At 39.8% G+C, this 139063-nt stretch overlaps 9 protein-coding genes and 1 long non-coding RNA gene across 19 annotated transcripts; 6 read left to right on the top strand and 4 right to left on the bottom strand.

The window, feature by feature from the left end:
- The first annotated feature begins 7437 nt into the window (after positions 1-7437).
- On the top strand, positions 7438-13873 carry LOC103702887 (bifunctional riboflavin kinase/FMN phosphatase-like). Of its 2 annotated transcripts, none has more exons than XM_088723589.2 (11): positions 7438-7623; positions 8505-8637; positions 8811-8997; positions 10963-11093; positions 11235-11304; positions 11415-11480; positions 11787-11941; positions 12028-12123; positions 13029-13180; positions 13260-13343; positions 13431-13873. In XM_088723589.2, exons 2-11 carry the CDS (start codon positions 8562-8564, stop codon positions 13557-13559), a joined length of 1146 nt encoding a protein of 381 aa, XP_088579715.2. In that variant the 5' UTR covers positions 7438-7623; positions 8505-8561; the 3' UTR covers positions 13560-13873. The 2 variants fall into 2 exon arrangements, with proteins under 2 accessions (XP_088579715.2, XP_088579714.2); XM_088723588.2 differs by having other exon boundaries at positions 7547-7680.
- Positions 13874-25019: 11146 nt separating this feature from the next.
- On the top strand, positions 25020-26266 carry LOC120107315 (transcription factor MYB62-like). Its single transcript, XM_039120545.3, has 3 exons — positions 25020-25253; positions 25397-25526; positions 25629-26266. Exons 1-3 carry the CDS (start codon positions 25112-25114, stop codon positions 26050-26052), a joined length of 696 nt encoding a protein of 231 aa, XP_038976473.1. The 5' UTR covers positions 25020-25111; the 3' UTR covers positions 26053-26266.
- Positions 26267-30571: 4305 nt separating this feature from the next.
- Positions 30572-38395, top strand: LOC103702888 (Transducin/WD40 repeat-like superfamily protein). 8 transcript variants are annotated; one of them, XM_008785523.6, is made up of 9 exons: positions 30572-31280; positions 34379-34591; positions 34699-34899; positions 35217-35324; positions 35476-35613; positions 35756-36007; positions 36321-36641; positions 36754-36966; positions 38180-38395. In XM_008785523.6, the coding sequence occupies exons 1-8, from the start codon at positions 30843-30845 to the stop codon at positions 36919-36921; spliced, it is 1839 nt and encodes a 612-aa protein (XP_008783745.4). In that variant the 5' UTR covers positions 30572-30842; the 3' UTR covers positions 36922-36966; positions 38180-38395. The 8 variants fall into 8 exon arrangements, with proteins under 8 accessions (XP_008783745.4, XP_008783746.4, XP_026658719.4 ...); XM_008785524.6 differs by having other exon boundaries at positions 30598-31280; positions 38193-38395; XM_026802918.4 differs by having other exon boundaries at positions 30709-31280; positions 36754-36925; positions 38213-38395.
- A 2848-nt stretch (positions 38396-41243) lies between these two features.
- LOC103702923 (putative folate-biopterin transporter 8, chloroplastic) lies at positions 41244-45420 on the bottom strand. 2 transcript variants are annotated; one of them, XM_089923996.1, is made up of 3 exons: positions 44354-45325; positions 42427-42591; positions 41244-42093 (listed from the first exon to the last, which is right to left on the bottom strand). In XM_089923996.1, the coding sequence occupies exons 1-3, from the start codon at positions 44859-44861 to the stop codon at positions 41555-41557; spliced, it is 1212 nt and encodes a 403-aa protein (XP_089780122.1). In that variant the 5' UTR covers positions 44862-45325; the 3' UTR covers positions 41244-41554. The 2 variants fall into 2 exon arrangements, with proteins under 2 accessions (XP_089780122.1, XP_008783783.5); XM_008785561.6 differs by having other exon boundaries at positions 41244-42591; positions 44354-45420.
- A 4025-nt stretch (positions 45421-49445) lies between these two features.
- On the bottom strand, positions 49446-62582 carry LOC120107908 (S-adenosyl-L-methionine-dependent methyltransferases superfamily protein). The gene is made up of 12 exons (XM_088723586.2): positions 62366-62582; positions 62158-62219; positions 62005-62055; positions 61860-61892; positions 57856-57960; positions 56971-57078; positions 56742-56813; positions 56554-56604; positions 53527-53589; positions 53319-53443; positions 52314-52500; positions 49446-50292 (listed from the first exon to the last, which is right to left on the bottom strand). Exons 1-12 carry the CDS (start codon positions 62469-62471, stop codon positions 49585-49587), a joined length of 1671 nt encoding a protein of 556 aa, XP_088579712.2. The 5' UTR covers positions 62472-62582; the 3' UTR covers positions 49446-49584.
- An 8418-nt stretch (positions 62583-71000) lies between these two features.
- Positions 71001-73586, top strand: SDD1 (Subtilase family protein). Its single transcript, XM_008811836.5, has one exon. It carries the CDS (start codon positions 71170-71172, stop codon positions 73483-73485), a length of 2316 nt encoding a protein of 771 aa, XP_008810058.3. The 5' UTR covers positions 71001-71169; the 3' UTR covers positions 73486-73586.
- Positions 73587-75317: 1731 nt separating this feature from the next.
- PSB28 (photosystem II reaction center PSB28 protein) lies at positions 75318-81228 on the bottom strand. The gene is made up of 2 exons (XM_039118869.3): positions 81059-81228; positions 75318-75988 (listed from the first exon to the last, which is right to left on the bottom strand). Exons 1-2 carry the CDS (start codon positions 81129-81131, stop codon positions 75513-75515), a joined length of 549 nt encoding a protein of 182 aa, XP_038974797.3. The 5' UTR covers positions 81132-81228; the 3' UTR covers positions 75318-75512.
- A 2882-nt stretch (positions 81229-84110) lies between these two features.
- On the top strand, positions 84111-84704 carry LOC120107910 (uncharacterized). Its single transcript, XR_015987990.1, has 2 exons — positions 84111-84276; positions 84362-84704. It is a non-coding gene; the product is annotated as an uncharacterized LOC120107910 (long non-coding RNA).
- An 11747-nt stretch (positions 84705-96451) lies between these two features.
- On the bottom strand, positions 96452-98734 carry LOC103721577 (GDSL esterase/lipase At5g33370-like). Its single transcript, XM_008811844.4, has 5 exons — positions 98462-98734; positions 98203-98330; positions 97877-98119; positions 96920-97172; positions 96452-96833 (listed from the first exon to the last, which is right to left on the bottom strand). Exons 1-5 carry the CDS (start codon positions 98697-98699, stop codon positions 96601-96603), a joined length of 1095 nt encoding a protein of 364 aa, XP_008810066.2. The 5' UTR covers positions 98700-98734; the 3' UTR covers positions 96452-96600.
- A 13122-nt stretch (positions 98735-111856) lies between these two features.
- Positions 111857-116083, top strand: LOC103721576 (uncharacterized). Its single transcript, XM_008811843.6, has 2 exons — positions 111857-115161; positions 115519-116083. Exons 1-2 carry the CDS (start codon positions 111909-111911, stop codon positions 115872-115874), a joined length of 3609 nt encoding a protein of 1202 aa, XP_008810065.4. The 5' UTR covers positions 111857-111908; the 3' UTR covers positions 115875-116083.
- Positions 116084-139063: the final 22980 nt, after the last annotated feature.

Below are 139063 nucleotides of genomic sequence, written 5' to 3'. Positions count from 1 at the left end.
GTAATATAATATTATATTTACAGTATAATACAATAATAAAGGTACAAAATATTATAATTATTAGCGTACATTAATTTTTCATAATATAACATAATATTAAATTACTTAATATAACATTTTAATGTATTATGATATAATGTAATATAATATTATATTTATAGTATAATACAATAATAAAGGTATAAAATATTATAATTATTAGCGTGAATTAATTTTTCATAATATAACATAATATTAAATAGATGGATACAAAAATAGAAAACAAAAATACATTTTTTTGCACGGAAGGGAGTCTGATCCATGGCTAGGATTCTTTGTTAGGGCTCCAACAGATTTTTAGGGTTATAAAGAATAAAGTATGTAATTGTTATATTTTATTATGGGTATTTTGGTCAAAAAAACAGCTTTACGATAAAGCTCAAAACAGCTTTTTCTGAAAGCTCCAAAATAGAGCTTCTTTCAAAAATCTGTTTTTAGTTTTCTGGAAAAACTAAAATAGCTTTTTGAAATTTTTACCAAACATTCTTTTTCATCCAAAAGTATTTTTGAAAAGCTAGAAAGCCCTCCAAAAGCTTCCCTAAATGGGGCCTAAGTTTAAAATAGTGTTCCAAGATGACCATGGACAACAAAAGTCTTAAAATGTATATGAATACTGACTAGGTTGTCAGTCCACCGTTACTGAAATTTTTTCTGGATATCCTAGGCACAGACTCAGAATCTCTCTTCTTAACTTCCTAGGAAAGCATAAGTTTCCCATGGCATTCTGAAGTTGATAGAAATGGAGGCCAATGTGCAGTGTTTTAGCTGGAGTTTTAAGTTTCCCAGGCAAGTGCTTCAATATGAGAATGCTTCTTCTGTGTTCGAATAGGCCATATTGCTGATGTCTGTACCTTAATGCCGGCCGTCCACAGTGGGAATGTCTTGCACTACTACACAACCTCTGGAGCAGAGTCCTTCTGATCCTTCTCAGCTTGCAGTTTCTCCTTAGATATAAATTATGGTGGTCTGTTAATCATTGGAGTTTGCATACACCCTTCATGCTCTCCCTAAATTTAATCATGTTAATCCTACAGATGTTCCTTGGTCATTGGTGGAAAGTCTTTGTCATCCCTGCTTTAGGGTTGTCCAGTGGTATCCAGTAATTGTCACCAAGAATTCGGAATAATCTCACCACATCAGGGTCCTTCTTGCATGTTAGGGGTTGTGTATGCTATCTCCAATGAGCAAGAAGTTGTGAAATTATGGTGAGAGGTAGATAGAGTTCATGAGTTCAATCTGTCTATGGTTCTCATCGGAGATTTCAGTATTATCCGTAAAGGATAAGATGGGTGGCAACTACTGGCAATGCCCAACGCCTTAAGTTGATTTCGAAGGAGTATCATTTGCAGTCTTGCAGAATGTGAACTTATCCAAGTCTCATGTGCATTTTAGTCCATCCACTCATGTGGAGGTTTAGCACTCTGCTGCCACAATATTAGGGATGGATGTTAAAAAATGGAATATGGAATTACTTGGGTATTCCTTTGACCGGCTTGAGGGTGGAAATGAAAGGCTCTTTGGTGGCTTACCTAATGTCTAATTGTGCTATACCTCTTAGAACAGTTGACAAGCTCGATCAACTCTTTTAAGCATTTTCATGGGACACTCCTCTAACCAAAGAAGCCCACCCTTATTGCATGCGAAACTATTTGCGCACCTTATAAGCTCGGTAGCCTAGATCTGCAAAATCCTAGGAGTCGGTCGGTTAGCATCAAGTATCACTTTCAAAGTTTTTGGTCAGATTAAAGACATGCGAGGAGATGCTCGGCTATTCTGAAGTCTTAGCAAATGAATTATATTAACATATTATTAACTTGATCCATCTTTCACTTAGTAATATTTTTTAATTTTATAGTTATAAAATTTAATTATCCATTCCTCGCTTCCTGCATCGATTAGGGTTGGGCTTTTCTCCATCTATTGGGCCATTTGCTTGATGGACGCCGCCTTGTGCTTTTGTTGTTCGAGTCTACTCTAGGGGTGGTTCTATATACACCCCCCCTATTGCTCAGGACACCCCCCAAAAATTAAAAAAAAATTAAATACTCTCTACACCCCCCCATTTGCTAAGGACACCCCTAAAAAATTGAAAATTCCTAAATTACCCCCCACCCTTCCCACCCCCTCACCTAAATTGCTCTCTACACCCCCAAACCCCCCCCCCCCACCCCGCTCTTCCCCTCCCCTCCCGCCGTCTCCCCCTTCTCCCTCTCGTCGTCGGTCGGTGCATTGCACCTCGCCAACGCCCAAAACCCCCCCGTTCCCCCTTCTCCCTCTCGTCGCCGGCATTCTCCCGATCTCCGACCACTTCGCCGGCTTCTCCCGGAACCACCTCCCCGGCCATCTCCCGAGCAACGAGCACCTCGCCGGCGCCTCCACGACCACCTCGAGGTAGCTCCCCCCCCCGCCTCCAGTGCTCCGTTCGGCACTGGATCGCCGAACAGAACCCTTCTGTTCGGTTGAACAGTGCCGAACAGAAGCCTTCTGTTCGGCAACCCTCAACCGAACAGAAGCCTTCTGTTCGGCTGCACAGTGCCGAACAGAAGCCTTCTGTTCGGCTGCACAGTGCCGAACAGAAGGGTTCTGTCCGGCTCTGTGCAGCCGAACAGAATCCTTCTGTTCGGCTCTGTGCAGCCGAACAGAATCCTTCTGTTCGGCACTGTGCAGTCGAACAGAAGGCTTCTGGTGCCAAATCGCGTGCCGTGCTGAATTTTGTGCCGAACATTTATGTATGCAATTGAATTATTTTCTTTGATATAGCCTAACATTGAATTTCTATATTTTCAGACATGGATCCCCGTCCCGCCAGAGTTAGACCTACGGCGTCAGCTAGGAGACGTCGTGCTAGGATTGCTTCTCCCGAGCCTGCTCATATGCCATCGGACTCTCCTGAGTCAGAGCATGATGATATGCCCGCTAGGGGCGAAGACGATGAGTCCGTTGGACCATGTCTAGGAGGTCCAGAGGATGAGTCCGTCCTGATCAGTTTCAGGACGCATATAGCAGCTTCCATCTGGAGGCAACAGGTATTGTTTATTTGTTATAGCATTATATTTTGTTTATTGATGTTTTATAAAGTAGTAGTAATTATACATTTATATTACAGGAACGGGCTCCACTAAAGTGCATGAACCATACTGCCAAGGTTGGTGAATGGAAGTGGTGGTCTTCAAACCAACCAAATACCAGGTTCAAAGCACTATTGAGGCAGTCGGGCCTCATAGAGTTAGTACAGTGCTCTTATCGATTCACCGATAAGATTCTGATTTCGGGCTTCGTAGAGAGATGGCAGCCCGAGACGAACACCTTCCATATACCATTTGGCGAGATCACTATCACGTTGGATGATGTATCCGCCATTTTAGGGATTCCTGTCGCAGGTGCCTCAGTAGCAGTTTCTCCTGAGAGGATGAGTGATCGGGATGCTGAGGAGCTACTTGTGGAGTTGTTGGGGGTGTCAGCTGGAGACGCGCGTCAGGAGGTACTGTCATCGCGCGGTCAGTCTGTGAGGATGGAGTGGCTGAGGACTCAGTTTCACTCTGTATCTGATAGAGACAGCCAGCAGAGGATAGAGTGTGCAGCACGAGCCTATTTGTTATTTTTGTTAGGCTGCACACTCTTTGCTGATAAGAGTGGGACCAGGGTGCCTATAGCGTATCTGTGTTTACTGCGGGATCTGGATAGGGTGAGCACATATGCCTGGGGTACAGCTGCCTTAGCATATTTGTATCGGTAGTTGGGGATTGCGTCGAGGTCATCAGTGAGACAGATCAGTGGTTATATGACGCTTCTGCAGGCATGGATTTATGAGCATTTTCCAGCACTCAGTCCTCACCCGTCGCTCGAGTATACTGATGCCAGTCCCCGCGTGCACCGCTGGATGCCCGGTACTCCATCCCGTACCACGATGGACCATTTAGTGGTTCTACGTGAGTCATTGGACCTTTTGAGCATCGATGAGGTACGTATCATATTACCATTTGCTTGTGTTTGTCAGTACTTTTAATATGCGATATAGTATAAAACTGAAATGGACCTTTTGTTTTGCAGGTTATTTGGGATCCCCATCATCGGCTTCGGGGAGATCGCCCATATATTGATATCGCATTTTTTAGTGGCTCCATCAAGTGCCTTGATATCGTAGAACCCTATCATTCAGAAAGGGTTCTTAGACAGTTTGGTCGTATTCAGACCATCCCTCGAGCGCCACTAGCCCCTACGCGAGCCAACAGAGGTTCCACAGCAGGCTCGTACCGGATACATTACTCCTATATGGATCAGCTTTGGGAGCGGTGGGAGGACCACGTGCTGAGCCAGGCGAGCAGGAGCCACCCAGTTACCCGGCCATCAGACAGCGTACCGGGATACATGGAGTGGTATCTCCGTATCACGCACGTTGCAGTTCAGCCTCCTCATCTGCGCTCGAGTACTCATTCTGGAGCTAGGGGAGGTCATGATGATGCTGACATGCACCGGCGGCGTAATGCAGCTGCACTCGGTATCAGTACCGACATTGTACGGATGGGTCCCTCAGAGGCTACGTCACTAGGTGCCGGGCACCTATTTGATGCTACGTCCCGTAGACGTTGTGATACCTATTGTAAGGAAATAAATATTTGGTACTTACCTTTTGCTTGGGCCGCCTCTTTTGAATCTGAGTAGATGGATTGCGGATGGTAACTTTCTCAACACCAGGTGAATAACTATCCTGTCCAGATAGAACCAACTCAAACGCAGATGGGTCACGTCGAGTAGACGTATCAACCTTCATTGAAGCGCGCCCACGTGAACCAGTCTTCCGTTTTGCAGGCTCTAAAAGAGGTGTACTATCTGGACTTGCAATCTCTCGTAACTTCTTGATCATCTGCAATTGAGAAGCCCCATATAACTTCTTGAATCGTAGCGCAATCAAATCTAACTCTGCATCACAACTCAACTGAATTGGCTGCACGGGGGGGTAGGCAGAATATCAAGTTTCCTCCAATGAGGATCTATGCAGTCGAGAGGAATGGGCCGACCTTCCACCCTGTACCGCGCAATCTGGTGAGCACATGGTATACCATGTGTGCGTCGAATAGCGCACCCACAATTTGAATCATCAAACCCAACTGAATTGGCTCGTTTCGATTGGGCGAGGACATGATTTAACGCACTTATAGATATGAAACCTCGCAACTCTTTGAATTCAGCTGGCTTGAAGTTGTGCTGCACTACCAATAAACTCTTCTCCAATGAGGCTTTAACGGAGCTGTGCTGCAACTCAATCAATCCATTTATTCTAGTCCAAGATGACTCGAAACTTCCTTGGCTTGATCCAAGCTGCTTTTTGAGCTTTGCATGTGCACTCTCGACCCTAGTAAACAAATGAAAGTTAGATATAAGAATTGAGGCAAATTAAAATTAAATGAGTCTTTATTTGTGATACCTATTTGTCGTCACATTTCCGTAGTGCCTGCATGTATCCGTCCACGCCGCAACAAATCTTTCCTTGTATTTGCTCAGCCAAGTATCTGACACATACTGTAGTGCATCTGGATAGGTACCGAACTCTCTCTGCAGTGCACTCCAGCGATCATTATACTCGTCTTCCGTGGAGGACAGCACTAGTACATTCCAACTCATAATAAATTTATCCCATTTCTCCTTCAATTCGAAAAATTTTTTGCACTTGGCCAAAACATTCCTACTAATATGCCATCTACATAATAAATGTCTAGCAGTAGGAAATACTTTATGAATTGCATTCATCAAAGCCAAGTCTCTATCTGTAACAATCAACTCAGGCAAAACATCATCAGCTATAACACTGCGCAATCTCTCTAATGCCCAAGTATAGCTTTCTTCCCCCTCAATAATTTAAGTATACAAAAGCAACTGAAAATGTCATGTCAGTAGATGTCACCCCCACAATCTCTAAGAGCGGAAGACGATACCTATTCGTCTTGTACGTGCAATCCATTATCAACACACGGGGAAATGCACGGAACAAATCAATGCTGCCAGGGTGTGCCCAAAATAAGTCATGCACAACATCCGTATTAGTACAATTCCTATGCCACTCAATATATTTAGCCTCTGATAATTTACCTAATAGATGTTGCATTTCAGACCTCCCGGCTTTCTCTGCAACCTTAAACCGTTGACGTACATTGTAGATAGTCTTGATAGTCGTAACATTGAGGGCATCTCTTTCCTTCAATGTGGATAATATGTCCTTTGGACGAACCAAACTCTTCGACATATCCACTAACAATTCCGTCTCCTGCTCAGATAATCTCCCTGCATATGAGTGCCCCTCCAGATTCTCTGCAGCGGGTTGATTGTGCACTCCACATACGACCAGTAATATCCAATCATCCGCAGTATCCAATTTCTTTCCTCTTAATGCAAAAGGGCATCCACACTTCTTTGTCCCACAGGCAGTCTTTATTCGCTTTTCTTTTTTGGTTCGGTACGTCCCACCCCTCTCACAACCTAACGTAATTCTGGGTTTCTTAGAAATGGTACCTGCATCGGATGATTTGATTACAACAACAAAACCATTTCGCCTCCCAGCTTCACGACACCAATTACACAAGTCCTCTCTACTCTTGAAGATCTATACATTAAACAATTTATGTAAGTACACAGTTGTAAAAATAGCTCGCTAAACTATTACAAAATTGCACAATACATTATAATACCTCGTAAGTTGTAAATTCGCTTGTGTAATCCAGTACAATTTCTGATCCAATTATACTCGATTCGGTTGTAGCATAGCCCTACATATAAAATAATTTATCACCAAGAATTAATGAATCAGAGGATCTGTTCGGCACAAAATTCAGCACGGCACGCGATTTGGCACCAGAAGGCTTCTGTTCGGCTGCACAGTGCCGAACAGAAGCCTTCTGTTCGGCAACCCTCAACCGAGCAGAAGCCTTCTGTTCGGCACTGTGCAGCCGAACAGAAGGCTTCTGTTCGGCACTGTGCAGCCGAACAGAAGCCTTTTGTTCGGCGATCCAGTGCCGAACGGAGCACGAACCGTGAAAAAAAAAAATTTCGAAACAAGGTGGAACACGTACCTTTGCGGCCGATTCTTCGTCCCAAATCACTAGTTGCTTGTCCATGCTTCGAATGGGGCTTAAATCTCCTTCAAAGATCGCCTAAACGATGTAAATGGATCGAGGGGTTTAAGAGGGGTTTGAGGGGGTTTTTTTTTTTCTTTTCAAAACGAAACGGAGGAGGAGGAAGGGGGGTGTATGAGAAAATTTCAAGGGCAATATGGTAATTACACTAAAGGTTAGTTTGGGTATTTTATTTTTTGGTTTTTGGGGGGTGTCCTAAGCAATGGGGGGGGGGGGGGGGGGGGGGGGGGGGGTGTATAGAACTACCCCTACTCTAGTCCTGAAACCATCTGACGGTTCAAATTTATTCCATTTCTCTCCTCCATAGTACTGGCATCCGACTTATGGTATTTATTTCATTCCGTCCTCACTCGTCTTTTTATCCATCCCCTCCCAAACGGACAAAGCGAGGCCTCTCTCTAGCTTGCAACGGAGTCTAATCTTTGACAAACCCCTGTGAACACCCGATTCGAAAGAGGTAGACTCCTGCTGCATGTTGTGCTTGCAAGCATTGCTGATGATTTCTATCCTTCCGGTAATTGTTTGTTAAAATGTCTCAAAGAAAGAACTCTTCCTTTCATATTCTTTCTTTAATCTGGCCGTCATCTCATCTGAATTGTTTTTTAGGGTTTTTTTTGTTTAGTTTTTCACGTCTTTTGATTAATTTTGTAGATTTTTTTTTTTGTTTTTTGGTGGTATTGATTTCAAAAATTGAATTTCACTAGTGAAAGCCTTGTATATATTGATATTTGTGGCTGATGACATTGGCTTTAGCGTCCAGAGACCATAACCAATTTATCTATGCCCTTATATCGCGTACAGAAATGTTATCCATAAAATTTAGAAATACTCTAGCCATCATGTGCAAATTTCCTAGTATATACGAATAAGAATTTGGAAGAAATTCTACCCAACATTCGTATGTAATTTGATAATCTATTCAAAGGATTTGCGATTTTTCTTGTAATTTTTACTGCTTGCTCTCAACTCTTGTTTTATATATCACAATTCTTTGGGGAAAACTAAGAGTACTGCTGTTTATCTTACACCATTTTCCAATGTCACCATAAGCTTATAAGAAACAGTAACAAAATAGGTCGACTAACTTCTGCATATCTATCTACTTTCACCAATAGTCCAATTTCTTGCGAGATTTAATTATTTTATTGTAGTATAATTTATATGCTAAAATTTACATAAAAATCTACCGAATCCACCATAAAAATCATTCAAGATGGTTTCTTGAGGATTAGATATTTACTTTGCTTCCAAGAGTTGAAGCTGCTCGTCATATGCAATATTGTTATTTAGTTGCACACATCACTGTTTGGTATCTTAGGTAAATTATCTGTCTCACAGGTGAGTCTTGTTGATAGAGCTACTTACGTTGCATTAGAGTTCCTTTAAGCTTGGAAGATGACTGCATCCAAGCCTATGACTAGGATGATCTCACATGTCATTCTAGATTTGGATGGTACACTTCTAAATACAGGTGCGCTCGTATTCTTTCTTCTTCATGATCGTTTCTGGCAACTTGTATCTCTGACCTAAGAATATATATCACATGTTTTCAAGTGCTATTATCTTATACACTCAAATATTCTTTTTCCTTTTTTCCCATTTATTCCTTTGGAGTTTATATTTCATTTTTGTATTTCAAAACAGATGGCGTTGTCAGTGAAGTATTAAAAGAATTTCTAGTCAAATATGGAAAGACATGGAGGAGCACAGGAATTCACAGAATAGTTGGAAGGACACCTTTAGAAGTTGCAACTGCTGTTGTGGAAGACTATGGACTCCCATGCACACCAGAAGAGTTCATGTCCACAATTACTCCAATGTTTTCTGACAAGTAATCTTCAATGACATGTTATTCATGTTCAACTTCACTCTATTTCAGAATGTAAAGGCTATTTTTTGCTAAGTTAATGTGGATGAACATATTGATGTTATTATCTTCTTTGTTCGTCAAATAACTAGTATATATATGGAAAAAAGGTGCCTTTTGGTTTAGTGTAGATGGATATGATTTGAGTCATCCCAACTTAGCTTGACTAGATCAGACCTGATTCATGTCAAACCGAGCTCATTTCCATGTTGATGAAGCAAACAAAAAATCATGGGAACTAAGTTCAATTTCTACTTTTTTTGAAAGAATGCTGTGGGCGATTTTGCAGTTCAGTGACAAAGTTTTTGAATTAGATTTTTTTAAAAAATAAATCTCTATCACATCCATGACTACTATCAGTAATCCTAGAGTTGACTTGAAGATTGATCTGATACCAAGATTGATGTCATGTTATTTTTTCATATTCATCTTCACACATAATTGAATCATAATGACCATACGTTATTGCATTCTAATATTCCTTTTTCTTATTGAAGTATTAACTACTATAGATGGTTTGCAAAGAATTGATTAGTATTGATTATGAGCCCTAGGGAGGTTTGGTTGATGTGTTCTTTTCTTTTCTTTAGATGCCTTTGGAATGAATTTTGCATTACCACTCATTATTATTAGGAAAAAGAAATGAGAGGAAAAGCAGAGCTAGCTATTTCTTAGTATTTTAAAAACTGGAAAGGTTATCATTTTTTATCAATAACATCCTCAGAGTATGAAGTTTATATGAATTATGAACTAACCTTAGGAGCTTGTCCGATCATTCTGTGGTCATCTATAAAGCACAATTATAAATGAGGTTCCATTAAAGCGTGGAAAGAAAATTACATACATTTGTCTACCCACAAAACCTTTCCTGAAAGGTGCTGATGATTTACACTAACTTGGCAGATAGTAGGTGATGTGGTAGAACTATATAAGTTAGTGATCTGGTTAACTCTATATATGTCTGTGTATAGAAGAAGAAACAATTAGAATGTTAATTAAGTTGAAGATAAACATCAAGTATAAAAATAATAAATAACAACAATGATAACAAAGATTACCCTACTTTACTCCTATACTGCTATCCTTTATCAGTCTAATCCATCAGTCATACTATATTTCCAACACAATGACAAATGTAATATTCCGGAACTCATAGTTACTCCAGGAGTGTTTAGTCTAGCATTTAAATAAAGCTTCTTCAAGTCCTTCGGCCACATCCATTCAAGCATTTATTGCCTCTAATATCTGTATCTCTGTCCCTTTTCTTGCAGGGGACATGTTTGATGGACTCTTTGTATGACCAGATCATGTCAATCCACATTTAAAACCTTTGTTCTTTATTAGTATGTGTTTTAGTCTTTATTCAAATTTAAGTATGTTTTGAACAGGTAAGTTTCTTATAATCAAACGGCATTTACAAAATAATAGCCATAAAAATAGCTAAGCACTTGTATCAATTCTTTTTATCTTGAGGCATTTTAACCACGAGGACTGGCATTTTTAGTGCTATATCTATCATTTAATTGATCTGTATATTCATGGATGCTACAATGAAAAGGTAATTTGATCAAAGAGTGCTTAGTGAATATAACAATATTTCTGTCTTGGGCTTGTTTAGCTTGCTTTTATTTATGAATCTAGTATTCAGTTGTTCAAACAGTTCAAAACAATGTGTAAATTGGCCTACCATATCCGTACAACTTGATTAGTTGACTCAGATACTGCAAGTCAAAACCCTAGGTGACAATTAAAGTTGGAAGTGCAATTTATCTCTCCTTATTTAAGGTTGCCTGCTTCTTAACTTTGTCTTTTTCAGTATTTTAGCGAAACATATAAGTACAGTTAAATTCAAAATTTATTGGTGGTTGTACAATAATTTTCAGTCCCTTGTCATGAGGTATAATAGATAAATGCATCTGATTGCTGCAGATGGTGCAATATTAAAGCTCTTCCAGGTGCTAATCGGCTAATTAAACATCTAAGGAGCAAGGGGGTGCCAATGTGTTTGGCTTCAAACTCTCCAAAATCAAATATAGAAGCCAAGATTTCCTACCATCATGGTATATTTCTTGGTAGAATCTGGAAACACGTTGAATTATTGATCCTCCATAGATAGAAAAGCAAATTTGTTGTTGTTTTGGACATTTTGGTTATCTTTTGCAATCTTTGAGGGTACCAGTTTGTTATATTCTGATGTATAGGCTGGAAAGGATCCTTTACTGCGGTTGTTGGTGGTGATGAAGTGGTAATGGGGAAGCCATCTCCTGAAATGTGAGGCACTGCAAAATACAGTTTGTTTGGTTAACTTTCACCTATTTGCCATAATTCAGAAAATTAATATTTGTTAGTCTGAATTATTGATTTTTGCTTGGTCTTGGAAGTTTCCTTGAGGCTGCTAGAAGAATGAATGCTGATCCATCAAACTGCCTAGTGATTGAGGATTCGTTGTAAGTTTTGCTAATGTTTATTATCGTTTTCTTTTTGCTGATATGGATCCTATTTCTGGATATAATTTTGTCATATATCACATGGATGCTGCATTGCCAAAATGTATTGGCCGGATATGCCTTTTGTTTTTGTTTACAAATAGCTTGATGAGTAGTAAAAGCAATCATATAAGTGACCAATGGTTTTGTTAACACAGGCAACCTATTGCTGACTTATGTTCCTTTTTTAATAAACTGTTAATTAGTTAATGCCATGCATTCAATTAATTGGTTTAGTCATGATAACTAATTTTTGGTACCGTCTAGGCCTGGTGTCATGGCTGGCAAGGCTGCAGGAATGAAGGTGGTTGCTGTACCATCTTTACCAAAACAAGCTAGTTCTTTCAGTTCAGCCGATGAGGTGATCAATTCTCTGCTCGATCTGCATCCTGAAAAGTGGGGTTTGTCACCATTCGAAGATTGTATGCTACTCAACCTTGCTGCTCATATATAGCTGTAATTTTTCATAGCATTTCCCCAAAATGAAGCTGCCATTAGTGGATGACAGGGATAGAAGGCACTTTGCCAATTGAACCATGGTATATTGGAGGACCTGTTATCAAAGGTTTTGGCCGTGGCTCAAAGGTACTTGGAATACCAACAGGTGAGTCACAATCTAATACATTTATCATGCTGGTGGTGATGGTGTTCATAACATCATATTGCCAATTAATACATTTCTCAAAGATGCCTTGGATTACATCTTCCTGTAATATAAATATTTTGAAGTCGCTGGGGTCTGGGGTGGAATAGAATAACCCGGTTGAAGCGTAATGACCATACATCTGTAATACATTGTATGTCCCATAATAGGTCCTATTCTTCTACCTTTTTCCGGGAGTCGATGACTATTCATAACTATTACCTTGACACCAAAGAAGACTTTGACCCAATGCTTTATTTCTGTCCTAGTTGATCCTGATTCGACATTAGAAGTATATTAATACCTTTTTCATATTCTTCTCTATTATTTTCTCTTCTCTCTTATCATATTTTTCTCTCTCTTATTCTACCTTTTTTTACTTCTTAAATCTTTCCATCTTTTCCCTCATTCAGTTCTCTCTATTGCTACAAATGCAGCATCTTACTGCTATATGTCATATCTGAATACTACCGGTGCAGATCTCCTTTCTGTAGATCTGAACATCTGATCCAAGTGATACCCTGCCGATCTCTTCTCTGTTTCAGTTTGGAGCTTCAAGTTGACTTTGTTTTACACTATTTGCTAAGTTAAGGGGCCAAGTTCTGTCATAAATTTCAGATTGATCCAGATCTGAATTGATTAGCAGTCATTTCTTTATCATGTAGGTGAGGCTCCATTAAATATTCTAGGAACATCATGTGCTAAAATTTGTTTTCTGCCCTGTAATATACTAGTCATGCAACTATCAAACTTTTAGTGAGTTTAGTGGATCAGTGTTTGGTAATTATATTTATTATATGGGTTTCAATTTCCATGTATGCAGAACTTGTTGCCACCATTGAAAACTTGTTTTTCCTTTCTTGCAGCTAACTTACCTGCAGAAAACTTCTCTGCATTACTTTCGGAACATACTTCTGGGGTGTATTTTGGCTGGGCAGGGCTAGCAACACGGGGTATCTATAAGATGGTCATGAGTATTGGTTGGAACCCATATTTCGACAACACTGAAAAGACTATAGTGAGTGTGCTTTACTCGAAAGTCCTCTGCAGTTATTTCTTCTTTTTTTTTCGTTTCCTCTAAATATCATTGCTCACAGGAACCATGGCTGCTTCACAAATTCAATGAGGACTTTTACGGAGAGGAGCTACATCTAGCCATAGTGGGCTATATAAGACCAGAGGTATTTGGGTTAAACACAACAAAATTTAGAGATGGTTTCTTAATTGCTTTTCTCAGATGTGGTATCCTTATTGCTTGAAATACACAGGCCAATTTTCCATCACTAGAGAGCTTGATAGCGAGGATTCAGGAGGACGGGAGAATTGCAGAGAAAGCTCTAGATCTTCCTATGTATGCCTGCTCCAAGGATTCACCATACTTAATAAGTTCCTTGTGATAGAATGTCATTCATGAAGCAGGGTAGTATTTAAGTTTAAAAAAGAGAAGGCCCTTGTTGAAGGGCTCTGGAGAGAAATCTTGCATGAGAGATCTCAATGAAACATTCCATATGGGAGGTTGGAACATCCTAATACTCTATAGAACTGCTTGATGAGGCTTAGCTCTTTCTTGTGGAAAGCTTTTTGGTAGCTTTGTGCCAGCCATGTAACATGCACCATGCATCTTAACTTTTGGCCAGCATCTCTCTAGCTTTCCCTTGAAAAGAGTGAGAATTGAACCAAAAGAGTTTAATTTAGTTAAAATAAGATTACACATGGTGGTGCAATGATGGATGGATAATTTTATGCTCTTGTAATTAAAGATAATATATATATATATATATATATATATATATATATATATATATATATATATATATATATATATATATAAACTTGTCAGAACTGAATGAAGGAATGCCTTGAGCATATAGACTTTTTTTTTTTGCGTAATGAATATAGATGTGTTTATAGTTGTGCGAAGATCACGTGTGGAGCCCGTCACACGGACCATGGAAATCAGAGATGGATCTCTTTCCCTTTCTCCTCTGCATGGATTTCTCAGAAAAGTATTAACATCAATTATAATAATAGTAGCTATAAAGACATGATGAATAACGGTGTGAAGATTGCTTCATCACAGTCTGGATGTTGTGGATTCGAAACACAGAAATAATCTTTTTATGTCTAGAGTGAGGTAACACTACATACATCTGATCTTTTCTAAATCTGGTAGGAGTTTGGTGCACCGGGATGTCTCTTTATAGAGACATGATGAATATATATATATATATATATATATATATATATATATATGGAAATCAGCTTGCATTTAGAATGAAACACTAATTTTAGTTGTCACTGAGATTTAGATCTTGCTGCTGCTACGATCCACCATTTTTTGTACCAATAATTAAGCACGGAGCCACCTTTCTGATGAACATGAAAACATTCTTCTCACGCTTCTCCAGCGAGAAAAATAGAAAATTTTATTCTTTGCCTTGGAAGAGAAGAGTGGAGGAGGAGGAGCTAAGGAGAAAGGTAAGAAAGAAGGACAACCCTAAGGCTCATATTTGTTTGTAAAATATTTTCTTCAACGCCTTTCTACCCATTTGATTTTGGCGGTCTTAGTTAAATTATATCAAAAAAAATGTTGGGAAGTGGTTATGGAAAATAATCTAACTAATTTGGAATAGATTCAGAAATCTGTCAAATTGAACAATCAAATCCGGCTCTAAACAACAACAACGACAACAAAAATATCCAATCCTGCCGCATCTAGATGGAACAAAAATTTTTTAGAAAGGCATAACTTTTTGATCATATATCAGATTTCTGTAATTTCCAATTTATTAAAAATATTTTTTTTGAGATCTATAATCGATACTTCTCCCACAGCTAAAATCTAATTCTTTGGATCAAAAAGTGACAAAATGTTCATCTATAATCTAACAATAATCTTTTTCTGATTTTTAAAATCTGTCATATTTTGAGTCATCTTTTACTTAGATATAGGCGTGATTTAAAAGTTGTCTAATGTTGATATTGTGGAGAATATTAAGCTTGCATAGGTTTACAAAGATGGTTTATGATGTTTAAGAATTATGAGTTCTTTTTATTTTATTTTTGATTCTACATTTTTGTCTTTTCTTCTATATGTCTATACATATATGCATACACACACACATCAACGAAGCTTGAGAAATGGTCCAAAATGTGACCAGACAGCATAACACTGATCTCGATAAAAAAATTTAGCAAAGCTGCATCTTTTTTTTGGATAGAAGATCGTGTCTACCAAGTTTCAAATATAATTTTGAAAATTTCTCGATAGAAGTTTTTAAGAAAAGTAAATGAATCAAAAATATTCAAGAAAATTACTTGAACTTGTATCTAGCTGGTTTGCATAATTTCTAGCTTGCACCATTAAATGCTTTGGATCAGAACGGCAAACCTATGGGTATGGTTTCAAGAACGACGACCATCCCGTCCCTACGTGCACGATCCCAGTAAACAGCAAAAATCCCGTTAGAAAAACCCAAAACGCAGGAGGCTACGTCCCAGTCCTCATCACAGAGGGAAGGCGAAGCATATTTTTTGGCAGCTGATGAGTCGTCCCCGCCGGGAGATAATCCTTGCTGCCACCCTGCATGCCGTCCATCTCGGTCCTCATGACGTCCATCGTCGCCGCGACGTCGGGCTCGCAGTTGCCGAACAGCAGGCTATGCTCGTCTTGGTTCGCGACGTCCAGCGACCGGGTGCAACTCGAGTCGGCGTCGAGGTTTTCGAATGCGAGGATTGGAATGATGAAGTGTCTCATGAGGGGGATCGAATGCGGAGTTGACGTCGAATTTCTGCTGTTGAGGTGGGGGCTTCAATGAGAATGGGGACGGCAGCATGGCGGCCTCTCAAGTAGATGAATAAGATCAGGTTCCTGGCGACGAATTTGGATGTTTCTGATCTCGGAGAGGGTGAGGGGGAGGGTGGATAGAAGGAAGGGACGAATTTGGATGCCTTTGATCTCTGCGAGGGTGAGGGGGAGGGTGGATAAGAGGAGGGGAAGATGAGGAGGTGGTGCAATAATGGTGGGTTGGGGTGGTAAGGTGGCTTTAAGGAATGAAGTGGCCCCATGAGATGTCCAATGTGGAAGATGAAAGAGGGGTGGAACTTGGAAGACAGCTGCAAAGGTTGAGAGGAGGCGGCGGCCGTCATATTTCACTATAAAAAAAATAATTATCTACAGCATTTTTAAAGCACCACAGCCGCCCGTTCCGATAGCAAGTTCTACAACCGAGGTGATAACACGGTTGGAACAAGGCTAAGATTTCATTGGAGTGGTCCAGGTTCGAAACGCACGGGCGTCGATTAAATATGGAGACCGGATGCCCTCCGCCTGGTTTGCCTAATGGAGTCGCCATCTAGTCTGCCGGTACTTAGGTGGTGCTGGTGTGACGTACTCACACGTGGAAGGGGCTGCTACATTGGTAGGACTTCCCCGCGAGTGGGAAGGGTATGAGTAAAAGTTGTCTACCCGTATCAAATATTCTCCAGTGGAGAGGGGACCTAGTGGGGGTTGCTATGCGGGTGAGGTTCTCCTCACCCCCCTCTTCCCTTTTCTTAAGCAAAAAAAAAAGCAGCAAGTTCTTAGCCACCAGCCTACAATATCTATTATCATTATACAATAAATTAATTAAATTTATTTATATATATTTAGATCATTGAGTATTCATTTGATGTGCATTATGGTATTTCATATTTTAATCATTATTTTTTTATAAAAAATAATTTTCTCTTTCATAAACATGAAAAATAAAATTTTACTTTATTTTATTCTTTATTATATTTTCAAAGCTTTGTTGTTAAGAATATTTAAAAATTAAGCTCTTTGTATTTGCGTATATATATATAATTTTTCTTACAATTCTATGAGAATAGATAATTCATGATTCTTTTTATTTATCCAACATAAAGTTAATAATAATAATTAATTAAAAAAATTATTAATATCATTATATTATATTTTATCTTAAATTATTTTTATTTTAATATTTTAGTATATGTCTGATCAAACCATTGGCCTATATATATTAGTGCTAAGAAGATACCGATCATGATATATTTGACGACCATAATAAATGTGTACAATAGCATATTTAATGACTCTAGGGTGACTAGACCTAAGCTTTGTATAAAAAATGAACAATTTAAGGTTTAGCAACAATCTTCCAAAATCTCACAAATTATGATATTATTTATTGATATATTAGTTAAATACGATAATTGCAATTCTAGTTTCCGGCACTTTAAATTATATGCCTAGAAAACAAAATTATAGTGGCTTTCATAATAAAGTAACACTAATAATTATATACCACAAGCAATTTATCGCAACAAGTTATTTTTGTTGGAGTATTTTTTTGGATACTAAAGAGTGATAAGAAGAAAGGAGTTTAGTTGGGGTTAGCTTTCTTTTATTTTCTGTAATGTCCGGGCCCAGAACCTACTAGGCCCAATAAGAAATGGGCCCAGTTAAGGGTTGGGCCCAAATTTCACTGTGGGCAGTGCTGTTATCATATTTAAAAAAAAAAAGAAATAAAAACGAAGGGATAAGACCGACAGGGAGGGGTGACCCTCACCCCTGCTGGCAGCCGATGCCGGCGCACCGGAGACAGGGGGGACGGCGGCCATTCCCGGAGAGGGGAGGCATGGAACGGATGGGACCTCTCAGAGGGGGGGTCTCATCTTCTAAACCACTATTTAAGTCCCTGCCGGCAACCCTAAGTCGGAGGCCCCCAAGAACACTGAAAGAGAGAGAGTCGAAGCCCTGGAGCCTAAGGCGGAAGAGCCCTGAAGCTCCAAGAGGAAGGAGGGACTACGAGGGGGAGGAACGGCCCAACGGTAACCAGCAAAAATCCAGGTAAGTGGCCCTTAGGTTAAATAATAAAATTTTAGGAGTGGAGATACCCCTCTGTAGGGTATTCTCCCCTCTGTTTCACTGATGAAACAGAGGGGAGGAGACTGGCACAGAGAGAGAGAAGGAGACCGGCACGGGAGAGAAGAACAGGAGGAGGGCCGTGGGCCGGACCCACAGGCTGCGGGCCGGACCAACAGGCCGCGGGCCGGCCTGAGAACGGCCCAAGCCGAGCCCACGCCACCCGGGCCGAGCCCAGCCGGACTCGGCCTGCGGGTGACAGGCCCCGGCCGTGGCTGCCCTAGGGCTGAGGGGCAGCCAAGGGCCGCCGGGTCTGCCGTGCCGGCGACCAACGCGGCCTCAAGGCCGCCAGCCTCAGCCGAGCCCCAGCCGAGCCCCACCTCTCCGCCGGCCGAGAGGTGGTGGCGAGACTCCCACAAAAAAAAAAAAAAAAAAAAAAGAAGAAAACGGAAGAGGAAGAAGAACAAAGTAAAGAAAAAAAAAAAAGAGAGGGGGCACTTACCGCGGACCACGGCCTTACCTCGCCGTGGTCGGAGCCGGAGAAGTTCTCCCGGAGGAGATCGGCCTCGATCCCACCTCCCGGCTCTTCTCCTCTCCTCCGGCATCACTTCGAAGGAGAGGGAAAGGGCCGGCCTCCCACCGTCGCCGCCCCGAAGGGGAAGCACCACTCCGGGCTGGTAGATCTGGCCGGGGAGGGTTCGGTGAAGGTCGGAAGGAGGAGGAGGCGGCAGATCCGGCCGGAGGAGAAGAAGAAGGCCACAGATCTGGCCGGAGGAGAAGAAGGGGAGCCGGAGAAGAGGGCCGGAAGCATGGGCTTCGGTAGAGACAAAGAAGAGAAGAGGGAAAGAGAGGGAGTGACCGAGAGGGGGAAGGCCACAGATCTGGCCGGAGGAGAAGAAGGGGAGCCGGAGGGCCGGCCGGAGGTATGGTTTCGGTGGAGACGACGGAGAGAAAAGAGAGAGAGAGAGAGAGAGAGAGAGAGAGAGAGCGGCCGGATGAGGGAGAGGGGGTCGGGAAGGTGAAGAGGCGGAAGCCTCTGGAAGGGGGGAGAAAGAACCCAATAACGGGTTCGCGGGTCGGATCCGAATCCGAACCCGCAACCCGTTAAGCCCAAAGAAAAAAAAAAAAAAGAAAAAAAAAAAGAAAAAGAAAAAGAAAAAAAAAAAAAGAGGGAAAGGGTTTAGCCAAATTTGACTAAACCCGAGCCCAAGCAAATTGGGCTAAGTCTGGACAAGCCAGACTATAAATTAAACCAAAATTAAACCCAATTAAGCTGGGAATTAAGCTTAGTGGCCAATCGGAAGGCCAATTAAGACTTATGAGCCCAGCCAAGACCCCAATACAGAGGAATTAGTCTTGGGCTAAATTTCAGGTAGAAAAGAAAATAATATATTGTTATTATGACAAAAATCCAGGTGACTTAGGACTCGTCACCAGGACGCAGGAGACCTAGGAGAAAGGCGAATCACTGTAAGTAACCTGTCCTAATCCTGTTATGGATCATATTATGTTATTAATGTTTCCTAAGCATTTATTTTAAGTATATATGTTTCATGCCTGATATGTTACAATGCATAAGTAACTTGCATGATCCCAGAAGCTATGGCTATGTATGCGACATGATGATACTGATATTTTAATCATGCATGTAAGTTTATAAAGTCTTAGTTAGCCAAGAGGCACTGTAACGGGCTCAAAGATGCTACTGATCGAATGCAACTGAGCTGGCCTTGCTAGTGGCCGAGAATAACTTCGCTGGCCTTGCTAGTGGCCGAGAATGACTAGCTGGCCCCGCCAGTGGCCGAATGGACTTCGTAGTAGCATCCGAGAGAAAAAGGACCACGGCATGCCGGGGGGCACGGTTTCATATGCATATATTATGAAAATTGTTGTGATTTGCACTACTGCTTTGTTTAAATCGCATACTTATTATGCCATGATGATTATTAGATAAACATGCATGTCAGCTTCTCAAAACCCTGATTTACATGTTTAGTCTACTGGTTGATCCGGTAGGATTATGCAGGATTACTTACTGAGCCGTGTAGCTCATATCCGTTTATTTACTTTTTTCTTTCAGATCCTCACCACTGATAGCTGCCAGAGACACGTTAATTTGGTATTAGCGCTTCTTTCTTTTGGGGTAAAGCAAGTATATACTTTTGTGTATATAAACTACATAGAAGCTCTGTATTTGGGTACTGACCAGCATGTTGTACTAGATGAATACACATGAAAAGATTTGGTTGGTTTGACTACCCTATTTCCCAGGTATGAGGCTGCGTGCTATTGTGGGCGGTAGTCGGCAATAGCACGGCCGTGTCACGGATCCGGATCCGGAGCGTGACATTTTCATTAAGGGAATTTCCCAGGAGAAGAGAGGTGGATGGTGAAGAAACAGACTACGCTTTACATGCCATGGTTTTGGGATGGTTTGGTCTGAATGGCTTTGACTGTTTGACATGTCTATGCCAATGATCAAGCTCCACTTGGTCGCAATATCAATTCTACGAGACCACCATGCAAAGACTAACATGTAAATTATGATAGGCAATGTAAGAGCATCTAGTTGATTAGTAAATTGCTATGTCTGATTAATAATTTTTTGCGGTCATTGATGTCATTTTCATAACAATCTCAAATTTTGTAAGCAATGCATCAGCATGATAGGTCTTCCATAAAATAGGCAAAGCTTCCCCATCTGAGCCTCAACTAAGGCAGTTCAATATGCATTGGAAAGCTAACTAAATGTTGGATGTATTGAAAGTAATTTGATGTTGAAATCCATCTTGATTATGGTGATACCATATATTAGGCTAATATTTATTGGACTGAAACTCGATCTTTTATCGACTTGGCTTGTAAAACTTAAGCTCATTAGATACTTGTGAATGAAGTTCAATTTTTGTTCTTTTAAAATCAGTCTTGGAAGGGTTAGGAGATCGTTCAGGGCTCTTGTGATAATAGAAGATTCGGATTGGACTTTTGATTTAATTTCAACACAACTTTCGGTGCATCCATAATTGCTTCTTCATCCTTGATGGTTTTAACCCCTTCTTTCAGTCTTTGAGAACCTTGATCATAGAACGTGATTTGGAGGGTTCGAAGTTCAAGAAAAAAACAGGGTTAAACATCTTCAGCCTTTTTCTTTATCTTGTAAATGAAGATTAAAAGCTATTTCTAGAAGCATGGTGTTCTATTGAGTAATCATTTATTTTTTAGTAGAATATTAAATTATTCTTCAATTATCAAGTTCATAGTACATACATATATACATAGATACATATATATCTGTGTGTACGTACATACGTACGTATGTATATTTTCAAATATTTCTAGAAATAAATATTCTGCTCTACCATATCTAAGATAGATTCATAAATGATGAAACTAGACTATAGGTGAACAAGAAACAATTAAATAAAACAAGAAAGTTTCATTTACACTTTTTGTTGCGATAGTGATCTTTGTTGTCCCTCTTCACACCATGTAAAACATCACCAATGTGGATGACATTAAATTATAATTGCATATCAATATTTTATTACATAACTCTTGTGGCAGTACAAGATTCTAATAGGGCTTTTGATTTTATTCCAACACAACTTTCGGTGCATCCATGACTTCTTCTTCATCCTGGATTGTTTTAACCTCTTATTTCAGTCTTTTAGAGCCTTGATCATAGAATTTCATTTGGAGGGTCTAAGATCAAGAAATAACAGGATTAAACATCTTCAGCCTTTTTCGCTATCTTGTAAATGAAGATCAATTAAGTAATCATTTAATTTTTTTTAGTAGCATAAAAATTATTCTTCAATTACCAAGTTCATAATACACATATACATATGTACATATACATACATGCATATATATACATACATATATACACAGATATATACATACATACATACCTGTGCATAAGTGTATATATATATATATATATATATATGTATGTATGTATGTATGTATATTTGTCAAATATTTCTAGAAATAAATATGTATGTATGGATTCATAAATGATGAAACTAGACTATAGGTGAACACAAAATAACTAAATAAAACAAAAAAGTTTCATATATTATTGCAGTGAGTGATCTTTGTTGTCCCACTTGGCCCCATATCAATGTGGATGGCATTAAATTATAATTGCATATCAATATTTTATTAGATATTTCCACTACGCTTTGGTCCCATGCCAGAGTAACTAGATATCAAGAAATATTGGCATGCGAAAAGCAATGACGCGTGAACAACACACCAGATAAAAATCTATATTTATCCGGGGGTCATCTCAATTATGTGCTTTGCAATCAGTTGGCAAATGACTCAGACTGACAGTTCCTTAAGTAAAATGGATGGATTCTTTGTAAGAGTCTAGTCTAGAACCCTAGTAATTACTAGTTGTTTTCTTCTAGAACCACTTACGCATTTGCAACTCACAAAAAAAAAAAAAAAACCCTCAAAAGCTTATTTCCTCTTTGATATTTTTTTTAGTATGTCGTATCCTACTGAACTATGATTGATATTGCTCTTAATTATTCTAAAGTTAAATTGTTCTTTAAGCAAACCAACATAAACAACATATGCATTTCAGCTTAATCGGGTTTAACAGCTTAGAATCAAACTTGAATCCCTCGATAATAGATTTAATATTACTTAAAAAATGACAAGTGAAACGGTGTTTCTTTCAAATTAAGGGATCAAATGCTGCACTCTTAATTTAGACTTGTTAACCATTGGAGATTAGGCTTGAGCAAGTCACCGAGTCAAGAGGCTCATGACAATGGAACATTGCATTCACTTAGTCGTTTCAGTAATAATCTTAAACTTTTTGGTAGCGAACATTTAGTATAATTATATGCTCTAATTCTTACATCATGGCGACCAGGTGTCGCCACGGTGATGGGTCAAGGTCGTCGCCCCACGCTTAAAGCATATAATATATAGATATCTCATTTCATGCTTACCCACATTCAAGCCAATAAAGAAAGATTACTAAAGCCGAAAGCAAGTTGAAAGAATTCTTAGTAGTAGCATGTGGAGAGAGGCCATGGGTCCTGTGGGCGCTATCAAGGGAACAACAACCACCCACTATTTCTCACCGTATCAGGCACATACATCTTCCACTTCGTTCTTGATTAGGTGGTTGTCCCTTAAAGGCACGCCTCTACAAGAGGCATCAAAGGTACGTGGATGTAGGGTAAGTGGTCCGCACTTATATTTAAAATAAACTAAGGATCTAACACTATGTCATTTTGATTTGATTCTCGGAATGGGCCATGCTTATGTTTTTTTTAAAGGATACCCTCCTACATTCTTGACGAGGGACGAATAAACTAGGGTTTATATGCTTTACAGCGTGAATCATGTACCACATATGATCATCGATTTTTTTTCAATTAGTGACGCATTGCAAGTAGCATTAGGAGACAACTATGATGTATTGAGATGCTTTGTCAAATTTTTTGACTAAGAATGCATTGTATGCGGCATTAGACGTGCATATTATGATGTGTCTAGATGCTTCAATATGCCACGAGTAGGGTAATCAACATTTTAACCAAAGTAAGAAATGTTGATATTCGAAGTTAATAAGGGAAAGTGATTGGGCTAGGTGACCCATGACAACTAGTTGTAAGGTACTTGAGAGGATGCATCAAAATACTTTAATTCCATTGGACTCATACTTGAACAAAAGCTAACATAATAAGAGGCACCTTAAAGGATATGTAATGTATGCAGACCCACAACTTGCTGCTTTCATTAAACCTAGGTTTAGATTCATATAGGATACTATTCAAATTCCAACTATTTATTTAGTGACCAATGTTTCTATTATGCTTCTAGTTTTTGATTGATTAATTTTTAGTGGTCATATATTTACCTTTATCGCATTTCATAAGGCAAATTATACCATTTTTCACCAATATACTTTGCATCTCTGTCGTAGTAGTTATATTGTTCTTTTGTGACGTCTATATCGAAACCTACTTTGATTAGGTCTGTTTATGGTCCTTAATTTGATGAAGGCCTACCCTAGGCCTTGCTTTTAGGTCTAAGCGTAAAGGATCCAGATATTTTACATCCTTCTAAGATTCTAGCTAAACACTGTCTTTTGATTTTCGGAACAAAAGTTCAGTTAACCCTAGAGAAAAAAAAAGACTTCTTAATTTTGCAATGATGCTACGTTAGAAGCATCACCGGCTTTCCACTAACAAGATGAATTCAAAACCTCTAATTTAGCATGCAATTTTTCTTGATCAGCTTATGATACAACAATCTGAAGAACTATAAACTTGATACCTAAATTTTCAGAAAAAAGGCTCGACCGTAATATGTCATCTTGGTGCGCCAAAAGTGAGGCTCCATGTGGGCCATAATGCTCTGATAAGAGATGGTTTGAACTGATAGTGTCTTGGTTTGACTCTTGGTCAACTTAGTCAACACGTTGTCTCGGTTGACTGTTGACCTGAAGTGCCAACCCAAGGGCAATAAGTTGGCTAATGCCCACTAGTGCATGCGGATAGCTATGAAGAATGACTCGCGTGTTGAGCACAATGTACCTAACAACCGTCCTAGGCCTCGGATAAAAAGTTAAATTAGCACTAAACCAATAAATATTTAAGTATATCTCCTTTGAAATGATGAGGTTAAAACATCGAACTTTGTACTCAATACCAGCAATTACAGCCCTTTCATCTAGATTCTAAAGCAGACTCTTAACAATTTTAACATTAAAATCAAGTTTTTGTTTGTTGTTGTTTTGGTTTGGGACCAATAGATCACTTACAGGAATCAATAATAAATCTTGGTAGTGGTGTCAGTAATCTGAAGTACATAGCACACGCAACAAGGTTAAAAGAAAGAAAGAGAGAGAGTTTGAGCACCATAACAATATAGTGAAAGGATGGTGGCCCTTTAAGTAAATTCTCTCCTAATTACAAATTAGTGTGGTGGGGATGCTGATTCGAACTAGGATATAAATAAGAAAGCACACTCCCAAACCATTGTCACACTGACCGGGAGACAGCCTATGAATAGAGAGTAGTTCTTTAGGCAGTGATTTGGTTGGAAGCATATATGGAGGGGCAGCTCATGAGTTGGGGGACTCTAGAAAATGGTTGGAGGAAAGGTCCATGGACTGCCCAAGAAGATGAGATCCTCATTGAGCATGTGAACCAACATGGTGAAGGAAGATGGAACTGTGTCTCCAAGCTAACAGGTAATCGAAAGCCCTCTACACCCACTTGGCGAGCCAGTTATGAGCTCATTCTGTGACTAAATTCATAGCTTGTTGCATTGCTGTACTTTCATGATCATTAGCTTTGATCCAACTCTATGCTTTTTCTTGGTTTTGTATTTTAGGGCTCAGACGGAATGGCAAGAGCTGTAGGCTAAGGTGGGTGAACTACCTGAGGCCTGATCTCAAAAGAGGGAAGATTACTCCCCATGAGGAGAATATCATCCTTGAGCTCCATGCTTTGTGGGGAAACAGGTGACACTCTATTTCTTCATTAGAAATTAGTCCTTCTTTTGTTGTTTTCTTCACAAAGTTTTCATCGAGCGGGTACTAACATCCATGGTATCATATGTGTAGGTGGTCCACCATTGCTCGAAGCCTCCCCGGGAGGACCGACAACGAGATCAAGAACTACTGGAGGACCCATTTCAAGAAGAGCAAGCCCTCGAAGAATATCGAGAAGGCAAGAGCTCGATTTCTCAGGCAGCAACAAGAGCAACAGGAGAGAGAAGAGGAGCAGCAGCAAGCTGATATGAGAGGGATCATGACCCAAGTAGAGGAAGCAGCACTCGCACAGGACATGCAGGAGATGGCCTACATGTACCCCCTAAACTATATGCTTCAAGGGGGCGAGGGCGGCGGCGGCGGCTCCATAAGCGATGGCTCGAGCGAAGAAGAGGCCTGGGGGAGCCTGTGGAACCTTGATGACGTACATGATGATGGAGAGGGCGTGTGTCGTGGTGGTTTAACAATGCAAGATCAAGTGCTTACTTTCTACTGAGGAGAATAGAAAGCGAGAGAGAAGGGGTTAAATGTGTAATGTTGGTGGATAAGGATGCAAGCAATCCACTTTGAGCACTACCATATTATCATCACTTGAAACTTAGTTGTGATGGTATGCTTTCCCAATCCTCCTTTTTGTCACTTTTATATGATGAGAACATAAATAATATTATATGTGAAAGAACCCATTTTCGCTTAATCCTAGTGGAAGTTAATTAAATGATTTGCATCTCTCTCTCTCTCTCTCTCTCTCTCTCTCTCTCTCTCTCTTTCTCATGTTACTCCCACTAATAAGAATCTAATCATCTATATTACAGCTGAGTTTTAAAAAAGGCACACAAAGATTTTATCTTCTTGCCCATGGTAGTAGTGGATATCCAGTTATGATGCAAAAGGGGAGCCCTATGCTGAGGATCTGAGAACAATAAGTATCTAACTAGATAATAAGCAGTACGAGCACAAGCTACTTATATAATTCCATAAAAGGAGGCAGGACAATAGAAAACAAAGTAATTGAAGGTAAAAATGGGAGCTGGTGATAAAATATCCTGCCAACTTTGGATTACTGAGATATCAACTTTTTTATATCAAATAAAAGTTATATGCAACTAAATTATCAGCCATTATTCTTCTCACAAAGATTTTTTTTGGTGGTTATGAGTTTTTTGTGGGTAGCAGAGAGGTTCGGCCCGGCCATCTTAACTATATTGTGCTTTATTTGCTAATTTCTTTTCCTAAACTATTCTAGCTAGAAAGGCACTCTTATGAACAAGGTGAGGTTAAAAGAAGCCATGGGAGAAATGTTAGATTTATTGGTTGTTTTGAAGGCGATTCATCATAATATATTCACGTTATCAGGGTGATAGTTGTTAGGCCATATTCATAAAAAGAGAATCTAGAATCATTTTTTGTACCATCTTTTTTTTTGGGACTCAATAGAAATATTTCAAAAGCCATTTCATATATACTAGGGGGTGAACATGTATATTTTCATCCCTGAGGTTGTGCATGGAACTGCAAATTAACCGAGATGTTCATGAGTAGGCCCATAAAGCTCAATTAAGCTCAATCACTTCAAAAACTAGCCAAGCTCGAAATTCATATGAAAAAAAATAAAATTGACCTAATGAGAGCAAAAGCCTAGACACTTCGGGATTAACATAGAAAGAAAAAGCCTATACTCAGCTTGATAACAAAGCTCAAGCTAGTTTAATTTCATGTAACCAGCGGAGCTTGAGCCGTTTAGTGCCCGGCGTGGCTCATCTCATTTGCATTCAATGGTCTCCTTATCCTTGGAAACCAAAAGTAAAACCAGATAATATTTTGCCACCTACCTTGAATTTTCTAGCTAAAATGTCTCTGTCATCTCGAACAATGGACATGTTCGATGTACAAACTATTTAATTGATCTCATGATCTTTAGTTGGAACTTTGATGTATTCAGTCTTGAATAATAAATTCTATGTGACTGTTCTCAAAAATATCTGGGAATAGATAAGGAGGAGAACATAGATCTTGATGGATCAAGCAAAACACTATAAATAAAATATTTCAATTAGGCAATTCACCTATGATAGAGGTCGAAACAAACTTCTTTTTTTTTTTATCCTGATAGTCACATGCATGATCTAAACTATAGTGCATCGTATCGGCCCAAATCGAAAGGTACCTATATTCGGTATGCCAAAAAAATTCTGTACCACATCGTACCAACATGTGCTAGTGTAGCACCGGTACAGAGTTTGGTACCGAGACGGTGAATCTTGATCTAAACCCCTGAAGCATGTATCAATGGTGTAGAATTCAGATCAACCTGTTTTCTTGTATCAGGCAGCTAGGAGATTCACCCCTCTTTGCTTTATGCTGGTGAAAATTCACCTATTTTCTGATCAAATTCTATGGGTTTATTGTGCCTTTACTCTATAAGGCCCTTCAGAAGTTGGCAGCAAGGGAGAAGACAAGATTTTATGTAGCTTGCTCCCAAAAGAACAGCCTACGTATCAAGGATGGACGGTCACAGAAAGCTTCGCAAACCGATGAAAGATATGCTCTTTGCGAAGCCGTATCTAAATCAATTAGCCATATCTTGCTTCACTGCATGCCTTTTCATGCAACGCTATCCGGACCAAAATTAGAAAGTGTTTGGGTGTCAACGGTAGATCGACGAATCCACTCTCCTGGTAGACTGCATGGAGGATGAAAAGAGCCAAGAATCAAGTTTTGGAAAAGAACGTATAAGCTCCAAAATTTTCCTAAGAAACAAAGACTTTGCTGCACATGAAACTAATTGGAACCAAGTTTTGAACTCATAATAAATTAAAAGTTGCTCCTACTTATTTTCTGGACTAGAGCATCCACAAGCACCTCATGTCGAATGCTTCAGAATGATGTTGGATGGATTAGTCTAACCCTTACACGGGCCAAATCATCCATTAACTCTATCCCCCAAATAGGCTAGCTTTTATGAGTGACAAAAAGTTGGTTGAAGACAAATATTGTGATGAACTATAAGATCCATTTTTTTTTTTTTTTTTTTGTGTAAGGGATACATATATCATTAAAACAACAACCTTTTGGGAGAAGACACTGAGAAGTTAAGCACCTACGGATGTGGAAGGAAATGGATGAATCTCTTGTCACAGAAATTTAGGAGGTTTTAGACCGATGGCAAATTATTCAGGATATACACATCTACTGAGAGAAATTTCTTAAGGTTGCTTGTAATTCTTTATTAAAAGCCCAAATGAGATATGATTCAGCCATTGTATGATAATATGAATGCATTTTATGCTATTTTTCAGCACATACACATCTGTTGGAAATGAATTCCGAGGAAGAGGAAGAGTCCAATTTCATCAAAAAACAAAATGCAATTGATTATTCTCTTCAGGTTTGAATTATTTCCAACACATCCCCTTAATTCAAACCTGTGGCTGTACTCCCATCATGTAACGGAATTTCTTGAACTTTTCTTCTGGCAGTGCTTTTGTGAGAATGTCTGCCAATTGATCTTCTGTATTGCAATGCTTTAACTCCACTTCTTCTTTAGCCACAGCCTCTCTAATGAAGTGCTGACGAAGTTCAATGTGCTTGGTCCTCCCTTGATGAACTGGATTTTTTATTATTGCAATGGTAGATTTGTTGTCACAGAACATCCATGTTGTCTCAACTTGCTTTTCTTTCAAATCACACAGTATTCTTCTGAGCCAAATTACTTGACATGCAGTGGTTGTGGCTGCTATATACTCTGCTTCTGTGTTTGAAAGTGCCGTGGCCTGTTGCTTCTTTGATGCCCATGATATCACTCCAGAGCCAAGATTGAAGACATAACCTGTTGTACTTTTTCTATTATCTATACAACCTGCCCAATCACTATCAGAAAAAGAAATTAGCTTAAAGTTAGTAATCTTGGAGTATTGAATCCCAAAGTTGAGAGTGCCAGCTATATATCTCATAATCCTCTTTGCTGCCCCAAGATGATGATTGCTAGGATTATGCACAAACCTGGATATAATGCTCACAGAAAACATAATGTCGGGTCTTGTATGAGTGAGATAAATCAATCCTCCCACAATACTTCTGAAGTGCTTTTCATTAGTCTTTCCACTGCCATCACACAGACTAAGCTTCTCATTCACATTCATTGATGTCTTTGCTGGAGTACAACTTGACATACCAAATTTTCTTAACAAATCATAGGCATATTTTTTGAGTAAGTCAGAACGTGTCTAGTTCGTTGCTAGGATGTTGCGCCTGTTTGCTAGTATGTAGGACAGTTTTAACTAATGCTATGATGTAGGACTATTTGTGTTTGTTAGAGAAAAAACAGGGCAAGTGTAGAACGTGTTTACTTCCTTGTCAAGTCATCGAGTATATTTAAGAGTACTCTGTTATGTGTTCTAGATATGCATAAAAAAAAAAAGGATTTATCAATACAACTGAGTCTTTGTTTTTTAGATTTTCTGTATCCTCCACAGCTGGTTCTTAGTTTTCTGTTCTCTATATTCTCTACAACATCAACATGGCAAATAATAGCTGCCACAATAGTGATTATTTAGTTTCCAACAATGATTTGAGTTCAAAAATTTTATTTTATAATAACATTCAAAGAGAATACTAGAACTCTCATTCCAACTTGAATTGCAAACTCGGTGGTTAACTTAATCTCAAGCAATCGATGAATGAATTAGGCATGGATGGATTTAGAATTTTTAGTAGCCGTGATCCTGATTAATTATTCAATTTATTTGTTGTATATATAATATTAGCTTTATTTTTACATTTCAATTTCCAAACTGCAATTTTGCTATAATTTAATTGATAGAGTAAAAAGTATCGCATGATAGCATATATTTAGATACTTATATTTGGTTTTAAATTAAATGTATTTTTTTTAATTTTTAATCAATCATTGCTTTATAGTTAACTATCAAGCTGATCCGAAGATTTGATGATTTTTGTGATATTTTTATTAATCAAACCTGGATATGACCAGTTCTTTTTTTTTTAATTTTTTTAACAAACGGCGGTACGCCTGATCGCAAGGGGTTCCCCCTTCTTCGAGTCGGTGCCTCGTTCGGGGTCTTATTCGAATCTTGCTCGGATCTTATCCGGAATAGAAGCGCCCACCGTATGCTTGAGTCGGCTGGTTGTCACGGACAGTTTTCCAAGCATAAATTTGTTTGAATTGGCAGCGATAGATGGAGGAATAGGAGAGGAATAAAGAGAGAATAAGAGTATCCCCCTAGAAAAAGCAGAGAGAGAATACGAGCGCGCGCGGGGAGAAAGATGGACGCCGGCGACATGGACGAGGCGATTAGGGCGCAATTCCCACTCTCCTTTGGCAAGCCGTCCAAGGCCCAGCCCCAGCCTTCCGCCGTCCACTCATTCACCCGGCGGACCTCCGCCGCCTCCGTAAACCCTAGCCCTAGCTCCCGTCCGGAGCTGGGGAAGCGCGGCACAGGAGATGCTGCTGGTGGACCGCACGGCGGGGGAGAGGAGGAGGAAGACGACGTGATGATTGGGCCTCCCCCGCCGCCTCCGGCGGCCGCTCAGGCGGAGCCTGACGCGGATGATGGGATGATGATTGGGCCTCCGCGGCCGCCGCGGGCTTCGGAACAGGTGGATTCGGATGATGATGGTTCGGACTCTGGAATGGATGACTCGCCGGAGGATTTGCCTCGGATTCCTCTAAGTAATGAGATCGTGCTCAAAGGGCATTCGAAGGTACTCGCATTCTCTGTTTCTATGGAGTAACTCATTTGCTCTTTCCAAAATCTCTTTCTTGATAAGAACTATTAAGTGGAATCATTCTTTGAATCTATTAAGGAATAATTTTGTTTCCTGCTTTGTCTAGATCTTCTTACGTAGGAAAGTTAACTTCTTGTTAATCAGGTGCTTGTTTGGTACTTCTTGATACTACAATTCTTCATGCTTGTCTTAATCACCATGCTTCATGTATTCACAAGGATTAGCATTGATGCACCAGTGCACCAACATCTTGGACTTGACGCAGCCTAATTTTGTTCCTGTAATCTATAAGCATAACCAAGCATTCGTAGTAGTCTCGCAATAGTTGTTTGAAGCTATCCAATTGCTTTTCACAAGATTAAGAATTCCATCCTTTTCATAGGACAACCTCATGCCAAGACTTGTTTTTGCAGCATAAAATCAACACATGCTTCTACCACTAGTTTGAGAAACATTCGTGATGATTAATTTCCATGATATTTTTTTTCTGTATGGCAAAGGATGGAAAATTAAGAGGATTGGTACAGGGGGAAGGGGAAGACTAGATTGAGAAGAAGAAATTGGATTTCATTTGCTTTGGATTTGGATACATGGTAAAAGAGATGGAAGAAATTGGAATAGAAGGATAAGAAGTTATAGATAAAGTAATCAGATTGTTCGAGATCTGAATGTTGGACTTCAGAAAAGAGGAAAGATGGATGAAGAAGAATAGAGAGAGAAGAGAAAAAGATAGACGGTTCATTCCAAAAAGCTAAACACATTGTCATTCATTAGAATTATCAAATTACAACCAAAATTTGTATGCATTCCTTCAACCCTTTATAAAACGACTCAAACCCATCAGTGCCTAAGCATAGGGGCAATTCATGTAAATTATTATTTGAGAATAATGACTTAAAAACTATATGTATTTTCACCTTGTAAAAAACTCCTAGAAATCACCTAGTTGAAACAAATAAAAATGATAAAAACCCAACCTGCACCTAATCTAAATCCTAGCTACATAAGACATGATCTAAGGATGATAAAAAAATTTAGTCTCTTCAAAAGCATGGTACAATGTATTGTTTTCTGTCTGTTTGATCTAGTGCAATGATATGCTTCTGTTTCTTATCACATATTCATATATTACATCTGTTGCCAAAAAATATGGAACTTCTCAAAGCATAGTATTCTTGTTTTGTGCTAATGTTGTTAAAACTGATTCAAAATAAAATTCCTATACCTTTATCAAAATGCCTTTTCCGAACTATATAAGATTGGCTTTACGGATCTTGGTATCACCTATCAAAATATCTTAATATTATAAGTGTCTCTCACATTAACACTAACTCTTGAAGGGCTAATGCTGAATGCCTTTTTCAGGCAACTAAGTGCGAGTTGTAACCTCCGTGGCACTAAGAATGTTACTTGGTAGTAATGAGGCTTATTCAACCTAGACCTAGAAAGAGACTCAAGACAAAGGAGGAAAAGAGACAATTTAATATGACATATCATACTAGCATTCTTCTTTGAGCACATGCTAGACAAAGTTTCCCTAATTGTTTGTGTGCTTGAAATCTGTGTTGATAACATCATAAAATTTCTAAAACAACTTTGTTGCCCAACAAGCAGCCCAAGAGGGGGGGTGAATTGGGTCTTAATTAAAATGTGAAATTTTTAACTTGTGATTAATCTAAAGTGTCAGTATGGAATGTTAGAGGAATGAAGACAATGAAAGAATGGAAAGTTTCACTCCTACGTCCACTTCTCAAGTTTCACTTGAGATTTTCACTATAATCCTAGAATTACAGCACGGTTGTTTTACAAGCTTACAACCAAACTTGTTATTTTAATGGCTTACAACGAACCACCTCGTTTGTTTTACTCGGGCTCACAAACAACCCGGTTGGTTTTCACAAAGGATCACCAACTACAACCTTAGACCTGCTGATTTAATCCCTTGATTGAATCAAGCACCCAAATATAAAAATGAATATGTAAGTACAAGCTTCTAAAAAGCAGATAAAACAATATTAACAAGGACAGGGAAAAGAAGCTTCTCAGAGAATTTTTTACCGATTGAGATGCTGCTTCTTTTCTTTTGGATCCTCTCCTGAATCAGTCAGCAATGGAGGATCTTTCTATTTTGGCTCTGGTGCGGAGAAAGGATGGGTTCTCGATGAAGAGTTGCTTTCTTTCGATTTTTCTTTGAATGTTCTTTGAGCTCTTGTTTCAAACGATTTGCTTGATCTTCTCCTTTTGGATTTTTCGTGTGTGTGTTTGTTTCACTGAGTATGGGTCTTCTTATAACTCCGTTTTGAAAAATTAGCTGTTAGACTCAGAAGAATAGCCGTTTTGTCGCGCCTGGTACTTCTGACAAAACGTCCGTTGAAACTGGAGTCGTCTCGCCCGTCCAGGAGTCGGCTCGACTGAAGTGGGAGACGTCTTGCATGATTCTGGAGTCGGCTTTGGCTCGGGAGCCCTCTGACAGATTATCGGTCGATTCTCGTTGGAGTCGGCTCGCGCGATTCGGGAGTCGTCTCGCGTCCTGGTCCGCGGAAAAACGAGTTCTCTGCTTTGTTTGAGAGAGTCGACTCGTAACGGTTGGGAGTCGACTCGTGCTTTGTCCGAAAGATGGGAGACGGCTCGCACTTGACTCGAGTCATCTCGCGCTTTGCGAACCGAAATACCTCTTTCTGTCTGTCTAAGAGAGTCGTCTCCCGCTTTGTGGAGACGGCTCGAGGGTGTGCGAGTATGCCATGCTTGTGTCGGAGTCGACTCGTACTTTCTGGGAGTCGACTCGAGTTCTGAAAAATGCTTGAATAGTTCCAAAACTTGAGTTTAAGATCCATGAACCATTTCCTAAGATATTCTTTTGAAGTTATAGCATTGTTACCCTGAAAATACTTGTTTAAAGCTGTTAGTCCAACAAGGAATGCACTCAAAATGTTTTGGCACATCAAAACCAAGTAGGGGATCAATCAATTACTCAACAAACTTGTATTTTAATATCTACAAATCTTGCCATTTTTTTTTTCTAATTTACAATTTTAATTTATGGCCTTTTTGTGTTCCACTTTTCTCAACTGCAGGTTGTTTCAGCTCTTGCTGTCGACCATTCCGGATCGAGAGTCCTTTCTGGTAGCTATGATTATACTGTCCGTATGTATGACTTTCAAGGGATGAATTCCAAATTGCAATCTTTCAGACAGCTGGAACCATTCGAGGGACACCAAGTCCGAAGTTTAAGTTGGAGTCCAACATCAGACAGATTTTTGTGCATCACAGGTTCAGCACAGGCTAAGGTGATTTTCCTTTTCACAAATTTCACAGAAGCATTGTAATATGATTCCTATCATGGTACCTTTTTATGTTTAGACAGCACTAACAAGCAACTATATGTACATTTCAGATTTATGACCGAGATGGGCTTACTTTGGGCGAGTTCATAAAGGGGGACATGTATATACGTGACCTGAAAAATACAAAGGGGCATATTTCTGGATTGACTGGTGGAGAGTGGAACCCTAAATCAAAGGAGACTATCTTAACTTCCTCAGAAGATGGTTCATTGCGGATATGGGATGTAGCTGACTTCAAAAGTCAAAAACAGGTTTATCTCATTACTCAGTCAACAAGCTTGAACCGAAAATCTTAAAGTTTTAAATAATTTTAATAGCAATTTTAAAGAAAAAAATATTCACTAAAATTTTCCATACATTCAGATGTAAATAGCTATAAAGATTTTTTTCAGAACAATGCAAGTCAGTTTCTGGTGCAGCTCCCACCAGCATTAGAAGACATCTTAAAGTTACACTTGCTATTGAAAGATGAAATTTTGTACGAGACAAATTGACACATAATATCATCTATTTTTACTATGTGAAAGATGTTGCGATCAAGGAATTCTAAGAAGCTGTTTCATTGTAGGTTATCAAGCCTAAACTAGCAAGGCCAGCAAGAATTCCAGTTACAGCATGTGTTTGGGATCGCGAAGGCAAGCGCATTGTTGGTGGCATTGGGGATGGTACCATACAGGTACCAGCATGATGCTTCAGTTCTCCTTAAGTGATTTTAAATATTTAATATCAAGCCTGTTCTTTGGGTTTTGACCTACATTTTTTGAATGGCATGGTCTTTATGTGGATTCACAATTTGTCCACTAAAAGAATTGCTTCATATTTTACAGTTATGGAGCATCAAACCTGGATGGGGAAGCCGACCAGATATACATGTGGAGAAAGCACATGTTGATGATATTACTGGACTAAAATTTTCTACTGATGGGCAGATTCTTCTGTCAAGAAGTGCTGATAGTACACTTAAGGTAATATTTTACCAGTCGTTCATATTGTACCACTGTTCTTGTGTTTTGGAGTGTTCATTCTTCATTTTGCAACTTTTTGTCTCTCCCAAATATTTAAATTTGCAATTATTGTAAAATATTGTGTTTTTAAATTTTTGCATAGGTTTGGGACTTGCGGCAAATGAAAAGTCCTGTTAAAGTCTTTGAAGACCTTCCAAATCATTATGCTCAGACAAATCCCGCATTTAGTCCTAATGAGCAACTAATACTTACCGGAACCTCTGTTGAAAAAGAAGGCAGCAGCGGAGGTCTACTCTGCTTCTTTGACCGAAGGAAACTTGAGCTTGTATCAAGGGTGGGGATTTCTCCTAAATATAGTGTTATATGCTGCGCTTGGCACCCAAAGATTAATCAGGTTAGCTCCTAACTTTGTGATTATGGCATCTATGACTTCACATAATGCACGTACGGATACCCATAAATTTTGAACACTTCTACTTCTTTTTGTTAGATTTTTTAAAAAATTATTTAAGGTTAATGGATTATTTTTTATAATATCCTTTTTATGCTTCAGCAAGGAGACTGTACTATATTCATATGCATGTATCAAGGATTTTGCTATCCATGCCTTTTCCTCCCCCTCCTGCTTGCAATAGTATGAGATATTTATTTCCTGGATGGAATAATTGAGACAGCATGTCATGCTAAAATATCTGTTGCTTTTGAAGGTCTTTGCAACAGTAGGTGACAAGAAAGAAGGAGGAACACACATACTTTATGATCCATCTATCAGTAAGAGAGGAGCTCTTGTATGTGTTGGACGAGCTTCAAGGAAAAAATCTGTAGATGATTTTGAGGCACAACCAGTCATTCACAACCCGCATGCATTGCCCTTATTTAGAGACCAGCCTAGCCGTAAACGTCAACGTGAAAAAGCATTGAAAGATCCCATGAAATCACACAAGCCAGAACTTCCTGTCACAGGTCCAGGCTTTGGTGGAAGAGTTGGTACCACTAAAGGCAGCTTGTTAACGCAGTATCTTATGAAGGTACATAAAGTTTGCCAAAAAGAATTTATTGTGAAATTTTGCTTTTGAATTTCTTTTTTCATAGATATGAAGATAATGTTCTTGTTTGAGTATTAACAACGTTTTGTTACAGCAAGGTGGTTTAATCAAGGAGACTTGGATGGAAGAAGATCCAAGGGAGGCAATACTTAAATATGCTGATGTTGCAGCAAAAGACCCTAAGTACATTGCACCTGCATATGCAGACTCTCAGCCAGAACCTGTTTTTGCAAAGTCTGATTCTGAAGAAGAAGAGAAATAACCAAGTAATGGTTTACCTTGTTATATCATCATCAAAGCCTATCATGTGAGCCATTTTCCATTACTGATCTCTCTCTCTCTCTCTCTCTCTCTCTCTCTCTCTCTCTCTCTCTATATATATATATATATATATATATATATATATTCTCTCTCTATATATATATATTATATAATCCAGGATTGTATCATTTCCCATGGAGTAAATTGTTAAATCTACTCAGCAATCTCTCTCCTCAAATGAACTTTAATCAGTTGGGTGCTGAAGGTGCTATTGCATTTTATAGCAGTACACTGAGTTGCTAATGCTAGAATTTGTAACTGTTAAGAATGTGTGCTATGGGTTCAGTAAATGTGCACAGTTGCTAAGCTGTCAAAGATCTCATGCCAAGATGCTATTGTAATCCAGATAACAATTTGCAATGTCTATTGATGATGCTTTGTTTAGGTGAGGAAACCTCTTAGTTCCAAATGCATCATTAGGTGAAAGTCAGATGAAGTTGGTATTTTCGAAGATGCTTGGTTCATTTTAGATTTGTCCCCTAGGTGGTACTATTTGCTAATGTGGCTCTTGAAGATGCTTTAAAAGTTATCAAATGTTTTGTGGTGTTTAGAAAAGGATTGAAAAACATTGCTGTTAAATATTGTTGATTCCCATGCACTTTGCTGGTGTGGTCTAAGCATTGTTAAAGTACACCTTGCTTTAGATTTCAAATATGGGACTCTTCAGAGTTTTTCAAAATTTATGAGGCAAGTGATCTCAAGAAGCACTTCTAGGCTGCAGAAATTTGATTCTTGTGGCCTCGAAAGAATTCTCAAATTTGATTCGTTGATCATCATCATGATCATGGCTCTAATGAGTAGATAAGTGTGACATTGGACGGTGGTTTGTGATCTGGAAGCTCAATAATCACTGTGCCGGTGTCAGTCCTAAAAACCGTGCATAGAGATTGCCTGCAAGCTATTGCTTTCCACTCTCGATAGCCCTCTTCCTCCTTTTTGTAATTTAAAACTAGTCATTTGCGAATTTTTCTGTTCCTCAAATTCTAGTTTTCGTCAAGTCAATGGCCATGTGCATGCTATTCATTAATGAAAAATTTACCTTCTAGATTGTCATGTGAGTCCTGGATAGAACTGTAAATCATGTCATGGTAGGCCTTGCAAAACTTTTGAGAACCAAATAGATAATATGCATTTTTTTTTTGTTAAATTAAAAACACATCTTGTATTTTCTTCTTTTCTTTTATTGTTGTTGACTGCAGCCTCTGGAAACAGCTAATGCCCCTCCCTCACAGTCCTTCAAGAATGCGAACATGCGCTGCCTGAGAAACATCAAGAAAGTCAAGCGACAGATGAGTTTTGTAAAAAGTACATGGAAATCTTGTTTCTCTTAACTTCTATCCCAGAGTGATCTGCTCTGATAGGAGAAAACATGCACGAATCACATCTTTTAAATGGAAATGTGTGCATTGATCTTATTTCTGGACTTATGGATGATTGTTACACATGCACAAGTTAGCAGTTGGATGCCTTCTGCAGTAAATGTTCTCAGTGAACAATAAGTTTTGATGCACAGAGGCTATTTGACTGTTGGATGTCAATAATTATCAATTATTAATGGTATCTGATTGCAGCACATTGTAGAGAGGGTTCGGTGCCTGGGATTTGGCTATTGAGCTTTCCAAGTTGACTTTGAATCCAGGGTTCACGTTTATTTATTTATTTTTTGGGTGGAACTGCTTAGATAAAATTCGTAAGAGAAGAATATTGTCTTGATCATCCATATCTGTAGGTTGTTCCTTTGTATTGGTGGGGTTTTATCTCTGTTTCAGCCTTCTGATTGGTTTGGTGGCTTGGATGCAAAGTATTCTAGATCACTAGATGCTGGACATTAATTTTCATATGCTTCTTAAGCTTCTTCAATTTCTGTTTGCTTTTGAATCTTGTTACAACTAGGCATGGTATATCAGGCTATATTTGAAGGCTACATATTGAGATGGACTTGAGGATAGCTATTTAGCACTTGTCATACCTGGCTTTGGGCACTGTCTTGTGGTGTGGCAGCTGGTCAAGGCGAGCAGGCAGGGGATGGCTGTTTTGAATAACAAGCCAAGTGCTGCTGCTCAGCAATATGTACTGGTTTTGATCCTTCTTAGGTGAAGCAACATCAAGTTATCATTTTAAAGAATTAGAGTTTATTCTATGCATGCATAATTGAATGGACTGAATTAACCTTGGTCTTTTCATATGATTTATATGTTTGCTTGCTTTCACAGTGGCAGTAAAATGGTTGGCCAACATGGCTCCTGATTTCTCAACCTGACAACTGAACTCCACCCTGGAACCTCTTAGTCCAGCCGTCTACAAGTGACCACTTCCATACAGCGGAGTGCCCTGGCCACTTGAACCCGAATTGAGTTCCCTATCCAAGACTAAGAGATAAGGGTGATAGTGAATCGGATAATATCTGTCCGGATCTGTTTTCATTTTCGAATTTATCTGGATATAAATAGAAATTTGAGTATCCGACTAATATTTATATCTATATCAGTCAAAAAAAAATGAATATGAATATGAATTGACAACTATCCGATCCATATCCGAATATCCGATTTCATTTATAATCCTATTTTATTTTATATAGCATTCATAAAATTTTAAGAAAAATAAATGACCACATTAATATGCTATTAACATAATTTATTATCTACTTAGTAATATTTTTAATTTTGTAGTTATAAAGTTTAATTACCTAATTTATATTTATATTTGTATTCATATTTATAGCTATATTTATATCTATATTTTCGGTATTCGATTTGTATTTGTATTTATTTAAAATAAATAAATATATATATATATATATATATATATATATATATATATCCGTATTTGTATCTGTATTTATCAAATAAAATAAATATGGACATGAATATGCTAGTATTCGATCCGTATGCTATCTGATTTGAGCCCTACTCGAAAAAAGGGTGTCCGGTTGCTGCCCATTGCTGCCTATTCACTCACGGGTGACCAAAAGCATACTCCTTTCAAACAAATCTTGAATCAAACATAATGAGCAGCAATGTTATCAAAGCTGTTGGGTTCAAAATTTATTTCAACTAAGCCAGTGAGAGTAGACCTTGGTTTGATCAAGCAAGCTCAGGCAGAGCTAGATCCCTACGTTCGGCTTACTCTGCAACTGAGTGGGGCTCGAGCTAGCTAATTTAACATCGAGCTGAACCCAAGTTATTCGCAAACAGCATGCCTCGAGGATCTAATAAGAACTCGAGATATCACTTAAAGCTTTTATTTATTTATTTAAAATAATTAATCTAGCTATATTTACTTTGCTAGTTAAAATATAATTCATGCAAATTATAATAAGTAAACATAAAATTTTGATATATAAAACAGCAATCAAGATTATATGCATGTATATATGATATATAAATTATCTAGATATTTATTTTTTGACTAAACTGAGCTTAGATTTAGCTAGGCTCGCTTGCAAATCGAGCTCTGGAAGCTATTGCTGACGACGTGTTTGAAGAAACGCAATCATGGATTGTTAAGCTAACATGGCAAATGACTTGCACATCTACGTTATTAAAAATGAACGCCTGACTTGACGTCCAACCGTTGATCATCGCCCTACATCTTTATATCCAACTTTCTCTCACATCCGATGTGCCAAGTATCAGTTTAAAGTATCTTCCTTGTTATCATTATTTTTCCCATCGTTGACTTATCTCATCTACCCACCTGCCAAGTATCTATATATATCAGCCAGCTAGTTAGGTTAGAGGTAAATGAATCCGGTTGTGGATTCAACTCAAAGAGTTTATAGTGTCTGAGAACACACTAATCCAGAAATCACTAACAATAAAATTATAAAAACACACACACAACCACCCAAGTAAAGAGACTTTTGACCCAATCCTGGATGACTTAACGCATGAGACTCCTCCCTTTGCAAGATCAGAAAGGTCATATGCATACAATCCTACCTCCATGTATGTGCAGAGAGAGCATTTCCATGTTTCGAATCCATCACCTTACCATTGCGCAAAGCTCACCTTCTTCTTCTAAGCCAATACTAGTAAATTAGAATTAAATGAGGCAGTTCAAGTTTTGATTCCCATGGAAGCTAATCATGCAGGGTTGGAGAGCATGGAAGAACTCCAAAGGATCCAATAGACTGCTTTTCAATTCAAGATTAGATCATCTAGCATGCTATGCCTGTGTAAGAGCCCAATCTTAGTTCAAGTTAGGTCACTTATGATGTTGATAAGAGTGCAAAATTCATATAATAAGAACTTCCGAAACTATGGCAAAATCGTTTTACTGATATTCATCATAAAAGTGCGCACTTCATTGCCTACATTTTTATGTGCCCATGGAAAAAGAATTTACATTCAATATGACAAAAAGATCATACCGTTGCCACACATTGCTTGGGACATGCAACCCAATGGACTCAGGCTGAAGGGTCCCAGTTATCAGTGCAGCAATGAAAAAGAGGAGCTAAAAAGCCCCTCAAAATAATTTTTTGGGTCGCAAAAACTTATGTTTTACTTCTTACAATTGTGCAAGGCAACGACCATATCACCATGCCCTTGATCTTCTCTTACCTTTCTTCATCTCCTCCGTGCGACAGGTACATAAGATATCCACCCCAAAGGAACCAATGCAGCTATAAACTGTAGTATGATTCCTGAAGACAAGCTTGAGTAGTCCCCAGAAGACACCCCAATCAATGAAACCAGTCCAACACCAAACATACCACTTAGTATAGATGATAAGCACAGAGATGAAGCAAAGAAGGCAAAGAGTGAACCTTCACACCCATATGGGCATAAACTCGAAAAGAGAGCAGTGAAAGGAAGGATCTTAAACTGAGCAATAGCCTCCGCCAATGCCGACAAACACAGCACGTAAACTTCATTTGAAATCCCCAACTTAAGATTGATTTGTTTCACTAGAAATAAGTCGGACAAAAGGGAGAGAGCATAAAGTATCTGCACTCCAAATATCAGTCTCCTCATCGGGATTCTTTTCAAGAAACGGTTATAGAACATAGTTGCAGAAAGAACCATCAGCTGCCCGATAACTTTTGACAAACCAATAACTGAAGGGTCGAGCTTCAGACATTGTGTCTGGAAACAAAACATAGATCCTGAAAGAACAGGAACAACTGCGATAGAAGCTACAATCCACAAAAGAGGATAAAAGATCCTTTCCTCATTAATTGCTGTAGTCAGGTCACAGAACTGTTTGATGAAATTTTCAGCTAATGAATTCTGAACAAGATGATGATTTGAGTATGGAAGGAAACAAAGGGATGTCTCCTTTGTGCTTAGGGAAAGGGAAAGGTGGATGGCCAGTAGGAGAGCAAAAGTGAAAAACATGACCTTTGGCTCTTGAGATTTTAGGATGACAAACGCACCAGACAAGTTGCCTAAGAGTGCTCCTGCTGCTAAAGCCATGAATGCATAGGACTGGAGCTCACCTGCTTTCTGTGTTCTGCTGAACTCAGCAACGAGAGCATCACTCACAACTTCTGCGAAGGATGCTCCAAGGTTGCTAACTAAAATGCATGCCATTAATGTGGGAAATCTTTCACCGGTAACTGGGATTACTGCAAGTGTCCCCCAAGACAGTAGCTGTAAAAAGGCTGCAACCAATTATCGGTTAGCTGAAAGCCTCAAACAGTTAAAAAATATCAATCACAAATTTGCAATTCATCAGCCAAGTTAGACATCATTAAGCTATTATTGCACAAACAAAGATTAAATTATTCTCACGCCACAGAAAAAATAGAAGAAAGTTTTCGATTCAAGGTGATTAGCACATATTCTAGAATATGCAACAACTGCAGAGGTATGAGATATAACCAAGGGTCATAACGAATTGGAGTTATAAGAATACAATTTAAAGTATATAACTGATTTTAGTAGCATTACCAGTTCGGCACAAAATAAATGCAATAATGAACCACAAGGGGGGGGGGGGGGGGGGGGGGGGGGGAGGAGGGGGTTGGAGTTAGATTATAATAAAGGAAAGTACAAAGGTTGCAAGAAACAAATACGAATTCATCATCATCATTCATTACCAACAACCATGTTTGTTGAGTCAGATTCCTAGAGCTTTTTAAATGATAGGGTTTTGAATGTCTTCCATCACCTCAACAATTAGTCTTGCATAAAAGTGTCATTAGCATTATTTATGGAATATGAAGAGATGATGAGAAATTTAGGTACAACAAAAATTTAAACTTTGACATTGCATCTGAAGGAGGATGCTGACTTGAACTTTTTATTTCTGCTAGCTGGAGCTTAACATATGCACTCTACCGACACACTGCAAGAATTGAACCTAGCCCTCTACAGAGGGATATTTCTACAACTGAATCCAGCCTCTAATAACATCAATTATCAAATCAAACTGCTGAAATCAGCTATCAACACTGAAAACAGATATTCAATATACAGAATCTTGTCTTCTCACTGTCGATAGGCGGTACATTAGAGCTTATACATGGCAGCCATTTGAATTAGCAGAATACCTTAATCTCATAATACTTCGCTAGGCAATGAAAACAACAAATGACAAAGTAGGGGTCCTATATCTTTTTGAAGTTGTCTTAACATCACTTTTCTCTACTTTGCCAAGCAATGAGCAGCAAATTTGGGATCACAAGGCCCTATAAATCCCAAATATGACAGGATAATAGCTAGATTTTTTTTGATGTAATAGCTAGATTTGAAAGAAAAGTTCCTACCCCTATATGCACTCTATTCAAAAGCCAAATCTGTGGCATTATTTTGTGAGTAGTTAAAAAATTAACAAAAGATGGAAGCCAGAACAAATTAAAAACAGAATATAATCAAATATAATCGATGAAAAAGAATGGAAAGTTTCACCACCTCTTCGACACTGTCAAACACCCTTTATATGTTTCCGGTCCAAGAAAGAAGACCTTAGTTATCCACAAGTTCATAACGTATTCATCCACAGCTAACAAAAAACCAAGAACTCCATAACTAAACCAGCATTCTAGTGAGGAAAATAGAAAGGTGCAAAAGACGGCTCTATGCCGATTTAGTTATAGTTGTGGATTGCCTTCTTCTAAAATCTAAAGTAGCCATGTATGATATAAAGGCAAAAAAGAAAGAAAGAAAGAAGAGGGGGGAGGGGAGAGAGAGAGGCCAAGAATCCATAGAGAACCTCAAAACTCTCATATGCATCTCATATTCCATCCATTAAGCCAATGTAATAGCCAAAGCACACCCATTAACGAATACCAATACAGCAGCCCAAAGATACAAAACCCCAGAGCCAAAACAAGGAATAAAGAAGCAAAGAGAGACCAAGCAAAAGAAAAGAACTGAAGAAAACATGCAAAACGAAACCAAAAAGAGAGAAAGAGCACCAACCTCCAATGGAGATGTAAGGGAGCCTGTGAGCACCCCCAATGCAGACAGCATCAGAGAGGACTCCAAGCAGGGGCTTGGCCACCATGGGGAGGTTGCCGGTGTTCTGGACCAACTGAAGCGTGGAAGGGCTGAAACCAAGTCCATGGGCCAGGTGGAAGTTGAGGGCCAGCCAGGGGAAGCACCTGAACCCCTGCACCCAGTAGCCGAACCCACACAGCGCCCACATCTGCCTCCCCGCATGGCCGCTACCGATGCCGCCGAGGCCAAACCCATCCCCTGCGGCCTTCCTTGGGAGCGAGGGAAGCTTGGGGGCAGGCCCCTGGGCGGGGTTTCGAAGGGGTTTTAGGATGTAAGCCTTCTTGGCATGGAGGGCCCTCCTCCTGCTTTGGTCGTTCTGTGAGGAGCTGGAGATGAATAAGGGTGGCGGTGAGGAATTGAGTTTTTGGGTGGTGGCAGGGAGGGTGGAGAAGGGTTGGGGATTTGGGGTGGGTTTTGTGAGGCAAATCATGGGTTTATAGGTCAGTCCTCTAAGATTGGTCGGTGATGAGGAAAGGAAATCAGAGAGGAGAGGTTTCTTTCTTTCTTTCTTCGTTTCCTGAGGCTTGGTTTGGAGGAATGTCAGAAGAGAGAGAGACAGAGAGACATGGAACAGGGGGTGGCAGATTCAAAGAACATGGCAGAGGGCTCCAGAAGAGCTGGCGGATTTGCTGTTTTAAGAAATTGCAGGCGGCGTTGGATTTGAAAGCGAAGTGAAACGGTCAAACAGCTGTGGTATGGGTGCTGATTTGTATGACAGAAAAAGAACAGGTATCTAGCCAAAAAAAAAAAAAAAAAAGAGAACAGGTGAATTTTTCTTAGATTGGGACTTGAGAGATGGGGAAGGAGAGTTCTAGAAGGCGAAGGGGTCCCGAAATCTTGGACATCCAGTGGAGGACAAAGGAGGTCATTTGCTAATTGGCTCCATATGTTGACATTGTCCCGGTACATGACGCAGTCCCATTCATATACACGGGAAGGGCATGAGGAGGGGGTTTAACCCCCTTGTTTTTCTTACTCTTTGTAGTGGTAATAAGATGTGATTGGGGTGTAGACTTCTGGCCCAGTATAGGTTGGGCTTGAATGAAAAAAACCCTAAAGAGGTCTTGATTTTGGCTGGGTTAGGATTGAGCTTAAATCCAACTCAAAATCAAATCAAGTCTCACTTGATAAATAAATTAATTTATATTTATATTTATATTTTATGTAAATGTATATATTTTTATTTAACTATATTTTAAATTACTTGTAGAATTTCACATTCTAATGTGCCATATTGAAACCATAAGCTTAGAAAGATATTATTTTAGAACTTTGTACCATGATTTTTTTTATAGGATTTATGTCAGAAGTTTGGTATGTTCTTGGCTTTGAGAAAAACTTGAAGCACCCACTTTTTGCAGCATTTAAGCCTAATTTTCTTATGAACACATGGAACCATGTGAGGTAGGTTGGGCTGCAAATGAACCAAGATAATCATGCTTAACTTGAGATCAGCTTGTTACGGCTTGCCTAGAAAGCAAGCCAAGATCAAACAATTTTCAAAGGTTGTCTCATAATTGAAGCAAGCTTGAACCCAACTTGGCTTGTGAATGAAATAAGGGATAGATAGCTTAGCTTGGCTCGATAAATGCTCGGCAATAAGCTTACAAGTCTGAGCTGGAACAGCTTATATTTTTATGCTAAGCCCAATGAAGCTAAGTTTGAATCACATAATGAATCATATTTAGAGGGAGTAAATTATGAAAATTTGCTATACCTAAGAATTAACTGAATTTTAAATTTAGAGGTTCAGAAATTCAATTAATTCCTAAGTCTACTAAATTTCTATATTTTACTTTCTCTAACTTTGATGCTGCATCATTTGTATCATATCTTTAACCATATGATAAAGTCAAAAAGCCATCAACATCGTTATCGAGTATACGAGTACAGCCAGGCTTAGAATCATCCATCGAGAGCACAAAGGTTGTCTCTTTCACGAGAAAGAAGGATTCCTTTCACTTTCCATTGAATCGCACAATAATTGCTTTAAAATCTATGCAGAAAAATTTGAAATACTTGGTGAGCTGTGCGGGGCACGATCCAATGGTTAATATCATGAAAAAAAGATGGATCGTTCTTTTGTACGAAAAGATACAACCCAAACCCGCATCAAAAAACCAAAGTTATTAATATCATCTTAGTTAGGAATTGTATCAAATAAATATGCTATCTTGTTTGAGATAGTGATGTTTTTCCAGTTTGATGCATGCAACAAGCCACCCTCCTACAGCCCATTAACCATCGCCTTTTCACAGTTAATTTTATCTTTGCTAGCAAACTTAGAGCGGCACATTATTTCTAGCTCTTGCTGCTCTACATTACGACGGTTCAATTCAGTTAAGCCCTCGTCCAAGAGAAATTATATACTTGATGATGATGCACATTACCAATCATGGCCACTCGTTCTTGTAGCGGTGCGCTGAGATGAGCCATATATTTTTTTGCCCTTTTCACAATTCTCAACCCAAACCACCTGCTTCTTAGCTCATAGAGAAGAAGCACACATTTCAGAACCCTCCAGTAAGAGTGGCAATGCTTAACCATTTAATTTATTTAACTTGTTTCAACCTAAATCAAGCTAGATTACTTGTTTAATAAAATGATCAGATTCAAATCTAAATTTTTGACCTTTTTAATAAATAGGTCGAATTTAGGTTAGTAGATTTTGATCTATCATGTTTTCAATCTGACTCGACCCGATTACCACCTCTAGCCTCCAGGCGGCTTTGGATTTTTTTGGTAATAACTTGCTTGGACAGTCTAGAGGGAAAGGAAACTTCCTCAACAAAGATGCTACACATCAACAAGAATTGCTGGAAACCTTGCTTGCCTTCGAGGCTTAGAAAGTGTTGGTTCCCAAAAGATATGAACATTCTTTCCTCCTCAAAGTTTGATAACTGATGCAACCTACTTGACGTCGAGGACTTTTCATATTCTCAATGAAGTGAGGAGTTTTGCTCCTCCTAGTTTCTTTAAAAAAATTCTCTTATTTGGATACCACTAGCATTTCCTTGATAACTATTTGAAAACTCAGATGAAGACATCAGCTGCCTTAAGTGTTTAACAAGCGAGGTCCCAGAACCAGATATCACTTCAAAAGCTACATATTTTCAGAGTAGGGTTGCACTGCATTGGATATCTTCCCACTTAACTGGAGACTGCTGTCATCACTGATGGACACTTGTGGATGCAAATAATTTTTTTTATATAAAAAAAAATGAATGCCAATCTTTTGTTGATAGATGAGATTTTTAGATCATTTTTGCGAGACGGGAGGAGATAGATCTGATATTTTGATTATTCTGATTCAAATATATGATGATGATGATTTAGCTACCCAATGAAGTACCCCTCCCCAAAAATTTACCAAACCCCCTCCTATCATAACAGAGAACCCAGGCATCAAATACCACCAACAGACTTTATCAAAAGCTAGTCAGTACCTCAATATAAACTGATTTGTTACATGAACTGGGTTCGTGCATTATTCGAGTATTGATAAAAGTTAAGGTTTCATCTCCATAATTGCATTTTATCCTTGGACTTTAATCTATAATTTTTCATTGCAGAGAAAAAAAATGTGTTTGAGCAGATAGCTAAATTCTTTTCACACTAGCACTTGATACCCTAAATGCTCCATTAAACCTATCTCTCTTTCATTTCTAAGTGCTCCTATTCCTCTCATTGCCCTCGTAAACGAACATTGAATAAAGAAGCATTAGGAAATTGTGATTGAATAAAAGACCGAAGAAAATTTAATTTCCAAAGTTCGAGCAGTCGAGCCTTGCCCCAGCTAGTTAGGTAGATGTTATTTTCTAAATTTGATCTTTCTTTCAAGCACCATTTTCTTTGTCAAGGGACGGCATGGAAATTTTGAGGTACATGCTTGACATTTAACTATTGCAACTGAATAGAGGTTGTGGTCTCCATTGCCCCCTTTGTTTGAGTGCAATTTCTCTACAGCATGGTTACAGAATATTTTAAAAGTCAAGGTATACACTAGATTTCAATTAGTTATGCGACTCCATTCCACATCAAATGCATCAAGATTGTTGATTTGTAGTTGATAAAAAGACCCCAATAAAGATGTCCCTAAGCCACGCCAAGGTTGTAAAAATTTCCAACAATTTAGAGCCTATTTGAGTATTCCTGCAGGAATTGGATCTGTTGGCCTATCCAGCTTGTAATATTCGAAGGATCCATCAAGTCCCAACATAAACCCTAGCATGATCCCAGCACACGGGCGAGATCTTTTGTACTCCTATAGAATTCGCGCCGCAGGTGTTGGACCTCCCAATCCATGAATTATAAGAGAATTTTAACTCGTGCCATGTAACTTTGCTTTGACATGTGATTAAGCTATTTAATCCCTATTTAATTCGTCTCATAAAGGGAGGGAGCAATCCTCTCAAACTTTAGAGCTCTGAAATATCTTATCCTTTCTTTTCATCCTCCAAAGTCCATTTCTCCTTTAGAAATCTTAGAACTTCCACGATACTTTGTACCAAAATTTTCATATTAAATCAGTTTAAACTTTTTTCATTAGTTAAATTAGAAAGCAAAACTTCTGGACTATTAAGTTACCAAAAAATCTAAATTTTATCTTGATCCAACCCATTTTTCAAAATTTGGAACATTGAACCAACACTTCCAAAGTTTATTCTTTCTTATTCCTTTGGTTTCCTTGTGCTAATCGGCATACTGCATATACATAGATGTTTAACTCTTTCTTATTCCTAAAACTTATTCATGCTAAGTTCTACAAGTATTTAAACAACAATCAACATATTATTTGTATGTAGACAGAAGTGATGAGAGTATATTATTTTAGAAAGCCACTACTTGTAAATGATAAATAGTCTTAGAAGAAAGCAATAAAGAAAAAATGTGGGAAAAAATGGAGTTGACTGTGTTAAACTTTTTAATGAATGAAACTTTAAGAGTGTACATAGTAAGGAAAGGAAAAAGAATGAATTATCTAGTTGTACATGTTACCATCAATAACACATAATTATTCAATACCAATCAACACATAGCATACCATATATTAAAATACAATATAGTTTGTGGTACACTTTGAAAAGCAGTTTTATACTAAATGTTACCACCAATAACTTATAATTACACAATACCAGCCAACAAATAGTTAATCAGATATTAAAATACAAAATAGTTAGCGGCGCATTCTGAAAAGTGGTTTTATATTTAATATCTTCACCAAACCAAGAACCGATCATGCCATTACCTGGATACACTGCATTAACCCACTTATCCACAATCCAAAATCCAAATTGCGATGCAGTTGCGATTATCGAGCCTTCATCTACCCTCCTTTGAATATGGCAGAGAATAAGAGCTGGCTTTGAATCCCCACTGTCTTTGTCACAAATCAGCTCCCTTGCAGTCTCAAACAGAGAAGCAATAGCATCATGGTTGTAAGTTACATCTGTGCCTATGATGACTTCAAAACCTCCTTCGGGGCTACAAAGATCTTTAACGGCCTTCACATCCTCCTTATTTCCCCATGTCAACTTTGTAACAATCACTCTGTTCATCAAATCTGGCTTCACATTTGAGATGATATTCTGTCTCAAAAGATTAAGTGTTTCTGTATCTCCATCTGTTGAGACCATGAGTTTAGCAAACTGGATAGCTATCATTGAGCAAATACCAGCAGAGCCACAACCTAACTCCAACACCCTTTTCCCAGATACAATTGAAGGGTTTTCTGCTAGTACATCACACATGAGACGAGCAGATTCCCATAACATAAGGCCTGTTGATTTGCAAGTGTGCTGATATTCTTTGGCAAGTGCTTTTATTCTGAAGTTGTAATCATTAACTTTGATCTTGATTTCCTATACATATAAGGGTCTTGGTGTTACAACATCAAAACAAAAAGGGCTATGTCACATCATTTGAATGAAGTTATGAGAGATTTTACTAGATGACAAGAGAAAACAAGTAACCAGTTGACGGGTATGTAGGAAGGAAAAGCTTTAATAGACAATTTAGTTTCCTTTAAAAAACATAAAAGTCGAGTCAATGCAAAGGCACCAAAAACAAGCTTACAATGGGTTGAAGGAAGAAAATTATATGATTTGACAAAAAAATAAAAACCAATAAAAGAAAAAAAAAAGAAGAATGAAAAAACTATATAAATCCCTAATTTTATTTTCCCCATCAGTATTTGCTATGCTCTCTCCCCATCAAGAAACTAATTTGTGAAGGTTTAGATTTTTTTAGGCCATAATACAGCATCGTTACTAAACATAACTAACATAATAATTTTTCTTTTTGCTCCAATCATCACCAGCTTAAACATTCATCAAAAGAAAACAAATACATGTATCCAAAGATAATTCTGATTAGAATAAATACTTCGCACAGAAAATTGCTAAAAAATGAAAAATTCAAGATTGGACGCATTACATGTTCCCAGCATTTATATGAGACACAGAGAGAACATTTCAAGGAGTAAATTTATCAGAGGCATGCACAAACAACCAAACAGGCTGAGGCGTTATATAAAGGTAAATACCCTCCTACATTTGGTTGATGTACTTCCCTCGCAAGCCTTTAAACATGAAGAAAGAAAGAAGAGGGTGATATAAAAAGGGAGGTCACTTGGGTCGTGTTATAAATGCTCTGGCTAAACTTATTGATGGGAGAGGTGAAATTTCAGCTTCTGAATCTCGGTTAATTGAATCTGCTGCCCCAGGTACAAGTGACCTTATGGCCACAGCATGAAATCCCATCCACATTTTGGGTGTTTGATCATACATAGTACAATCATATTCTCACATATTCTTGGTTAATGTATTCCTCTCTCTCACAAGCGCGCACAAAAGAGAGTGCAGTTGTCTTACTGAAAAAGACTGTAGTTTAGAGGCCAGGTAACAACCTCATGCTCCAATACCTAGTCCATATGCCAGCTAAGATACTTGCAATATATGTAGTAGATGTCATGTTAGATTCAATCATTCATGTTAATTTTAACTTTCAACCATAGAGGTACATCATGCTGCACCATCCATGGATGATGGGAATATGTATACCCATCAGTTGCATTAATGTAAGTACCATATCACAATTTGGCACATATTCTAGCTCACTATTGCATATCTAAATCATATAATCCCAGCTACATAAGAACCTGATTAACAATTGGAGAACCATTATATATGCTATGTCATAATAGAATGTGAAAGATTCCATGGTGAATTACTAAGGCTACATGGCATCATTATTTTTTAGTCAGGTGCTAACGAATGACCATGTATAATGTGAATCATAAAAAGATGTTGCCTCAACATGCCAACTTCTAGTGCAATGAACAATCTAACAATGTCACAGTACACTTCAATATATAGTTAATATTTTTCACAAAATTTTACTTCACTTGTTTATAAGTATGTCTACATGTTAGGAACCAAAGTTCGGACCCTGTACCGATGCCACACTAGTACTGTGTCGGTATGGTATGGTACAGAGTTTTTTTTGGCATATCAAGTATCGGTATGCCATCCATACCAGATACCGGTACCAAACTGGTATTGTACGCCCCGTACAGCCGGTTCGAGCCGGTACTGCGAACCATGTTAAGAACTCATAAATTATGGAACAAGATTATTACAACATATAAAATGATAGATGAACCTATGCAGACAACATGAACATTGTGGAAGACATTATGAAATCAACACATGATATCAGAACAACCATCATCATTAATTAATCTATGCACTATGCTACATATAATTAAAAAAATAAACTTTTTGTTGAAAAATAGCAAACTAGCTCAATAAACACAATTACGTGGTTGCTAAAGATGAATATATTTTTGGGGAAAAAATTTCCATCAAATGGAATGAGTTACCTCATCAATAGTTGGTGATATACCAAACATGGTTGTGATACTCTCAGACAGGTCAATTTCAATATCATCTTGATCCTTCAGATAATTACCAGTATGCCTATTCCTTTCATGATCTACAACATCAAGACTTCTAGCTGATCTCTGAGAACTAAAAGCGGTGGGGGGGAAAACAGCTTGAATCCAACACCTGGAATTTAAAAAAAACAGTATAAAAATCATTTTGTAACTAGATGATTATTCCTTCTAACTGGAAAAGGTGAATTTTGCATGGAGAGATGTTGATAGAACAAATAGTTAAATATATAAATCAACAGCACAGATATGTTTTGGTTAACATACAATAACATTTTGATGTAGATTTGATATTTCATTATCCAGATATTAATAGTAAAATATATAATCAACAATAACCTATGGACAACACATTCCATAAAGATGGAACATGTCCTGCATGATAACCATGGTCAATGGCAAACCAAAATAGAAATAATTAAACACAGGGCTACATACAGAAACAAAAAATTGTTTTCAACAATTCAGTTTCTGTGACTGTCCGTGGATCATGCTGTGCAGCTCTATTGCATTTAACTATGCCAGCATATATTCAAAGGTGCTAAATTTCCTAGAAATTGATGAAACGAAGCTTTGAGATATGAAGCATTATAATTCGTGCTATGTTATGGAAACTTGGTAGCAAGGTTAATAATGCACAGTTGGTTATACTTGTCACATGAATTGACCTGCTAATCATATATGGAAGATAACCATTGATTCTCTCCCAAGCTCCAATACAAACAACACTATGAGCTACAGCTGGGATGATGGTTGATTATGTCTAAACTTATGTATATAACGGCAACTGTTAACATATTTTTAAGTCATCTTCAAGATTTATTCTACCCGTAAGAAAACATAGAGCTAAATTTCTTTTATATCATCCATACACACACAGCATAAACTATAATTTATCACATGGAACTAACTACAAAGATGGGGAAAAATTACCTATTCATCACCAGTTCTAGTGACCGATTCTCCACTTTTTTGTTGCAGATGCCAACTTCCTCAACATCAAAACCATTTTGTGTAAACATATTTGTCAAAAACTCCTTTGAAAAGTAATATGCACGCTGCACCAGAAAAATCAGTAAGAAACATGAACCAATTACCAAATTACATATAAAAACTATGACCAAGGTCATCAATGACTTACAGTACCATCACCTCTGACATAAAAATTCTCACTGATCTGTTGCTCCTTGCAAATCAATCTTTCCTGTAAATGGTTATCATGATTAAATAGTTATTCATAAGAGAAACAAAATCTCTAGATTATATAAGAAAATGAAATAATAAAATATATGAAAATTGAAATCTTGCAGCTTTTACAGACATTTGGTATTAAAGAGTATGAGAGGACATGTAATATAGTTCGGATACAAATGCTTCACTTATATAAAATCCTTGATAGTTCCTTCAGCTTTATAACTATAGCTTTATGATGAGAACAAAATTACAGTTAAATTAAGAGAAGACTCTTTGCACACGTAATGTCCAAGAAAGGTCATCTAAGCTGTAAGTCCAGCTACTTGTAAATCAAAATTGTAAAGAGCAAAAACTATCTGTTGTCCCATTTTCAGCTTGATAAACATGACCAAAATTGATTCTGCCATCTTGTTAGATGGGAATAATCACATCAAATTAAGATGCAACTCTCCAAGATTACCTTTTCATCAAGAAACCTCATCAATGTGCTTTACACCAAGGTTCAGAACATGGTTGACATAGTATGTATCAAACCACAACCAGCCAACTCGAACTGACCCCATATTGAACAGTTCAGGGCAAATCAAGTTCAGATTCACCCTGAACCAAGCATAAAATCGCCCCAAACAGAGCGGTGCCTCCTAACACTCCTTGGTATGACTAAAATAATTCCTTTCACAAAGATTCTTCACAATTTGAAGGCGGGAACAGAGTGAAGGATAAGGTAAGACTGCCAAGCAAGATTTGCTTGCGAGACCAAAGCTTGGCTTATGATTTTAGGGGCTAGAAAATCAACCTTTGTAGGTGAATCTTCTCCTACTCCTCCCTTTTTCTTGTTTCTTCAAAAATATGAGTGGTATTATTTGTTCAATTAAAAAAAGCAAGGGGAGCTTTTGTCAAATGAGGATAAAATCTTGTTTGATTCTCAGATTCATGCATTAAAGGATGGATCTGAGACCAAAATCAATGATTTTTGAGGTTTTGGATTGAACCTCAAAACCTTCACAGAAAAATGTCAAAAAAAAAAAAGCAAAATGCCATAGCACTTAGCAAGTGTGTAACAGCCGTATTTATGCATAACCATCGACATCCTTTGTCAATATGATCCTCAATACTGTACACCATGTACCAACTCCTAGTTGGTATGCCCCCGTACATCAATATTTGGACCATGATCTGCACTATCAGCTCATTTTGCAAGTCAAGTGCTCTCTATAAGGGTATGGGCCTCATATTCTACACTAACAAGGTTCATTCAAAGTTCAATGTCAGCATTATATACAAGAATCACGCTTTCCAGTTTCAATCAATCTAATATCAACTTCACCTTGTTTCCAAATGCACCAAGTCTATAATAAAAATTACTGGCTAGCAAGTTAATCACAATATTTTGCAGGCAGAAACCTCAAACTGGAAGTTGCACAGATACTTCAATCTTGTTCAGACAAGTGATGTAGAATTTTCTTTATTTTTAAGAGAAAGAAATGCATGATATTTGATATCTTTCAATGATTGCTCCAATCAGCCTGCCTTGTCAATACACAATGATCTATCTTATTCATCCCAGATGCTGCATAATATAGACAACCAAATCCACTAATGTTTCTGATACTGTTTAACTTGATGCCTTCACCAAACATCATATGGAAAACCCACTGCAAACAAACTACATATTAAAATAAAACCATTAGTTCCTCACCATATAACAATTGATGACAAGATGATTGGTCCCTTTGGTATGGTTAATACTTATGCGAGTTATGGTATTAAGGATTTTATGTGGATATCGTAGCGGAGGTCAGCTCTAATTAAAGGATACCTCATAGAAGATTTAACCTGAAGAGTTTTAGACCCCACAATGACGCATGTTCATCATAGTAGATATGATAATTCTCCACTAGAACAGCAAGAAATGTTAGTTTTATCACCTGGATTCTCCATACACTTCAATTCTCTTACTCCTCTCAAAGAGAATTAAAGGACACATAATAAAAAAATTAACCTGGAGAGTTTAGACCCCATAATCAAACATGTTCTTCATAGTAAATAGCATAATTCTCTAAGCGAAGAACAAGAAGAGTAAAATATTTATGCATCTTTTCCTTTACTAAGTGGTCTGTGCCCAGATTGGGATTTTGCTTTACTGCTTGTTAGTATGGGATAACTGTTCTCATCTCCATCCAATAATGAGAAACAATATTTTCCTTTTTTTCCTTTTTGTCAATTGTTTAAAGTCCTGCCCACCAATTGAGAAAAACTAAGAGACATCACGTAGGACTACATAAAGGGAAAGTACAGACAACTAAGAGTGCACTGTTGGAACTAATAAAGAGTCCAAACCTAGTTAATCATGGGCCTAGATTTGATTTGAGTTGCACTTAAGATTTAATAAAAGCTATTATGGTTTGAGAGCTGGTTGACATTTTATACAAAAATTTCCGGAAGCCCAACTATGGGAAGTGAATTTCTGTTATAGGATATAGAAAAGAAAGAGAAAACATTGTGAAGAAGAATTTGAAAAAAGCTCATGTTAACACCTAAGGTGCCATTAGTAGCAATTACTGATAAACAAGGACCGATAAAACCAACCAAAATAGTTGGGACAAGGCTTGATAGCTTTGGATATGGTTATGGGCATTATGGTTCACTATTACTTCACTGGATTTCCAGACTATTTACAATAACCTAATTTATATCACAATTTACAGTATAAAATAGATGGGCAACATAACGAAATAAAAGGAATATTGCTAAAAACAGCATTACCACTTTCATTGCTCTCCACATTGGGACAATATTTCCAACATATCAACAATAAACTTAGATCCAAATTTAAGGATTAACCAGTTCATAGATGATTGACTGAGTAGATTTTATACCAGAATATTATTGCAGAGACACTAGTTACCAGTCATCAACTCATCATGAAAGAAATCTTAGTAATCAGTAATAAGAAATAAAATTACAAACAAACCTGGGCAAGGTCGCCAATGGCATAATCTCGGAAAAGCACACGACCATTTGGCTGAAAGAAGTACTCAGCAGGAAAAATCACAGTACCCATAGATATATAAAACAATACTTAAGAAATATGAATCTAAAACATTTGAAGCAAGCAACTTAATATAAGATTCTACGCAACTAAAAATAAAAATAACTTACTTTAAGAACATTTCTGATATTCTGCAAAAATAAAGGCATCTTTTCTGGAGCTACTGCAGACAACACAAAAACCTACTTATTATGTCAGTTGTTGGCTATGTAATAATATCTCTAAGAACAAGTAAATTGTGTCCTAACACATTGGCACAAAGATGCCAGATAGAGGACACAGAAGAATAAAACTATTTATAGTGACTTCAACAGAAGAATAGAGCATATATCCTGTTACCATGGTTACAATGTCAACAGATGAAGGCTGTATTATTTCACTGAGGTTGTTTACAGTGAGATCACAAACAAAAGCATTGATCTTGTCAGCCGTGAAGTCTTTGTGTCCCTGCCATGTAATTTCTAAATTAAGAGAAAGATAATTGCATGAAAACAAACAATAATATCTTCATATAAATTTACAATAGTAGAAACTAAGTAAAATCCCTGAACAATTTGCAGAGGTTGTTAGTTATATGTGTGCCAAGCTGCAAGTTTAAATAAGATCCCTTAAAAAAGTTACACAAGTTCCTAGTATTATGAGTGCTAGGGTGTGAGGTGACTTCATTTTGAATTAAGAAGCTTTTCAACAAGGTCATTCTGTTTATAGACATCATTGTTGGACATCTTTGATGGGCAAATATTATAGACTAGTTGATGGCAAATAAAAATCAGTCACCTTAAATTTTATTGTATTTTCAAAACTTTTATTTAGATAATTTTTAGAATGGGTTCTAGAGACCTATTTAAAGTTGGATTCAAGGTAGGCTGAACTGGACCGAACCGCCCAGTTCGGCCCGTACCGAGCCAACCTGGTAGGGAACCGGTCGGTTTGTCCATTAAAAGCGGTTCTAGCCCCAAACCGGCAGGAGAAGGCCAGAACCAGCCAAAACCGTTCCGAACCAGCTGGTTCCGTTCGACGGTTCGCACCGAGTCGACCCGGTTCGGAACCGAGCTCCCTTCCCCTTTCCTTCTTTTGTTAAAAGATGGTGTTGGGAAGGTCGAAGGCATAACCTAACCATGACATCACTGAATCAATCTTTTCTTTGATACTTCCATTAAACATAACAAATATAGAGGTATGATATTCTGTAAACAAGAAAGGTATGCCAAGAAGAAACCAAACCTTTATCAAGTCAATGGCACGTGGTGAAAAATCACATGCATAAACAAAAATATCATGGTATGTGGAAAGTAAAGGAAAAACTGTGTTTCCAGCTCCACAGCCAACCTGCAAGCCAACAAAAAGTACTGAACAGATTAAAGAAAAGCGTTAATATAATAATCTGCCTACACCAGAGAATATTGTATGTGAGAAGGGAATTTTATTAAAAATACAAAATCAAGCAACAATGCTCACATTAGGGTTGTAATCAAGACCTAAAAAATTGATTTTGAATGTAAAATGCAAATACAAGTAATCCAGTGTCTCCTCCACATTCTTACAATTTATGCACCAGTCTAAGAAAATACAATATGATCAAGAGTAACAAATTTCTTAAGACAATTCTGTACAAGGTGTTGAGATAATATTATTGCTAAGCATCGAAGCCTCATGTGTGGGTAATATTACTTCAGTTGCAGTTGACCAACAGCATGTAAACATTAGTGATATTTTGAAGTTTCACAACAGTACGTTTGCTGCTCGAAAGGCCATGAAAATGATGTAACTATCACTATCCACCAAGAAATCTTTCACTTTTCCCCAAATTTTGCAGCTAATCCAAGCAATTTAAAAGTTCACCATCAACAGATATCTCATTATGCTCCAACAATTCAAATGTGTAGGAATTCTAGGACTAAATCATGTCCCTTTTCTGAAAAAGTTCCAACTGGATTATTACTTAAGTTGGGACAGCCAACAGTTGCCTCATATGAGCAGCCACAAGGTTATAAACAAGGTTTTGAATACTGTGGGATGGGGCCATCTCGGTCTTTTTGTGGAATAGGATGTCCCATGTCCCATCATTTGGGATGGTGGATGTCTTGTCCCATCCCGATTCATTTTCCGACTCGTCCCATCATGATTGATTTCCTTACTCGTCGTGTCTTGATCCATTTCTCAACTCATCCCGTCTTGACACTCGGGATGGTAGGACGCCCTGCTGTCTCACTAGTATCTAAAACCTAGGCTGTAAATAGTCCTAGCGAGTCACCACTTAAATCTAAAGGAACCTCACAGACCCTTACTTGGGACATGTTTAGTACTATTAGTAACGCTTATGCTTTTCCAAGAAGGGCCTTTTGTGAATCACTTCAGTTAAAGTACTTTAAAGAGAAGCATTTTTTCACTTGTTTGGTATTTGGAAACACAACTTAAAACCTTTTTTTCTTAAAAAAATATATTTAGTTTTAATCATTTTAAATGTGACTTGCGTAAAAGTAAATCAAGTTTATTGAGATTTCAGTTTCAATTAAGAACTTCAAGATGACCTTAAAACTATATGTTTGATTTGGATTGAATCAGTCATGGATCAATAAAATTCAAGTTTACCTAATACATGTGCTCCTCCAATATTCTACTCTTAATTAGAGCATACTCATTGTGTCTATGGAAACAAACCAGATGCTTCATTTAAGTGTAACCAAAGAAGCTAGTTTTCTCTAGCTTCTCCTAAAAGCAGCTTTCCAATTTTTACTTTCTGAGAAGCACCTTTTATTGAGCATGACCAAACATATATTTATTTAATTCTTTTCTCGAGAAGAGAACTTTTTACTTCAAAAGTCACAGAAGTGCTTTTGTTAAGCGATGCCAAGCACAACCTTAAGCTCTAAGATTCAGCTTTTAGTTGGTAGCAAAACCAGATTTAGAATCTGGATTTGAGTAGGAACTAGGAAGTATAATAACCTGGCTGATCAAATAAGTAACAGTATTCCCTATTTATTTTACAGATCCGAGCAAAGTTGGAACTGTAGTTATACTCTTAATTCCATATGTAAGATGCCTAGTGGGACTCAATTGGTAGGTATTAGTGGCCAGCTACTCCACTAGCAAAGGCAGAAGACTGGCTGTAGTGGGGTTTATTTTTGGTAATCTTGGAACAAAATGTAAATTATAAGGGACCCTGCTATTCTGCTTCTCGAAGTCTCTTTCTTTTCTTCCTCTTCGCCCCTCTCTTCCTATTTTATTTCTTCTTTCTTTTATTTTGCCAATAATTTCAACAGATCAGGTTTGAGAAAGATAATCAGCCATTAATCTCAACTAGTAGCCACCACCTGTCTGAGATTCTAAACCTGAGGCTTCAGTTCAATGAAAAATCAAAGGAAAAATGTCTGATTCAGAGATGGTTAGTGACTTCAACGACATGAGAATAATTTAGAGCATGTTAATGAGTTTGTTGGAGGAATGCAGCAACAATTGGAACCAAATGAGACAGTGGAACAAGTTTTTCAGGGACCTAGATGATTTATTCACCATGATGAACAACCTATGATGAGGTAAATTCCATCAGCCAGCCTTCTACTTCTCCCAATTTAGGAAATACTGACGCAACTTCTGTAGCTTCCAACAGTTTGCACCGCAACATAGGTTCCAATAAAAAGTACCATACCTGTTTTGTAGAAACATGGGATAGTCAAGTTTATGCAGACCTTAGTTTGCACAGGATTGGACTAATTTCAGGACATGACCTACACACCTGGCTTATAGCTAGTTAGGTTTGCATATTTGATATAAAAACCCAATATGCACTTAATATAATGCTAATTGTTGAAGCGACCTCATAATGATGTGGGAGAGACCAACATTTGTGAACGCTAAGAGCTTTTTTTTTTGAGGTAATGCATGAACTTACAACTTGTATGTCATAGCAGTACATGACAGGATATGCATCCACGTTTCCAGGTAATTAATTTTTTTGGCACAAAGCAAGACTCTCTTAGATGACCCACATGGTAATCACCAGACAAGAATGGGAGACACGAAAGACAGTTCAATGCCCTCTAAATGAGGATATTTGAAATTTCTTTACTTCTGTTTTTTCCAAATTACCTACTTTCTCTTTAAAATCAATCCACTTCAGGAAACATTACATATTCTTCTTCCACAAAAAAAAGATACACATAAGAATCATCAATCATGTTTCCTCTTCTCAAAAAAATTGTAGATAGTCATAGGTCCTCTTGGGCCAGCTATGGAGGTCCCAATTCCAAACCATTCCACAACAAGCCAAGGAATTAATTCATAATGTAGAAACCAAAAAATAATTTATGGTGACGGCCAACAAGTTAACCTTTAGTGTTTTAACCTTTGCAGTATCACATCTGTAGCATTCATCGAGCTCCCTGAACTTTATTGCTGAGAAACCAAACTGTTGCCAAGAGCTACGATTCATAGTAGTCATGTACCTAACCCTCAGCCAGATCTGACGTAGCAAAGATCCTTATCAAAGAAAGCACACTAAGATCCCTGACCAAGAAAGCACACTAATCCAAGAAGGAATACTGCATGTAATTCAACAAGGGACGGGAAGCAAGTGATGATCTTAAAATTTGACACAATTTAAGGCAACAATACTCTGTAATTCCGGTTGCCATATCTTTTATCTAGGCACAAAATTTTTCACGAATTCAACTACTAAATTCAAAATTATGAGGTGAAATTAATATGGAAAAATAAGCCTAATGTTAGGAATAAGCATTTAAAAGTTGGTTAGGAATTCAAGTGAGTTCCATAGAAGTTTGACCCTTTATTCAGGTTCAACGGAATCTTATAGGATTTTTGAGTAACTAAGCTTCAACTAACCTACTAAGAGAAGAAAACAAAATAAAGTTCATCATGTGAGCATGTGCCATATTTTTCCATGCCTCAGACACTAGTTCAACAACCGAGATCTATGTCTCAATAAAAAAAGAAAAATCACGAAACTTATAGATTGATGAGTGTAAAGATGTTTAACTGATAAATAATTGCTCCCCAAGCACAATAATTGCCCAACTCAGGATCAGATCTCCCAGAAAATTTGTAAATAGAAAGCAAGACACATATTTGCACTCATAAGTGGATCCACAAAACTGTCCTAAAATAACATAAAATAGAAAAACCAGTGTAATGTGGAATATATGAATATGTTATCTGGTGCAAAATTCATAAAATCTTTAACAGCAGTTAAGAATAGGTGTGTTGGTTACCTCCAAAACAACAAGCTTTTCCCCCGCCGGAGCCTAGAAAAATAGCGATCAAGAGAAAAACACCAAAAGGATATCTCAGATTCCAAATCGAAAACACAAAATAACTACAAAATATTTTAGAAAGGAAAAAGAGAAATATTTTAACCTGGAAGTACTGTCCCCATTCCTTATCCAAGTAGTGCCGGTCCTTAAAGAACTATCCCACCAAAACATATCAAAGATAACAACTTTAATGGATTAAACAAGAAATAAACATATAAAACAATGAAAATTCAAAGAAAATAAGAAAAAAGAATACCCTATCTTGGTGACGCTTATAGAAGATATCCCAGTATTTCTTAGCATCCCTCTCATACTTCTCTGCACGGAAAAAATTCAAGAAAAAGAAGAAAACAAAGGCCTCCGTTAAGAAGCATTCAAAAAGAACAATTTTTCAAAGACGAAGGACTCAAAGAGAAGATACGGCGAAAGAAAACGTGAGACTTTTACGTGTATTTGCTCCCTACCTTTCCAGAAGGAAGTTACTTGTCTCGCCGAGGAGGAGGAAGACGACGAGTATATCTGAATCTTCTTCGCCGTCTCCGCCGCATCCCCGGTCGCCGCCTCGGCCATCGACGCAACCACCGCTCCTCTCTGGCTGTTCCTTCCTTGCCTCGTTACCTCGGAACGGCTTCCAAACCATGTTTCTAGGTTTCCTGCTAGAGATGGGCATCGGGCACCCGGGCCACAGACCAAACGGGCTGTGCCTGGCCCGGTCTGTTACCAAACGGGCCGTGCCTGGCACGGCCCGCTTAACCTAAAGGCTAAGCCCGGTGCGGCTCGTCTGTCCAAAAAAAAAGCCGTTATGGGCCCATAACGGCTATTTTTTGGCCTATAACGGCTATTTGTGACTTTTTACCCATTTTGCCCCTCCCAACAGCCATAAAACGGCTAATTCGAGGGGTATTTTGGGGGGGGGAATTGAAGTCCTATAAATACCCCTTTCCTCCCTCATTCTTACCACACCAAACCAACTCTTCTCTCCTTCTCTACTACTACTATTTCTCTCTTTTAGCAATATTTAGCAAGTGCTCTAGGCTTCTAGCAATTTAATTTTTAGTTTGCATTTAGCAAGTGTTCAAGTGCTACACAAGAGGAGGTTATTGTTGAGAAGTTAGAAGTACAAGAGAAAGAGAAGGTCACTCCTTATTGAGAGCACAAGAGGAAGCTCACAAATCTTGGCTCTACCTCTGATCATCTACTCAATTCCTCCTTGTGGTTAGTTTTTATTTTTTGCATTCATCAATTTAGATATGTCATCTTATGATGAAAGTCATTTTGGCATTCCTCCTGTTTCTGAGGGAGAAGAAACTAATCCCCAACCCCATGTTCCTAGTTCCTCTAGAACCAGTGAACCGAGTGAAGATCAAACCTCTTCTCGTAAGAGGACTAGTGCTGTATGCAATGAATTTGATAGAATTATGGTTGATGGAGTCTGGAAAGCAAAATGTAAAAAATGTGCCAAACTTTATAGTTGTAGTAGTAGTGGGGGAACAGACCATTTAAAAAGACATCTAGAGAGTCATAGGATGCATGATTCTCGTCTTCAAAGTACCCTTAATATACAAAGGGGATCACTTGTAGGTAATTTTACATATAATCATGAAAATCAAAGAAAATCACTTGTAAAATGGATAGTTAAGGATGAATTACCTTTTAGTTTATGTGAATCTTTTAATTTTGAAGAATATATTCAATTAAATCTACAACCTGCTTACAAAAGAACTAGTAGGCGTACATTTAGAAGAGTAGCTATGACTAACTTTTTAGCAATGAGACAAAGTTTAATTGAAACACTCTCTAATTTAAATGTAAAAGTTTCATTAACTTCTGATATTTGGTCAGCATCTATAGGTAGTAATTGTTTTATTGCTATTACTGCTCATTATATTGATAATGATTGGCAATTAAATAAACGTATTCTTGCTTTTCGTGCTTTTGATTTTCCACATTCTGGGCAACAAATTTCAAATGTCATTTATCAAACTGCATGTTCATATAATATTAATGATAAAATTATGTCTATCACTTTTGATAATGCATCTAATAATAATTCTGCTGTTACATTATTAAAGAACTCATTGCATCCCATGTTAAATGGAAATTTATTGCATATTAGATGTGCATGTCATATCTTAAATCTTTCTGTTCAAGCTGGCATGGGCATGATTCAAGATGTCATTTCAAAAATTAGAAATGCAGTTTCTTTTATTCATGCTTCAAGATCAAGACTTCAAGAATTTAAGGAACTATGTATAAATCATGGTAAACATTTTAAAAAATTTAAACTTGATGTAATTACTCGTTGGAACTCAACATATAGCATGATACATGATGCATACCCATATAAAAACTTATTAAGTGCATATATTAATGATCGTGGATTAGGCTTTACATTGACTGAAATTGATTGGAATAAAGGAAAAATTTTGGAAGATTTTTTGGTTAGTTTTTATAATGCTACTAATGTTCTTTCTGGTATTTATTATCCAACTTCATGTTCATTTTTACAACAAGCATATATGATTAGTCAAAAATTTGCAGAACATAGATATGATGATGTTTTAATGCCTATTATTGAACAAATGGAATCTAAATGGAATGAGTATTGGGACAAGATATGTCCTATGCACAACTTAGCTGCTGTATTTGATCCAAGAGTTAAATTGAATGGCGTACTAATTTTACTTGATGCATATTGTGAAAATATGATTCAAGATCCTGAACCTGCTAAAATTGAGGTAACACAACTTCTTTATGATATTTATGCTATATATGATGAAAATATTCGTGGATCTAGATTCTCCGTACAAAGCTCTATTTCTTCTTCTAGTAGTTCTCGTTCGTCATCTATTTTTTCATTCATTGCACAGAGAAAACACACACATGCTTCAAGTTCATCTTCTTCTTCATCTTTAAGTAGTGAACTAGAATTTTATTTACGAAATGATCTTCAGTCTGCATATGATGAAAATCAAATAGAGAGTCTAGATGTATTATCTTGGTGGAAGAGTGTTAAAAATCAATATCCTGTTATGTCTGCAATTGCACGCGATATTTTAGCTGTGCCGATGTCCACAGTAGCATCGGAATCCGCTTTTAGTACAGGTCGGCGTGTTCTTGACGAAAAGAGAAGTAGGATGACTGGCGAAACGGTTGAGATGCTTCTCTGCTTCAAAGATTGGTTGGATGCTGAGGCGAGACTTCAAGATAAAGGTGGATATGATACAACATCCTCTGATGATGATGATACAAACACTACTGAATAGTGAATACTGATGATTAGTAAGATTTTGATCATTTATTTTTATTTCTTAATTTTTTATAATTGTACATTTTTATTTTTTTAATTGTGAAAGTGAGTCATCTCTATTTTTTCTCCTTTCTTATTGTATTCTGGAGGTCAGACCAAACCTCCCTTCATGTACCATTTTGATTTAAATTAATAAACTGGTAGGGGTCCATGCCAAACCTCCCACCATTAAGGTGGCTTTATATTAATAAATCCTTAGTTCCCAACATTTATTAATTTATTAAAAAAAATTTATAAATAAAAAATTTTATTTCCATTTATTTTAAGGGGGACGAGCCGTGCCGGGCCGGTTCAGGCCCTTATGGGCCGTTTCGGACCGGCCCGCGGGCCGTGCCGTGCTTGGCCCACGAATCGTGCCAGCCTAGGCCCTTATGGGCCGTGCCGGGCTCGGCTCGTGGGCCAGAAATTCTTAATCCAGCCCGGCCCCCTTTTATATGCCGTGCCTAGCATGGCCCGTTACTGTACCCGCTTCGTGCCGGGCCATGGGCGGCCCGGCCCAATGCCCACCTCTATTTTCTGCTCAGGTTCGGAGCGGAGTAGACCGGACCGCTCTCCGGTCGGATCAGACCGTGGTCGGGTCAACCGGCATGTATAGTTGGTACAACGGCAGCTCACACACACAGCGGATGGAGGCGCATAACAAAATAAAAAAAAAGAGAGAGAGAGAGAGAGCATAAAAAATAAGGAGCAACATGATTCTTTCATATGAAGCCTCCAGAGTGGTGAGCCGTGAAAGAGGCAACCCAGTCGGCAGTATTATTTGCTTCTCTATAAATATGTGTGACTCAATAGAAGCCATTTTTCTAAGAGTCTATGGATATCGCGGAGCAGCGGCCTTCCGCCAACAACACAACTTCAACCCCAAATCCACTTTATCACTATAGTCGAATCTCCTTCGAAAAAAATATAGATCTCACCTAACACACACACACACACTAAAAATTTCTGAAAGACTCGTCAAGCACTAAAAATGCCCACATCCGTTAGCCATCCGAGCTAACTTGCCGTGAAATATTTATACGTTTTGGAGGGTTACGCAGCTGAGACCTTGTACAGCAACGCAGGTTGCATTGTAATAAGTTGCATTGCAAATTATATTACAGTATTTGGCTTCCAAGAAAGCTCAGCTTTTGTATTTGGAGAGGCTGAGAAAGGAGGTGGGAAGCTCAGGCCAAAATAGGAGAGGAATATAATGATATTACTTATTTGTTGTATTCTTAATTTATAAATTATTTATTGAAATATTTTTAACTTGAATAAGATAATAACTAATATATATAATATAAAAAATATAATAAAGTTATATAATGTTATTATAATATAATAATATTATTAATTTAACATAATATTATAATAATAATATCAAATACATATTCAATTGAATACATCAAATGGAGAAACTCTACAAGAAAACCAGTTCAACATTACACCATCAGACATAGAAAGGTCGATCAATTTGCAGACTAGCTCGCCGCTCATGGATGCATGCAAGGGGAATGCTCACCTTGCAACACAGAGATCGCGTCGTCCAAGGGACCTGCCCCAGCCTGGTCTGAATAAGGATCAAATGATTCATCAGTAATAATTCTGATCCAATTCGGAGGAGGAGGAGGAGGATCCAAAGTTATCCACTTACCGCAAGAAAACTTGTCTGAAATAGTAGGATTAGTGCAGCTATCAGTTCACAAAGTTTTGATCTCAGCAACAAGATTTGTATCCATATGGTGCTGGAAAAATCATGGAGTTTTGATATTTCCAAATACCCCACAGGATATTAGGAAACAGCATCTTACCTGCAAGCTGATTGTTATCCTATGCAGTAAGCCATTCACCTTGAGTCCCTGCCATTGATAAGGGATAAGTTTGAGTCCTTTTTGTCATTTAACGCTTCCCAAATCATTCTTGCATCTGCACTCAAAGAGTAGATGATGAATATTCTCAATATCTAGCCTAAATAGAGTCAAGAACAAAGCCTATATGATGCAGTGCTGCGTAGGCAACCTAACCCAAAGTAGTTTCCAAATGAAATACCGAACGGAGGAGCAAAGAACTTGTACGATCCCTGGGGGACGCTTCCGTTTTGCTCCGTTCCGTTTGTTGAACTTGCAGGGGCCTGGGAGGGTCTCGGGGATAGCAGTCTTCAAATTTAAAGCATATCAGGTGTGGCTCGATGGATTCAAAAGCTGTAGGCCTCTAAACACTTGAATCCTCTGTGGCCTGATATATTACAGCTGAAACGGGCCTGCTGGGTTTTCAAAGTCTCGCATATATGCAGGAAAAGGAATAGAATGGCTGATTGGTCAGGCTAGGAGTGCAATCAAACCGAGTCGAGTTGAGTCGCTAAAGGCTTAAGATCAGCGCGATGTAAAATATTCAGGCTCGACTCGAGATTGATCGAACCTTAATATCCAAGCTCGAACTCAACTCGATCAAAAAAATGCAATACCTGAGATCTACTTGACTCAACTCAAATCTCAGCCGTGCCAAAGTTGAGCCCATGTTCGAGCTCGACTTCGAGCCTTAGTCATAATTAAAAAATATAATTAAAATAAAATATAACATAATATTATATTTTAAAATATTAAATTAATAATATATATTATAAATAAAATATAATATTATTAGAATATATGTTCGATTAGGCTCACGAGCCTTCGAGCCGAGTATTTTGCTACTTGAGTTCAATTCAAAAAATAATAGTTGAGTCAAGTTGAGCTTGGAGTCGAGTCGAGCTTTAAGCAGCTTGCGAGCTACTCGACTTATTTGCCCCTACCTTAGGTTGATGTGCAGTGAGAAATAGATCATCTTCTTCCTTTTGAACTTGCAGGATACTTGGTTGTAAATGCTTTTGGGCTTTTCTCCTTCAGACTATAATCTTCTGATGTAGTTGTTTGGATAGTTTTCTTTTAACTTTACTTATTTGTACCATAAAAAAAATACGAAAAATGGAGGAGCAATAGGCACCTCTCATACCTCTCTCCAACTAGTTCATGTTTCATATTCTTTTGTCAAGGGTTGAAGTTTAAGAACTAGTATGGAGCAACCTGGAATGACTTTTACTTTGTTTTAGAACAATGGTTGTAAACAAAAAAAGGAATTTAGAGTGAACAAAGCATAATTGAAACCATGGGAATCTTTTGGATTATAAATCAAAAAGGGGGAATTCTATTGGTTTTAGCAGAGAAATTGTGAAGGCCCATGATAGAGCGTGTTTAGTCTTATATTAATTATGTATTAAGAAAATCTTGGATACTTATACAAGGTTGAAGAACCTAAATAATATTTCCCAGCTGGTATATTCAGATGAAGAGCTATGTCATTATAAAAATATTAAAGTAGATACATTCCATAGCCCAAGTGGACTAAGAAATATTACAACATGAGCCTTTTTAGGGATTATCATGGGCTAATCTTGGCATTTATGATTGGGTTTGATGTGATTTGGGCTCTTAACCTGACAAAGATACCAGGGCTTAAAGGAGGGAGTATGTAAGAGCTCGTGCTAGCATGTGTTTAGTCCTAAATTAATCATGTGCTAAAGAAGTTTTAGGTACATATAAGGGCCAAGAAATCCAAATAATATTTTCTAACTAGTCATTTGTAAAAGTCCTACATTGCTACAAAAATATAAAGGTCCAATTGGATCGGCTCAAACTTGCTGCATGATATGTAATTAAGTTTATGAGTTCAAGGCTAAACCAAACTCAAAGTAGTTATGGACTAACCTAACTTTAGAAAAACCTTAATCCAACCTATAGGTTGGGAAGACCAAATTTGAACTCCTCTTTCCAAAAAATCATGTTAATGAGTCATGCCATGCTGTGCAATAGGTTCTCAACAATGTTCATTGTAGTACATCCAGAATTCCATAGATGCCACAATGGTTGTCAATTGATCCAAATAGCTTGAGTTTGGCTCAAGAACATTTAATTAAAAGCCTAGTCAAGCTTTGGTTTTAGGTACATTCACCCAAGCTTGCACTTGGTTCTTAAGCTTGAATTTAATTTCATTTCGTGCTTGAGGGAAAACCAACTCTATTAGACTCGATAAAGCTCGAAAGTATCATACAAATACCTATGCACTCGGTCATTGAAATGAATCGAGGACTGGTGTTTGAGACATTTGAGGTGAGGCCAGCATTTTGACTACGTGCTTGCTTAAACTTTTTAGAATTAAATTAAGCTTTAATTCAAGTTTCAATTCAAATTTAAATAACTTTAGTTTTCTTGAGACGAGAATCTCCATCTTTTTACCCCATACCAACCTAGCCTTTGAAGGCTGACTCCAACTGGAATTGAACACCCAACCTTTACTAAAGTGACAAGGGAGATACCATCCTAGCAAGCACTCGGTTAGTTTATAAAACTTTGATTGATTTTGACTTGGTTTCAACATTATTAAGCCAATTGAAATAGGCTAATATTGGGCTCCATTTGAAATTAGATTTAGTTAACTTGATCAAATAATAAACGAACCGAGCTTCATGTCGAAACTTAAGCTCAAAATTAATTTCAGAATGAGCTGATCAGTCCCAAGCTTGATCAAGCTTAATCTTTGTTACTTTATGACCAACAAATTTGATTTTGTTGTGGAAGAAGATCTTTTACTTTACCAAATAGCAGAGCAGACTTACATACTTCATGTCAGAATGAGATGATTGCCATCATCATCCTTTGTATTAACCATAAAGATCATCAGTCCATCATTCACCGGGAACTCATACTCATCAAAAATTACAACATCATTAGAGTTCTGCAACCAGGTGCCAAACCAAAATCCCTTGATAGAGTCTATGAAAAGGAAGCATGAAGCGAGAGATCGAATCTTGACTGGTGTCATCCTTCAAGAATTTTGATACTCCCAGAATTTCTTATAAAATAAAATTTTAGTCCCATAAGCAATAGATTTACATTGCCCAGGTACCCAGCAACCTGAGGTTGTGGAGTGGTCTGATGAGGTAGACGAACATTCCTAGCTAATCCCATATGTGCATTACAACCAAGTATAACATGCATTCCTCTTGCTGAGAAAATCCTGTCAATATTTGAAATAGGCCTCTACTCATATGTCATGCCTCATTATTTTTTTTAAGCCTCACCAAGTATTACAACCAGCAACAATATCCACAAAAAGTGGATCCGATTAAGAGAATTTTAATCTATTATCTCTCTCTCTCTCTCTCTCTCTCTCTCTCTCTCTCTCTTTATATATATATATATATATATATATATATATATATATATAAGATTCGGCTTGTTATATATGAATGTTAGTATTAATGTATTGGCCATCATTAAATTTTATTGTCTAATGTGCCACGAAAATTTGGCCATTAAATCTTTCTATTTATTATAATTTATTATATTATTAGTTGAAAAAAGAAGAAAAACTTTATCAGGAGATTGCCAGGTTTGCACCCAAGGCAAAGCTTCTCGAATTAATTGCAATAGAGCCAAGGTTAGACCCAATGCAGAGCTGCTCAAATGAATTGCAAGGGAGCCCCTCAAGCAGCATTGAATGAGGAAGCAGCATTTAAGAGGGAGCCTTTTCTCCCCTCATTCAATTCATCTTCCCAGTTCCTTTGCACTCCAAAAGGAGGTTCTGTCCCCCCACCCACTCCCACATCCAAATCCATAAACACTAAAAGATGGACATAGTGTTCGACTTCTGAATCCTAGTCTCTTGTGACAAACACCACCGAGCCCCCTCTCTGTTGGCTTCCCGTTTAGCCCAGAAATAAATCTCACCAAAGGATCTCGTGAGACATCTCAGCTCCCTCCCCTCAGGCTCCCCTCCCTCACCCTTCCCCGTGAGACAAGGAGAGCCCTCTACGCTCACGAGTTTTACCTCTCCTTCAGCAATGCCTCCCATTTTCAAACCCCTCCATCCCCTCTTCAAATACCCCCACACCCCACTGGAGCTGGAGAGCATGAAGTACCCAACAAGCACTACTCCGCCATGGCACCCAATCACCACCTTGACCTCTTGCTGTCGTTGTGCTTCTTCTGGTGCTTGGCTCCTCTTCTCCATGCTCAAAACTTCCAAACTTACATTGTCCAACTCTATCCACATGACATGGTTGGTAGCCTTTTCCAAACCAAGCTCCATTGGCACGTCTCCTTCCTGGAGAAAGCCGTGCTCTTGGAGGAAGAGGACCCTTCCTCTCGGCTCCTCTACTCGTACCACACTGCGCTCGAAGGCTTCTCAGCTCGCCTCGCCGACGATGAAGCGGCGGCCTTGCGAGCATTGCCCGGTGTCGTCTCGGTCCGTCCCGACCACCGGCTCGAGCTGCATACCACCTACTCCTACAAGTTCTTGGGGCTGAACTTTGCACCAGGTGGAGCTTGGGCTCGGTCTGGATTCGGTAAGGGTACCATTATCGGAGTGCTCGACACCGGTGTCTGGCCTGAGAGCCCCAGCTTCGGTGACCGCCGGATGCCACCCGTGCCTCGCCGGTGGAGGGGTGCCTGCCAAGAAGGAGAGAGCTTCAATTCCTCCAACTGCAACCGAAAGCTCATCGGCGCCCGGTTCTACTCCAAAGGTCATCGTGCCAACATGCCGGAGAAGCCGGCAGCGGCGTCCTTGTTAGAGTATATGTCCCCAAGAGATGCGCATGGGCATGGTACCCACACGGCGTCGACTGCAGCCGGGGCACTGGTTCCTGGCGCCGGTGTTCTCGGCGTTGGAGCCGGCGAGGCACGAGGGATGGCCCCTGGTGCCCACATTGCCGTCTACAAGGTCTGCTGGTTTAACGGGTGCTACAGCTCCGACATCCTTGGAGGGATGGATGATGCCATCCGAGATGGAGTTGATGTCCTCTCCCTCTCCCTCGGTGGCTTCCCAATCCCACTCTTCGAGGACAGCATCGCGATCGGTAGCTTCAGGGCCATGGAGAAGGGCGTCGCTGTCATCTGCGCCGCCGGAAACAATGGCCCTGTGCCGAGCTCGGTTGCCAATGAAGCCCCATGGATCACCACAGTCGGTGCAAGCACGCTCGACCGGAGGTTCCCGGCCTTTGTTCGGATGGGCGACGGTCAGATCCTCTACGGCGAGTCCATGTACCCGGGCAACCGATTTTTGAAAAAAGGCGGCAAGCAGCTGGAGCTGGTCTACGAGACTGGTGGGAGGAATGGAGCTGAATTGTGTCTGAAGGGATCTCTTTCAAAATCCAGCATTGGTGGGAAGATGGTGGTCTGCAACCGAGGGATCAGCGGCAGAGCCGAGAAGGGCGAGGCTGTGAGGGAAGCAGGTGGAGCTGCCATGGTCCTGGCCAACACCGAGATCAACCAGGAGGAGGATTCTGTTGATGTCCATGTTCTGCCTGCGACATTGATAGGCTACCAAGAGTCCATAAGATTGAAGAGCTACATCAACTCGACAAGGCACCCGGTGGCTCGACTAATCTATGGAGGAACAAGAATCCGACGATCAAGGGCACCGGCGGTCGCCTTGTTCTCGTCACGAGGGCCGAGCCTGACAAACCCCTCGATCCTTAAACCAGACATCATTGCTCCAGGGGTGAACATCATTGCAGCATGGCCTGCAAATCTTGGTCCCTCGGCCCTGCAAGAAGATCGCCGGAGGTCTAATTTCAGTGTCCTGTCAGGGACATCCATGGCATGCCCCCATGTCAGTGGAATCGTAGCTCTTGTCCACACAATGCACCCATCCTGGAGCCCGGCTGCAGTTCGGTCGGCTATCATGACGACCGCCGACATTGGAGACCATTTCGGGAAGCCCATAATGGATGGCAAAGAGCGAGCTGGAGTCTTTTCTACCGGTGCCGGGCATGTCAACCCGACAAGAGCAGTCGATCCAGGGCTGATTTACGACATCAAACCAGATGACTACATCGCCCATCTTTGTACTCTTGGATACACTTGGCCGGAGATCTTTACCATTACTCACAGAAACACCAGCTGCCGTGAGGTCCTGCACCAGAACAAACAATTCAGTCTTAACTACCCCTCAATCTCAGTAACTTTCAGGCAAGGGAGAACATCAGTTATGATTCAGAGGGCACTTACCAATGTTGGCGCCCCAAATTCGATGTACTCGGTACAAGTGACTGCACTGCAAGGAGTGAGGGTGAGAGTGAAGCCAAAGACCTTAACATTCAGAGAAATAAATGAAAGGAGAAGCTATACGGTTTGGTTCCAGTCAGGTAGAAGAACAGTGAAAGGGACAAGATTCACAGAAGGGCATCTGACATGGGTGCATAGCAGAAAGTCCCAATACAAGGTGAGAAGCCCAATATCAGTGACTTGGGCATAGGAGTAGGATAGCTTCTTACTCTCAAGAGGTTGTTTCATAGATGATTTTAGAAGTGTAGGAAACAGGATGAAACTTCTTTATTAGTGATAAAGAAGAGAATTGTCCTTGAATCAAGTTTTATAGCATGTAAGGAGCTATGGTCATCTATTTAACTACACATAGCTCAAGTATAATAATAAGATTCCTTTTTATTGTTGCATTTGAGCCTCCTGTTGACTTTTGGATGTTGAATATTCAGTCAGTATAAGGACAAAGAACTTAAAGATACTGCCTGCAAAAAGATTTCAAGTGTTGGGCATGAGCAATGCATGCGACAAACAAATCAAATTCCATCAAGATGAGCAGTTGTGATCAAAGTAGTTAATGATTGGGTATTGACAGGCTAGAATTGGGTGAAGTGGTGAAGTTAACAGAGAAATCCAATCAAAGAGCTTGATGAACCTTAATTTTCAAGAAATTTACAAAATGTTGTATAAATGTGAAGGACAATCTCTAAAGCTTGAGAACAAAATAAAACAGAAGGAGGATGAAAAAAATTTAGAAGCTTGTACATTTGAAAAGTCTTCTTTTACAGTCTGAATAAGTGTGTAGATGATTACCAAAAAAAAAAAAAAATCTTAGCTACTCTTGATCTTATGGTGAAATAGTTTCAGTGGTTTTAATATTTAATATCATCCTCCCCTCCGTGTTAAACATGTGAGAATAACTGTAATATCTGAAGGAGGCATGTGGCTCAATCCTTGTACCCTTCCAAGTGAACAGCATAAGGATAATCTACGTGCCTTAATAGTTTTTGGTACATGCGTGCCTTATTAGTTAGTTGTCACCAAGAGTTCACTTATCGAGTATTGATAAAATTCCATGTTGAATTTTAAGCTAATTCATTGATTTCTACTGCCAGTAATAACTGCTTTCCAGCTTATCAAAAGTGAATCAATTCTTTAGCAAGGAGATATAAATAGCCAAGACTAGACTAAAACTATTTTTGAAGAAGATTCCATTTGAAATAGAATGCAGAATGTAATAACATCGAAATTTGGAAATACAGATAAATACCAGAAGGAAAACTGGGGATCAAGCAGGTAAACTAGCTTGCAGGATCCATCAAGTGGAACGAAATGAGATCCCCACAAACAAACTGGTACAATGTGAATATAGTCAAATGCCTGAACTCTATAATCTGCTATAACATTCAAAATATATATTTTTTTCTCTTTTATGTTTCTTACATAGCAAGCCATGACTCAATATAACCAAAACCTATGATCTAAAGAAAATCAAATTCTTAATTCAAGTTAACATAAATTAGACAAAAGAGGAACCCTAGAAGATTCATACAGTCGACCAAATTTGGAAAACTATGAACTGCTAAAAGTTGAAGAATTAATGTATATACATACTCTTGAAAACTGAAAGTTCCACCAGTCTGATTGAAATCAGTGGTTTTGACTGATACTGAAACTTCGAAGCCAGAGACATCCTGACCAAGTATTATGGATGTTCAGGTGCATTCTATACATATGCAAGTGCATGTATGTCCTCATGCATGCTATTGTTCCTGCATTCACAGACCACTAGTGGACATGTACTTATTTGTGTCCACAGCACAGAACTTAAGTCTAATACTGGTAATGTAAAATGAATACATTAGCATTGTCATGTTAGCAACTGTGTAAGCACAGTTCGCTTTGTCACATTTCTAAGGTCTTACATAAGAAGAATTATAGCCATAATCAACAAAAGTTGTCAATTCATCTGGAATATGAAATAGGAAAAGAAATCCCTCATATCATAAAAAAGTTTCAGCAAAGAGCGATCAAACTCACGTCACGAACAGAAAAATCTTGTCTTTCACCATGTAATTTAAATAGCAAGAACATGGGCACTACAACTTGAAATACAAAGGAACATATTATGATGAAAACCATCGGCAACAGTGAACAAAATTTTGCATATTTAAAGATACAATTATATTAAGATCACCAGTAGGGGAGACACAGAGGACAGACTAAAGGATACACACTGCCTCATTTTTTGATGAATTGCAAACCATTTGCCTGAGAGTACCTCTCCATAAACCTCATGAATCTGTCCCATTCCTGTGGGTTCCTCATGATATATTTGGCTTCTATTGTTGCAGGTTTTCCATTTACAAACTTGGCATTCACATCAACTGACTGTAGCACACCTTCCTCATCAATCATGTAAAACCCGGTGATGTCACCAAGTTCGCCAGAAGAGTCAAAGACAGAAGGTTGTTCAAAAATGAAAGTTGCAACACCATTTGTACCATCTCGGGATTTGGTTAGTCTCACATCAGGTACTGTCTGTTCATTAGTTCCTTGAATGAACTGGATTGCTGGCTTGACCATCATTGTTATTGGACTAGACAAGTGAGAGCTTCCTACGTTCTGAGTCCGCTTAGGAGGAGGAAGCTGCAAGGACATGCCATTGAAACTGGAACGGATACCTCGGCAGGGAACACTGGAGAGAGATACCAAGGCTGCATGAGTGTGAAATTTTATCAATATGCATATCAATAAAGAGATTGACAGTACATTTGAAAATGAGAGATGCTGTTATACATTTAAGCATATATGCATAACATTATATATTTATATTCACACCTTCATTTAAAAAACTGTATACAAAGAAGATGTACATATAAAAAGCCGCACAACATGAGAATGATTTTGGTAATCCAAACCCCTTAAATTCTCCATGAAGAGTGATGAACTTCAGCACAAAATTGTCCTAGTAAGAAAGCATTTAAGTTAAAGACTTCACATGCTAATAAGGCCCTAGACAATTAGGCCTTTGGATTGAGTAGTTGACACAATATGGGAGAGATGGAGCTCAAGCAGGGGTCCCGGGTGCAGTGGATGGGAATGGAGAAACAGAAACAAACAGAGTTTTTGTGTTTGCAATATCTACTAGGTCTGGCAGAACAAGAAAATATGGGAGGTCTGTGCTACTTTGCCTGGCTACTCATTTAGTCTTGGTAAAGGTGGTGATATCTGTATTTTTTGGAAAGCTGATGGAAGTGCACCAATGAGAAGAAAATGGTTATAGAATATGAGAAAGGAATGTTAGATTTTCAGTTAAAGATACTTCCAATTATTACAGTTGCATCACTACTCCTATATGGGGATGGTAAGGGAATGTATCTCCACGGATAAATTTCCCTGCACTCTCTTAGAGGCTGGTAGATTGAGCTTCCCATAAGCAAACAATTGTATTGCAAATGACGATTGTGTTACCTAGCACTTGGCACATGAGAAAAGTGTCAAGATGTTCTAAAGTGTCTAAAAATCATCATCAGTAAGGAGAAAAAGGAAAAAAAACAATATCCGGCACTTTCAAAACATGTAAACAAACAAAAGTATTAACAAAAAATAAGAATATAGATAATTTGGTTCACTTGTTAATGATTCTGTTCTTAGAAACACTTGTATTTGATATTATATTACAATAAAGTAAGAAATGCTGCAACATCTAACTGGAAGTCTAGACGCTTTATATTACTCTTATTTTGTAAAGATTGATCGTTAAAAGTGTCATAACTGGCACTAAAATGATTCTTAACATAACACTTTTAGAACCTTGCCAAGTGTTGACATGCCTGGCTAAGATAAACAGAGCACTCCACTATCAAAGAGTGACAAAGTAATTTGTTTCATTTAACACTTCAGAATTACTTAAAGTCTCGAACATGGACGGTCTAGGTGATTCAGACTGTTAAAGCACTCCAGTGGTTCAGACTTTGCTAGAGTAAATTTGTCAGAAACTCAAATCTATAGTCTTTTGTTCCCTGATTTTCTGCTAAAGTAATTTGTCAAAAAAAAATGACATGATTGTTTTTATATTTGATAAGTGCAATGACACTTTTTTCTAGCCTGCAGAAATGAATATCTGACTTTAATAATTGAAAAGGATAGAAGAAAGATGCAGATAAGAACAAAAAAGTCCCATGTTCATTCACCTGATTTGCTTTATGCATATCCTAAACCTCATATAATTTTCTCACCTGACTCAACTTTTGGGAAAAGGTTTAGTTAATCATTAAGACTTCTGTTAATAGTTAACACTTAGACTCGAATGGTGAACATCACTGACAAGAATTGCCATCTGCACCATTAAGCACTGTGTGGAATAATTCTTCTACATGTTATCTTCCTCAAAAAGATACATAACTTTACAAGAAAAGATACTGTTATCAGAGTCAGAAAAACCAAAGGACAGTTATTCAAATAATTATAAAATACCAAATAATAAATATGACTTTTTCCCTATTTCAAAGCAGCATGTGCCTTTTCCAACTAGCTAACAGATTCTCTTGGAACAACAATTTACGGATTTCACTTCTATAGTGAAAAGAAGAATGCTTGTGAGGTCTTCCTGTAATTTATCAGGATATCATAATGATGTTTCCATGTTTGAGATCCTTTCATCATTAGAAGAGTCTTGAAACCATTCAGTAGGCAATGTGTAATGATATCATGAGATCACAGTGAAATTCTTGGCTGAAAACTTGAGGCAATTCTTCATTGAAGCATTCTCTTCTAAAATTTTTTATCTTTTTTCTACTGTGACTATGCATCATCTTACAGCATTGCAGTCATGAGTACTGAATTCCTATTGTTTGCACTTCTCTGGAGTGTACAAGTTGTTCTTTCTAGCAATAGTTGGTAATGGCACATACTTTACCAATAAAAAAAAAGGAAGTTTAATAACTCTCCAGAGAAAACCCTTCCATTTAGCTAACATAAAATACCAGAATCGGCACTTATTTAAAGTTATCAATTACAGCATTGCAGTCATGAGTGCTGAATTCCTATTGTTTGCACTTCACTTGAGCGTACAAGTTGTTCTTTCTAGCAATAGTTGGTAATGGCACATACTTTACCAATCAAAAAAAAGGAAGTTTAATAACTCTCCAGAGAAAAACCTTCCATTAAGCTTAACATAAAATACCAGAATCAGCACTTGTTTAAAGTTATCAATTAATCTATTCAATGATAGTATAGGTTGTGATTCATTTTTTCTAAGGGAATTATGCAGGAGACCCTTCTTTTTCCTGTTTTCTGCAGATTTAGGCCACATTTATTTAATGGCCCAGTTTTGAAAATTTCAGATGCTTTTCCCCTGGCCTCATGCACGTATTCCAGCCATTCAATATTTTAAAAAAATGTGCATCTAGCACTGAACAAATTATGCATTCAGTGTTAAAAATATGTACAATCATACAAAACATATGTGTATTCACTGTGAACAAGCAGCTGGAGCCAAGGATGAAATTATCCAAAAAAATTTATAATGCTATTCCTACAACAAAAAAAAGGATGGTCCGAATCTGCAGAACAGAAAAATATTGCAAGCTATTTTCGTAAAGTTTTTCCTTTCTAATAGCAAATTTTGAAACATCTTTATTTTCAGCATATTTATAAAGTACAAATATACCTATAATTTTCTATGTCATATTAAATCAAGCATATTTTCGTGAAAATGAACATCACCCACCATGTTCTAGATGTCATGTTTAGCATGGAATTAGCTTTTACATGGCCCATTAACTTTTCTTGAAGAATCAGGATGCTCAAAGAACCACTTTTTTGTTTTACAAGAGTATTGCAATTGTTTACTGATTTTACTCTTTGCCTGTTTTAATCCTTGGAAATGAACATAAAATTCCTTTATCCGTATCATTAATGCTATTTTAAGTCTAGGATAATCATTGTCACGCCCCCGCCTGCGCGAGGCACGTGAGGCACCCAGTGCCCACGTGGGGGCTACATGAGGGAGGAACACGGGGCTTCCCTGCCAGATATTGTCCGGTTCTCGAGGTTCACGCAAGCGTCCTTCATCCCTCTCCGGTTTTGTTTTCCACCCAAAACGCGTCTGCAGGATTAGGAGACACCCGCCTCATATGCCCAGGCTCTGGAACGAATCTTTCCGATGTGGGACTATTAGGCCTCATACCCTTCCCACCATCGGACAAGAGCCGTCCTTGGCTCTGATACCAAATGTCACGCCCCTGCCTGCGCGAGGCACGTGAGGCACCCAGTGCCCACATGGGGGCCACATGAGGGGGGAACACGGGGCTCCCCTGCCAGATATTGTCCGGTTCTGGAGCTTCACGCAAGCATCCTTCACCCCTCCCCGGTTTTGTTTTCCACCCAAAACGCGTCTGCAGGATTAGGAGACACCCGCCTCATATGCCCAGGCTCTGGAACGAGTCTTTCCGATGTGGGACTATTGGGCCTCACAATCATGGAGGCTCATTAATATAAGTTTAAGATAAGGTGCATTTTCCTTTCTGCTAACCAGCGTACTAGGTTTTCTGGCAAGCCCTCTGGAGCCTAGACTTTCCTCAAAAGAGGAATACGGTACCAGCAACAGGTGGAACTTACGAAAATTCTAATATTTCTATGGAACATACCTATATCCAGAACACCAAGCACACAAATTGGAAAACAATAGCAGATTAAGGTTACTTAAGGAATCTCAGGCATCCTTGGCAAGAAATTTCAATTAATTTGATAAGAAACCACACTCATATCGAGTCTATACTTCTACTAAAAGAGTAGAAGAATTTTGAAACTTTACCTAGGGCAGACATAGAAGATAATCAATCCATTAGTGGATAGAACAACACTCTATCTTTTTGCCTAAAATTTAATCCACCCACGAGCATATCCTTAAGCAATCAGCTTTTAATTGATGATTTGAAGGCCAATCATGTAGAACAATCACTACTCTTGGTTTGCTAACCATGAGTATAAAGAAGCGTATGACAAAGAAATAGAAGAGTAATCCCCACATCTAATCAACACATTTCCCCTTTTTTTAATTCTAATCAGACCTTTTTGTAAGTAAATTTTCTCAGACCTTTCTGAGCCATTACCAGATTGATTTAATAAGGCTTAGCTAAATTCAAATCGCAATAATTACTTGCTAATAAAACATTGTTTTCAAAGAGCTTTAAGCCTTGTTTATCAAAAAAAAGAAAGAAAGAAAAGAAAAAACTACATTCTCTGAAAACCCATCCTTCAAACATAACCTAAAATCTATTCTGGGAACAAACCATTCCATTCCACCACCAGTAAACCATGATATCAATTGAATAAAAATAAAAATAAAAATAAAAATATTTGAGAAAAATTAAATAATGAAACAAAGAAAACAAACAATTGACGAAGAAATCCACTGTCGGTAAGCATCTTTTTCTTCTTCCAGCATGATCATGTATTCTTAACTGAATTTTCTTGCTTACAGAAACTCAAAAAAAAAAAAAAAAAAAAAAAAAAACTCACTTAGCAGGAATCCTATCCCATAATTGGAAACAGGAGATACATCTACTTGTCATTAACTCAAAAAAAAAAAAAAAAAAAAAAAAACTCATTTAGCAGGAATCCTATCCCATAATTGGAAACAGGAGATGCATCTACTTGTCATTAACTCAAAAAAAAAAAAAAAAAAAAAAAAACTCATCTAGCAAGAAGCCAATCCCATAATTGGAAACAGGAAATGCATCCACTTGTCATTATTCCGAACCAGAGAGAAAGAGAGCGACCTGAAAGGGAGTGATGGTGGTGGCGGAATTTGCAAATGGACGACGAGAGAGCAAGACAGTGCATTGCAGCCATTCTCGTACCGAGATGGAGAAAAGAGAGGGAGACAGATAGAGAGGAAGACAGGAAAAATAGCAAGCAGTGGCAGAGGAACAGAGAAAGAGAATGAAGCGATTGGGCTGCGGTGTGTCGCAAAGAGAGCCATCCATCCATCACCAATTTGAACCATCCGATCTCAAACTTTTTGGACCCAATCCGACTTGATCTGAACCAACTACTCTTACACTTAAACAAGTTTATTTTTTAAAATTTTATGAATAATTTATTTTTATATTAATTATCAAAAAAAAAAATGAACCTGATTTGGCGATCAAGTAGGTAGGTGCACCAAGTTCTTTGTGGGTGAACCCAGATGCCACTTAATCTTTAATTATAAGCAAAGCTGTTGCTATTGTTATGAAACTTAAAAAATTGAAATGCAGCCTTTATCTATGTGGCAGCTTTGCTCATAAGTCATAATTAAAGAATAAGTTTGCGTCCTAGCATTGGACCAAAATATCGTTAGATCTTTGTTGCATCTAATGAAGCATGACTTATATTCCAACATGTACATGATATGACTAAGCTCATAGGAACTATTTTTCTCATTTTATCTCCTCGATGACACATGGTGGTCCTTTTTTTCTTTTGATACAACCACACCTCAAACCATACGTTCATGAGTGCAATCGACAAAATCAGAAAAGATAAGCAGACAAAGAGAAGAAGGAGCATCCGCTTGGTTCTCCTAAATGAATCCTCTAGAATATTGAGCTGCAAAGGAGGCTACATAATCGGCCACACTGTTCGCCTCCCAGTAAACATGGAAGGCCCGGAAGGAGCCACACCCTCTCATTAGTCTGCAAATATTGTGGAGTAGTGATTGCCTGCCTGTCTCACTATACTGGCCTCAAACCTACTCAATCATCATGGTCGAGTCTCCTTCAAGGTGAATACATGCCTTTCATAGGAGGTGCCATCTCATGCAGCTCTAAGCTCAGCTCTAATGATAGAGGTGTCGAAGATCCACCAGTCCTCGGCCGCCATAAGTCTGACGTTGTGGTCCCTGATAACAAAGCCCACACGTGATAGTCCTCTTACCATTATCTCGAGAAGAGAAAAATCGAAGCTAACCTTCTATAAGCGCAAGCATCTTCTTATAAATTGAATGATGCTGCATCCCTGATTAGTTTTATAAAAGACTTGGCAGCACGAGAGGCTACCTTCTACCAAATGTGAACTATAATCGGTGCCTTTATGTATGTGATCAAGGCTAAGGTGCGTGTATGAGTTCAGACCGCATCTATAACGAGCATGATGTTTGAAACTTATGTAGAGATATTAATCAAAGTTGGAGAGGTGACTCATTTTGCCACAAAGATGATTAGTATTATATGGTTGGTTGATCATGTTCTTGTGGTCCTGAGCAAAAGCTTTGGTGGAAAATTTTTAATTGTAAACCAAACCAGTGACATTTGGCCTCATAAGACGCCGTACACCAATAATTTCTCTTATCCTTCACCTTAGCCTTTACGCATTCTTCATTAAAATAAGTAATTTGCCTCCGGCCCGGACTCATAAGCTTTCTGTAGTTCTTTACACCAAGAGATCAAGCAATCAAAAGCTTCAGTTTGTGACAGCACTGCCTCGACTTCTCAGCTAGCACTTTGCAGGATTCTTCCATATCCTCCCTCCACAAGCTGCTCCTACAACTCCAATTGCAAGAATTTTTTTTGTTAGAGAAATTGCAAGTGTTTTCATTAAAAAATTCCATGTAGTGACAACTCTAAGAGAGAGAGAGAGAGGGGGGTGGGTGGGTGGTTGAAGTTTATTTTTTATATTTGGGGTCATGTTGAGATTGAACAACTAGTGCTCATGGTTCTTTGGAACCACAAGCTTACAAAGCAAGGGATTACAAAACTCATAGAACAAGTTGTTGTTAGAAAATTGATCTCCTAGAAAGTGGGGCATTACAAAAAGTGATTGGTAATTTGCTTTAAAGGATGATATAATAATCGCCTCCACATGGAGTAAATATGGGGACCAGTCCCTCATCTTTTTTGTTTACATATTTCAGAATTTTCACATGGAAACCACCTTTTCAATAAAGTTTTACATTCAATAATAAAGGGTATGTCTTCAGTATTACTCCATGAGATGCAGCTTATTTTACCATCATGTTTTTACTTTTAGGTTACATCAAGCAACTTATTTTGAATTATTGGTGTAAATTAATGTTTTTGCTGATCTCTACAATATTTAGTGCGAAAGGACCCACAATCAAAGAAAACCATCACCATCCTCACCAAACTAGTATGCAATGACTTGTTCGCGAGTTTCATATCATCAGACAGTCATTGTATAGTATACATTTAATGCCTCATGCTCAACCTCTTGGGTTTGATGCAAGAATAATGACAAGCTAGAGGTGTACACTTAAAATGTCATCAAATGTCATAGGTGAACCTTCACCTACAAGGGTATAGATCTAATATAGTCCATCGATTTATTGCCCTAACAAGTTTTAATAACGCATCTGTCCATTAATATCGAATTAGAAGGTTTGATGATGCCATAGCTTCAATCTGATTGATTCTTATCAAATTAGCATCTATAATTTATGAGGGTCGTTCTAGCTGTATAAGAAATCGTTGATTATGATTGTCATTAAGAACAGTAAGATTAGTTAAGTATTTGGCAACTCCATGGATTTATTGGATTGGTTATTTTGAAAGCAGAACATCCAAAGACCCAAATAGACATCTCAATACAATGTGGAGAATCTAAATTGGCAGCAGTCTTACATGGTCTTTTACAATTTGCCATTAAAGTCAACACCATGTTCTCTTCTTCCTTTGTTCCTAAAGAAAATATGAATGCTAAGATGGGGTGTTAGGAGTATATCATTCCGAGATGAATCAAGCCCCACTAATTAACTGTTTCAAGTAGGACCTCCAGCCTTGGATTCCATATTGGAAAAGTAAACTTTAGGTGAGAAGTTAATGAGATAACATCACACACACAGTAGAAAAGTTGAAGAGCAAATTGCGTAGTTTATTTCTTTTTGAGCCTAGAATTCTGCTTGGGCTTGGCTCAAGATATGCTGTAGGCATAGTTGGCAATAAACTAAGGGAAATCATACAAGCAATCAACCCCTTCCAATGATAAAGAGAGAACTCAAGCTAACCTCCTCCTCCTTCCTTGTCTTATAAATAACTTTGGTTTTGAATTCAAAGACAGATTTCTAAATATCTCAATTTCTCCAGGGGGAAATCTCTGCAGTCGTTGATCGAGACCGATATGGCACGGTTTTCTACCGATCGATACGGGAACGATCCTCATCGAAAGAATCAGATTCGCTCATCGAAGACGCCAACAATTGTGAGGTCAAGTTGTAAGCATAAGCAAGAAGAAGAAAGATGGAAGCTAAAGAGAAGGAAGAGATCATAAATATGGTTGAAACTATAGGCAAGTCTGGTTCTTGGCTTTTGTGGGTGTTAGCTGTTCTGTCTTTCATTTCTTCTTTAGCCTTCTTTTACTCTTTGTACCGGTTTTCTTGAACCATTTTCCCCTCATGTTCATCAAAGAGTTTTAATTTGTGATTCTCTACATCACATGTCCTGATCATTTGTTTGCATGTTTGGTTTAGAATTCAATGAAGAAATACTTATAAAACAAAAACATAATTGATCAAATTGGTGTTATGAGAGAGCAAAAGGTTTCTCAATAAACAGAAGAAAAAGGGACAGATCTGTTCTGCCATGTTTATGAGTGATGGATTAGAAAATTGTCTTGACTCTTTACTAACCCCATATCTCATATGCTCCTGTCTATTATTTTTTTTTTTATAACAAGGGCACATATGAAGTTGGCTGTTTCAATTATTTGACATTCCATGGTTATTTGACAAAAACATGATTCATAACACAGCCTAATATTTACTCTTTTGTATACAAAGAGTAAAAAATGTTCCATGAATTAGGGAGATGTGATAATTATGATGCTTTAAGAATGCAAAACATAGTTGCATTATTTTCATGTGAAAATTGTCATCAGTGGTTTTTCCAATTCATGTCTTTTATGGAAAAAATATACGCGCAAGTATAGTAATTGTATGGCCGTTTAAATGAGCTAGATCGATACTTACTACTACTATATCCTTGCGGGCAAGAGAGCAGCCTCTCTTACCTTGCCTCCCCCTGCTTCCTTCATCTAACCCTATATCCTCACTCTCCAATCTTCCCTTTCCAAGGAAGCAAACGAAGCAAAAGCAGTCAGCAAAGAGCAAACAATGAGACAATCAAAATCTAAACTTGAAGAGGGTTCTTCACGATAGGAAGAGAACAACATAATACAAATATGGTCGACCCGATCAATGAGTCAAAACCTAGTACAATCTACATAAGTTATTGTAATTACATTTTAGTGATCTTATACTCATGAAAAAAAGTTGTTTTTGAGATATGAAATTTATCATAGAATTTAGCCATCCAATGTTTTCTGGTCAAAAACTAGTAAGCATATATTATTGTAATTTAATGATGATTTCATTCTAATTTTTGGATTTTTACTACTATAAGGAGTGTTTTTGTTAGATCGGAGGGTATGATATCGGAAGTTCTCTATTTAGGACTAGTATTGTTGAGTACATATATAAATAGCTAAGGTTTATAAACATGCTCTGTTTTTGAGTTTTGAGAATCATAAGATTGTACAATTCCTCTACTCCTCTTTCCAGTACTCATCTTATATCCTATATTATTTTTCTTCATAGAGATCATATATGTTCTAAGCATCCGGCTGTAGAATCACACCATATATTATTTTTCAGTTTTCAATTACTTGACAAGGACATTGATGTCAAATTTCAAAGTGTCTTCAGGCATTATAACTTTTCAAAATAAAATGGAAGGTTGATACACCAAATTGACCAAGGATTTCTAAGCGGGGAAAGTGGGAGGTGATGTTTTGATGTTAACATTGCACCAACTAACTTAGATAATGAATGATAAAAGCATATGCAAAAGTATATTAAGATATTAAACCTTATATATTCGTTTATTTTACTCATACCATTAGCTTTGACATAAAATCTACAAAATTAAAAGCCTACTGTTTTCAAAAGTAGGGTTATCTGCAAATGGCTAATTAATTCAAATTAATATAAATGAATTAGAGGCTCGCTCGTAACTAAAAAGTTGGCATTTTGTGTACAGGCATCGTAGTTTTTCAAAATAAAATAAAATGTTGATACATCAAATTTTTCTGTATATATATGTGGAGAAGGGGGGATGGGATGCATTCTTTGATAGCATTGCACCGGCTAGCTTAAATGATGGATGATAAAAACTATGTGCAAAATCGGGCGTCACTTACAAAATCAGGTACCACTTTTGAAGTTTAAAGGGTTACATTCAAAGTATATTCTTGCTAATTAATTGAAATTAATATAAATGAAATAGAGGCTCACTTAGGCACCATACGTACACACACATGCACACACACACATACTCTCTCTATCTATCTATCTATCTATCTATCTATCTATCTATATATAAAAGAAGGAAATTGAATCCAAATAGTAGGAAAAAGGCTAGATGGTTATGATAAGAAGAAAAAAGGCATGGTGATGAACAACTCTTAAATCTAGCTAAAACATTCAGAATCATATTAACATGTACCAAACTTTGTTGAATCATACCAATCTATTCTTATGCATGCTGAAATTGCTTGCATTAATTCAAATTACAAACATCACACTTAAGGGTGCACATGAGCTATGCCAACAACTACTCAACCTGGTTCTTTTATTTACCAAATGAATTTGCTAACAAGTTTAGCTTGAGCTTCTATTTGTGTTTTCAAACCAAAAATTTTAGGCTAGACTTGTTTATAAGTCAAGTTTTAAATAATGCATGAGCTTGGTTGGTTTCCTAATCAAACAAGCTCATTCAAGTTTGTTATCCAACCAGACCTAACGAGTTTGTTGTCCAACAAGGTCTAAGCTGTCCATGAAGAGTTTAATTATTTCATTTTCAGAAAAGAGGAGGCCAACTCTTAGCTATTGCCTTGGTAGCAGTAAAGGGATAGATAAATATATTGATGATATTTTATTTTGATGACAATAAAAAAGATTTTGAGAAAAAGAACTAGTTACCAACTTCATTTCATTTTTTTTCCGATTCAACTATTTTGAGAAATTTTTGTAAACAACACATAAAACTATTACAATTTTCTCTTATAAATTCAAGTACTTAATTTAAATCTTGAATATAAATTTATATAAATAATTTTTAAAACTTGCATAATCTTATAATTATAAGCATGCATGCATAGATGCATATATATATATATATAGAGAGAGAGAGAGAGGAGTGGACTATGTATTTTAGATTCAGTCTTTGATGAATTTAATCAGTTTAAAGCATGAATACATTTAAATTTACTATATTCTAATTATTAGAATGTATTAAAGTTAATATCATATTTTTAGAAATTTTCAATTCTGCATCCACTTGATATTTAGGTTAGAGACTTGCAAAATAGGTAATTTTTTATTTCAATGTTTTTATAGTGTAGATCAACTTTAACAGTCTGATTTTTCAGATGGTGCATCATCAATTTTGAATCAAATTTTTTTCCTAAAAAACTATTGTAAAATAAATAATCCAACTTATATATACATATATAGGTCTGTTGTGTGTATATGTATAGTGCGAGCAATTAAAAGCGAGTACACTGAAATGATAAGAGACACCAACACTTTCATTAATGACAAAAAAAGCATCCTAATCCTACAGTAAGGTAAAAGATATATCAAAAATATATATAGTAAATTCAGCAATAGTATTTCCAACAAATTCTTAATAAATTCCTTGGTTAACACTTAGTTATATTAGAGCAAATACGAAGATGCTCTGAAGCCCTTTTCCTAAAAGATTAATCCACTTTTAACTTAGTTTCCATTGTGATTCTTTTGTCTTTTTTCCTAGTTCTTTTATAGTGTTTTTCTATTCTTTTTTTCTTCGTCAAAGCATGAAGTTTGTCCAATATTTTCCCCTTTTTTTTGCTGGAACAAAAAAAAAAAAAAGCAAGTATAAAAGTTTCAGAGTAACTCTACAGGTATTTATTTATCAAATTTTATTTTACAGCAGCACGGCTGATAAAAATCCCCTACTCAACGAACGGATAAGAATGATGACTCGGACTATATCCATCCTTTCCTCAGCAAGGACTGTCCTCCAATATATAAAAGTAGGGTTGTACCCAGAGCTCTAATGGCTTCTCTTTAGATTAGTGGTGCAAAACGATAAAATAGAAGTAATTCTTTTTGGTTGCAAGGCACGCTCAAAACGTAAATTGAAAAAAAAAAGCATCAACCACCGGAAGGCCAAAGACTATAGGATCCAATTTTACCAAATATATATATATATATATATATATATATATATATATATATATATATAATTTGCTTAAAGTTAGGTTAGATATGGACTTAATATTTATATATTTATATTTATATTTATTTATTATATATGGGTATAATGTTAGTCAGATGCAAAAGTTTATATTTATATATATTTTAGATAAATACAGATATAAATCGAATACTAAAAATATGAATATAAATATAGATATAAGTAGGATAATTAAACTTTCTAACTATAGAATCAGAAATTTTACTGAATTGATGATAAATCAAGTTAATAATATATTAACATGATCATTTATTTTACATAAAAGTTTATGAATTATATATAAAATTAAATAGAGTTATAAATAGAATCGAATACTAGGATATAAATCGAATATTTATATTTTTTTATTCATTTTCATTTTTCTTTGATGGATATAAATATGAATATATGGATATTAGTCGGATGCTCAAATATGTATCAATATCCGAATAGATTGGGATGTGAAAATGAATTCAGACGAATATTATTTGGTATATTTTGACTCCTAGGCGATGAGTTTTTATAGCTTTATGGGCTGATTTGTCTAATTACGAATGCCATTTCCAAAATCCTGGAGACGTTAAATGGGCACATGCTATGTTTCGTCATAGTGTGGCTCACATGTCATGTCATACATAGTGCGGTTCACATGCTATGTTTCATCACCATGTACTCGAGCATGGTTTCTTTGAGCCCATGGCCATGCGTTCCCCGATATGCCTTGCACATTGAAAAACATAAATTACATATAGGCCCTTCCCAGCGATCACGCAGCGCCGCGAACAAATGACACGCAGAGTCCATGGCCGCAAGAAATCTGCAGTCAATCTACATTTGTTTCGGGATTAAGGGAGGGTTAAATAGAAAAAAGAAAAAAAAAAAGAAAGATCATTTAAACTTATTCGTTTTACTTTAATCCATCAAACATCATGAAAATAACCAATTTAAATCAAATGAAAAAAATGAACATTTTAAGAAATTGATAAAACTATTTTTTTCATTTAATTCGAAATAAACTATTATACGTATTGTGGAACAATAGCTCCACATCGGATGAATTAAGAACTTTGTGATGCATATATACTTTCGAGCCCATTTATGTATATGTTTGAGTTTTTAAATAAAATTTTAACATAGTAAGCATTTAGTATTTTCGATTTCATCTCTAGTTTTTTTTTATTTTTTAAAAAAATATTTCCTATCATTTGACTTGACCATGTCAAACCTAGATGTCCGATCTAACCGGCATGGTGTTTTTTTAACCCAGCCCGACCACACCAACCTAAAATATATAATCTATAATATATATTATTATTTTATATAGCATATTATATTATCATATATGTTATTTAAAAATTTAAGAGATGGGGGGGGAGAGAGAGAGAGAGAGAGAGAGAGAGAGAGAGAGAGAGAGAAGGGGGGAGGGGGTCTATGGAATATCCCAGATTTCAAATAACTATAGAGAAAGGATTTCAAACAACAGTAGAGAAGGACTTGAAGCTTCCTTTAGGTTCTCTAGCCTTCATTTCCCTCCATATACACCTGTTTAGGCCTCCTCTTTTTTTTCCACAGTAAGTTCACCTAACAAAGTTTTGCATAAAGGAAGCAAATCTTTCTAGAAGTCCAACCATTGCGAAATAAAGATTTGTCGATAGCTTGGTACCTTTGGCAAGACCAGAGGATTCAAAATAGTAAACAAGGAAGTATTGATCATAATGGCACATTCAATTTTTATAGTACGTGAATTCTAAAGCCAAGTTAATATTTATTGCTAAATTCAGACTTTATATATCTCTCTCTCTCTCAAAAAAAAAAAAAGCAACATCTTTTTTCTTCTAAAAAGTTGAAGTGCATTAACGGAAACCAGGTTTGGTGCAAACTTGCTGAAGCATATCATCCTACTATTTAGTTGTTCGTTTATCTTGAGGCTATAAAAATACTGATCTCCGTGAACGACGTATCCTTTTTATTTTCATCAGTTATCGATATAATAAAAGGGATGACTTATTCTATTATTGAGGGAGGGCAAAAGGTTATTTTTCTTTCTCCTTCAAGAGGTCCCCAACAAGACAACCCTCTATCTCATTATGTTATCTGGATTTATGCAATGACTCATTTGGTTCGCAGGAAAAGAAGAAAAAATATGGTCAAATGCCTCATATTGAGTTAAAGTTTTAAAAAAAGAGGGATGAAAAATTAGCTTTCATATGAAAATAAAACTTTCAGTACACTTTATGGAAAAAATTTATGTGGGACATAAAAAGGTCAAATTTTTAATGGCTGCAAGTTGGAATTTTTTTTTTTCTAAAAATATCCTTAAGTTTTTAGAAAGAATGGGGTAGAGTTCTTTTCTTTATTAAAGGCATGTATTCATATAACTCTCTCGGAAAAATAGACGCTCAACTAAACATATGTCACTGTAGAATATGTCACTTTTCTATGACTAATCAAACATGCAAAACCACTTTTTTAGGCATCATATATCTGGGCATCAATTTTCTAGAAAAAATATTCTATTGAGAAAAAAAAATTCTTCAAACAAAATGAGCCTCAAAAGATTTGTCTTGACGAGGCAGCGGGAAGGAGAAGAGAAGTATATGGAATTTCTGCTACCAAAAGAGGGCCAAGAATTTCTCACCTTTTCTTTTTAAATGATAGTCTACTATTTACAAATGCCAATAAGGAAGAGGCAAAAAAATACTGAATTTGCGACAAAAATAAGAGAAAGCTTCAGGGCAAATGATCAACTTGGATAAATCCTCCATCACTTTCAACACAAAAACATAGTGAGAAGCAAAAGCGGAAATTGGCAATTTAATGGGAGTAAAAAAATGGAACACCCTTAGGTCTTCCTTCTATGATGGGGGAAATCAAAGAAAAAATATATTTAGTTCAATCAAAAAAAGAATGGCAAAAAAGCTCCATGGGTAGAAAGAGAAAAAATCTATCCAAGGCAGGAAGAGAAATGTTATTGAATGCGGTCATGAGCAGTTCTAATATATGCTATGAGTTATTTTCTTATTTCAAAAAAAAAGTAAATGAGGAGTTAAATTTGTTAATGGTAAAGTTTTAGTGGGGGCAAAAGGAACATGGGAAGAAGGTTCATTGGATAAGCTAGAAAAAAACTTTGTTGAGAACAAGAGATAGGAGGTGTGGGCTTCAGAGAACTCCAAGCCTTTAATAGAGTACTACTTGCAAAGCAAGGATGGAGATTATTATAGCATTCTGATTCTCTCTTGTTTCAAATATATAAAGCAAGATAATTTCCATCATGCTCTTTTCTATAGAAGCTGGATTAGGATATAACCCATCATATGCATGGAGAAGTATACTGGAAATAATATCAGTACTTAAAGCAGGTTTATGCTGTCAAATTGAAATGATGAGAGGGTGAATGGTGATTCTCTCTTGTTAACATATTGAATTCTAAAGCTAAAGTTAGTGCTTTAAGTGACAATGACATATAGAGGGTGTTGGAATAAGATAACTGTTAATCTATTGTTCTTTTTCCCACGAAGCTCAGATCATTCTTAAAATTCCAATTAGTAAAAGATTACTGGATGATAGATTTATAATAGCATGCCACAAAAATGGAACTTTCACTATTAAGAGTGCTTACCACTTGGTAATAGAGCAAGAAGATTTGAAGAAAGCAAGTATTCTGAAAAGAATTAAAAAACTTATGCTGTATGATCTCAAAAATATCCTTCCAACAACAGCAAATTTGAGTAAAAAGGAAATCAGTTTGAAAGATGAGTTGTTTGAATTATGTGGTGACAGAATAATATAATAATCTACTGCTTCAAATATTGTTGATTTGAAAGACAAGTTGGGAATAGAAGGACTACAAGCGCTTTGGATAATAGGAAAATCCGTAAATAGTGGTCTTAACTGTTCCCATGATGCGCTCCCCAGACCAAATCCAGCTTTTGGTGTCTGGTGAAATAGTGAATGTGAGTACAATTTTGTCAGCTATAAAGTGTCTGTTCTTCTTTTAGCAAAAGTTAATAAAGTGTTTGTGAAAGCGAAGGTTAGGGTGGAGATAACTTACAACTTCAAAAGAAGAAGAAGAAGAAGAAGAAGAATGATGAGCAATTTTTATGAAAAGAATGATTGGAGGCTTCTAAGTGGCATTAATATAGCCAAAAAAAAACTACATTTTACTTGAATTGATGGATTTGTTAATCAGGCTATCTATAATTTCACAAGAAGAGGGTTTAGAATCTAGAATCAGAAATGGTTTAAAAAAATAACTAGTATGCTTTATCTTATCCTTTTTTTTCAGACTTTGGTAATTAACTTGGGGTCTTTGACAGAAACCATGGATCTAATGAAGTCAGGAATCTATGCTCTCAGCTTCTTTACAGGTTTATGAATGCCAACAATATGAATTGCACTTTTTAAATTTACTTAGGTAGTCCACAATTACCCAATGAAACCAACTTAATCTTTAGGCAGCAGAAGTGGCTAATTTGCCAAACAAAGATGTGCTTGTTGAGATCAGTGTTGTATCGGCCTACAAGCAATGTATCTGTGATCTCATATACCGCATGTAAATGTTGCTCGGTCGTAGTCTGGTCTTTTTTTATTGGAGTTCCATCTATGCAGAAACCAGGCCTTTTAGGCTGTGGCAGTTCCGCCCCCTCATTTCTCAGCATGATAACTAAGTCTGCCATCGTTGGTCTATGTTCACTTCCTTCTTGCATACACAAGGGACCAATTTGTGGACATCACAAGGGTTTTGAGCATTCTTTCACTTCATCAAGTAGCACCAAGCATCTATCATCCTCCCATAGCCTCTATGCCTACACAAAATCATAGACATATTGAAATGAACTAGCAAATTGCATAGGGTTCTTCTTGATTCACCATTCTATGTTTCTTACGACTTAGGAACTCTAGTATGATAACTCCAAAGCTAAATACATCAGATCTCACTGAAAAGATGACATCCATTGCATACTCTGGTGACATATAGCCTCTGAAAGCCATCTGCAGAATTATTATATGATCTAATGATTGTAATGCATGCATATTTGCATAAATCTTCATTAAAAGTATAACTTACTATGGTCCAACCACTCTCCTTGTATTCTCTTGATTTTGGTCTCCTTTCAAAATTCTTGTAGTGCCAAAGTCTGAAATTTTGGGATTCATGTCCTCATCGAGCAGAATATTGCTAGCTTTCAGGTCCCTATGAATTATTTTTAGCCTAGAATCTTGATGAAGATAAAGAAGTCCTCGAGCAATTCCCATAATAATGTCAAGATGCCTTTGCCAACTAAACAATTCATCTTTTATTTTATCTGGTGCAACATTTGAATTTTTGCCAGCATAAGTATGCTAAGATGGTTATTCTACACTATCTTTCATATGCATGGAAGTCTCAGAAACCATGATTAACCTTGCATTAATATGTCAAACAAAATAAACAGAGAGTGAAGTGAACAGATATAAACCAAACTTTTAGAAACTTAATCCAGTAATGTGGTTCCTATGGTTTCCTGCTAACATTTTCTCATTCCTTGTTATCCTACAATGACTCATTTTCAAGTAATGCATATATTGTAAAGCTAAACACCAAGCAGTTTTGATTTTTAATTTTGATATTGAGGAAGAACAGAATTCTTGTGAGAAGGATGCCCATTCTTAAGCAAACGACTGATAAACATATCCTTAGAAAAGGTCTTCAAATAAACTCAGAATGAAATGTTCAGTACAAATATTAATATATTTCTTTTAATTCACTATGTTTGATTTACTTGTACTGTAAACACCATGTGTTCCATAAGGAGCATACTTATCGCATTGGTCTTTTGGAACATACCAGTAAAGGTTCCATTCATTGATCAGATTAGACCACAGCAGCAGAAAAGACAAGCTTAACATACTAATTTGTATGATCTGTATCGTAATCAATCTAGTCTCGCAGTCAGTTGAATATAATAACTCTCACACCAAAAAAAAAAATCAAACTTTATTATAATATGTTGTGGATTGTGGGGAATCTCATTCATGTTGCACTTAAAATAGTGTAGCTGAGCAAAGTTTATTGACTCAATTATTCTAATAAGTATTTAGAGCACAAATCAACGTAAATGCTTTTCTTTCTTGCTTGCTTCTTGGATCCCGCCCCCCCTCTTCTTGTCTTCAAGCAAACAGATGAGGAAAACTCCCACCCTGCTTCATTTTCATATAGATAATGAAATAGAAGACAGAAAAGAAGGACATCAGAAGGACCCAAACATCCAAAATACGTCGTAAGAGGAAATCCAACCAGTCCCATAACTATTGCAAACAGATGCCAGCATATTTTAGAATAAAGGAAGCAAACCCTCATTGCTTTCCCTTTGTTTTATTTTTTTTAATTTTGACTCACTAAATGAACTGACAATTTTTACCCACTTATAGTTGGTGTTAAGTCTATAGCTAATTATCACACTCAGTTATTCCTGTGTCCAGTCTAGATCTCCTGCAATCACTTACAATTGACAGTCACAGTCCATACAACTAGAAACATGTTAAGAAGGAAGCCACTGGTGATTCTCCCTCCCATGGAGAGAAATCCACTGGTGATCTGAAGAGTTCTTTCTCTCCAAATAACATCGGTATGAGTGGAAGGCATGTAGATTAGTAGAAGATCCATCATGGAAGTGATCTATGTCATTGCCATTCTTGGCAGAGGAGACCGGACTTTGATTCTCCATCTGTAGCTGCAATAATTCCCTTGTGAAGCAACTATGATGTTCCTTCCCTTAGAGGTGAGGATAGAGTAGGCAAAGAGAAGAGTCTCATAGCGATATCGATATATCCTCCCAAAATCCAGTTACTTTCACTTCCCAAACAATTTGTATTTCCACAATGGTGGAAGTTTTGCCAGAATGATCTTTCTGTACATGGGAAATCCTGGAAAAGGATCATGTAATTGCATGGCTGCCACCACGAGTCTAGCAATATGGTGGAGAAAATTTCGCAGATTCTTTTTTGCTGGAAATCCTACTCTTGAGTCCTCAAATTCATCTATTTCATTGTTCATTCCTAGAATGATGCTGCATGGCTTCTGAGAGGAGCAAATTGGAATTTGGTCAACTTGTACCGGATGTTCTGGTCTGATAGACCTATGGACAGCATTTCCAACAGTTTCATTTGATGGCTTTAAGCATCTCTCTTTATTTTCCTTTCTACGGTTTCCTTTGTAGTAGGATTTTGGCTCTTCAGCCTGGTAAGGCCAGGATTGTTTGGTGAGTTCTTGTGTTGATTTACCATCAAAAAAAAAAAAAGTTTTCGAGTTGACTTCTTGTTCTGAACTTTTGTTTTGCTTTGACTTTAGGTTGAGTGAGTGGCATATATTCTCCTGTTCTGTTTCTTATTATGTCATGCCATTTTCTTATTGAAATGGTGCTATTTTCCACCACTAGGTTCTTCCGGGAGAACGTAGGGAGAGGAGAGGAAGATATTAGGGAAGATGAATGGAAGTTGTGGGGATTTGAGGGAAGATAAAAAAAAACTTTAAATTATCAAATAGTCAGGGGTTGCATGAAAAAAATGTTTGACAAGTTACGATTCATAAATCAACTCCAATTATATAGTTGGGATGATGCTTGATCAATTCCACTGTTTGATCAATTATCTTGTTAAGATTCTGACTTATATCCACCAATTCCACTGCTTTAATTGCAGTTGCAAAAGCAGCAGGTTCTCGAAGTCCCATTTCCCCAATACTAATAATACTTCACACAGTCTCTTAATGTAGGTCACCAAACATAGCTAAATGCACGCTAATGCATCCTTAGCCCAATGCTTCATTCTTGCCTGCACGACCAGTTCACACCTTTTTTTTTTTGCAAGAAAATGCATGGTGCACACATCCACAAGATTTAGTCCATCAAAAGCAGTGTCTGAATAACCAAAGTATCCCCATTATCATGCATCAGACACATGCTGAAAGGCTACAGATTGATGGATCGATCATTTGCCAACCTATGCATGAAACCTTAGGCACGAATTCTGAAATATCTCTAGGATGAAACACTGGACATGCCAAGACACTAAGTTCCTGCATCCATGGCTAGAATGGTGCTCAAGTTCATGGGGTGCATGTACTCGGCGGAACCAATCATGAACTGGCTCACAATGATCCGGTTTCCTATCTCTGTGGGATGGAATGCATCCCAAAATGCATACAAGTTGCGGTTGGCACATAAGTTTGATGCCACGGTACATAGCCCAAGCCCATTGTAAGGTCCTTGCCCGCAGCATGCAACTTTTGATGTGACAAAACCTGAAATTTTTTTATAAAACACATTGTTAAGATCAAGTGAATGAATGAAGATGAAGTTATTAGTAAGTATCCATGACGTTTCTTACCATACGCCTCTGGATCTGATATGAAGTCCATATGCGTCCTGAAAGCATTGGCAGAGATAAAGATGTCTGATCCAAAGTGGTTGTTTAGTTCTTTCAAAGTTTGGAGCAGCAGGGAATTGAATTGGTCCGCAGCCCCCAGCAGTTCAGGGTCACAATCACCATTCAGACTTCTTTGAGCGAGCTCTGCCGGGGCACAGCCAAGAGGACCAGTTCCGGTGACCAGGACTCGACGGGCACCTAATTCATATAGCCTCTGCAATTGGATAGAAACGATGCATGAAAAACTGGAGCAATGTTAATTGTTTTTTTTCTTTAAAGCCTTTCATGTGCAAAGATTTACTATGGCAATCAAGGCCTACATTACTGACTTTGTGAAAGATCAGCTGTCTCCCTTCCATTACCACAAATATTATTTCGATATTGAGTTCAAACCAATTTTTGGACAATGTTGAAATAGTCAGTGATTCAGTATTAGACGTACTAGTTCCTAGTTCAGAGGTTGTTGACATCAAACTGCAGTGCAAACTTATAGCAACCAAAATTTCTATGGTTTGAAGTTCTATTCTCTGAGAATTATTATACGAGGTTATACATGTGTAGTGCCATAAAATATATAACATACAAGAGGAAAATAAGCGAACATTGTTCATGATATTCATTTTCAAATTTGCTGCTTATTCACACAAAATATGAATGAAGTTGAGCAGCTTGAGCAGCATGGACGGAGCAATGATCTTTTTTGGTTTGAATGTAGACCATGGAGCCTTCATGAGAATAAAGATTTAGTTGCTCAGTTGATGCAAAACCACGACAGACTCTGAAAATGCAGAATATATGACTTATTTTGCAGAGCTCAAGGCAGTTGGCATCATATAATTGAAAGTTTCAGCACTGTTCATGCATCAGATTTCTACCCTCTGCAAGGATGAACATTTTGAGGTGGCAAAGAAGACATACCGCAAGGATTTTCTTGTATTCAGAGATTAAATAGTAAACATAGTCAGGAAGCGCAAACTCGATAGATCGTACAGAAAATGGCACCAAGAAATAGTTGTTAACAAAGTCATTGCCTCCAAGACTGATGAGGACAAGAGCTTGGTTCACAAGCCGCTTCGTCTGAGCCCGTCCTACAAGCGAGCTTAAACTCTGCTGGTACTGCTCAAAGTATAGCAGCTGCTCGCTGATTCTAATAATGTTTACCTGCAAACATAACCGATATATCAGCCGATCTATATCTCAAGTTCATCAACCTTTTAAGGAAAATAATGCATAATTTGGCTTACAAATTGAATTCCAGTATCATTGAGAATTCCAACCCCTGCTGACGCAAAGTTGGCACCGACAAGTAGTTTTCCTCCTCGGAGCTCAGGGCTGAGGTAAGGCAATGTAGGTTCGGCCCCAAGGTGCTCACCTGAGGCACATTGAAATTGTTGGTCAAGAAAACATGGCAAACATAGATCATATCAAAGTGAAGAGAGAAACATTCACTGAAACATGCATTCATTAACAATGCAGTAGAAGAAGCTAAGTAGGACTGCTAACTGATAATGTCAGGGATGTTGAGCCCATTAGAGAATCTGCCTGTGGGTTGGTGAGTCGGGTAATCGATCCCATAAGGAGGCGAGTCGGCACGAGCTGTGGTTGCCAAGTAGTTGTTATTGCCATTGTCAACAAGAGAATCACCAAAAACAAAGAAGGCTCGGGCCTCCATTGTTGTTGAAAGAGTTCCTAAAGTTGTAAGGCCAAACAGAAAGAAGGCAAGAAGGAAATAGGCATCCATGGTTGTAGAATGAGATGGTTTTGATTGGATGGGAGCAGTAACACTAGTAGTTAGAGGTTGTGGTGGGGGGCTATATGCACTTGGATTCCAAAGGTGGTGGCATGTATAGGGCTCCTTGCATCACAAACTCACAACTTTTTCTTCTTCCACCTACTTAAGACCAATAGAGTGGACAGAAGGGCCACAGAAAGTAATCAAAATCTAATTGTTTGCCCTATTAGGAAGTCGACATTCTTCTGCACCTTCGAGGTGGTTGGCAGCTTACGTTATCTATCATTAGGCCTCAAAACCTACTTTGTTCTATGTCTCAGACGTTACATCTATGACTACACGGACATAGAATGCTCATTCATGAATTATCATGCATACTGGTGGCTCCAAGCTCCAATACAAAGATTTTTGGTATGTTTTATTCCATATACCGCTCCAATATTGGTCAATATTGATGTCACCACAAGATCAGTGTAACAACAGCATTCGAGGGACCATTGACATTAAGGTTCTAATCTTAATGCCAAAGATGCCCCTATCAGATTATTGGACATCCAACTCTTCACTGATTAGCTAGTTCAAGGTAGCTATTCTCCTTACATGTTATAAAAGGATAACTCAATCTATGCTCATTATGGCAAAATAAGGATAGTATTCCATGCTTTCAAATTGTAAGATGACTGGATCTTAAATCTATTGCATGCTTAAGAAATTGTTGAGATTAATAAAAATTAACTTAAACAAGTAATATGACATGTCAATTTCTTTATTTAAGGAAACCAAGCTATATGTATGCATGCATAAGTGTATGTAGGTATATCCTTCCCCATAAGACTCCAATAGAGTTCCAACTTTCTCATTGTCATATATGGTAGAGTTTCAACCTTTTCATTGTCATATATATATGTACTAATATTAGAAGTCAAATAGGGTTGCAGCGAGAGGCAATTCGATTTTGTCATTACTTTATTAATGGTTTGCTTCCCTTAATATTTAATTAGCCTTAAAGTAGGGGTGACAAAATATGACCCGATCCGCCAACTTGATCCTTGTTGAACCTGCCATAAACAGGTTTGGGTTTGGCCTAAACAGGTTCGGGTTTGGCCTAAACAGGTTCGGGTCGTAAACAGGTCGACCCGTTTAACCTGTTTATTAATTGGGTCGGATACGGATTTTAGATGTCAGACCTGTTTGAACCGTTTAACCCGTTTAACTGTTGGGCAGATTAAACAGGTCTAAACAGGTTAAACGGGTTAAACATGTCTAAACGGGTTAAACAGGTTAAACATGTCTAAACAGGTTAAACGGGTTTAAACAGGTCGGGTTGGGCAGGTTAAATAGATCTAAACAGGTTAAACGGATCGGATTGGGCAAACATGTTAAATAGGTCGGTTCGGGTTGGGCAAACAGGTTACCTATTTATTAAACAGGTTAAACGGGTCGGGTCGGGTTACCTATTTATTAAACATGACAGGTTCAGGTTGTAATTTCTGACCTGTTTAATAAACAGGTCGGGTTCAGGTTTATAATTTTCTGATCTGACCTGCATGTGACCCGATCCGTTTAAAATCCGACCCGACCCGACCCGATTGCCACTCCTACCTTAAAGTGCTTCTACCATGCATTAATTCTTAATGAAAACATACAGTGTTATAGAACAACAATACTACTACTACTAGGACCAAAGCTACAACTTAATGTACCCTCTAACTTTAAAATTGAAGAATAATCACTAAATTTTTGGTATGGTTTACGCCAAAGAACTCATATGAAAAGGAGGGATGGGAGGCAGTTCAACCAATGCCCTTAATGTTTCCAAAGAAAGTATATTAAAAAATTCAGATAAAGCTAAAGATTCACTGCTATAATATTTATTGGAAAGGGTTTAAAGCTTAAAATATTTATGATTTGAATAATCCTATATTGGATATGTAAAAATGCAAGTAGGCTTCCATTTAATAATTAAAGTTCAATAGTTAAGTTGGCATTTAAAATATTCAAATTGAAGAACCAGATTTATGTCGCATTTGACTCTTGCATTTATAAAGTAGGCGTTACAAAATTTAAATCTGTAACGTAGATGCTAAAGATTTATTTCGTTTTTGACTCTAGCATCAGTAATGTAGGCGTTACAAAATTTAAATCTGTAATGCAAGCATTACATTGAAATGCTGGCGTTATCGAGCTTTTATGAGATAACAGTGTAAATATATAGGCCTTTAAGGCTATTATGAGCCTCTCCAGGTGTTACCTGCGTTGCGCCTGTATATGGGCTCCAGTTCCAGATTTCAGACACTTTTGCTTCCTTTCTTCTCTCTCGACTTCTCCTCTGCTTCCTTTCCATCTGTCTCTGCTCTCCTTCTCGGCATGCCAAAAAGCCTTCTTGGTATAGGAGATGAGATCATTTGTAGCGTTTGTTTTACACAATAGAGGGCCGTGCATGATTGGATGGCCAATCACCTATTTCAAAAATGAATGGTTGTCGTCCTTCTCTTAATGTGATGGGTGCCAGCCATCCATTTAGTGATGTATCATCCATCCAATCATACATAGTCCTCTATAGTGCAAAACACGTATCATAAAAATCCAAACTCGATCATACCATAACATGATCGTCTCATCATAGGTGTCTTCAGGTATGATCGTCTCATCAGAGAAGTCTTCAGACTGAGCCAGATTTGTTATACAATGAGTGATTTCACTAGATACCTATACGACAGAGCAAATTTCATTTATAAGCCAGTGTTCCACCATGTCTCATTCCAAGCATGTATTTTTTATTCCCCTCATATTTTTCATTTAAAGTATTAATAAACAATAGTAAGTTATTGACATATTATATTTTTTCTAACGGTCTAAGAAAAAAATTCCCATCTTGATAGTTGATAATATTGCATGCTAAAACTTTTAAATAAATTCTTATTATAGATTTTAGTATTTAAAATTTATAAACTCTGTAACTTTGGCATTTCTGGTTTTTATATATATATGATTTTTTTTTGCTTTAAAATTTGGTTGTATTAAGTTTAATTTTTCTATTAAACCTTTTATTTTCTATTATTCTAAAATATTATAGAATTGTTAGCTTTCTTATTTGATTCAAGCAATGAAATTTAAATTTTTCCTACCACATATCGTTCAATATCAAAACTAATTTTCAGCATTCAAATCCATTCTTTCAAAAAAAAAGTGCATAAAAAAAGTTTATTAAGGAAAACCTATACGGCCAGATGATGGATAGGGATTATTAGATTGAAAACATAAAATTTGTTGAAAATAATGAAATAAGTTATGTTTATTAATTAAAAAACAAAATAACAGGTAGCAAATAGCAAGCCAAAATAAAAAAGCTTTCCCTCCTCCAGATAATCTACCTCTTGGCTTCACTGGAGTCATTTTTCAAGTCAGAACGCTCAGCCAAGGCCCATGTTTGGATTGGGTCCATATTTCAAGTTGACCAGAATTTAGTCGGGTCATCAAGTAGGTTAAGACCCCACAAGGACCCTTTGGTCCATGAGGAACCACCGATGGAAACATCTACTTCTAATAGGTTGCTTAAAGGACGAAAAAAAGGAAACTTCATTGCTTCTTTATTGAATGATGGAGTTCAGTTTGCTTGTGAGGAGGATATTGCTCTTAGAGGCTGTTTAGATGATTGGATTGAAAATCCAATTGGATTCATGAGTTGAGCTAGTATAACCAGCAAAGCCATAAGATTACAGGTTGGGATAAACCTATATTTATAAATACCAAAAAGTAACTTTGGTGGAGGCTAGTCCGAATCCCATAAGAAAAAAAAGAAACCTCAGCTAATCTTATATATATATATATATATATATATATATATATATATATATATATATATATATATATATATATATATATAGGATTTGAGCTAGCCAAGGTTGTACTGACTCAACCACAATTTCAGTAGAATTTTCAGTCCAGTCATCCAAACACGAAAATTTATTTGGGCAATCTTATGTTCCTGCAATCTCTAACAACTAGAGGGTGCTGTTTGGTGACATTGATTACGACCTTAGTGCCCTCAATGATGACTTCAATCTAGAGGAACCCACTCGTTTAGCCTCATTAGCTGTATGCATGATAAAGTGTATAGCCCATTGTATAGCGAGACAATGAGCTAAAGTTCCCCTGGTAACAATATATTATATTGTGATGGTCTTGGTTTCTCAATTGCTATGATCCACCCATGAGTGGATGCGAGAAAAGGAGAGAGATGTGATGCTGGTGGTTCCACCACCGCTTCATCGATAAAACTTGCCCCCAAAGTCCGTCATAGCCATGCCAAGGTGCAAAACTTTTAGCTTTGCCCTTTTAGAGCCTTCCTAGACCCTGGTTTCAATTAATATGAAGTGGAAAGTGTAGTGTTTCCATTAGATAAGCTCTAGAGATTGGTATGAATGATGATAAACTCTCTAGCTAGTGGCATCCATAGACCCAAATGACTCCACTATTTATGTCCAAACGCACCACTAGAATTACAATGGATTGCTTACCTCTCCACCGCACTTGCTAAAACTGCCTTATTCAATGAAATGTAAGTTCTAGCAACTTTTGTTAAATAAAAATGAACATAATAACATAATTTAAAATTATTTTAGAGATAGAACTCATGAGTCTAAGATAACCCCAAATTGTAATTTGGGTCAGCTTGGAAAATGTAGGGTTCAGTTCAGGTTGAGAACTTGGGTGACCCATTCTAACATGAATCCAACTTGATCCACCGGTCTCATCCCAAGCCTAAGCCTCATTTTGTGTAAGGCCCTAACCAACCCAATTCAAACTTATATTTCGATAATTAAGCTCCTGTCGTGATCTAATTTAGAATTTGCTCAGACCAACTGACTATACACAACCTAATTCGAATTATGCTTCAACTGAAAATTTTGGAGTTAGGTCGGAGCTCGGTTTAGACGGTCAAATTGATTGTTATTTTTGGCTAGATCCGACTTGAGTATTTTCTTAATTGAGTTGGGTTGCAATGACTTTAATTTGACCCATCCCATCGAAGTTGAACTTGGGATATGCTATAATCATGCTCTTCAAGGCTACAAAAACCGAACTCACGTTTCATCAAAATAACTTAATGATCAATGATCAATGGGGATTCACCCCAAGTCCCCTACTAGGTACAAACACAAAGACCTGCCAAAGTTTGAGTCGCTACATACCTTCACAACCAATCTCAACCAAAACAAGTAGCATATCTCAAGTTCACATTTATAAACATAAACTATTCTGTATTAGAATATTTTGCATCTCATAATGTGTTTTTATTATAAATTGAGCTTTAACTGAGTACTCACACCCAAGCCAAGGGCCAAAAAAATTAAATTTTGAGTAGTGTTAGCTTTCATAATATTTGACTTTTCCAATATTTTATAAAACAAAAATTTTGGATTTGTCAGTTCCTATCCCAGCCCTAACCTATGAAATTAATGCTTGGCCTAGCCTAGGACTTTTCCGAAGTCTAAGATCGAAACCAACTTTGATCCAAGCTTGTATATTAAGCACAACTGAACCTGGATCTCTATTTAACTAACCCAACTTTAGACCCTACATGGATTGGAGGCTACACCTCTCGAGTCACAAGCATCTTGCCCTTCAATTCCTATATGCTAAACTAGTCACTCCAAATCCTTCTCTCCTCTCAGATCTGGTTCTCTCCCAGTCTCTTGCCTCACATTTTCTCCCTAGTGGTGAACAAAGGCTCCAACCTAGTAGCAGACAGTGGAGCCTAGTTGATAAGGCGGTGAAAAAAGAGGGAATCAAAGCCCTCGACAGTGATGAACAAGTCTCTCCTACATAGCCAAGTTCAACAAGTTCATGTTCACAAGGCATATTGTCTCCACCTTATGTGCAAGATGATTCCCCTCATCCTCTTTATAACCAATGTTATTGCCATGGCCTGCATCGTCTCCAATAAGATCACTGCCTTCCTCATCCTTGTGCTCCAAAAGCTCCACCAGCAAGTTCTACATCATTGCTATCAACTTCGAAACTTTAGATTTCCTTCTCACAATCAACAATCACTTTGGCTCAATCAATTTGGGCTTAATCAGGTCAAGCCTGTTTGGACTTCTGGTATGCCTTGTGATACTATGTTTCAAAACCAATTTTAGTTGCGAGTGTAAGATTAGGGATAAATTAGGCTCATATATATACTATGTTTCAAAAGTTTGATAAATTAGGGTGAGATACATACATAGGTTCGAGAAAGGATTGTTTTGGTTAGGATAGATTTAATCAAGTATAATCGAGTATGTTTATGTATGATCAATCATGATTAGATATGATCAAATTTTATCGGATCTAGATCAGGTGTGCTCGGGGCTTAAATTGACTACATTGAAATAGGATGAGTCAATTTGGTGGGTTAAGATTAGGATCAAGTTGGGTTGAATGTTCTAGGGTGGATGGACTAGGATTTTGGTCAAACAAATAAGGATTTGAGCTGAATAGGCTAAGGCTTAGGTTTGTTAGGCCGTGGTTTAGGTCGAATAAACTAAGTTTGGGGTCGAATGAGCTTGGAATTAGACTTGCCAAGTTAGGCCTTGGGTCGAATAAGATACTATTCTATCTACAGTAGAGGCATCTACATTGTAAGTTTAAAAATGTCTATAAATCAAAAATTATATATTTTATGTGCATATACAGGTTACAAACCAACAAACACAACATTTTTGACCGTAGGTATTTTAGTTAATATAGATTATAACTAAGGGTGTGGATATTCCACCTGAATGCCTCATTATTAAATTTGAAATTGAGAGTAGATATTTCTTCTATCAAAAGAAGCATAACCCATCTTTATATACGTGTGTATTAGTTGAAATGTGATGCATCATTACTTTTTCTAAGGAAAATGATATGAAAACTATTCAAATGAAATACGTGGTAAAACACTTCTCTAATAAAATAAATCCCAGAGCATTCATTCAAAGCTGCAGTTAGTGCGTTGCAATAAAGTTTGTCAAGACTCAAAATTAGTAGCGATAAGAAGCATGTTCGTTAAACATGAAATATCTTGCGCAAGTTCTACCATCTAGAAGTCCTTATCTATCATGGGAAGCACTTAGGCCCTGTTTGGGGGAGCTGTTGGCAGTAGAGCTGTTAGAAGTAGAGCTGTTGGAAGTAGAGCTGTCTGAAGTAGAGCTGTTATAAAAAGCTGTTTGCTGTTTGGTAACTACATTCGTAAAGTGATGTGGTATTTTGTTTTGTGTTTGGTAAACAAACTGAGAAAGTACTTTTGTATGACAAAATTACCATAAAGGACATTGCATAGTATTATACAACAGAACATAATAAAACATAACATAAATTAATACATAAATATACGATATAGTATAATATTATTATAATATAAAATAATATTATGTTAATATAGCATAATAGTAATATAATTATTAGAGTAAATTAATATTTGGTAATATAACATAATATTAAATTATTTAACATAACATATTAATGTATTATGATATAATGTAATATATATTATATTTATAGTATAATACAATAATAAAAGTATAAAATATTATAATTATTAGTATAAATTAATTTCTCATAATATAACATAATATTAAATTATTTAACATAACATATTAATGTATTATAATGTAATGTAATATAATACAATATTTATAGTATAATTATTTAAAATTAATTTATAATAATAATTATTATATTTTATACCTTTATTATTGTATTATACTATAAATATTATATTATATTATATTACATTATAATACATTAATATGTTATTTTAAATAATTTAATATTATGTTATATTATGAAAAATTAATTTATAATAATAATTATAATATTTTATACCTTTATTATTAAATTATAAAATATTATAATTATTAGTATAAATTAATTTTTCATAATATAACATAATATTAAATCATTTAACATAACATATTAATGTATTATGATATAATATAATATATATTATATTTATAGTATAATACAATAATAAAAGTATAAAATATTATAATTATTAGTATAAATTAATTTTTCATAATATAACATTTTTTTTCTAAAATGTGGTTCAAGAGATGCATACAAAAATTGAAAAGAAAAATACATTTTCTTACGGAAGGGAGTCTGACGGCTAGGGTTCTTGGCTCCAGCAGATTTTTAGATTTATAAAGAGACAAACTATGTAATTATGTTATTTTAATATGGGCATTTTTGTCAAAAATACAGTTTTCCGAAAAAGCTGAAACAGCTTCCTCCCAAAAACTCCAAATTGCAGCTTCCTCCCAAAAGCTGTTTTCAGCTTTCCGCAAAAGCTGAAACAGCTTTTTGAAAAATTTATCAAATATAATTTTTTATCTAAAAATATTTTTGGAGGACCAGAAAGTACTTTCTGATCCTCCAAAAGCTCCTTCAAACATGGCCTTAACCACGTAACCTTGCCTTGCCCTTTCCAACCCATGCAAGCAACTACCCACGGACTCCTATCATTCAAAGTATCCGTTGGCAGACGGATTAGGATTCAAACAGCGTTGATTGGACACGCAGGACAAAAGTTGGCGCAAATTGGGCCGACGTGACATGAATGAGGAGACCTGCCGTGGACTAAAAAATTCTGGTTTAGGTACATTGTCACACAACTTTTTAAGGTGCCAGCGTCATCCAAGTCAAGGTACTTGCTTTTTTTTGTCTTTTTTTTGTTTTTTAAGTCTCTCTCATAAGTTATAGTTTAACAACTGCCCAACCAATGGTGCTTGTAGCTCAAATGACCCATTATTGCTGATCCAGCCATGTAATAACTTAAGATCCCATATTGTAAAAAAAAATAGGTAAAAAATATTATTTAAATTTTTTAGCTATCTATATAGGTACCTAAAATTTTTATAAAATATAATCAATATAAAATTAAATATATATCTATACGGATCTTTACAAATTAATTAACATTATCCCAAATTAGCCATAGGACAATGTATACATGATATCAAAGCATATGCTAAATAGTCTAGTTAATGGAAATGAATATAATTGTCATTCTCAATATCAAGTATACTCCCGTCAACTGATATTCCTCCAATCCAAGTATGCTTAGCTACAGATGGGAGATGCTGGGGATCACACGTGAAGTTTAGTCACACATAAAATAATTAGTGATAAGTATATGGACTAATATAGATAATTAGGCTCAAAATATAACAACATAAGCTTTTTAAGTTGAATTGGATGCTAACTTATATGCCAAGACCTTCTCCTGATGTACTCTCTTTTTTCTTCCACCGAGTGGTATTAAGTAGATTCAATGCCAACAATTCCGGATAACTTTAAAAGTTGTAAAGGTAATTGATAGCTCTTGTGAAGAATAGTAATATTACTTTGATGTATTCATATTAGAACTATATAAATTACTGTTTTAAAAAAAAAAAGAATAGTAACATGCAGATTGATAATAGTGTCAGGTAAAAAGCGGTAGCATGCATGTAGACCGATAAGTGGAGTACAGTAAGTGGATTCAAGGGAAAAAAGTATGGACTTCTGTAGCAGCGTGCCGAAAATCACAAAATTATACCTGTAAGATGGTATGAAACCATGACCATAGCAGCTGCTTTTTCTGAGCGAAGACATGCAATTACTGTAACAATGACACTTCTATCATACAAAGTATGAACAGAGAAAATCCTTCTCACCGTTCTCCTCTTCTCAGTCCATCTGGTTGCTCGACTCATGTGGACCACACAAAGGAAAGAATCATAAAACTGGAAGGGTGTCATTCTACATTAGCGTCGAGAATACGCATCAACTGTGAGAGTCATGGTAGGCTTTGAAGATTAAGGAAGGCAGCTTTTCTAACTTATGAAGTCTGGCACAGGTCTCATCCGTACATTGTCGATGATTTTTATCAAATTATGGCACAAGTAAGGTCGAATATCTTAAACCGTGCGGATCGGGTCATAACAAGTAGGTCAAGTAGCTTTACGCGTCAAAGCAGGTAGTACAACTTGACTCTTTGTGATTGGTTCTATTAGGAATCTCCAGGACGTCGTCATCGTCGTTCTCGTTCAAGACGAACAAAGGTTGTTCACACTGTATTTGCCGACAAATTATGCTTTAAACCACGTACACCAACCGAGCTATACACCATGTCAATCAACTTATCTTCTTCTCGTAGTCCGACCATATGGTGCATGTAGTGTGAAATATAATTTTTCATGTTTTCCATCAAACACGCTCAGAGTCGGAGATAAATGATTGCTATCAGCACATCTTCGAGATAGTTGACACGGCAGCTATTCGGAACTGTATAGTCTTCTGCAGTGCAAAATACGCATTATAAATGATTTAAATTCTAGATATCCAGGATCGACGACTTTTCTTTTCATGAGCTTGCAGTTGGCTAAAGAGTACTAAAGTACATTCAAATATTTCAATCTCTATACTTAACCTAGCGGTAGCCTATCTCTTGAATTGAGATTTGTATCCAACACCTGAGCTTGTTTTGAACATATTATTGGATCATAATCAGGTTCATTGTAAGTCAATTGGAAGGCCACACGTACGGTACAGTAGAATGATGGTGGGAAAGCAACCAAGCAGTCTGTGGAAATATGGAACAACTGGTTGGACACAGATTTGCCGAGCAACTTTGAAAACTAGGATCCCAAAAGCGTACCAGTCAAATTAAACCAGACATAGAAATGGTGACTAGAGTTACTGTTTTAAAATTTTTGATAATTTTAAGATCACAGTAAAGCTACCATAAAATTATCCATTTACAACTACAATGGTATACAAAGCTAACAGATCTTAATCAATAAATAGTATTTTATCAAATTAAATTTATAAAATATATTTTATTTTTTCATAAAAATTATGAAGTGCTCATCTAATATATATATATATATATATATATATATATATATATATATATATATATATATAACTTGGGCTCTCCGTTCGCTACATATTTAAATAATAGTTATTTTTATATAAAATTATAAAAAAATATAAATAGTGGCAGGTTCGAGCGTTGAGGAACAGAAAAATAAAAATATAACCTGCCAATTATCGTAAAGTAATTGGCAGAATGGCACCTTATCGATCCCAGCTAACACGCTGTGCGGTCAAATCATGACTTGACGTTAATTTATTTAGGGGGCGTTTGGTATGGGGTGATCGTCCTAGGATCAAGGATGATGTGGGTGGAGGTGATGAGATCACCACGTTTGCTTGCACCACGGTGATCCTACGTGGTGGTGATCTTAAATCACCTTCACTCCTCAAATCACCTCCTAGCTCGGTGATAGGATACCCGTCCTTGCGGTCGGGAATCCAAGATCACCCCAAGGCAGTGCTCCTGGGTTGAAAGTTAAAGACAAAAATACCCCTCAAGTTAGCAGAAAAATTAATATATCAATATACCATCAATATATTATATCAATATTATATATATGTTATGTTAATATTATATATTATATTAATGATATATATTATGTTATAATATATTACTAATCATATTATTATCCTATTATTATTGAAGGATAATTTTAAATTCTAGTAGAAATATATTATAATTTTTTATATTTATATAATGAAAATATTTAATATATTACTATATTACTTCTATTTACCTTATTTTTCTAATCAAAATAATTATTAGTATTAAAAAACCTATTATAAGTATAAATAAAAATATTAGTTCTATAATGAAAAATAACATATTTTTATAAGATAATAATTTATAGGAGTAATAAATATATTTTTATACAATATATTGATAAATATATTGATATTTTATTATAATATATTTTATATGATTAATAAATATATGATAAGGGCTACTAAAAGTAGAATATGTGACAAAATTATGGAGTTGTTATAGGAATTAGTATATTGACTTAATTAAAAATACATAAAAAAATCCATCTAAAATATATCAAGGGTATTTGTGGTATTATGTGGTCAGTGATCTTGATTTCCGTACCATACCAAACAAGTTACTCATGAATATCCGGAGATTTTTAATCACTGAACCATAGCCTACCAAATACATTGATCTCAGATCACCGGAGATCAAATCACCCCAGCATTCGGATCACCGAGGAGCTTAGATCGTCGTGGTGATCCTGTTAGGGTTACCAAACGCCCCCTTAGGGAATTGTTTCTTTCTAAAGAAACGTGGTCCATTGAAAGGGCAAAAAAAAAAGCCACTCGGGTGGTAGCTCAGTGGAACTGGGCCATTACTTCCACCCGCACGGTCTGAGTTCGAAACGCACGGGCGTCGATTAAATATAGAGACCGGATGCGCTCCGCTCGGGCACGTAAAACGGAAGGGCTTATTGGTCCGCTGATAATCTCGGTGTGCCGGATGTGTCTCGGTGTACCGGATGTGACATACTCATACGGATGGTTCGTGTCGGAGTCCAGAGGGGCAACTGAGCCGGACCCACGGATGGAGAGGGTATAAGTAAAAATGGCCAGCGTGCCCAATACACGGTCAATGCTGCCCACATCGAACGCTCTCTTGGCGGGGTGGGGGCCTAGTGAGGGCTGCTATGCGGGGGTGGGCTTGTCCCTTCCTTCCCTTCCCTAATTTTTGAGGAAAAAAAAGAAAAAAAAAGCAAAAAAGACCTCCAATTCAAAGAAAAAGTCTTTTTTTCATATCTAAAAGAAATTAAATAAAAAATAAAAAATAATTAATTACCTCTTTTTAAATGATTTGATGCAACTGTTTAATAATTGAAACTAATAATATTTTAATAAAAACGGTAAAATTCATAATCATAACAATAATACTAATAGTATTTTGATAAAAATATGTTTTAGTAGAAAAACAATAACATTTTTTTGAATATTTTAATAATAATAATAATCGATATTAATATATGAACTAAATTAATATATTATTTTAAGGGTTTCTGCTAGTGACGGTCGCCAGCTTTTTTCCACGCTACGTCGCCATAATTCCTTGGCAAAATGCTTCCTAGTCTTTTTACGTCCATGTCAATGATGTCAGTGCAGTTGTTGTTCATTTTCGTTAATTAATATCAGGATTCGAGTGGCTATTTCAATATTATTAACGATCCCCCGGAGCCAATGGATTTCCACTGGGCCAATAACTCCAAAAAAATTATATATATCTACTAAAGAACAGGACTCGCATTGTCTTTAAAAGCCCCTCCCATTCCCACCACCACCACCACCACCACCACGCAACCCTCAATGGAATCCTCGGTCCCCTTGTACTCATCATCCTATCTTTTTCTCCTACTACTCCCATCCCTCTCCCTCCTCCTTCCTCCTCCACAAGCAACAGCTTCTCCACTATCCGAGACCACAGCTCTCCTCCACTGGAAATCCACTCTCCAAGACCCCTCACGAGCTCTCCGCTCATGGGCCGCCCTCCACAACTCCACCACCACCTCCCCATGCTCATGGCTCGGCATCACATGCACCAGCTCCCGCATCACCAAGCTCAGCCTCCCGCGAGCCGGCCTTGTCGGCACCCTCGACGCCCTCGATTTCTCTGCCCTTCCCTCCCTCGCCGTGCTCAACCTCCGTCGCAACTTCCTCGCCGGCGCCATCCCTGCGGCCGTCGCCAACCTCTCGGGCCTCGTGTCGCTCGACCTCTCCCACAACCGCCTCTCTGGCGGCCTCCCCGCCTCGCTCGCCACCCTCTCCCTCCTCGTAAAACTCGACCTCTCTGCTAACGAGCTCACCGGAGAAATCATTCCAGCCCTCTTCGCCAATTGGACTAGACTCACCTCCCTTCAACTCCAACAAAATCAGCTCACTGGAAACATCCCGGCCGAAATCCGCCATCTTTCTAATCTCCGTATCCTTCGTCTATTTGACAACCAACTACGTGGCTCCATACCTCGTGAACTAGGCGATCTCAGGAGTTTGGTCCAACTAGATTTGAATTCCAACAACCTCACCGGCTCCATTCCTCGATCCCTAGGCAACCTAACAAGGCTGGCCATACTGCGTCTCTCTTATAACCAAATCTCCGGCAACCTTCCTCATGAACTTGGCAACTTGTCCAACCTTGGCGTCTTGTCCCTGTTCACAAACCAGCTCTCCGGACCCATCCCTCATGAGATAGGGGGCCTCCAAAGCCTCGAGCTGCTTGGCCTAAGCCAAAACAGACTCACCGGTCCCATTCCGCCGTCGATCGGCAATCTGAGCCAGCTGTTCATTTTGTATGTAAACCAAAACCAAATCTCCGGTGGGCTTCCACCAGAGCTGGGAAAGCTTGCGAATTTAGAAAACGTGTATTTCGCATATAATCTTCTGACGGGTTCCATTCCTTCTAGCTTAGGAAACTTGACCCAGCTAAACCTCTTGTACCTCCTCTTCAATCAATTAACTGGTCCCATCCCCCATGAGTTAGGGAAGCTGGAGAACCTGGAGGTCCTGATGCTCGCCAACAACTCTCTGACGGGCTCCATTCCTTCCAGTTTCCAAAAGTTGACCCAGCTACAAGTTCTGTACGTCGGCATGAACCAGATATCTGGGTCCATCCCTTCTTATCTCGGAAACCTGACCACGCTCCAATCCTTGTCTTTTTACGGCAATCAGATCTCAGGAACCATCCCACATGAACTAGGAAATCTAGTGAACTTGACTGATCTGATAGTTTCCAGCAACCAGATCTCGGGTTCGATCCCGACATCTTTATGCAACTTGACTCGCCTATCATACCTCGAGGTCTTCGAAAATCAATTATCCGGTCCTTTGCCGCGAGAAATGGCTAATCTCACGAGCATGGTGAACCTTCAATTAGGTTACAACAATTTTTCTGGCTCCCTACCTTCAGATTTATTCAAAGGAGGACAGCTTCAGTGGCTTTCCATGATCAATTCCCAGTTCGAGGGCCCAGTGCCACAAAGCTTGCGAAACTGTACTCGGTTAGTAAGGATCGAACTTGAGGGAAACCAGTTGACAGGGGATATCTCCCAAGTCTTTGGGGTGTATCTAGATCTGGACCTCATAGATCTAAGCTACAATAGATTCTACGGCGAGCTCTCGGCAAACTGGGGAGCATGCCGTAATCTGACCACCTTACACATGTCGGGGAACATGATCGGCGGGAAGATACCACCTGAACTTGGTAGATTGCCTCACCTTGCATCGCTTGACGTCTCTTCCAATCAGCTATTCGGAGAGATTCCAAGGGAATTGCTTCGTTTGGCTTTGCTCGAGCTGAATTTAAGCAACAACCAGCTCTCAGGAGTGATACCTTTGGAAATTGGTAATCTGTACAGTATGACCGCTCTTGATCTCTCAATGAACAGCTTCACCGGCGCGATACCGAAACAGTTGGGAGGCTGCACCCGGCTGCGAATCTTGAAGTTGAGCATGAATGGCTTGAATGGAAGCCTGCCACTCGAGGTCGGGAATCTTGTAAACCTACAAGAAATGCTTGATCTCAGTCATAACTCGCTCGCCGGAGTCATCCCGCAACAATTTGGCAAGCTGGTGATGCTAGAAAACCTAAACCTCTCGCACAATCAGCTGTCGGGCTCCATTCCATCATCTTTCGAAGGCATGCTCAGCTTGTCGTCGCTCGACTTATCGTACAATGATTTGGAGGGTCCGCTGCCTAAAGATCGATTCTTTGATCAGAATGCTCGAGCAGAGTGGTTTCAACACAATAAAGGTTTGTGCGGCGATTTGCATGGTTTGCCTCCATGCCCGTCATCTATCAGCCAACATCATCATCCAAGGAATGCTCGCAAGCTGATTCTTTCGATTGTTTTCCCCACTATTGCCGTGCTTCTGCTTTTGGTTACATTCGTAGTCTTCCTGTTTCTTAGGGGAGCAAAGCCTATGAAGGAGGAGGAGAGGGAAGTCCCAGTCAAGAATCTATTCTCGATACTGAATTTTGATGGGGAGGCTGTACGCGAACAATTTGATGGGAAGGCTATCTATGAAGAAATTATTGTTGTCACGGAAAACTTTGATGAGAAATACTGCATCGGGACGGGAGGATATGGCAGTGTCTACAAGGCACGGCTTCGAACGGGTCAGGTAGTAGCTGTGAAGAAGCTTCATCCATCGGAAGAAGTAGGTGATGAAAGAGGCTTTCAGAATGAGATCCAAGCATTAACCGAGATACGCCATCGTAACATAGTGAAGTTGTATGGGTTCTGCTCCCATGCTCGATGCATGTTTCTCATTTATGAGTACATGGAAAGGGGAAATATGTCGGCCACCTTAAGCAGCCAAGAGGCAGCCATGGAGTTGGATTGGAATAGGAGAGTAAATATCGTTAAAGATGTGGCACATGCTTTATCCTATATGCACCATGATTGCACTCCTCCAATTGTGCATAGGGACATATCGAGCAAGAATATCTTGTTAGATTCCGACTTTAATGCTTATATTTCAGACTTTGGAATAGCAAGAATTCTGAAACCCGATTCGTCAAATTGGAGCGCCCATGCAGGCACACTTGGATATATGGCACCAGGTAAACTACTCGGCCAGTATTATTCTGCTAATTTAGCAAAGAAACTTAGTATGACTTAAATTTCTAAAGTTACATTGTTGCCTAACGAATATTAAAGCAACTATGTTTTTTTTAATTATTATACTTCATTATTTTTGAACATGATTATTTTATCAAATATATATTGCAATTTCTTTCTAGCAGGGAATATTAAATACATAAGTTTTGGTATGTCATTATGCTGAGAGAAATATAATTACTCGCTATTTGAATTATATATTATAAGGAAACATTTTGCCAACAACACGCATATATACCTACCTCTTGTTTTGATAACAAATTATGACTAACCTTTTTTTTTTTTGCTCTTTTATACAGAGATTTCGTATACAATGAAGGTCACCGAGAAATACGATGTGTACAGTTTTGGTGTGGTGATACTAGAAGTAATACAAGGAAGGCATCCAAGTGACCTTATGTCCTCGCTATTATCGCATGGCCAGAACATGCTTCTTAAGGATGTGCTGGACCAACGCATCTCACTTCCCACGCTTCAAGTTGCAAATGACGTGATACTACTAGCTGAGGTAGCACTTGCATGCATACGTCCTAATCCGGATGCTCGACCAACAATGAAACATGTGTCCCAGTTATTCACTTCTAACAAAGATCAGAGTTTGTCAGACTATTTTCATACAATTAAACTACATCAATTAATGAATTTACAAGTGTAGGTTGGATTTTGGGTGGTCAAGAGGCCCAAGACACCAGCAGTATGGGTGTTAAGGTGTGTAGGATTTATTATGTTCACCGTATGACACTTAAAAATGTCAATGTATCCATATATTGTTGCAATGACATAACTATCCTTGAAGCAAGAACTCTTTGTATATGTAATCTTTTCATTATTATTTTAAAGAATATGAATTAGATCTTTTGAGCCTGTTTTCCTTCAGCGGAACTCATACTTGTTGTTTGGCCAAATTGTAATTTGGGTCAGCTTGGAAAATGTAGGGTTCAGGTTGAGAACTTGGGTGACCCATTCCAATATAAATCCAACTTAATTTGTATAGTAGAGCACCTAACTAGATCCACCGGTCTCATCCTAAGCCTAAGCCTCATTTTGCGTAAGGCCCTAACCAACCCAATCCAAACTTATATTTCAATAATTAAGCTCTCGTTGTAACCTAATTTAGAATTTGCTCTGATCAATTGACAATACACAACCTAATCCGAATTAAGAAAGTTTTGGAGTTGGGCCAGAGATAGGTTTAGATGGTCAAATTGATAGTTATTTTTGGCTAGATTCGACTTGAGTACTTTCTTAATTGAGTTGGGCTGCAATGACTTCAATTTAACCCATCCCATCTAAGTTGAACTTGGGATATGCTGTAATCATGCTCTTCAAGGCTGCAGAATTCCAACTCATGTTTCATCAAAATAACTTAATGATTAATGATCAATGGGGATTCACTCCAAGTCCCCTGCTAGGTACAAACACAAAGACCTGCCAAAGTTCGAGTCGCTACATACCCTCCCAACCAATCTCAAACAAAATAAGCAGTGTATCCCAAGTTAACAGTTACAAACATAAACTATTCTGTATTAGAATATTTTGCATCTCATAATGTGTTTTTACTATAAATTGAGCTTTAACTTAGGGGCCAAAAAATTAAATTTAGAGTGGTGTCAGCTTTCATGATATTTGACCTTTCCAATATTTTATAAAACAAAAACCTTGGATTTGTCGGTTCCTATCCCTTTTGTAGAATAGAGTCAGAAAAAGAAGCATTTTCGTAAAAAGCGCGATAAGCTTTAAGCGAACTAGCCCTCTTCGTGCACATAGATGCCTTAGCACCCTCCACCTGAATGCCCTAAGCATAAAAATCTGCGGAAGCAGCAACAGAATACAAAAAAGAAACCAAATCACCACATGTTATCCATCGGCATTCTACTTTCGATCCGGGATGATAGCACTACAATCCAAACTTCTCCTCTATGTCGTATTCGAAGCAAGCTGAATGTACATATCATTAATCATATAAAATTTTTATGGAATTATCGGTTGCTGCTCCGATCGACTGGGAATGATAGAATTATCCAGGATTTGAGATTCATTTTTTTATATGTTGGTTCCATCTAAAAGCCAAGCCATATTCCGTACGTCATTGATAAAATGAAATTAATGCTTGGCCTAGCCTAGGCCTTGCCCGAAGTTTAAGATCGAAACCGACCTGATTCAAGCTTGTATATTAAGCACAATCAGACCTGGATCTCTATTTAACTAACCCAACTTTAGACCCTATATGGATTGGAGGCTACACCTCTCGAGTCACGAGCATCTTGCCCTTTAATTTCTATATCCTAAATTAGTCACTCCAAATTCTTCTCTCCACTCACATCTGGTTCTCTCCTGCTCTCTTGTCTTACATTTTCTCCCTAGTGGTGGACAAAGGCTCCAACCTAGCAGCGGACAGTGGATCCTAGTCAATAAGGTGGTAGAATGAGCCTTCTCTCCATAGCAAAGGCGGTGGAAAGAGCCTTAAGAAAATAGAGGGAATCGAAGCCTTTCCATTGTAATGAACAAGCCTCTCCCACATGGTCAAGTTCAGCAGGTTCACGTTCACAAGGCATATTGTCTCCACTTAATGTGCAAGATGATACCCCTCATCATCTCTAGAACCAATGTTATTGCCGTGGCCTGCATCATCTTCAATAAGATCATCACCTTCCTCATCCTCGTGCTCCAAAAGATCCATTAGCAAGTATTACATCATTGTCATCAAGTTCGAAACCCCAGATTTCCTTCTCACAATCAACGATCACTTTGGCTCAACCACTTTGGGCTTAATCAGGAAAGGCCTATTTGGACTTTGGGTTTAGCTCAAGCTCATGCCTATTTATAAAAGGCCAGGCTTAGGCAAGGGTTTGTCCAAACTAGCCTGGTCTAGCCCACATTTAACCTAGGGTTTAATCATAAAATCCTAGTGTTAAAGAAATTTCAAGCCATGTTAGGCTTTAATACCTAAGCCCAAGATTAGTTTGTTTAATAAACAAACTGATTCTGAAGTCTCAGCCCTATACAATTTAACCCGTTATCTGTTATGATTTCATGTGATACACCAAAGTGGAAAATTAATCCTTGAATAAACTTAACTATGATGGTAGCTTTAACTATCATGAATGGTATTGCTGCTACCCATTTAGCATTGTGATGCCTTCAAATTAATTTTTCTAATCACATTTATTTCCTAGGTTACAAATGGCCATGGTGCTGACATAGTGTAAGGCTCATGATGCATGGATCTGATTAGCGTAAATTTGACATTTGCGATAGGATATCAAGAGATCAAATGTCACAATTAATACTTATTCCAATCTTACATTAGGTTCATACCAAGCTCATTTTAGTTGCAAGTGTAAGGTTAGGGATAAATTAGGCTCATATATATACTATGTTTGGCCTTCAAAAGTTTGACAAATTAGGGTGAGATACATACATAAGTTCGAGAAAGGGTTGTTTTGGTTAGGATAGATTTAATCAAGTATAATCGAGTATGTTTATGTGTGATCAGTCATGATTAGATACGATCCAATTTTATCGGATCTAGATCAGGGGTGCTCGGTGTTTAAATTGACCACATTGAAATAGGATAGGGTCAATTTGGTGGGTTAAGATTATGGTCAAGTTGGGCTGAATGTTCTGAGGTTTAGGGTGGATGGACTAGGATTTTGGTTAAACAGACAAGGGTTTGAGCTAAATAGGCTAAGGTTTAGGTTTGTTAGGCCGTGGTTTAGGTCGAATAAACTAGATTTAGGGTCGAATGTGCTTGGAATTAGACTTGCCAAGTTAGGCCTTGAGTCGAATAAGATACTATTCTATTTATAGTAGAGCTATCTAAATTGTAAGTTTAAAAATATCTATAAATAAAAAATTATATATTTTATGTGCACATGATATGCAGGTTACAAACCAACAAATGCAAGATTTTTCATCGTAAGTATTTTAATTAATATAGATTATAACTAAAGGTGTGGATGTTCCACTTGAATGTTCTATTATTAATTTTGAAATTGAGAGTACATACTTTTTTCTATCAAAAGAAGGATAATCCATCTTTATATATATGTGTGTGTGTGGGTGTTTTAGTTGGAATGTGATGCATAATTACTTTTTTTAAGAAAAATGATATGAAAACTGTTGTCAGGATCAAGCGCTACCATTACACCAAAACCGACCGGTGTTAGTGAAGGTGCAACTCTATTTCCTTAAACCCCACCAAAGGCAGCGCCACGAGTCAACTCCGACCAGGCCTCGCCTACCCCGGACTCCGACCTGGCCTCGCCATAGGTTCAGGGACCCTCGGCTATAACCCACCTACTAACCAAGCCATCGCTGTTGGCAGGCGGCAGGACATGCTGACAGTGACCCTCCCTGTGCTGCTCAGGGCCCCGCAAGGTATGGCCCGCACAGTGGCAGAATATGTCCAACATTCCCCCCCCAACGCGATGCCTGGGTTTCGAACTCGAGACCTCTGGCTCTGATACCAGTTGTCAGGATCAAGCGCTACCATTACACCAAAACCGATCGATGTTAGTGAAGGCGCAACTCTATTTCCTTAAACCCCACCAAAGGCAGCGCCACGAGTCGACTCCGACCAGGCCTCGCCCATCCCGGACTCCGACCTGGCCTCGCTATAGGTTCAGGGACCCTCGAGTATAACCCACCTACTAACCAAGCCATCGCCGTTGGCAGGCGGCAGGACATGCTGACAGTGACCCTCCCTGTGCTGCTCAGGGACCCCGCAAGGTATGGCCCGCACAGCGGCAGAATATGTCCAACAAAAACTGTTGCTGGAAATTGGATCCGGGGGCGACCGCGGACTGAGGAGGAGTTGCTTTCTGCTGCGGCGCGGTGGCGGACGACTGTCTCCAGCGGACCTGCAAAAAGCCTTGGGCCAGGATATCCGGCGAAGGCCCTCCAATGCTTAAGTCAGAGAGAGGTTTTGGAGATATTTTAATGGAGAGGCGTTTTCTGACCTGGGGAGAAGATGATATTCCTAGAGTCCCCCCCTCTTATTATTGGACGGGGCGTAGCGGATTCGCGCAATCGGATGCGATTGCGCGAATCTCGGTTTGAATGAATTACCTTAGATGCACGAGATTTCAGGCTAGCTGGCGATCTGTTGAGATTGTGTCGATTCAAATATTGCCAGCTGTTGTGGCAAAGATTGCGGGATTTGATCTCAGGTAGGGAGGGCTTGGTGGTCCTTTTCTTAAGCGGTCCGACTTGACTGTTGGTGGAGTCTGGGTCGGCTCGAGGTCAATCGGGCTCTGCTCAGCCGAGACCATACCTGCCGAGGTCGCGCGTGTAGAGGTCGCGCATGTCGAGGTTGGGCTTGTTGAGGTTGCGCCTACCAAGGTTGGGCTTGTCGCGGCCATACTTATTGAGATTACGTCTGTCGTCGGATTCAGGTGCTTTAATTGTATTTTGTGGGGTGGTCCACTTTTTCCCCCATCGCTACCCCCGACTTCCGAGTTCGAGCTGTTTTTGAGCTCGGGTGAAGGAAGTAGCTAATTCCGCCATGCTGATGAGGTTAGGCTGCTTCCAATCATTTTGTCGTTTCGAAAAAGGCGCCTTTGGAGGCTCTTGATGAAGGCACAGGCACAGGGCGGCGGCTTTTCGTTTTTCGAGGCGATTTGTGCTGCGATTTAATGATGAGACTTCAGTATTCGAAGGGATGGCCGCTCCCATTTCGCTTTTAAAGCGGCGATCCAGGTTGATACGCCGGGTCGATTTTCGAGGCCGGCAAATGGCGTGATCTGGACGGGAGACGCAGCTTGCTCTTGTTGATCCGAACCGTTGGGAGGGTCTATATAAACCCTTGTCCAACCCTAAAAACTTTCATTTGGCCGCCGTAGTCTTTGACTCCTCCCATCTTCGTTTTACTTTCCTCTGATTGTTGTTTATACTTTTTCGGAGGTGCCTCTGAGTATTTTCTGGAGGTTCTCCTTGATCCCTCATTTGTAGTCGTCGGCGCTTTCGACGAGGTAGATTTTCCACCCACGCATGCTCGGAGGCACATTTTCTCTCCTTCTTCTTCTTCCTTTGTTTTCTCCTTTCCCCCCTTTCTTTATTAGTGAGCGGGAAAGATGTCGGGCGGTGCTTCGTCTTCTGCTGGGGCTCCTTCCCGTGGGAAGGAGGTTGAGCCAAAGGTGAGCCACAGTCTAGACGGGGTCGGGTCAAATCTAACCGAAGAAGAATTGGACGTGATTCGAACCCAGTTCTCCTTCCCACGCGAGTTCGCCTTTGAGTTCGCAGGGCCGTGGGATCGAGTTACTAGGGCCCCCCAAGGTCGGATTAGAGTGTATGTGGAAACACTTCGGGCCGGTCTGAGATGCCCCCTGCACGGGTTCATGAATGAGCTCCTGGAGAGGTATCGTCTCGTCCCAGCGCAGTTCGCTTCGAACTCGTGGAGGATAATTATTGGCTTCCTGTTCCTTTGTCTTGCTCATGGGATACCGACCTCGGTAAACATCTTCCGCGGGTGTTACATGTTGAAAACTAATCCTGCGGATAGAGGATGGCTGTACTTTGCCCTCCGGGGAGGTGGGTCATTCTTTCGAGGTGCTTATTCCTCCATTCGTGGGTGGAAGGAAAAATTTTTCTTCCTTTTTTCCGAGCTTCCGTGGGGGTTCAACCCGACATAGGGCCAGCCGACTCTAAGGGCCAATAATAAAACCCCTGAACTATCCGAGGGTGAGCAAAGAATTCTTCAGGCTCTTCGCTGTCTAAAGGGGGATATCCTTCTGACTGACCTCCTGAGCGAGAAGATCCTGATAAACGTTGGCCTAAGCTCGGCATGCCCTGAGGGTAAGGGCAGTTGTACATTATTTTTTCGTCGTTCGTTTCACCTCCGCCTTTGGCACTTTTTCCTCTTTTTGGAGTTAATCTGAGACTTGAGTTTTCTTCTTTTTCAGAGATCGCAGGGATGGTGTCGAGCAACGAAGCCTTTCTCGCCCAATACAATAAAAGAGCGGCCGAGGCCGGTGGAGCTCGCCCCATGCCGAAGAAGAGGCCTAGCCCGGTCTTGACTTCTACTCCTACGAAGGTCGAAGATCTTGAGGCCGAGTCCTCCCAGCTTGTTCGGAAGAACAGTAGAAGGAAGGTGGAAGAGTCCAGACCGGAGGAGGCTCCCCCTGCCAAGCGCGCAACTCCCGCCGATGCAGTAGAGGAGTCGTCGGCCCGTGCTTGCCCGACCTCGGGCCCTTCTAGAGTCCGCAAGGTCATTCGCCTGCGGCGCTCGGGGTCCCGAGCTCTTCCCATGCTTCTTTGCCGGGCTCTTCGAGGCTCGACATTCCGAACTCCTCAAGGGTTGAGGATCATCCCGAGAAGAGGCCCTACTACCCCGAGTGGCTGCTCTTCGAGGACGACTCCGCACTCCACAACAACGAAGTCACTCACGAAGTCATCCGTTGCACGGTGTTTCCAGCTGACCGAGCCGAGCTCAAAGCCGGGTCAGCAATTTTGTTGATCAGGCCTACTACTCAGCTGTCCGGGTAAGTTGTTTCCGCACTTTCATTCTCATATCCTTCTGGGTTATTAATCTCGGTTGACCTTTATTTCTCCTCGTTACAGCACCTCCATTAGATTGACGTGCTGGTCTCCACGGCGGCTATCTACCAGACTCAGGCCCGGAGGAGCCAGAGAGGGCAGGAGGCCGCGGAGAATAAACTCGCTGAGGGCAAGGCCAGGTGGAGGGAGTCCATCATGAGGGCGGAGGCCCTCGAGTCTAAGCTCAGCCTCAAGGCCGAGCGCCTTGAGGAGGAAGAAGCCTCGCACGCCCTTACCAGGTCGACTCTTCATGCTGCCGAGGCCCGCCTGGCTGATGCCAAGTCTGAGCTTGCGGGCCAAAAGTACGAAGGGGGGGTCCTCAAACTGAAAATGGAGCAGCTCGAGGCTCGGGAGAAGAAGGCCCTGAAGCAGGCTCAGAATGCAGTGCAGCTCTTTCGTGAGTTGGCCGAGTACCGGGAGGAGCTAGAGGAGGGGGCGGTCCACGGGCTCATCTGTGGTTTTGAGGATTGTCGGGCTCAGGTACGGAGGTTTTACCCCAAGCTCGACCTCAGCAATCTTCGGCCTCGCCTAGGGGTCGCTGAAGACGACAGCGCACCTGGAAGCTCCGAGTCTACGGACAGCGCACCTGGCGAGATGAAGATCGAGGTGGCTCCCGAGGTAGCTCGTGAAGTTGCTCCCGAGGTCGCCCCCGAGGCCGCTCCTGAGGTCGCTCCTGAGGCTGCTCCCGAGGCCGCTACTACTTCAGAAGTAGCCTGAGCTTCTTTTTCTTCTTCTCTTTTTTGTATTTTTCATTTGCAGCTGAGGTTGGCCACCGAAACCATTGTACGGTTGAACAGGCCGACCTCAGTTTTTGTACTTAGCCTCAGGGCTTTTCATCAATAAAAGATACGCCTTTTTCCTCAATTTTGTTGCATCTTTAAACTTATCTCTACTTGTGTTTTCAACAAACTTTTGTTTTTGATCGCTTGGGTAGGGCCTCGTGCGCCGCCCACTTTTGAATCTAGTTCCGACATTTTTTCAAAAATTTTGCTAAGTCTCCGGTCTCGGATCGAGCTGTAGTGTGGGTTGAGGGCGAGCCATTATTAGGTCATCAGGATTGTAAGTTAGCACAGGCTTGAGTGCTCTTCGACCCATAGCATCTGCCTCAGGCATCCCAGACTGTAGTCCAATTTTCGTTAGGTAGTTTCCGAGGTCGAGGGAGACTGGGCTCGCGGTCGACACAGTGAGGCATCCCGAGCTTGGTCGGGGCATCCCGAACATGGTTAGGGCATCGTCGAGTAGTACCCGAGGTCGAGGGAGTTTTAGCTCGCGGTCAACGCAGCAGGGTGTCCCGAGCTTGGTCGGAGCATCCCGAGCTTGGTCGGAGCATCGTCGAGTAGTACCCGAGGTTGAGGGAGCTTTAGCTCGTAGTCGACGCAGCGAGGCATCCCGAGCCCGACTCCAGGGACGTCATTGGAGATTGGCGCCGAATGACTCGAGGCGTTCCTTGTCGTTATGAGGATATTTTTTGTCATAGCGGGGTCTTGTCGTTTATAAGCAATCTCAATGTTAGAAGAAGCCTTGGATAGTTAAGAAAAATTATCATTGAGTATCCTATTGATTGGATCTTCAAATAGTTTGGGAGAAGCCCTCAAAAGGGCTTCTATTGGTAATATATCCTTGTTGCCTAAGGAGACAACCCAAGAGGAGGGGTGAATTGGGTTTGGATTAATTATTGACAAATTAAAACTTGATTAGTAAATAATTAAATCTAATGCAGGCAGGTTAATTAAGCTACTTGACGAGGAAATTGGAAGAGACAAATAGCCAATGCAAATACAAGAAAATTTTATAGTGGTTCGGAGCCAACCCTTGCTCCTACGTCCACTCCCCAAGCTTCACTTGGGAGTTCACTATAATCCCTTGGATTACAGCCGATTGTTTTACAAGATCACAACCCAACTTGTTGTTTTCGCGAGATCACAACGAACTCGGTCGGTTTCCAGAGGCTCACCGACTAGAACCACCCGATTGTTTTCCCGGGATTACAATCAAACCCTTACACCGTTGGTTTTAACCTTGGGTCACCAACAAACCTTACAACCTTGATTCAATCCCCTGATTGAACCAAGTAAGAAAAACAGTTTTGTAAAAGATACAAGGAAAGCTTCTTAAAAAGCAAATATGAATCAATATGAATAGAGTAAAGTTAGAAGCCCTCAAACAGATTTCGGAAGAAGAAGAAAGGGCATCTCGAACTCTGAGTCTCCTTTTTGAGTGCACTGAAGATTTGATGTCAGAAGAAGAGCCTTGAATGCGAAGGAAAAACTTCTAGAATGAATTGAATGCGTTTCTTCCTTCTTTTGCTTGTCTTTTCTCTCAATGGACTCTTGGTAGTTGGAAATGCCTTAATGCACAGATGGAGTAACTCTCTTATTGTCTACTACTATTTACTCTGGCTATTTAAATAGTCTCTTTTGAAAAATAGCCGTTAGACACTGATTTGTAGCCGTTCTGCACAGTCTGCACCTCCTGACAATGTATCCGTTGGGGTTGGAGTCGACTCGCTCGATCTGAAGTCGACTCGGTTGTTGCTGGAGTCGACTCATGCTTTACTGGAGATGACTCGCCCACTGTTCAGGATTTGAATAAAAGTGTCGTCCCAACCTGGAGTCGACTCGGTCCAAGCCTGGAGTCGACATTTTGGAGACGGCTCGTTCTCAGAATTCCAGAGATCTATTTTTCCTGCATTTCTCTCTCGAGTCGACTCGGATCCTCTTGGAGTCGACTCGGCTCTCAGAGCCCAAAAAACCGATCCTCTGTCTGTTGATCAGAGCTGCCTCGGAGTCGACTCGCACTTTGTTGGGGTCGACTCGGCTAACTTGGGGTCGACTCTGGAATTCTCGGAGTCGACTCGTTCACAGGATCACTGAATTGGTTCTCTGGCATGATTAGGAGTCGACTTGCCAAACGTTGAAGTCCACTCGCATCCTTCTGGAGTCGACTCGGTAATAGGATCTAGAAAACACCTCTCTGTCTTTATGTCTGTTACTCCTTGGAGTCGACTCGGATCTGTAGAGAGTCGACTCGTCAAGCATCAGAGTCGACTCGAAGCCTTCTAGAGTCGGCTCGCTGACAGGGTCTGAAAACTATCTTTCTGTCTTTCTTTCTGTTCTCAGTCGGAGTCGACTCGTAGAGTATCGGAGTCGACTCGAGCTGGTGCTAGAAACTCTGAACCATTTGGAGTCGACTCGTAATCTTCCGGAGTCGACTCGAGAATCAGCCCTTGGTTCAAATAGGGTTCAATACTTGTCCAACTTATTTTGAACCAAAGCTTGAGGCACTTAATTGAAACTATACAAATATATGCCTGAAATACTAGATTGAATTCATTAGTATACCATAAGATATACTCAAATGCTTTGAGCTTATCAAAATCAAATAGAGGTTTAATCAATCACTCCACAATCCTAAGATTTTCGGAGTTCCAACTTCGGAAAATAAGAGTTCCATCGAGGGACTCCAGCTTGTATGCTCCAAGGCGTCAAATCCGAGCGATTTGGTACGGTCCTTTTCAGTTCGGGGCGAGCTTCCCTTGCTCCGTAGGCTGAGAAGCTTCAACTTTCCTCAGGATGAGGCCACCCACTTGGAAGAGCTTGACCTTAGCTCTGGAGTTGTAATATCGTGCCGCCTTCTATTGATATCTTGCCATGCGGATCCGAGCAGCTTCCCTTGTTTCTTCAAGGAGATCTAGGTTGCCTCTGAGCTGTGACGAGTTGGAGGCTGTGTCATAGTTCTTCACCCTTGGCGATAGAAGTCCGATTTCTAGGGGAATGACTGCTTCCATTTCATAGGCTAGGTTGAAGGGAGTTTCTCCAGTCAAGATTTGGAATATAGTTCTGTAGGTCTAGAGGATGTTGTAGAGGTCTTCGACCCATAGCCCTTTGGACCGTTCAAGTCTGGCCTTGAGTCCTTGAAGAATAGTCTGGTTGGTTACCTCCGTTTCTCCGTTAGTTTGGGGGTGAGCGACGGAGGTGAAATGATGGTCGATGCCGAGCCTGGTGCAAAACTTTCTGGAGCGGGCATTGTCGAATTGACGACCGTTGTCGGATATGATGACATGAGGAAGCCCAAACCCGCAAATTATTGATTTCCAAACAAAATCCTGCATTCTTGGTTCAGTGATTTGGGCCACCGGCTCGGCTTCGACCCACTTGGTGAAGTAGTCAATGGAGACAAAAGGAATTTCTTCTGTCCAGTGGCTTAAGAGAAAGGTCCCAGTATGTCAATCCCCCATTGAGCAAATGGCCAGGGGGCACTAATTGAGATCAGTGGGACAGATGGTCGGTGCTGGTTGTTAGCATTCTTCTGGCAACGGTCACACCTTTGGATGAAGCTCGCGGTTTCTTTTTGGAGTGTGGGCTAGTAATATTCTTGGCGTAGGATTTTGTAGGCCAAGGCCCGACTTCCTAGGTGGTTCCCGTAGATCCCCTCATAAACTTCTTACATGGTATAATCCGCCTCCGAGGGGCGGAGGCATTCAGGAGCGGAGACGTGAAGAACCTGCGTTATAGCTTGCCTTCGTATAGGATATAGCGGGAGGCTTAGCGCCTGATTCGGCAGGCCTCGAGCTCGTCGTCGGAGAGTGTCTCGTTTCGGAGGAAGTTGATAAGTGGATCCATCCAGCTTGGCTCAATTTCGATGCAGAGGACCTTGAGTTCCTTCGCCAATTTCAGTCCGACAGTGAGCGCCTCGTATTCCGCTTCGTTGTTCGAGGCAAGAAACTTGAAGCGTAGAGCTTGTTTCGCGAGCACCCCATCTGGACTGGTAAGAATGAGGCCTGCACCACTATCCCCCGAGGTCAAGGAGCCGTCCACATGTAGAATTCATGGTTGCTCCGAGGTATCCTCTTTTGGTGTGAGCTTGGCCTCGGGATCTTCTGGCAAGGTGCATTCTACTATGAAGTCGGCGAGCACTTGCGCCTTAATTGCTGGCCTCGGGCGGTACTCAAAGTCGAATTTCTCGAGCTCGACCGCCCATCTTGCAATTCTTCCCGCACGATCCGATCGTTGCAGAACTTGTTTTATAGATTGGTCAGTTAATACGACCACGGTATGAGCCTGAAAGTACGATCGGAGCCTTCGGACTGAGGTGAGCAATGCATAGACCGTCTTCTCTAGCTTGGAGTACCGAGTCTCTGCGTCCCGCAATATTCGGCTGGTGTAGTATATCGGTATTTGAGATTTGTCTTCTTCTCGAACTAGGACCGAGCTTACTGCTACCGAGGAGACAGCCAGGTACAGATAAAGGAGCATGCCCTGCTGAGGTTTTGTGAGCAATGGAGGGGAGGCAAGGTGGCGTCTGAGCTCTTCCAAAGCTTGTTGGCACTCTTCAGTCCATACGAAGTTCTTCGGTCGTTTGAGAATCTTAAAGAACGGGAGGCATCGTTCCGCTGGCCTTGAGACAAACCTCCCTAAGGTTGCAACTCGTCTGGCGAGCTATTGTACCTCCTTAACCATCCTCGGTGGCGTCATCTTCTGCAGTGCTCGGATCTTTTTTGGATTTGCTTTGATTCCACATTGGGTCACCACGAAATCGAGAAACTTGTCCGAGGTAACTCCGAAGGCACATTTTGTGGGGTTGAGCTTTATCTGATACCTTTTGAGAGTGGAGAATGCCTCGCTGAGGTCGGCTATGTGGTGTTCGGCTGTTTGGCTTTTCAACAACATGTCGTCTACATAGACCTCCATGTTCCAACCTATCTGGTCCTTGAAGATTTTGCTGACCAGCCTCTGATAGGTAGCCCCGGCATTTTTTAACCCGAATGGCATTACCTTGTAACAGTAGAAGCCCTTGTAAGTGATAAAGGCTGTCTTCTCCTCGTCCTTAGGCGCCATCCGAATCTGGTTGTATCCCAAAAAGGCATCCATGAAGGTCAGTAGCTGGTGACCCAAGGTGGAATCAACGAGTTGGTCGATCCTATGGAGGAAAAAGCTGTCCTTCGGGCAAGCTTTGTTTAGGTCGGTGTAGTCCACGCACATACGCCATTTTTCTTTAGCTTCCTTTATGAGGACCACGTTGGCGAGCCAGTCTGGGTAGGAGACTTCTTGGATGAAGCAGGCCTCGAGGAGTTTGTCGACCTCCTCGGCCGCTGCTTGCTGTCATTCCGGCGCGAAGCTTCATTTTTTCTACCTCACGGGCTTGTAGGTTGGCTTCACCTGAAGTCGGTGAACCATGAGCTCGGGATCTATTCTCGGCATATCAGTAAGCGACTAGGCGAATATATCCGTGTTGGATTAAAGAAACTTGATCAAGCAATCCTGCTCGCGAGGGCTCAGGCCAGAGCCGATCTGTACAGTCTGCTCCGGGTGATCTTTTCTCAAGGGGATTTGAAGAAGGAGCTTGCCAGGCTCTGCCCGTTGCTTCCTAGGATCGTCTCGTACCTCCAGGGTCTCGATGGGCAGTGCCTGGGCCGAGACTTGGGTTGATGCTTCAGCCGGCTATTCTGCTTGACTTGGCGTTTCCATTGATTGCTTTGTTTCAAGAGTCGCCATTAGACTGTTTAGCTGTTGCTTGATCCCCTCGAATTTTGCTGACTCTCTGTTTAGTGGGAAATTGCACGAGTAGATGATAAGTTGAGACTAAGGCCTAGAGGGCATTGAGTCCAGGTCGGCCGAGGATAGCATTGTAGATCGAAGCCACACGGACCACTAGAAAGTTTGTCCTCACAATACTTTCTCGGGGGACGAACCCGGCCGTAACAGGTAAATTAACAATCCCTTCAACCGGGACTGAATCCCCCGTGAATCCGACCAGTGGAGCATTCATTCTCTGGAGCTGGTCCTCCATCAATTTTTTGGAAGGCATCTTAAAATAACACGTTTGCAGAGCTTCCATTATCAACTAAGACACGCTTTACATCAAACTTATTTATGACAAGTGAGATAGCTTCGGTGGTGCGCTGACGCTTTGGAGGGGCCTCCTTCTCAGCCAGTTCTTTAGATGAGCTTCCTTTGGTAGGACCTCTTCCTATAGTGTTGATAGTACCAACAATGGGTCTGTTGTCATTTTGACCTTCAGGTGGTGCGGCATTCTCCACTGGTCCTCTTTCATCACGCTGGTTTCGTACAAACCAGTTGAGTATCCCGCAGCGGATAAGCGCTTCAATCTCGTCTCGGAGTCGAAAGCATTCCTCTGTGTCGTGACCATGATCTCGATGGGTGACAGTACTTCCTAGAGCGTTGCCGAGCTTCTGATTCTCGCATCGGTGGCAGGGGTCGAAAATAGTCTCAGCCTTCTATCTCCATAAGGATCTTGACTCGAGTAGTGTTGAGAGGAGTATAGTTCCCGTATCTCCTTAGGGGCGTTCTCTGCCGAGGCGGGGATCTCGGCCGAGGTGGAGATCTCGGTCGGGGCTGCGACCTCCGATGAGGCAGACTCCTCAAACAAGGCAGGTTCTTCTCTCGGCGGGGGGATCGACTTCTCGGGCAACCGCGTTCCTTGCGACGCCTTTTCTGCCCCTTCGAGGATCGTTCGGCAACGTCTCGTCGGGAAGCCATGGCCTCTTCAGCCTTTCCATATTTTCGAGCTCGAGCCAACATCTCTGTGAAGTCGGTAGAAAAATTCTTCTCAATAGAGAAGAGGAACCTATAGGACTGAGCTCCTATTTTCAATGCTGACATGGCGATCGACTGATCGAGCTCGCGAACCTCCCAGATAGCGGCGGTGAAACGATCGATGTAATCTTTTAGGGACTCTCCTTTCTTCTGCTTTATGTCGAGAAGAGGATCCAACGTTCGCCGCCAGTGCCGGCTGGCGGCAAAATTGGCAACAAACTGCCTGCATAGCTGTTTGAAGGAGAACATGGTGCTCGACTTTAGCCCGGAGAACCAAAGCCGGGCCGTTCCTCGGAGGGTTGCGAGGAAGGCCTTGCATAGCAGAGCCTCCGAGGATCCTTGTAGCGCCATGAGGGCTCTGTAACTCTCCAAACGATCCAGAAAATCTGTGGTCCAATTGTAGGGCTCTATCTGGGGCATCTTGAATCTTGGTGGGATGGGTTCATCCTCGATTTGGTAGGAGAAAGGCGACTTGATGGTAAAATTGAGATCGCCCTTGCACGTTGTCCTCTGATCTCGGAGCGCCTCGATTTGCCGCTCGAGTTTCTCGACCTTCTTGTCGAGTTCTCTGCCTTAAGAAGTCACCGTGGTGGTCCATCCCGGTACCGACTGACCCGGGGTCGATCCGGCTTCCGAAGGCTACGGCCTTCTATCTTGGTGGTTCCTTAACGACTCTCTATGGGGAGACGCTCGGGTAGAACCCTGGTGACGGCGTCGTTCTCCATTGTTGATCCTTGAAGAGCCATGGGGATCCCGACCTTGGGATACAGGCCCATTTGGAGGGTGTGCCGATCGAACGTGAACCTGTGGAGGATGCACGGAAGGGGCTTCCACTTGTTGTAGGCCTTGGACCGTTATGGCTAGTGCTTGGACTTGCTGAATCAGCAAGCCGAACTATTCAGGTTGGATTGGCGGAGGTTGATCCGCTGGAGGCCTCGATGGTGGGTTCTGGACCGAACGGCCAGGGCTCGGTGCATGATACCTGGAGGCATTAGAAGCCCCTCTGTTCCTTAGTCTCATGATCACGACTCGAGCCCTTCCTCTAGCGCCAACTGTTGCTGGAAATTGGACCCGGGGGTGACTGCAGACTGAGGAGGAGGCGCTTTCTGCTGCGGCGCGGTGGCATACGGTTGTCTCCGGCGGACCTGCAAAAAGCCTTGAGCCAGGGTGTCCGGCAAAGGCCCTCCGATGCTAAAGTCAGAGAGGAATTTTGGAGTTATTTTAATGGAGAGACATTTTCTGGCCCGGGGAGAAGATGATCTCCCTAGAGTCCCCCCTTCTTTTTATAGGAGGGGGCGTAGCGGATTCGCGCAATCGGATGCGATTGCGCGAATCTCGGTTTGAATGAATTACCTTAAATGACACGAGATTTCAGGCTAGCTGGCGATCGGTTAAGATTGTGTCGATTCAAATATTACCAGCTATTGTAGCGGAGATTGTGGAATTTGATCCCGGGTATGGAGGGCTTGGCGGTTCTTTCCTTAAGCGGACCGGCTTGACTGTTGGTGGACTCGAGGTCGGCTCAAGGTCAATCATGCTCTGCTCAGCCGAGACCATACCTGCCGAGGTCGTGCGTGTCGAGGTCGGATTTGTTGAGGTCGCGCTTGCCGAGGTCGTGCGTACTGAGATCGGGCTTGTCACGGCCATACTTATTGAGATTACATCTTTCGTCGGATTCGGATGCTTTAATTGTATTTTGTGGGATGATCCACTTTTTTTTCCATCATAAACTATTCAAATGGAATATGTGGGAAAACACTTCTCAAATAGAATAAATCCCAGAGCATTCATTCAAAGCTGCAGTTGGTGCGCTGCAAGAAAGTTTGTCGAGGCTCAAAATTAGTAGCGATAAGAAGCAATGTTCGTTAAACAAAAAAAATCTTGCGCAAGTTCTACAATCTACAAGTCTTCGTCCATTATGGGTAGCACTTAACCACAGTACCTTGCCATGCCCATTGTAACTCATGCAAGCAACTACCCGCGGAGTCTGCTATCCAAAGAATCCATGGGCAGAAAGCCGACTGTCAAGGGCTCGCTCTGAGGGGGTTAGAGAGAGAGAGAGCGGGTGCATCAATATTCGCGTTCTCTGAGGGGGTCTTTGGGGTATTCTGTCGAATAGGTGGGGGTGTGTGGGGATGACTGATTCGGGGGGTGGATCGGCGGCGCCGGAAGCTGAGATGCCGAAGGGCTTAGGCTCAGGGGCTGCGGAGAAGGGCCGCTCATGGGCAGATGTGGCCAAGGGAGAGCCGCGGAGGCAATATGGGCCCTCCTATCGTCCCTCCCCAAGGGTGTTGGAACTGCTGCAGAGAAGGTTCGCTGAGGTGGTGGACGTCCCGGAGGAGGAGCTGGAGGGAAGTCGTTCGGAGTGGCGGAACTCTACGATCTTGGTGAGAAGTCTTGGGAGGTATGTTCCGGCGGACTGGGTGGCGAAGGAAATCAAAAGGGTGGGGCGCCTGGGATACGAGGTGGAGTGTTTCTTGTTGACGGACGGGTTCTTCGCTGTCCGATTTGAGAACGAGGCTGATCGGGAAGCTGCTCTGGCGAGCGGTCCTTGGATGGTGGCCGGTCAGCTTCTTGCAATGGACCGGTGGCGTCCTAACTTCATTCCGGGCGACGAGGGACTCAGTCGGGTGGTCGTTTGGCTCCGCATGCCTCGGTTGCCTTTGGATTACTGGAAGAAGGCGACCATCATGCGGATTGCTGCCTCGGCTGGTACTCCTCTGGCCTTGGATGGGGTCACAGAGCAGGGGAGGCGCTGTGGATTTGCCAGAGTGAAGGTTGCTGTGGATTGCTCAGCTCCTCTCAAACCGGGCACTCTAGTGAGGGGGTCATCGATGGGGGTTGCGGAGGTTTTCTGGCAGGATTTCATCTATGAAAACCTGCCAGCTCCCTGCTCCAGATGCGGGCGGATCGGGCATCCGATGGTAAACTGTGCATTTTCCATCCCGGAGGTCGAGGTGGCGGAAGAAGGGGAGACTCATGGTGATGGGATGGAACCCCCGAGGCCGTCGGCTCAGGTGAATGGGGGCGGTGGTGAACCGGGGGATCCACCGCTGTTCGGCCCATGGATGGTTATGGGGCATGTACGGGCGCCGTGGGCGGCTAAGGGGTCGGCACGGAGGAAGATGACGGCCAAGCCAGGGGGTGGTCCGAGTGCGGCACCTACCTCTCCCCGTTCCGGTCAGAAGCCAGGCGTGAACAGGGATGGTGCGGGATCTTCCCCGATCGACCTTGATGGGTGGCAAAAGCCCACCAAGGTTGCTCGCCGAAGGACGCCGGAGAAGGACGTCTCGGAAGCCGGCGGAGGTGTCAACAAGGGCGGCCCGAGTTGCCCCAGCCAGGCCGAAGGTGCGGCAGCTGTGTCGGATCCAGGTCTGAGCTCGGGTGGAATCGACTCAGTGCCGACTCGGACTGTGGGTGACGCGGGACCCAATCTTGTTCGGGATGGGGTCGAGTCTGATGATGTGGGCGAGGTGGGATTCATTCTTGGGGTCAAGAATGATACCAATGAACTCGGCGGAACGGGTCGGAGCCCGATGAAACGAAGCAGAAGCCCTGTTAGTTCTAAGGGGTTGCTTCGCTCGGCCTCCCCCGGGGGAGGGATTGGTTCTTTGAGGAAGGAGAGGTCGGGGGGTAGCCGCCGCTGGAGGAGCAAGAGCTCCCCTCCGCCCCTCTCGGCGGTGCTTGGTCGGCCTCCTAGGGCGGAGCGGGAGTCCAAAGGCGGTGGTCCCTCTCGGCGGGTGGTGATGGGGGCGACTGGGAAGACCCTGGTCCGGTCCCTCTCTGTGACGGCGTTGGCCCCGGAGCTGGCAGTTGATCAGGCGGCACGGCTGGCAAGGAAGAAGGTAGGGCCGTGTCCTTTGGTGGGGATGGGGGGTGCGGTTGGGCCGCTCGACCAACCTCCGTCTGCGGTGGCCACAGCGGTACAGGTGGATCGGGGTAAGCTCCCTGTGCTGCCGGATATGGGAGAGTCCTCCAGACCCTGTGGTGTGGGGGGTGGCCAGAGCGAGGACTCAGGTAGCAGACTGCATAGAGGGCCGGTGCTTCCTGCACCAGAGCGAGGAATGGCGTTGGGCCAGGAGGTTCAGCCGGAGGCTGGTGGTGCTCATCTCCGAGCCTTGGACCAACTGAAGACCGCTGTGGAGAGGGTGCATACAGGAGTCTCGGCATCGGCTTGTGACGGACCTGGGAATGAGGTGGTGGTTCGTGTAGGGTGTCCCGTGCCGGAGACCAGTGATGTTCCCCTCTGTGCCTTGGATCAATTGAAGGGTGTGGTGAGGAAGGTGAACAGAGGAGGATTGGTTAGTGAGGGAGCTGAGAATGAGGTGGAGTTTCATGAGTGCAACCCCGGGATGGTGGGTTGTGATATTACCATGGGTGAACAATGAAGGTCCTCCTATGGAATTGTCGAGGTGCGGGGAAGCCCTCTTTTGCCCCGGCGTTCCGGAGGTTTGTGCTACAGAACAGACCGGAAATTTGTATTCTATTTGAGACCCGTTTATCGGGTAGGAGCCTTCAGAAGGCAAGGAGAGTGCTCCCTCGGTCATGGGGATTCTATGCAGTGGAGTCCCGTGGATTGTCGGGCGGGATAATTGTCACGTGGAGGCTGGAGTCGTGTAGATTGGATCCGTTTCATGTTTGTGGCCAAGAGGTGATCCTGGTGATCTCGGAGGGCACAGACGATCCCTGGGTTCTTGCGGCGGTGTATGCGAGTACTGACTTCAGGGAGAGGCGACGGTTGTGGGAGGAGGCATCGCAGTTGGTTGCTCAGGGCTTCCCTTTTCTGATGGCGGGTGATTTTAATTGTATTGTCGACCCTCAGGAGAAGATGGGGGGTAAGCCTTTCTCCCACGAGAGGAAGGTTAAGGAATTCGAGGATTTTTTGACTACAAATGGGTTGATTGACTTGGGATTTACAGGTCCAAGGTTTACATGGTGCAATAATCAACAGGGTCCGGCCAGGGTTTGGGAGAGACTTGATAGAGCTTGTGCGACAGCTGGATGGGTCCAGAGGTTCCCGGATCATCGCGTTTCTCACTTACCCAAGATTGCATCTGATCACTGTCCCTTGTTGATGAGCACTGATGCCTTTGTTCCGGTGCACCCCCCATTCAGGTTCGAGAAGATATGGCTCTCTTACCCTCGTTCATGGAAGATGGTCAGGGAGGCGTGGAGCACTCCAGTGAGGGGTGATGCCATGTACCGGGTGTCCAGGAGGTTGGAGTTGGCGAGGAGGAGGCTGAGGAGATGGAATCGAGAGGAGGTGGGAGACATTTTTAGGAGGATTGAGGAGTCAGAGGAGGCCATTGTTAGGTTACAGGATCAGGAGGCTCGCGGAGGGGGTCTATCAGATGAGGATGTGGGGGAGCTTAGATCCTTACTTGCTCTGCATGATGGTCTACTTAGACAGCAGGAGATTTTTTGGAGACAGAAGGCAAGGGTTCAGTGGATCATGGAGGGGGACAGGAATACCAGGTATTTTCACCAGGCGACAGTGATTAGGAGGAATCAGAACAGGATCAGATTTATTAGGGATGAGAAGGGGCAGCAGTCGGAGGAGCCGGAGGTGATACAGAGGATTCTGGTGAGCTTCTTTAGGAGCAGATGGACAGAGCAGACTGGTGTAGCGAGCCTAGCAGATATTCCTCCGCCAGGGGAGTTGGTCACAGAGGTGGAGAACTCTGATTTGATTAGACCGGTATCAGAGAGGGAGATCAGGGAGGCGGTGTGGTCCCTCGGAGGGGACAAGGCGCCGGGGCCGGATGGGTTCCCACCGGTGTTTTTTCAGCGATATTGGATGATAGTAGGACGGGATGTGACGGCAGCTATACAGCAGTTCTTCAGTACAGCAGTGATGGCGGCTGAGTGGCAGAGGACCTTCATTGCCCTGATTCCGAAACGACAGGATGCTACGGAGCCGAGTCATTTTCGTCCGATCAGCCTTTGTACGACCTTGTACAAGGTGACAACGAAAATTCTCGCTATCAGATTGAGGGGGGTGCTCCCCAGGCTTATATCCCCGGAGCAGGGGGCTTTTTTGGAGGGGCGGAGTATATCGGACAATGTACTCATTGCTCAGGAGTTTATGTTTGATCTTAGCAGAGCTCCGATGAGGAGAAGCTTGATGGGGGTCAAGCTTGATATGGAGAGGGCTTATGACAGGATGAGGTGGGACTTTGTGCAGCAGTCCTTGCGGTTGTTTGGGGTGCATGAGACATGGATCAGGTGGGCGATGAGCTGCATCAGGGGGCCCTCTTTTGCTCTTTTGGTGAACGGTTCGCCCTCCCGTTTCTTTTCGTCGTCTGGGGGTTTGCGTCAGGGTTGTCCCCTTTCTCCATTGCTGTTTATTATTTGTGCGGATGCATTGTCTAGATTCTTGCGGCAGGCAGTGATGAGTCAGGAGCTGGAGGCTTACAGACCGGTGGAGGGAGCAGTGGCGATCTCCCATCTGTTATTTGCTGATGATTGTATGCTTTTAGCCAGGTCCACGAGACAGTCGGCTCGAGTTATAGATCAGATTCTTCGGGATTACTGTGCTCTGTCTGGGCAGCAGGTCAATTTGGACAAGTCCGCTGTTATCTTTAGTCCGAAGACGCGCGGGGCGCTGAAGCGTTCTATACTGGAGGTTCTAGGAGTAGGAGAACAGGGGGGCATGATGTCTTATTTGGGGGTACCTTTATGTGGTCGTCGTCTGAGGATTAGGGACTGTGTGTCCCTTGTGACTAGCGTCAGACGGAGACTGGAGGGCTGGCAGTCCCATTCATTGTCTATGATGGGGAGGATCGTACTGGTACGCTCTGTACTTTCATCTGTTCCTATTTATCTTCTATCCCATGTCGATATTCCGGTGTCAGTCTTGAGGTCCCTTGAGCAGTTGTTCAGGGAGTTTATCTGGGGGAGGAGGAGTGGCAGAGGCGGGATCCACTTGGTGGCCTGGGAGAGTGTTTGCCAGCCGACCAGTGCCGGGGGGCTGGGAGTGCAGTCTTTGATGACGAGACGGGAGGTGTTAGCGGCGAGGCATGTTGCCCGATTTGTGCTTGAGCCAGAGAGTATGTGGTCCTCATTGATGAGGGCCAAATATGGTGTCTTGGTGCCTGGGGGGCGGATGGAGCGTCACCTCTCTCCTACATGGCGAGTGATGTGTGCCAGGGCTATGGTGGTGCTTCCGGAGATCAGATGGGTGATTGGTGACGGGCACTCGATAGATGTGCTGGAGGATAGCTGGGTGACTGATTGGCCGATTTGTCGTCTGCCGACCATGGTGGACTCTGCGAGACTAGCCGGGTGTAGGGTCAGGGATCTGCTGGATTCTGAGGGGAGTCATTGGAGGGTGGGGCTGATCAGGGAGGTGTTTGGTGAGCAGTTGGCGGAGATGATTTTGGCCTTGCCTATTCCCTCTGGAGGGGTGTCGGATAGGCTGCTTTGGACTCCGACGGGGCAGTCGCGGGTGAGGGCCAGGGATCTTTGTGCATTGTTCTGCAGGACGCCAGCGCGACAGATTGAGGGAGGATGGATTTGGAGATTACGGATTCACCCACGGGTGGCACTATTCATCTGGAAAGTGGCGTGGGGATGTCTCCCGACGAGGAGTTTGCTTGTTCGGCGTGGTATGGGGGTATCTCAGTTTTGTGAGACGTGCGGTGATATCGTAGAGACTATTGAGCATGTTCTCTTATTGTGCCCTAGAGCTCGACAGATTTGGCAGTGCTCTTCGGTTCCCCTGATTGATGCGGTAGTCTCGACACAGGATCTGCTGCGGATGCTGAGAGATTCCATGTCTAGACCCAGGTTGGCAGCAGAGGGGATATTGAGGGCGTACCTGTCTTACCACATTTGGTTGGATAGGAACGCAGGCATATTTGAGGGGAGGCGGGGGCTTCCGAGGATGGTGGTGGACAGGGCGGCGCGACATGCGAGGGAGGTTATGGTGGCTGCCACTGAGTTTTCTTCTGGGATGGCCAGGGACATCTGGGGTTCTCCTTTCGCTGTTTCAGCGCCCCTGTTTGTTACTGTCTCTTGGGTTCCCCCACCCCTTGGCTATCTCAAAGTAAACTTCGATGGCAGTAAGTCATTAGACGGGTTGACTGGAGGGGTCGGCTTTGTGATCAGGGATCACGGTGGTAGATTGGTGGCTGCAGGTGGGCGTCGGACACCTGGGATTACAGTTGTTGGTGCGGAGCTACGGGCTGCTTGGGAGGGGTTATCCTATGCCAGGCAGGTTCTTGGCGTCGAGAGGGTGTTCCTCGAGGGAGACTCTGCGGTGGTGATCGATTGGATCCGGGGGCGGACAGGTACGGCGACGGTCACCCCCTCATTTGGGAGACTCGGAGGATGGCTCAGACGATGGTCGGTTTCCAGATTGGTCATGTGTTTAGAGAGGCGAACAGGGCCGCAGATTGGGTCGCCTCTTTTGTGGCCCGGCATTCCGGGGATGTTTTGTGGACGTCTACTGTAGACGCTCCTTCTTCTCTGTTGTCTTTTATTTCTACGGACATGGCAGGCTGTACTTATGTTAGATCTATATGATTGAGTAGCCGTTTTTTAAAAAAAAAAAAAAAAAAAAAAAAATCCATGGGCAGGCGGATTAGGATTCAAACAGCATTGATTGGACACGCAGGACAAAAGTGGGTACACAAGGACCAACATGACATGAATGAGGAGACCTGCCATGGACAAAATTATTCTGGTTAGGTACATTGTCACAGCTTTTTAGGGTGCAACCGACATCCAAGTCAAGGTACAATTTGATACT

This window comes from Phoenix dactylifera, chromosome 6, assembly GCF_051530095.1.
Source record: "Phoenix dactylifera cultivar Ajwa chromosome 6, Ajwa_hap1_PhDact_Kaust_v1.1, whole genome shotgun sequence".
Classification (NCBI taxonomy): Eukaryota; Viridiplantae; Streptophyta; class Magnoliopsida; order Arecales; family Arecaceae; genus Phoenix; species Phoenix dactylifera.
Note: the sequence above shows the minus strand (reverse complement) of the source record. Positions and strands in the feature narration are given on the sequence as shown.

What these genes read in the sequence shown, in the direction of transcription:
- LOC103721576 (XM_008811843.6), top strand. Translation starts at nt 111,909, where the DNA reads ATGGAATCCTCGGTCCCCTTGTACTCATCATCCTATCTTTTTCTCCTA. An exon ending in ACTTGGATATATGGCACCAG is followed by an intron (nt 115,162 to 115,518) that starts GTAAACTACTCG and finishes TCTTTTATACAG; the next exon opens with AGATTTCGTATACAATGAAG.
- LOC103702923 (XM_008785561.6), bottom strand. Translation starts at nt 44,861, where the DNA reads ATGATTTGCCTCACAAAACCCACCCCAAATCCCCAACCCTTCTCCACC. An exon ending in CCCTTACATCTCCATTGGAG is followed by an intron (nt 42,592 to 44,353) that starts GTTGGTGCTCTT and finishes AATTGGTTGCAG; the next exon opens with CCTTTTTACAGCTACTGTCT.
- LOC103702888 (XM_008785523.6), top strand. Translation starts at nt 30,843, where the DNA reads ATGGACGCCGGCGACATGGACGAGGCGATTAGGGCGCAATTCCCACTC. An exon ending in TGCTCAAAGGGCATTCGAAG is followed by an intron (nt 31,281 to 34,378) that starts GTACTCGCATTC and finishes TCTCAACTGCAG; the next exon opens with GTTGTTTCAGCTCTTGCTGT. An exon ending in TAACGCAGTATCTTATGAAG is followed by an intron (nt 36,642 to 36,753) that starts GTACATAAAGTT and finishes GTTTTGTTACAG; the next exon opens with CAAGGTGGTTTAATCAAGGA.
- LOC120107315 (XM_039120545.3), top strand. Translation starts at nt 25,112, where the DNA reads ATGGAGGGGCAGCTCATGAGTTGGGGGACTCTAGAAAATGGTTGGAGG. An exon ending in CTGTGTCTCCAAGCTAACAG is followed by an intron (nt 25,254 to 25,396) that starts GTAATCGAAAGC and finishes TTTGTATTTTAG; the next exon opens with GGCTCAGACGGAATGGCAAG. An exon ending in CATGCTTTGTGGGGAAACAG is followed by an intron (nt 25,527 to 25,628) that starts GTGACACTCTAT and finishes TCATATGTGTAG; the next exon opens with GTGGTCCACCATTGCTCGAA.
- LOC120107908 (XM_088723586.2), bottom strand. Translation starts at nt 62,471, where the DNA reads ATGGCCGAGGCGGCGACCGGGGATGCGGCGGAGACGGCGAAGAAGATT. An exon ending in GTGCCATTGACTTGATAAAG is followed by an intron (nt 57,079 to 57,855) that starts GTTTGGTTTCTT and finishes ATTACATGGCAG; the next exon opens with GGACACAAAGACTTCACGGC. An exon ending in ATGTCAGAGGTGATGGTACT is followed by an intron (nt 53,444 to 53,526) that starts GTAAGTCATTGA and finishes TTTCTGGTGCAG; the next exon opens with CGTGCATATTACTTTTCAAA.
- LOC103721577 (XM_008811844.4), bottom strand. Translation starts at nt 98,699, where the DNA reads ATGGATGCCTATTTCCTTCTTGCCTTCTTTCTGTTTGGCCTTACAACT. An exon ending in ATGATACTGGAATTCAATTT is followed by an intron (nt 98,120 to 98,202) that starts GTAAGCCAAATT and finishes TTATGTTTGCAG; the next exon opens with GTAAACATTATTAGAATCAG. An exon ending in AATACAAGAAAATCCTTGCG is followed by an intron (nt 97,173 to 97,876) that starts GTATGTCTTCTT and finishes ATCCAATTGCAG; the next exon opens with AGGCTATATGAATTAGGTGC.
- PSB28 (XM_039118869.3), bottom strand. Translation starts at nt 81,131, where the DNA reads ATGGCTGCAATGCACTGTCTTGCTCTCTCGTCGTCCATTTGCAAATTC. An exon ending in CCACCATCACTCCCTTTCAG is followed by an intron (nt 75,989 to 81,058) that starts GTCGCTCTCTTT and finishes ACACTCATGCAG; the next exon opens with CCTTGGTATCTCTCTCCAGT.
- LOC103702887 (XM_088723589.2), top strand. Translation starts at nt 8,562, where the DNA reads ATGACTGCATCCAAGCCTATGACTAGGATGATCTCACATGTCATTCTA. An exon ending in TTTGTCACCATTCGAAGATT is followed by an intron (nt 11,942 to 12,027) that starts GTATGCTACTCA and finishes AGTGGATGACAG; the next exon opens with GGATAGAAGGCACTTTGCCA. An exon ending in GGTACTTGGAATACCAACAG is followed by an intron (nt 12,124 to 13,028) that starts GTGAGTCACAAT and finishes CCTTTCTTGCAG; the next exon opens with CTAACTTACCTGCAGAAAAC.
- SDD1 (XM_008811836.5), top strand. Translation starts at nt 71,170, where the DNA reads ATGGCACCCAATCACCACCTTGACCTCTTGCTGTCGTTGTGCTTCTTC.